At 40.8% G+C, this 131390-nt stretch overlaps 1 protein-coding gene and 1 non-coding gene across 5 annotated transcripts; one reads left to right on the top strand and one right to left on the bottom strand.

Annotated features, from left to right (window-relative positions):
• Positions 1-18197: 18197 nt before the first annotated feature.
• WAPL (WAPL cohesin release factor) lies at positions 18198-105375 on the bottom strand. Of its 4 annotated transcripts, none has more exons than XM_023226044.1 (19): positions 104931-105375; positions 101133-101651; positions 81823-82848; positions 79313-79413; positions 55027-55122; positions 53762-53914; positions 53359-53495; positions 52153-52264; positions 47932-48159; positions 41977-42088; positions 41202-41299; positions 39463-39539; positions 36212-36387; positions 35773-35888; positions 34578-34742; positions 28536-28743; positions 25566-25654; positions 20858-20953; positions 18198-20552 (listed from the first exon to the last, which is right to left on the bottom strand). In XM_023226044.1, the coding sequence occupies exons 2-19, from the start codon at positions 101629-101631 to the stop codon at positions 20487-20489; spliced, it is 3555 nt and encodes a 1184-aa protein (XP_023081812.1). In that variant the 5' UTR covers positions 101632-101651; positions 104931-105375; the 3' UTR covers positions 18198-20486. The 4 variants fall into 4 exon arrangements, with proteins under 4 accessions (XP_023081812.1, XP_023081810.1, XP_023081811.1 ...); XM_023226042.1 differs by having other exon boundaries at positions 79313-79431; XM_023226043.1 differs by lacking the exon at positions 104931-105375 and adding an exon at positions 104482-104606 and having other exon boundaries at positions 79313-79431.
• Positions 69377-69483, top strand: LOC111552010. Its single transcript, XR_002734527.1, has one exon. It is a non-coding gene; the product is annotated as a U6 spliceosomal RNA (small nuclear RNA).
• Positions 105376-131390: the final 26015 nt, after the last annotated feature.

The raw sequence follows: 131390 nt of genomic DNA on the forward strand, positions 1-131390 counted from the left end.
GAAAGAAAAAGAGAAAGAAAGAGAAATGAGGAAGAGAGAGAAAGAGGGGGGAGAGATAAATAAAGAAATCCAAATCAATACAGAATAAACACAATTTGCCTTGTATCTCCCTTCATCTCATCCCCCAGAAATAATAACTATGAGCTTGATATTTAGCCTTTCAGAATTTTTCCATCTATACACTCACAAGCATGTATGGAAATTATACATATACTTCAACTGATAGAACACACTGTACATATTACTATGCCACTTAAATTTGCCTCTTAAAAATATGACTTTCTCAGGAGATTGAGACCATCCTGGCTAACACGGTGAAACCCCGTCTCTACCAAAAAATACAGAAAACTAGCTGGGCGAGGTGGTGGGCACCTGTAGTCCCAGCTACTCGGGAGGCTGAGGCAGGAGAATGGCGTAAACCCGGGAGGCGGAGCTTGCAGTGAGCTGAGATCCGGCCACTGCACTCCAGCCTGGGTGACAGAGCAAGACTCTGTCTCAAAAAAAAAAAATGACTTTCTCTTTCCTTGTCAGCACAAGAGCGAGCTCTTTCTTTTTACTGCTGTGTGATATTCCATGCAAAGAAGGATCACACTTCGTTCAGCAGCAATCTCCTTACTCAGGGGCATTCAGGGAGTTTTCATTTTTCACTATTCTGATGTCGCAGAGAACATAGTCATATTTATTCTTTGGGTACAATACAAGTATTTTCTTCAATGGATTACAAAAAAAAATTTCTGGGTCAAAAGATACCCATCTTTACAATTTCAATAGATACCCTCAAATTGACCTCTATAAAGGCTGTCACATTGAGGGAGGATAAATAGGCGAAGTACAAAACATTTTTAGGGCAGTGAAAGTACTCTGTATGGCACTAACATGGTGGATAGATGTCATTGTACATTTGTTCAAACCCACAGAGCATAGAAGGCCATGAGTGAGCCCTGATGTAAACTTGGCCTCTGAGTGACAATGATGTGTCATGTTTACTGGTTGTAGCAAATGCACGGCACTGACGCAGGATGCTGATCGTGGGGGAGGCTGTGCGTGCTGCGGGCACGGGGGTACCTGGGAAATCTCTGCACCTTCCACTCAATTTTGCTGTAAAACTAAAACTACTCTAAAAAATAAAGTCTTTTTTTTTTTTTTTTTTTTTTTTTTGAGTCTGAGTCTTGCCCTGTTGCCCAGGCTGGAGTGCAATGGCTCAATCTCAGCTCACTGAAACCTTCACCTCCCTGGTTCAAGTGATTCTCCTGCCTCAGCTTCCTGAGTAGCTGGGATTACAGGCATGAGCCAGCACGCCCGGCTAATTTTTGTATTTTAGGGTTTCACCATGTTGGCCAGGCTGGTCTTGAACTCCCAAAGTGCTGGGATTACAGGCCTGAGCCACCGCACCCGGCATAAAGTCTAGTTTTTAAAAAGCTATAACAATTTACACTCACACACACAGTTTATGAATGTGTTCCTGTGGCCCAACATCCTTACAAAGTAGATGGTATCAATCTTTTAAGATGTGTGATGTATTTAAAAACACTCGAGGTCATTATTTGTAAAAATATTGATGGGGGCTGGGCACGGTGGCTCACGCCTGTAATCCCAGTACTTTGGAAGACCAGGGTGGGTGGATCACTTGACTCCAGGAATTCATGACCAGCCTGGGCAACATAGCAAACCCTGTCTCTACAAAACACACCACAACATTAGCTGGGGTGGTGGCACGTGTCTGTAGTTCTAACTGCTTGGGAGGCTGAGATGAGAGGATTGTGTGAGCCTAGGGAAGTCAAGGCTGCAATGAGTCGTGATCACGACCCTGCACTCCAGCCTGAGAGACAATGAGACCCTGTTTCAATAAAAAAAATACATTGACTGGGTGCCTACTATGCGTCAGGCCCTGTTCTGGGCACTGGAATTGAGCAGTAATGAAAGACACAAAGATCCTGCCTTCATGAAGCTTACATGCTAGCAGGGGAGAGAGATGATGAACAGATATATAATAAAAATATGGTATCTGGCAGTGACAAGAGGCGGTGAGAGGTAGTCAGATTCTGGGCGTAATTTGAAATGGAAGCGAGAGGGTAATAAAGGAATTATATAAAGGGAGGTGGTGTCACAATTATTCCATGTTTGGTGCCTAGGAGCTCAATAAAGGGAACTGAGCTATGAAAGCCTCATGGGTTGCATACAGATTGTTTGGGAGGGTTTCAGAGTTTAGTTTTGACATATGAGGTAGGAGATGCCTGTGAGACATCCAAGGGGAAAGGGTGGACGGGCACCTGGATATGTACAGTTAGGAAAATGCTAGGATTGAAGCTACAAATTTGGGAGTCATCAACACATAGGTAGTGTTTCAAGTCATGAGTCTTGGTGGTCTTATGGGTTATTCCAAGCCGTTAAGACCACCAAGAAGTGAGGGAGGGAAAAGAAGGGGCCACAGGTTGAGATCAGGGGTGTGCAGAAGCTTTTGTGCACACAGATGACAGGTTGTTTTCCTAATATGAAGGCAACCTGGTTGTGAGGTGTTCACTTTTTGTTTTTCTCTCTTTTGAGATGGAGTGTCACTCTGTCAACCAGGCTGGAGTGCAGTCACGTGATCTCAGCTCACTGCAACCTCGGCCTCCCAGATTCAAGCAATTCTCCTGCCTCATCCTGCCAAGTAGCTGGGATTACGGGTGCCTGCCACCAAGCCTGGCTTTTAGTAGAGACAGGGTTTCACCATGTTGGTCAGGCTAGTCTCAAACTCCTGACCTCAGGTGATCTACCCGCCTTGGCATCCCAAAGTGCTGGGATTACAGGCGTGAGTGAGCCACCGCATCCAGCCACATTTTTATATATTGCTGTAATTTACTGGCTAACATTTTGTTACCATTTCACATCCAAGCCATGAAAGTTTGGACTACAGTACAATCTTTCTTTCTTACAATGTCCACATCAGGGTTTGGTGTCAGGGACAAATGGGTCTCATAAAATGTGTTGGAAAAGTATTTCCTCTTTTTCTATTTCCTTAAAGAGTTTTGTATAGCACTGTTATTACTTTTTTCTTAAAATGTTGGAAAACTCACCAGTAAAAGTAAACAGGCCAAGTGTTTTCTTTATAGGAAGGTGCATTCATCTGTTTTGCATTGCTATAAAGGAGTACCTGAGGGTGGGTAATCAAGAAAAGAGGTTTCTATGGCTCACAGTTTGGCAGGCTGCACCAGAAGCACGGTGCCAGCATCTCCTTCTGGTGAAGGCTCAGGAAGTTTCCAGTCAAAGCAAAAGGCAGAGAGGGAGCAGAGATGTCACATGGTAAGAGAGGGAGCAAGAGAATAGGGAGGGAGGCACTGGGCTCTTTTCAACAACCAGATCTCACGTGAACTAATACAATGAGAACTCACTCATTACCGCAGAGAGGGCACCAAGCCATTCATGAGGGAGGAGGGCCCAACTAAGCCCACCTCCAACACTGAAATAACCCATAAGACCACCAAGACTCATGACTTGGAACACCACCTACGTGTTGATGACTCCCAAATTTGTAGCTTCAATCCTAACATTTCCTAAACATACACATCCAGGCGCCCATCCACCCTTTCCCCTTGGATGTCTCACAGGCATCTCCTACATCATATATAGAAACTAAACCCGGAGACCCTCCCCACCAACACGTATGTAACCCATGAGCCTTTCATAGCTCAGTTCCCTTCACTGAGCTCCTAGGCACCAAACACGGAATAACTGTGACACCATCTCCCTTTATATAATTCATTTATTACCCCTCATTTCCATTTCAAATTATGCCCAGAATCTGACTACCTCTCACCGCCTCTTCTCACTGCCAGATAGCATATTTTTATTATGTATCTGCTAGCATGTGAGCTTCATGAAGGCAGGAGTTTTGTGTCTTTCATTACTGCTAAATTCCAGTGCCCTGAACAGGGCCTGACGCATAGTAGGCACCCAGTCAATGCATTTTTTATTGAGACAAGGTCTCACTCTGTCTCCCAGGCTGGAGGGCATTGGCGTGACCATGGCTTATTGCAGCCTTGACCTCCCCAGGCTCACGCAATCCTCTCATCTCAGCCTCCCTAGCAGTTAGAACTACAGACACATGCCACCACCCCAGCTAATGTTTTGGTGTATTTTGTAGAGGCAGGGCTTCACTGTGTTGCCCAGGCTGGTCATGAACTCCTGGAGTCAAGTGATCCACCCACCCTGGCTTCCCAAAGTACTGAGATTACAGGTGTGAGCCACCGTGCCCCGCACCATGACTTTTCATATATTTTATTTTCATTATCCAGTTCTATTTTTTTAATGAAATTAAATATTTTATTTTTTATTTTTTTAGACAGGATCTCACTCTTTCACCTAGGCTGGAGTTCAGTGGCTCAATCAGGGCTCACTGCAACCTCCACCTCCTAGGTTCAGGTGATCCTCCCCTGTCAGTCTCTCAAGTAGCTGGGACTACAGGCGTATGCCACCATATCCGACTAATTTTGTATATTTCATAGTGATGGGGGTTTCACCATGTTGCCCAGGATGGTCTTGAACTCCTGGGATAAAGTGATCCACCCGCCTCGACCTCCCAAAAGTGCTGAGATTACAGGTGTGAGCCACCATGCTCAGCCTAGTTCTAATTTAAAAAAAAATTATGGCCAGCTGTGGTGGCTCATGCTTGTAATCCCAGCACTTTGGGAGGCTGACGTGGGCAGATCACAAGGTCACAAGTTCAAGACCAGGCTCGCCAACATGGTAAAACTTTGTTTCTAATAAAACTACAAAAATTAGCTGGGCATGGTGGCGCGCACCTGTAATCTCAGCTACTCAGATGGCTGAGGTAGGAGAATCACTTGAACCCAGGAGGCGGAGGTTACAGTGAGCTGAGGTCAAGCCATTGCACTCCAGCCTGGGCCACAGAGTGAGACTCCATCTCAAAAAAAAAAAAAAAAAAAATAGACTTAATTTTTTAAAGTAGTTTTAGTTTTACAGGAAAATTGAGTGGAAGGTGCAGAGATTTCCTAGGTACCCCTGTGCCTGCAACATGCACAGCCTCCCCCATGATCAATATCCTGAACCAGCAAGTCTTTGTATGAAAGTGTGCTTTCGTTTGTCTTCAGTAAATACCTAGCAGTGAAATGTATGTGTGATATAGACAGTGTGTGTTTAAGAAACTGACAAACAGGCCAGGGCAGTGGCTCGCACCTGTAATCCCAACACTTTAGGAGGCCAAGGCAGGTGGATTGCTTAAGCTCAGGAGTTTGAAACCAGCCTGGGCAAAATGGTGAAACTCTGTCCCTTCAAAAAATACAAAAAATTAACCAGACATCATGATATACTCCTGTACTCCCAGCTACTTGAGAGACTGAGGTAGGAGGATCGCTTGAATCTAAGAGGTTGAGGCTGCAGTGAGCCAAGGTCATGTCACTGTACTCCAGCCTGGATTGCAGCGCAAGACCCTTTCTCCAAGAAAAAAAGAAAAGAAAAGAAAAAGAAAGAAAGAATAAAACAGAAAAGAAAGAAAGTAAAAAAAAGAAACTGGCAAAGTGTTTTCCGAAGTGGTTCTTCCACTTCACATTCCCCACCAGCAGAGTATAAAATTCCAATAAATCCATACATTTACAATCAACTCATTTTCAACAAAGGTGGCAGGAACATACACTGGGGAAAGGACAGTCTTTTCAACAAATGGTGTTATCCATATGCACAAGAACAAAACTAGACCCCTATATCTCGCCATATACCAAAATTAAATCAAAATTGATTAATGATTTAAATGTAAGACCTGAAACTATAAAACTACTAGGAAAAAACATTGAGGAAATGCTTCAGGACATTGGTCTGGACAAAGATTTCTTGAGTAAGACCTCAGAATCATGGCAATCAAAGCAAAAATGGGTAAATTGGATCACATCAAGCTAAAACAGTTCTGCACAGCAAAGGAAACAATCAACAAAGGGGAGAGACAACCTACAGAACAAGAGAAAATATTTGCAAACTCTTCAACTGACATGGGACTAAAATAACCAGAATACATAAGGAATCTAAACAACCCAATAGAAAAAGTACAAGAAATCAGGTTTTTAAATGGGAGTAGACCTGATTACACATTTTTCAAAAGAAGACACACAAATGGCCAACAGGTATATGAAAAAATGTCCCCCATCTTTATTAAAAAAAAAAAAAAAAAAAAACTAGGTCAGGTGCAGTAGCTCATGCTTGTAATCCCAACACTCTGGGAAGATTAGACAGGAGGATTGCTTGAGCCCAGGAGTTCAAGACCAGCCTGGGTGATATGGTGAAATCCCGTCTCTATTAAAAAAAAAAAAGAAGAAGAAGAAGAAAGAAAGAAAAGAAAAGAAAAAGAAAAAAATACTCAACATCATCAGAGAAACACAAATCAAAACCACAATGAGAGATCATCTCACTCCAGTTTAAATGGCTATTATCAAAAACCAGAACTGACAATGCCGGCAAGGCTATGGAGAACTGGTACACTGCTGGAGGGAAGGTAAACTAGTACAGCCACTGTGGAAAACAGGTTCCTAGAAAAACTAGACATAGAACTACCATATGATCCAGGACTCCTGTAGTTATTCTCACAGGGTTAAGAAGAATTCTGGACAGAAATGGAGTTCTAATCAGGCTGCACTTTGGCCCACGTCCTTGTAACCAGAGGTCCCTGTAGCACCAGAGTCTGACTATTTGCATTCACCTTGTTCCTGTAGAGACAGAACTGATGTTAAAATCATGAGACTATTGTTTAAGAATTGCTCAAGATGTTTTTCAGATCCCCAATTCCACCAAAACAGCTGATGCCAACCAGTTTAAAGACCCCCACGGAGGAATAGAATCAACATGAGAATTGTTTCTTCATCTTATCCTATGACTTCACCCTTCCCTCCTGGACCAATGATCCCCACACTTCAGCTCACTCCAGAGCCCTTAAATACCTTGGCCCCAAACTCCTCAGAGAAAGGCATTTGAACTTTCTTCCCATCTCCTCGTTCGGTGACCCTATAATTAAACCTCTTTCTCTGCTGCAACCCGAAGAATATTAACATTCTCAGGGTATTAACTTGCTGGGTACATCAGGTAACAGACCCATTAACGGTTCAATCCCACTGTTGGGTATCTACCCAAAAGAAAGGAAATCAGTATACTAGAGCTATATCTGCACTCTCGTGTTTATTGCAGCACTGTTCACAATAGCCAAGCTATGGAATCAACAATTCCACTGGGTCTACTAACAGATAAATGGATAAAGAAAATGTGGTGACCAGGCACAGTGGCTCACGCTTGTAATCCCAGCACTTTGAAAGGCCAAGGCGGGCAGAACACCTGAGGTCAGGAGTTCAAGACCAGCCTAGCCAACACGGAGAAACCCCGTCTCTACTAAAAATACAAAAATTAGCCTGTTGTGGTGGCATGCACCTGTAATCCCAGCTACTGGGGAGGCTGAGGCAGGAGACTCGCTTGAACTGGGCAGGCGGAGGTTGCAGTGAGCTCAGATCATGCCACTGCACTCAACCTGGGTGACAGAGTGAGACTCCATCTCAGAAAATAAAACAAAAAGAAAAGAAAAAGAAAATGTGGTATAGATACACAGTGGAATATTATTCAGTCATAGAAAAGAATAACATTGCCAGGCATGCTGGTTCACACCTGTAATCTCAATACTTTGGGAGGGTGAGACAGGAGGATAACTTGAGCCCGGGAGGTCAAGGCTGCGGTGAGCTGTGATCACATCACTGAACTCCAGCCTTGGCAACAGAGCAAGACTCTGTCTCAAAAAAATAATAATAAAAAAGTAAAATCCTGTCATTTGCAACAACATGGATGGAACTAGAGAACATTATGTTAAGTGAAATAAGCCAGGTGGAGAAAGACAAGTATCTCATGTTCTCACTGATGGGGGAGCTAAGAAAATTGATCTCATGGAGGTAGATAGTAGAATGATGGTGACTAGAGGCTGGGAAGCACAGCACTGGGAGAGGATAAAAAGGAGCTGGTTAATGGATGATGGAATTAAAGCATGTGATTAGTGCTGCAAAAATATAGTTAGATGGTAAGAATAACATTGAGTGTTTGGTAGCACAATAGGGCAACTATCATTAACAATAATTTATTGTATATTTCAACATAACTACAAGAGTAGATTTGGAATGTTCCCAGTACAAAGCAATGCTAAATGTTTGAGTCGATGGATATTCTAATTACCTTGATTTGGTCATCACACAGTGTACACTTGTATCAAAATATCACATGTACCCCATAAATATGTAAAACTATTATGTAGCCATAAAAATTATAAAAGAAAGTTCCAGTTGCTTCACCTTTTTGCCAACACTTGGTGTGTTCAGTCTTTTAATTTTAGACATTCTAATATGTATGAGTTGCACACTATCATGGTTTTAATCTTTATTTCCCTAAAGACTAATGATGTTTAGGATTTTTTTCTTGCACTTGCTTATCTTGCTTATATTTTCTTTAATGAAGTACCTGTTGAAATCTTGTGCCAATTTTTTTTTTTTTTTTTTCCCGAGCTGGAGTGTTTCTCTGTGCCCAGGCTGGAGTGCAGTGGCACAATCTCAGCTCGCAATCTCCGCCTCCCAGATCCAAGCGATTCTCCTGCTTCAGTCTCCTGAGTAGCTGGGATTACAGACGTGAGCCACCACACCGGCTAATTTTTGTATTTTTAGTAGAGACGGGCTTTCACCAGGTTGGCCAGGCTGGTCTCCAACTCCTGACCTCAGGTGATCCACCCACCTCAGCCTCCCAAAGTGCTGGGATTATAGGCGTGAGCCACCATGCTCGGCTTCAGTGCATTTTTAAGAGACTTTTAAAAAATATTTCTTCCAGTGATTTGTCTTTAGCAAGATGGTTGGTCTGAATTCTTCTGTCATCTGTTTTTTCTGAAATTATATCTGGCCATATTGCTAAACTGTCTTTTTGTATCTAACAAATTCTCTATAAATTTGGATTTTCTATATAGATAATCATATCATCTGCAAATAATTTCAGGTTTAATTTCATCCATTCACTTTTATGTCTGTATTTATCTTATCACATTAGCTGACACCTCTACTATTGTTTTAAATAGGAGTACTCTCATTGGAAATCCTTGTTTTATTCCTAATTCTAAAGCAAATGCTGCTAAGATTTTACTACTAAGGTAGAATATTTCTGTAGATTTTAAATAGATACCTTCAATTGTTTCAAAGAAGTTCGCTTCTATTCCTACTCTGCTAAAACATTTGTTCTTTGAGTATCTTTGAATTTATGTAATTAGTGTCAATCTTTAAAACTTTCTTTTATTTAGTCATTTAATTTGTGTAGTTTGTATATTTATCTTTGAATATTATTTAAAATTAATTAAATGCTTTTTGTGCTTTCACTGAGAAGACCTCATTATTTTCTTCATTCATGTGATAAGTTACATTTGTTGATTATTCTAATGTTAATTCACCATTGCATTCTTGTGATGAATTCAACTTGGACATTGTATTAGCTTTTCATACATTTCTGGACTTAATTTTCTAACATATTGTAAAGGAATTTATTATCTATGGTTATTAAGGAGATTACCCTGAAATGTATCTTTCTCTTCTTGTCCTTTTCTTATTTTTATCGTTATATAGCCTTCATTGAATATTTAGGGGAGTTTCTGAGTTCCCTCTTTTTCAATGCTCCAGAAGAATTTGTATAAGATTGAAATTATTTCTTGATAATTTAGTGGAAATTACTTTCAAAACCATGGACTTCGTGTCATGTGTGTTTTGAAATCTTTTAATAATACTGATTCAATTTCTTGAGAAATTGTAAAACTCTATCCCTTTTTGTGTCGGGTTTCTTTTTTCTTTTTTGAGACAATCTTGCTCTGTTACCCAGGCTGGAGTGCCGTGGCATGATCTTGGCTCACTGCAGTCTCTAACTCCCAGGTTCAAGGGATTCTTGTGCCTCAGCCTCCCAAATAGCTGGGATTACAGGCGCGTGCCACCACATGAGGCTAATTTTTGTATTTTTAGTAGAGACAGAGTTTCACCATGTTTCCCAGGCTAGTCTTGAACTCCTGACCTCATGTGATTCACCCACCTCAGCCTCCCAAAGTACTGCGCTTGCAGGCATGAGCCACCACATCTGGCCAGGTTTTTCCTTTTTGCTATATTATTCTAGGAATATGACTTCATTTAAGTCGTAAATCCATTAGCATGCATTTATTCAGAGTATTTAGTTAAAACTTTTTAAATGTCTAGTGTTTCTGTACTCATATATTGTCTTTTTAATATTTATTTATTTATTTATTTATTTATTTATTTATTTCATACAGGATAGCATGTATTGATTTTTTGTTTTTTTTTTCTTTTGTGATGGAGTTTCGCTCTTGTTGCCCAAGCTGGAGAGCAATGGCTCAATCTCGGCTTACTGCAACCTCTGCCTCCTGGGTTCAAGCAAATCTCCTGCTTCAGCCTCCCAAGTAGTTGGGATTACAGGCACGTGCCACCACACCTAGCTAATTTTTTGTAGTTTTAATGGAAACAGGGTTTTACCATGTTAGCCAGGCTGGTCTCAAACTCCCGACCTTGTGATCTGCCCACCTCGGCCCCCCAAAGTGCTGGGATTACAGGTGTGAGCCACCACACCCAGCCCACATGTATTGATTTTTATACTTACTTTTGTAATTTATATTGTATTCTTCCTTCTTGGTCAGCATACTCAAAATTTAGAGTTTTCAAAGAATCCTTTTTTCACCAATTTTTTAAAATTTGCCATTATCTTCTTCGTTCTACTTATTAAGAGTTTATTCTATTGTTCTTACTCTGTCTTTAAGATGAATAATATGTACTTTACAATTTTAGTCATTCCATCTTTCAAATATAAGCATGTAAAAAATTTTGCTGCATCCCATGACTGTTTTTTTTTTTTTTTTTTTTTTTTTTTGAGAAGGAGTTTTGTTCTTGTTGCCCAAACTAGAGTGCAATGGCATGATCTTGGCTCACTGCAACCTCCGCCTCCCGGGTTCAAGCAATTCTCCTGCTTCAGCCTCCCAAGTAGCTGGGATTACAGGCATGTGCCACCACACCCGGCTAATTTTGTATTTTCGGTAGAGACAGGGTTTCACCATGTTGACCAGGCTGGTCTTGAACTCCTGACCTCAAGTGATCTGCCCACCTCGGCCTCCCAAAGTCCTGGGATTATAGGCATGAGTCGCCGCACCCTGCATCATGACTTTTGATATATTTTATTTTCGTTATCATCCAGTTCTAATTTATTTTTCAAATTAAAATATTTATTTTTTTTAGACAGGGTCTCACTCTTTCACCTAGGCTGGAGTGCAGTGGATCAATCAGGGCTCACTGCAATCTGTACCTCCTGGATTCAAGTGATCCTCCCTGCTCAGCCTATCAAGTAGCTGGGAATACAGGCGCATGCCACCACACCTGGCTAATTTTGTATTTTTCATAGAGATGGGGTTTTACCATGTTCCCCAGGATGGTCTCGAACTCCTGGGCTGATGTGATCCACTTGCCTCAGCCTCCTAAAAGTTCTGAGATTATAGGTGTGACCCACTGTCACCAGCCTAGTTCTAATTAAAAAAAAAAAAATTATGGCCAGGTGTGGTGGCTCACACCTGTAAATCCCAGCACTTTGGGAGACTGAGGTGGGTGGATCACTTGAGGTCAGGAGTTCGAGACCAGCCTGGCCAACCTGTGAAACCCCATCTCTACTAACAATACAAAAACTAACTGGGTATGATGGCGTGCACCTGTAATCCCAGCTACTTGGGAGGGTGAGGCAGAAGAATCACTTGAACCCAGGAGCTGGAGGTTGCAGTGAGCCAAGATCGCACCACTGCTCTCCAGCCTGGGTGACGGAGCAAGACTCCATCTAAACAACAACAACAAAAAAATTATAATTGATTTAACTCATGAGTTATTGGGTTGTGTTTTTTACATTTCTAAGCATATAGAAGTTTTCATTTAACTGCTTATTACTGTCTTTTAAATAAATTGTTCTGAATGTTTCACCTGAGATAATATTGCCTGTTCTATAATTTTGTATAAATTGATGCATATTATAAGTCTCAAATTCATGGTCTCAAGCGATTCTCCCACCTTGTCCTCCCAAAACACTGGGATTTCAGGTGTGAGCCACTGCACATGGCTGTATTATATGTATTTTGAAAATTCAGCTTCTTCCACTCAGCGTTATGAATGTGAAATTTCTTCATGTTGATTTAAAAAGTAATTCATTCCTCTTTATTACTAAGTAGTATATTATTGCATGAATCTATCAATTTGTTTTTTGTCTGTGGATGGACATTTGAGTTGTTTCCAGTGTTTGGCTATTTGTTGATATGACTATGAACATTTTCCACAACTTTTTCTGTTGAATATTTTCATTTCTCCTGGATAAAGTGAAACTGTTAAGTTGAAGGACAGATATACATATATTTAGCTGTGGCCCAAGCTGGAGTGCAGTGTGCAGTCGCAGTTTACTATAGGCTCAACCTCCTCGGTTCAAGCAATCCTCCTGCCTCAGCTGAGACTACAGGCATGTGCCACCATGCCCAGCTTTTATCCATCTATCTATCTATCTATCTATCTATCTATCTATCTATCTATCTATCTAATCAATCAATCAATCATACAATGGCAGAAATGAGGTCTCACCACATTGCCCAGGCTGGTTTTGAACTCTTGGCCTCAAGTGATTCTCCTGCCACCGCCTCCCAAAGTGCTGGGATTGCAGGCATGCGCCAGTGCACTCAGTCCAGACGGGTATAACTTTAACCTCACAAGGAATTGACAAAACTCTTCCAAAATAGTGTTACGATTTAACAGCATTAAAAAAAAGTTCTAGTTGTTCATGTGCCACCATTTGGTGTTGTCATCTTTTGAACTGGCCATTCTACTGAATATACAATAGTATCTCATTGTAATTTAGGGGTTTTTCAATTTTTTTTGTTTTGTTTTGTTTTTGTTTTGAGATGGAGTCTCACTCTGTCCCCAGGCTGGAGTGCAGTGGCACGATCTCTGCTCACTGCAATGTCCACCTCCCGGGTTCAAGCGATTCTCCCGCCTCAGCCGCCCCAGTGACTGGGATTACAGGTGCGAGCCACCACACCCAGCTAATTTTTGTATTTTTAGTAGAGACAGAGTTTCACCATGTTGGCCAGGATGGTTTCAGTCTCCTGACCTCTTGATCCACCCGCCTCAGCCTCCCAAAGTGCTGGGATTACAGGCGTGAGCCACTGTGCCCGACCAATTTTTATTTTATTTTTGAGACGAGGTATGGCTCTATCTCCCAGGCTGGAGTACAGTGGCCTGATCTCCACTCAATGCAGCCTCCATCTCCTGGGCTCAGGTAATCCTTCCACCCTAGCCTCCCAAGTAGCTGGAACTACAGGCGCAGGCTGTCACGCCCGGCTAATTTTTTGTATTTTAGTAGAGACGGGGTTTTATTGTGTTGCCCAGGCTGATCTCCAACACCTGAGCTCAGGCAATCTGCTGGCCTTGGCCTTCCGAAGTGCTGGGATTACAGGCATGAGCCACCATGCGTGGCCTCGTGCTTTCTTTTTATAGTAGCTTTATAGTTTTAGCTTTTACATTGAGATCTATGATCCATCTGGAATTAATTTTTGTTTAGCATGAGGTAAGGGTCAAGGTTTTTTTTTTTTTTAAATATGGATATTCACTTGTTTCATAACCATTTGTTAAAAATATTTTAATTTCTACATTAAATTGCTCTGGTGCCTCTGTCAAAAATCAGTTGACCTTGTATCTGTTGACCTATTTCTAGGCTCTGCCTTCATTGTATTGATCTTGTCCTCATGCCAGTATCACATGGTCTTGACCATTGTGATTTCACCGTGAAACTGAAAGGTCAATAGTGTATGTCCTCCAGCTTTGTTATTCTTCAGGATTATTTTTACTATTTTATGTCCTTTGCATTTCCATGTGAATTTTAGAATCTGCTTGTCAATTCTGCTTTTAAACAAAGTAGAAGTGTTGATATTGGACACTTCTGCCTTGTTTTTGATTTTCAGAGGAAAGTATTCAGTGACTCATCATGTTTAATTATATTGTACACTTTTCAAACATGCTCTCTTCTGAGTGGGGGATCAATATTAGTTCCTATTTCTTTCTCTTTTTTTGAGACAGAGTCTCATTTTGTCATCCAGGCTGTAGGGCAGTGGTGTGATCACGCCTCACTGCAGCCTCAACCTCCTGTGCTCATGCAATTCTTCTGCCTTAGTAGCTGCCAAGTAGCTGAGGCCACAGGCGCACACTACCACACCTGGCTAATTTTGTATTTTTTATAGAGAAGGGGTTTCGCCATGTGGCCCAGGCTGGTCTCAAAACTCCTGGGCTCAAGCAATTCATCTGCCTTGGCCTCCCGAAGTGCTGGGATTACAGGCATGAGGCACTGCATTGTTGCTTTTTTGTTTCTTAACCATGAATAGGTGTTGCATTTTGGAAAATGGTTTTTCTGTATCTAAAGGATAATAAAACAATTTTGCACTCCTTTGATAAATACCTTGTTGTGATGTATTATACTTTTTATATAGTAATGGATTTGATTTTGTAATACTTTGTTAAATATCTTACATCTATAAAATGTTGCTATTTTTTTCCTTGCAATATCTTTGTCTGCGTTTTGTATTGGGGATATATAGGTAAGCCTTATACACTGATTTGATAAGTATTCCCATCTCTACTTTCTATGTAAGACAGATATTAATTCTTCCTTGTGTTTCATGTAATGCATCAATGAAGTCTTCTGGGACAGGACTTATTTGTAGATTTTAAAGTACAAATTCAATTGTTTTGAATATAGGGCTAATGAGGCTTTCTGTTCCTTGGGTCAGTTTTGGTATGTTTGTTTTGCAAGGAATTTGTTCATTTAATTTGTAAAATTTACTAGCTTAAGTTATTCATAAAATTCTTTATCTGACCGGGTGTGGTGGCTCCCGACTGTAATGCTTGCACTTTAGGAAACCAAGGTGGGAGGATCAGAGCTCAGTAGTTCAAGACCAGCCTGAGCAACAAAGCAAGACCTTGTCTCTATTAAGTAATAAAAATCTTTTAATTATAAAAAATTTAAAATTATTTATCCCTTTATACCTATAGCATCTGTATTCCATCTTTTATTTCTGACATTGATAATTTGGGTGTTTTTCTTTCTTAATTAGTCTTGCTAAGGATTTATCAGTTTTATTAACTTCAAAGAATCATCTTTTGGCTTTGGTAAAATTTTTCTATTACTTGTCTTCCATTAATTTCTGCTGATATTTTTTTTCCTTCAACTTACTTTAGGTTTAATTGCTCATCTAGCTTCACATAGAAATTAGGATAATTTAAGCCTTCTTAATTTTCCTCTAAGCACTGCTTTAAGTGTATTCTACAAATTTTGATATGTTGTATTTTGTCATTCAGATCATTAAACTTTCTAATTCCCCTTCAAAGACTACTAGGAAGTGTAGTATTTTTTAAAGTTTTCTAGATATTGTATTGACTTCTGATTTAATTCCCTGGGGTGAAGATATATCCCCTTTAAGATTTCAGTCATCTTAAATTCATTGAGACTTGTTTTATGATCCATCAGATGGTCTGTGAAAACTTTTTGTGCAGTTGAAAAATACGCTCAGTGTAATGTTTTATAAATGTCAATTATGTCAAGATAGTTGATACTGTCATTCAGAGCTTCTCTATCCTTACCGATATATAATATATATATATATATATGTATCCTATTAATTCCAAAGGGTGAAATATCAAACTATGATGTCACTTTGTCTACTTCTCCTTTAAATTTTTAACTGCATGTAGTATAAAAGTTCTATCAGGTATTAGATGCACAGGCAGAATTGTTATTTCTTTCTGTTAGAGACCCTTTCCCCTTAATAGATCTGGTAATATTCCCTTGTCTTAAAGTCCATCTTGTCTGATAATACAGCCACTCCAATTTTGTGACTAGTATTTGCACGGTACATCTTTTCCTATCCTTTTACTTTCATACCATTTGTATATTTGTATTTAGTGTCTCTTGGCTGTTCAGTTTGACAATCTCTGCCTTTTAGTGTATTTACATTTAATATAATTATTCATGTCATTAGGCTTAGTGGACATCTTTGGCTTATTCCTTACAAGGAAAGTATGTTTTGCTTATTTATATTTGTCCTGCTTCTTGTTTTCTACTTTTCTTGTTCATTTTTGTTAGTTACTCCTTCCCTGCCTTCCTCTGATTAATCAAATATTTTCCAGTGTTTCTTTTAATTTCCTCTGGCAGCTCCAGCTCTATGTGTCTGCATTATATTTTACTCGTTACTCTATGGGTTATGATAGGCACCTTTAATATATGACAATCTACTTAACAATTTTTGCAAGAGGATAGTTACATTTACCTACATTCACTATAATACGATTCTAGATAGCAAGACAGGTTCTTATAACTAACAACTAGGCAGTATACAGATGTGGTTTTATAAACTCAACTGGCTCCTTAAGCCAGTACACAGCATTTGGAGTATTCAAACTGCACACACAGGTTAAACAGGGAAAGAGGTTTGACCAAAACACTCAGTATTTATTCATATTCTTTGTTCAAAGACATTATCCATAAAGTTATTCATCTACACATCCAATGTCAGGAGACCATGACGGAATTGTGCAAGCCTCTTTCAACCCGTTCTACATCCAAGAAAAAACCTGAAGGGCAAGCTTAAAATACTTTTGAGATGGAGTCTCGCTCTGTCGCCCAGGCTGGAATGCAGTGGTGCGATCTTGGCTCACTGCAACCTCCGCCTTCCCGGTTCGAGCGATTCTACTGCCTCAGCCTCCCGAGTAGCTGAGACTACAGGTATGCGCCATCACACCCAGCTAATTTTTGTATTTTTAGTAGAGACACGGTTTCCACCATGTTGGCCAGGATGGTCTCGATTTCTTGACCTCATGATCCACCCACCTCGGCCTCCCTAAGTGCTGGGATTACAGACATGAGCCACTGCGCCCCACCCCCATGCTTGAAATACTTTAATACTGAAGTTTGTTCAATTCCCTCATTAGTCATGAACAAGATATTAACAAGATCAATTTGAAAACAGCAATTGTAGAGTTGCTGTTAAAGTAACCCAAGACCCACTGACCTCAGTAATATAACAATATGCTACCCCATTGTTTAGAGTATTTTACCTTCCTGATAGAAAACAGTGAGACGATAAAAGCTACCATTGCCAAGTTAAGGTTACTTTTTATTTTTTCAGACGGCATCTTGCTCTGTTTCCCAAGTTGGAGTGCAGTGGTACGATCTTAGCTTAGTGCAACCTCCGCCTCCTGAGTTCAAGCAATTCTCCTGCCTCAGCCTTCCAAGTAGCTGGGATTACAAGTGTGCATCACCATGCCTGGCCAATTTTTGTATTTTTATTAGAGACCAATTTCACCATGTTGGCCATGCTGGTCTTGAACTCCTGACCTCAAGTGATCTGCCCACCTCAGCCTCCCAAAAGTGCTGGGATTACAGGTGTGAGGCACTGTGCCCGGTCATCCTAAGTTTAGAATGTTGTGCTAATGCTTCACATGTACTGACTTAATTTTCACAACCACGAGATAGGTAATATCCCTACTTTTCCTGTTTTGAGGAAACAAGCTTAATGGTCCAAGAATTTACTCAAAGTCAGTAAACATGTATCAGAAAAAGGATTCAAATTTTATGTGTGATTTGTCTTTCTATATCCATAGCCTGCATCCTGAAACCACTCTTACACACTCATGTTTAAGTGGGGAGAGTAGATGGAAACTCCCAGGAGAGATCCTTCAATCTAGTTTTGTGGCTAAAAGCAGTAAAGGAGAGGTTGAGGAATCTACTTGTAAATGCAGGAGGCCTAAGGACTGACAATTAAGAAGAAAACTTAAACTAAAAAAACTAAAAAGCAGTGTAAAACCTCAGAAGCAAATAAGTCCTGGATCATACTCATAGGAGCAAAAAATACCTAAATCACAACAGTTAAGTATGTCAAGGGCCTAACTGAAAATCCAGTCCCTAATTGGCCTGAGTTGTTGAGTTCACATTATATTCAGATAAGTATTATTAAAAACATGTAGAAATAAAATATTTAACAAAAATTGGTTAAATGTGTGTTAAGTGATAGTGTATTTCCCATTAGAGTCAGCTATAAAGTTTGTGACACTTTTGTCCTCCAATAGACTTATGTTAAAGACAACATGTGTATTGAAAGTAGCAATTTTATTTGAGTTAAAATTATTTACAAAAACCCAAAGACATACTTCATGAAACTGGTACAAACTATTTTTTCCTGCCGTTGGCTTTTGCTCCAAAGATCACAGCTGAGAAATACTGTATAAAATAAAAATAGGATTGGATTCAGAAAAGTACTCTACTGTTCTAATTTCCAATTGGTAGTATTTACAGAAATATTTACAATGGAAAAAAAGGTTACTTTAAAACTTTTAGTTAATTTGCAAGTCAGCCTCAAGTACCCTAAAATGCAGAGTTCTCTGAGGGTTAAAAACACACAAATGCACTGCAGTTGGTGAAGTGATTATCTCCCCCACCACCTCCCCCCACCAAAATCTGCATCTCTATCAGTGCTTGACAATTAGTTATTATTTAAAAAACAAAACAAAACAAAAAACTGTTAAACACTGAGGTAAATCAATTTTCAAATGATTACCAGTGTAACAGAAAAATGTAGTTCGCCCTGATTGTTCTCATCCAAATGTTTTATAATATTCCTTACCATCTGCCACAAGTCAGGTTCACCAAAAATCTGTCCCTTTCCCTAAATCCAATGATTAATAAATATCAATGTATTTTGCATTTTAAAATAAAACTAATTTAATTTTATGGGTATCATTTACCAATATGTTTTTAAAAGTATTTTGCTAAGCTAGCTTTAATACTCAGGGCAAATACAATCTCAATGGTTCCCACGTTACACTGGCGTAGTATGTTCTTAAAAGGTGATGGGTAGGGGTCGGGGTGGGTAGAAGGAAGAAAACAATTTGCCTGGAATCAGTTACTTCCTTATAGATTTCCCAACAATCTGCATTATCAAAAATAGGAAGACAACAGAAGGCAGCCACTGCATTTAAAAACATTACAGCTGGCACTGATACAAGAGCCCCGATTTGTCACTTTATACAAGGAAATAACAAAGTCTAAATGGAAAAATTAGACTTTTAGCTATTTTCCCCAATACACACCAAACTAATATTTTTATGGCTTCAAGTTTTACAAATCCAATGAAGAAACATGATGTGTACTACCTGAAAGTATTTAAAAGTATTAATGAAAAAGATCTCTAGAAAGCCTGTATTCAGGCCCAATCAATAAAAAAGGAAAAGAAAAAAAAAGTATAACCAGTGGTCTGAAAAATACAAGAAAAATTTGCAATGTTATGATATTAAATCTATAAAATGTTTTGTGTTCCATAACTGTTTTTCAAATAACCGCTCTATGAACAAAGGATCTGAATGAAAAAAGGGTCTTCTCTAAACCAGCAATTTAAGGCTTTGCGCTTATGCAATTGATCCTGTCACTCTATAGAAGAATATACATGTTATCTGAAAACATGAATTCCACATTGGTGTTTTAGCTTCCTTATATTTATTGTACTGAACATTAGAAAATATATCTAGAGAGTCTTTCCTCAAAACCTAATAATGTTTCAAGAGCCTCTCTAGCATTAAGTGTAAACTACCCTGGGTTTGACTATTTTGCCTCTTCCTTTAACAGGGCACATCATCTTATACAATATTCCCTCAAACTGTTGTTTTTCTTGTGTCTACAGCATGACACATTACGGTATGATATTGAATATGGTTGTGGTCTCAAAAGTAAAAAGTAGTTCAATAACCCAAACCTAATCAAGAATAAAAAAATATACTATTAATCCCATGTATCTTTGGATTCCATCTAATTTTAAATATAGACAGTAGTTCAGGGAACAACAACCAAAAAATTCACAAAATTATTAAAAGCTTTATTTACGATTGGAATCATTCAACAAAAAAGCAAAAGCAAATGAGCCTGAAAAAGGAACTAAGCTGTTGTCTAGAATGTCCTCAGAACATTCGCTACCTCAGTAGCTAAGCTGCCTTTGCACCTGGCTGGCATGACAACAGTGGCTCAACATACACAGCAGTTGCACTAACAGCAGCACAAATTTTCCCCTTCAAACTTGCCCAGAATAAAGCAAGAAAACAAGGGGAGGGTATAAACTCTGCCAAAGTAAATGTATTTAAATACTGCATGGAATTGTTAACAGCCTGAACCTTTTCCCTCATTTTTGATAGTTGCAGATTGATGTAGTAACTGTCATTTAGCAAATGCTGAATGCATGACGAAGAAATCAGGTGGCCTTAAAAATCCAAACACGAATGATACTGATGAATGTTCTTGGTACATCTTCAAGGACTTCTTTCATAACTTGACTTTTCTTTGTCTAAGGATAGCTCCAGCATTACCGAGCACCTGAAGCAAAGGTAAAGCAGCTAGCAATGTTCCAAATATTCAATCACTCTAGAGATAGATTTCTGGCCAGTTGTTCCAACAGCACACTGAAAGGGGGATGAAGGCGAAAGGAAGTAACAGTTAATATTTAACAGATTTTAAGAAGTATAAATAAAAGTTTACCTCTAGATTTACTAAACTGAACACTATAAATCAAAGTACACCGAGATTAAATTGTGGATTTGATAAATAGTTATTTGCCATAACATGCAATCATTACCTTGAAGAAATAGAACACAATTATTAAAATTAGAAGAAAATCCCTTTTTGCTCCCACTTACTATGGCCATAGTATTTTTATGTCTACTGTCAATGTATTATACTTAAATTTAAAATCATAAAAGCTACTTACAGTGAGATTCATGAAGCTCAAAAATTTTTTGAGCATCTCTGTCATTATTGAAAAGTCTCCTTCTGGCAGATATTCCCGCACAGTCGTTACATTGATCTGAGGAAACAGAGCAAGACATATTGGTCAGCTGGCAGAAAACATGAGACTGTACCTCATACAATGTTGTTGGTTTTGACACACATCTCAGTGTAAATTTTTAAGATCCTTGGAACACGTGGTTATTCTCTTTCCACACTCATTCTGTGTGCTGTCGATTTCCTACCACACTCCCAGAAAGAAAGGAGAAAGGTAAAGTTGGCAAAAGCTACAAAGAAACATTTGTGTACACATTTACTTTTTTTTTAATGAAACAGTCACTCTGTCACCCAGAATGGAGTGCAATGGTACAATCTCAGCTCACTGCAACCTCCACCTCCTGGGTTCAAGCAATTCCCATGCCTCAGCCTCCCGGGTAGCTGGGATTATAGGCACGTGCCACCACACCTGGCTAATTTTTGTATTTTTAGTAGAGATGGGGTTTCATTATATTGGCCAGGCTGGTCTCAAGCTCCTGGACACAAGTAATCCATGCGCCTTGGCCTCCCAAAGTGCTGGAATTACAGGCATGAGGCAGCATGCTGACCTACTTTCATAAATGCAAAGAAAAAGGCCTGAAATAACAAACTGCACTGTTTAATGTAAATGTATGTTTCACTGGGGGCCCCGGAGGAACAGGAGAAGAGAGTGAGGACTTCAGACTTGAGAATGTACTCACAAAGCTGCTCATGAAATAAAAAAGATGAAAGAAAAATTTACATGCTTCACAGATGAATTCAACTAATTACACAGGACAGGAACTAACTAGAAGCATCTTTCCAAAGGTAATCTAACCTCACCTACGATAGATTCTCAGACAGTATCAGGAGAGAAAACCCTTCATTATTAGCAAGCAGCAGCCAAACTATATATAAACCAATCTGTTACATGGAAAACATTACACAACCTGCTTAAAAAACTATTTCATTACATTAAAGAATGCTTTAAATGTTTTAGGGAGAATAAAAAGAAAAGACCTTTTAGGAAGGTTCAGCTGTAGTAAGGAGCGAAAGAAACTATACTGTCCCAAGTTTGGGGACACAAGGTAAAGCGTTAAACAAAACCAACCAAACAACAATAAAACACACAAAAACTTCCAATTTGACTTTTGTTAGCGGGGGGCAAAAAAGGAGAGACGACATATTTCTCTTCAGAAATTTGCCACTACCCACCCCCTTTTTTCTATTCCCATGCCAGGGGACTTGCAAAATCAGAAAGTAGCAAAATAATGAGATGAACACAGCTTCAGGAAAGATCTAATCAAAAAACTGCTGAAGTACTCATGTGCTAAAGGTATCAGTTACACACATTCAAACTGATCCTCCCACCAAAAGCTATCACAGTAGTGGGCAGAGTGGTGGCTAAAGTGTCTCTGGAGAACTGCTCAGTAGAAAAGTACACCTCTATAATAGAGAATATATGATTAGCTCCTATGTTTTGGATGAAAGTCCCTCAATCCAAATCAAATCCTTCTCTATCAACACACTACAGAACATAACATACAGCATTTCTGAGGCAATGGAAGGGACAGTGACCGCATTTTTTAACAGAGTATAGCAGGTACAAAAAGAAAAGGCGTGATACAGCATGGCCTATTCGAAAAATTCTAAAAGTATCCAGTGGGTATGTAAGTTTGGAAATTGGAGAAGCAGTCTTAAGTCCAGGGTCTTGCAACACTAAACAGTCATTAGTCCCCTTATTGGCTGTGAGCCAAGGAAGACTAGGCAAGGAGCCATGTGATCAGCAAGTGCTCTGAAGTAAGTTAGCTCTGGTGGCAATGTGCAATGTCCCAGGAATGGAGGGGCAAGAAAGCAGGAAGAGCAATGAGAAGACTGACCACTGCAATGCACCAGATGCAAAGTGAGAAGTCATGAAGGGCAAGTGAAAACGGGATCAGACCACAAAGCGGCATTTGCTGCAACAACCACATGCTTTCTTGTCTATCTCTTTCACTTACACATTAGGCAAACCAAACTTCCTTTACATTTTGTGGTATCAGCTAGCTTTTTGGTGTTAATCATAATCTCCAAGGCAACAAACAAATCTGGGGCTCTATGAAATTCACAACATTGCCTATAACTTAAGAACATTCTCTCTTTAGAGACAAGATAGATACAGGCAAACACAAATAGGAATTAGCATGGGAAAGATGACCCAAGATAAATCACATGTGGTAATAACACAATTTCAAGAACGATTATGTAAGAAAAAATATGACTGAAATATGACTAAACCTGTGTGTACAAAACAGAGTCAGAGTATCTAAAAATCTCTACATTTAAATATTATTTTCATTGCTTTTGAGGCCTGCCTCTTCCTCCTCTCCTGTGTGTGATGTGTTTCTGATTTGCTCTTAAAATCTTGTCACTGCAAATAAGAAAAAGGGTTATAAAGATCTTGCGGGGCCTCTAGAGCCACGATGAGAACTTTGGTCTTGATCCTGAAATGGGTGGTACCCAAAGGGGCCACACACAGTGGGCTGGTGTATTTAGGTTGGTTAAAATATAAGTATGGAAGAGATGGACAAGATGGATTCAGAAAAAACACACAGGACTTAGACACAGAAAGTGAAAAAAAAAAAAAGGCAATACAAATAATTAGATGGCAAAAATAAGGAAACATGGCTGGGTAGATGGGCCTAAGTACAAGGAGCCAGCATGTGTTCCTGCTCAAATGAAGCCATGCATTTATCATTACTCTTGTTCTTCCAGTCCTCCAGCTTCAAAATGAGATGGCCCCTGCTTCCTACTGAAACTAACCCCCCACTCTATAGGTCTCCACTCTTTCTTGCTCCCTCAACGCCCTTGCTCCTAGAAAACAATCTGCCTTCCATTTCAAAATCTGGCTTTACAATAATCCACCTACGCCCAACCCCTCATCTTAAAGAGAACACTCACAATGATTCTGCCGTCCCCTTCTTCAACAGTTTTACTCCTCATCTTTGTTTTTCCCAAGGCAGCAGACTATCCCCATAGTCATTATCTTCCACTTTCGGGCTGACTCAGCCTGATTGTCTAGACATTCGTATTTCTCCAAAGTGAATCCTGATGATCTAATCCACTCATAGTAATCCCATGTTCCTGGCCAGCAACTGGTTCAGACAAAAGCATTGTGACCCAGTGCTGGCCAAGATAAGGAAGTCTACCTGGTGAGGGGTTAGAGTGGCATGGGGTCCCAAAGGGGAAATAAACAAACAGTTGTCTTTAAAAGATATGTATTTCTAGCCAATGTACCTATGGAAAAAAAAAAAAAAAGAACCTAGAGGAAGAGGCACCTATTACTGCTAGGCATTATTTAATTTGATGAGACACCTAGCTTAGCATGGGACCATGAGAGCTAGCAAAGGACAACATGTGGAGGACAGCAGTTTAAAGACAGAAATGGGGTGAGCGCTGTGGCTCACACCTATAATCACAGCACTTTGAGAAACCAAGGCAGGAGGATCACTTAAGCCCAGGAGTTCGAGACAAGCCAGGGCAACATGGTAAAACCCTGTCTCTACAAAAAAAATACAGAAAAACAATAAAGACAGAAATGATCCGAGTCACTGATGACCTCAGTGAGGGACTGACATCACCCAAATTAGACTCTGCCATCTTGTTTAAGCCAGATGAGTACAGGTTTCACACTATCCCTTCTTTTACTCCAACCAAAGGCATCTGAACATATTCATCCATCAAACAAGAGCCTTTTCTTTTCTTATTCATTTTTTTGAAACAGTCGCACTCTGAAGCTCAGGCTGAAGTGTAGTGGCGTGATCTTGGCTCACTGCAAACTCCGCCTCCAGGATTCAAGCAATTCAACTCTTGCGCCTCAGCCTCCCAAGCAGCTGCGATTAGAGGTGTGCGCCACCACACCCAGCAAATTTTTATATTTTTGGTAGAGACATGGTTCCACCATGTTGGCAAGACTGTTCTCGAACTCCTAACCTCAAGTGATCTGCCCATCTCGGCCTCCCCAAGTGCTGAGATTACAGGCATGAGCCACCACACCCAGCCACAAGAGCTTTTTCATTAGACCTAATGTATTCTGACCTTTGGGATGTAACTTAAAAATCTCAACAAGTATTTAAAAGTTTTTAATATTATACACTATCTTGATTTTTAATTTGATTTCATGTATGTAATTCTTCCTTTTTCATGAGATTAAAGCACTGACTAGCTTGTTTTCCAGAACTGCTTTTTTTTTATATCTTTAATAGCCTAACTCTGACAGGCAAATCCTTTCTAACAAAGCCATAAAGATCAACTTTATTTCACTTTTTAAAAAGTGAAAATCAATTTAATTTACTCCACTCCAAGCCTTACTTAATAAAACCTATATTGGAAAGGATTAGCATGTAAAAAATGTTACATATTCCCTTTCCAATAGAGACTGTACAAAAGTTTTTACTTTAAAACTCTTTAGGTAATTTAAATAAAACTACTGGAAATGTTAACACATTGTCTTGCCATTTTTCCTCCATAGAAAACAGTTTAAACAACCCTATAACCAGCCAATAGCCTTTGTGGAATAAGTTGGACATTAAAGGGGAAACACTGAAGAAATAAGTAAGTGAAACAAGTAAAGGTATGAAGCTGTTACATTGGAATCTTTCAAAGATACATAAAACATCACTGAACTATGTACTTACTGGACTTTCCTGGCAGAGACACCCAAGAAGTAGTGCTGTGTAGGAGGCCACAATGCAATCCTCCATGTGTTTGCCGGCATGCTGAAGGGCTGAGAGAGTTGAAGTAAAGAATTGTAACAGTATATTAATTAACATAAACCTTACAAAACCAACCATTCTGTTAGCTATCTTTACTTCAAAACAGCTACAAATCAACAAATGATGCTAGGACAACTGGATATCCACAACTTAACAAAAATTAAATCAAAATGAAAAAGGGATCCAAAAGAAGAGCTGAAACCATAAAACTTTTAGTTAAAATTTTTGTGTTACAAAGGACACAATTAACAAACTGAAAAGATAATCCACAGAATGAGCGAATATATTTGCAAATCATGAACTTGATAAGGGTCAAGTATCCAGAACATATAAAAAAATTCTTAACAACTCAACAACAAAAACAACCCAATTAAAACTGGGCAAAGGGCCCAGGCGTGGTGGCTCACACCTATAATCCCAGTACTTTTGAAGGCTGAGGCGGGAGGATCACTTGAGCTCAGGAGTTTGAGACCAGCCTGGGCAACATAGTGAGACCTCTCCACTAAAATTTAAAAACCTTAAATGGGTGCGGTGGTCCACGACTGTAGTCCCCAGCTACTTGCAAGGCTGAGGTGGGAGGATCGTTTGAGCCTGGGAAGTCAAGGCTACAGTAAGCCCTGATTGTGCCACTGCTCTCCAGCCTGGGCGACAGAGCAACACTCTGTCTCAAAAACCACAAAAACAAAAACCCACCACACTGGGCAGAGGACTTAGAGATTTCTTCAAACAAGATACACAAATGGCCAATGAGCACATTAAAAAGATGGTCAGCAGCATTAATCACCAGGGAACTGCAAATCAAACCACAATGAGGTATCATGTCACGCCCACTAGGATGACTAAAAATTTTATTTTACAATACAAGTAACTTGGAACTTTCATACATTGCTGATGGTAATGTAAAATAGTGCAGCCACACTGGAAAACAATTTGGCATTTTCTTAGAATGTTAAACACACAGTTATAAACAATCCAACAATTCCAAATCCTAGGTATAAATCCAAAAGAAATGAAAATGTCTACAAAAAAACTTGTAGATAACTTCAAAAAGCTAAAAAGCAGAAACCACTCATATGTCCACCAGTAAACAAATGGATAAACTATGGTATAACAGTATTACGGAATATTATTTGTCTAAGGAATACAGTATTAACAAATATAGTATTAACAAATACTGTATCATGGATAACTTTGAAAACATTCTGCTGGCTGAAAGAAGCCAGTCATAAAAGGCCACATACTGTATGATTCTTTTTTAAATGGAATGTCCAAAACAGGCAAATCCATAGACACAGAAAGTAGATTAGTGGCTGCCAGTGCCCAGGGAGGACGGGAAAATAGGGGTGATGGCTGCTAATGGGTATGGGGTTCCTTTAGTGGTGATAAAAACAATATTTGGAATTAGTGGTGATGGCAGCACAACCTTGTGAATATATGAAAAACTACTGAATTACTCACTTTTAAAGGATGAACTGTACAGTCTGTGAATTCTATCTCAATAAAGCTGTAACTTTTTAAAAGACTGCTAAAAAACCAAAACTGTTATTACGCCAAAAAAAGAAAAGCATCAAAACCTAGTAACTGAGAAAAAGGAAAAGAAAAGTATTACAATATTAGGACTAATGGTATCAGATTTGTGGAGAAGTGGGAGTAATAGAAGGAGAAAAGGCTCAGAATGAGATACTGCGGCAGCTTGCTTCCTAGTGATGTAAAACTGAACACATTATGGTCGTCCCTCTGCATCCGAGGGGGGATTGGTTCCAGGATGCCAGCACTCTCCAATACCAAAACTGGAGTATGCTCAAATCTCTGATAGGAAAGGGTGCAGTATTTGCATATAAGTCACACACATCCTCTGGCATACTGTAAATCATTTCTAGATTACTTATGATACCTAATACAATGTAAATGTTACGTAAATAGCTGTTATACTATATTATTTATTAACCTATATTATTTTTTCTTCCCCAAATATTTTTGATTTGTGGTTGGCTGACTCTGTGGATGTGGAACCCACATGTATGAAGGGCTGACTGAACTTAAATTCATAACCTTAGTGATATGAAGTTACAAATGGCTTTTCTGTAGAACTCGTATGAACGGCAAAAGTTGTATCACAAATTCTGACAACAGCAGATACTCAATAATGTATGACTGGTGAAGATATTACCTCTAAGTATCTTTTTTTTTTTTTAAATGAGAAAGGGTCTCACTCTGTCACCCAGGGTAGAGTGCAGTGGCGCAATCATAGCTCACTGTAACTTTGAATTCCTCAGCTCAAGCAATCCTCCAAACTCAGCCTCCTGAGCACCTAGGACTATAGGCTTGCGCCACCACGCCAAGCTAATTTTTTAAACTTTTCGTAGGGATGGGGTCTTGCTAAATTGTCTCAAACTCCTAGCCTCAAGTAATCCTCCTGCTTCAGCCTCCCAAAGTGCTGGGCTCAGGTGTGAGCCACCAGCCTACAGTATATTTCTTACTGTTTCCCACCTAGTACTTACATTTTGAGAACTATTACTATAATTTATGACAATAGATCTTCAAGTTTACAGTGAAGCTGAAAAATCAATCTCAAAAACTGAAAACTGAAAAAATCCTATTATGTCTCCTATGTGTCTCTTCACAGATGAGCAAAGGAAAGGAGGGCCCCGGAAGGAAGAGTGATTTAACTGGATCTTTCCTGTCACTAGCATGCCTGCCATTGGCATGCACCTTCCTCACTGTGGGAGAACTACCACAAGCACTCAAGTACCAAAGCTTGTCTGGATTGAACGAGAGAGGTCCTCAAGTAATAGCCAGATTAAGACAATCTGCGAATTAAAATGGTTTGAAGGAAAAAACAAAATCAAACCACTATCTTCAATGTAAGTACACCATTCAAAGTAAATATACCTTTATTGAGGTCAAGTTCTTCATCCTCCTCCTCCTTCTTATGTTTCTCTTCTGTACCATCAGTCTTTTCAGTTGATACCCACTGTATTTCTCCACTTGTTTCTTGCCACTCTCCACTCTTATCATGCTGAGTGGTGGGAGCATCTTTGATCAACTCATCTGTTTTACTTTCTGCTAGCTGGGCTGCCCGCTCTCGCTCAAGGAATAGCTGATAAAAATTATTTTTGAAGATCATTAAAAAGAGATCGCCAATCAATATGCATATATGCAAATATAAAGTTACAGTTGCTTTCAAATGTATCACTAACTCTAAGATGGTTATGTGGTAAAAAGAGGTGAGTATAAGTAAAAGCTTTTGCTCTACATCCTACTGAAAGCCAAAACAAAAGTATAAATGCTGCTAAGATTCAATGAAGTCATCTACTAATGACGCAGGTTGCTTGCAAGAATGAGTCTCAATAATTTCCCTTAATTTGCATAATACAAGAAATTCAAGCAAAAAAATACAAAATTGGAAAATTCTTAAGTCAAAGGGGAATATGCTAAATTCCTTGCCATCACTTACTTTATTTTCCCTGTGCTGGTATAGTACTGACACATAGAAAACACTGACATGATTTGGGAAATGCTCCAAGTTACTAAAAGAATTGCCTGAAAATCAAATGCCAAGTAGATCCCAAAGATTTGTTGAGTATACAGAAGAGTGGTATATAAACTTCAAAGAGAGATTATATAAGATAATATCTTTCAGAAAATAAAAGTTAACCTTTATAGAGAACAGCAATTCTCAAAACTGGTCTAAGAATCCCTGTGGATCCTTAAGACCCTATCAGGGAGTATACGAGGTCAAAATTACACTCATAATAATATTAAGAGGTTTGCTAACTTCTTTCTTCTTTCACTGAGTATACAGTGGAGTTTTGGAATCTACATGCCATGTGATTATGTCACTGCTCTAACAGCTAATGTAATGTCTCCCAGTTTTAATTTCTAATTCAATAAATATAAATAGATAAAGCACATATAAACAACAAAAGTTCTTTGGGTTTCCCAATAATTTTCAAGCCCTGAGATAAAAATGTTTGAGAAGAGAATAATGGACTCCTACTTATGACTTCAGAAAGAACTGAGTTGTTATGGGTTACTCTGAAGACATAACTTCAAGGATGACTGCTTTTGAAAAGGCCAAAAAAAGGAAGCTAAACACAGCAAGGGCTTTGGAAAAATAAAAAGAATGAACCATCACTGTTTCTGGACATGTACAAAATGCCATTTAAGGAAATACCAAAAATACCTAGGAACCTGTTAGACTAGCAAAAATCTTGGCAAGAGTATGAAGGAATGGGGACTCATAAAAAGTTTTAGGGGGAAGTATAAATTGAGGGCACAGGAAGTATGTGTTTGGTGATGAGGGTGGGAGGAGTTAGGCATATCAACTTTAAATACAGTACAATATATTCTGATACAACAATTCCTAAATCAGAAAATTACGCCCACAGACATATTTTGTATGGCCTGGCCAGGCGGGGTGGCTCATGCCTGTAAATCCTAGCACTTTGGGAGGCCGAGGCAGGCGGATCACTTGAAGTCAGGAGTTCGTGACCAGCCTGGCCGACACAGTGAAACTACCTCTACTAAAAATACAAAACTTAACTGGGCGTAGTGGCGCATGCTTGTAATCCCAGCTACTTTGGAGGCTGAGGCAGAAGAATCACTGGAACCTGGGAGTCTGAGGTTGCAGTAAGTTGAAATGGTGCCACTGCACTCCAGCCTGGGCGACAGAGCAAGACTCTGTCTCCAAAAAAAATTTAAAAAAGAAAAGTATGGCCTGAGATTTAGATGCTAGGGTATTTATTTCTGTAATTTTTGTAACAAAATAAAACTTAAAAAAACACAAAACAATGAAAAAGTGTATCAGTAGAGGTTTGGTTAAATAAAATATTAAGGCAAGGCATGGTGGATCAGCCTGTGATCCTAGCACTTTAGGAGGCAAGGCAGGAGGATCACTTGAGTGCAAGAGTTTGAGACCAGCCTGGGCAACATAGTGCGACTTCAGCTCTAAAATACAAAACTTAGCTAAACGTGGTGGCATGTGCCTGTAGTCCCAGCTACTTCGGAGGCTGAGGTAAAAGGATCACCTGAGCCTGGGAGGTAAAGGCCGCAGTGAGCTGTGACTGGACCATTGTACTTCAGCCTGGGCAAAAGAGTGAGACTACTATGCATGTATGTATGTATAAATAAAAAAGCTACTGGTTTGCAGTCATTACAAAGAATGTGATAAACCTATGGGTTGACATGAAAAGCTCAGGAAGACACATTAAGCAAAGAGCGGGTTAGACTAAACACTATGTACAGTTAAGAGTCCATTTATATAAAACACATTGCACATTTATTTTTTATTTACTTTTCGGACAGGGTCTCACTCCCATTGACCAGGCTGGAGTACAGTGGCAGGATCATGGCTCACTGCAGCCTTGACTTCCTGGGTTCAAGTGATTCTCCCACCTCAGCCTTCCAAATAGCTGGGACTACAGGCATATGCCACCATACTTGGCTAATTTTTAAATTTTTAGTAGAGACATAATTTTGCCGTGTTGCCTAGGCCAGGCTCAAATTCCTGGGCTCAAGCAATCTGCCTACCTCAGACTCCCCAAGTGTTGGGATTACAGATTACAGGCATGGGCCACCATGTCTTGCCTCCACATTTATTTTGATATATGCACAAACACTAATTTCTCAGGACAAACACAAAACTGTTACAAATGGTAATGTTTTAGGAAATACATTTGTGGAGTTTAAACCTTTCTGGATCTGACTTTTTTTTTCCCCCAGTATGTATGTGAATTATGTTTGGTTTTTAAAAAATAAACAGATCCATAAATAGGTAAGAACAGCTAGAAAGAGGAAAGTTCATGTCAGTAATCAGAACTACCTGTAAGATTCCATTTATACAACATTATTGAAAAGATACGTAATTTGAAAATTACTGGATTCAGGCTGGGCGCGGTGGCTCAAGCCTGTAATCCCAGCACTTTGGGAGGCCGAGACGGGCGGATCATGAGGTCAGGAGATCGAGACCATCCTGGCTAACACGGTGAAACCCCGTCTCTACTAAAAATGCAAAAAAATTAGCCGGGCGAGGTGGCGGGCGCCTGTAGTCCCAGCTACTCGGGAGGCTGAGGCAGGAGAATGGCGTAAACCCAGGAGGCGGAGCTTACAGTGAGCTGAGATCGGGCCACTGCACTCCAGCCTGGGCGACAGAGAGAGACTCCGTCTCAAAAAAAAAAAAAAGAAAATTACTGGATTCAGACCAATGTTACCAGTAGCATAAAAGATACAAATATGAACATGGAATTTTCCACTCTATCTTTGAATAACAGAATTAAGAGCCATTTCTTGATAATTTAAGATAACTGATGTGAGTACAAGGCAGCACAATTTTCTAAAATGAGTAACAGAACCCATCACCCAAAAGGTATTACAGTTGAAAAACAAAAACTTTAAACTGATTTAAAAATGACAAACCATAAACCATAGCAGATAAAAGAAAGCCAGAGAAGATACAGGATGACACCCTGAAGGACAAGAAGCTTCTACAACACTAAGTGCAAAAGAGGAATACTGGAAGTGATATTCCCAGGTCAATTAAACACAGTAGGAAAATTTGAGACTATCCCTGAAACAACTCACCAACAGGGGTCTCCTAGGGTGTGGGGGTGGCTTCTGTAAATGAACCCCTATTATGTGAATAATGCAGACCTATCATCTGTGCCTTCAAACACAGCTCGTGAGGTGGCTGACGGTAAGTTTTTATTCATTTCTAGGTTCCATTTGAAGAAAAGTCAATTTTTAAAAGAAAGGGACTAGAATGATAGAAAAAAATAAAATGAGATGAAAAATGATGGAAAATAGGTTGGTGGTAGCCAGGAGACAGGGAGGGCAGGTAGGCTGTACAGTGAGTAGCACAAGGGAATTCTTTTATGGTGATGGTTCTATACCTCAATGTAGTAGTGAGTACATTATACATGTAATAAAACTGAACAGAGGTACATATGTTACACACAAACATAAATGAATGCAGATGAAAAATGGTGAAACTAAGTAAGGTCTAAAGTGCAGTTAACAGTGATGTACCAATGTCAATTTCTTGGTTTTGCTATGGTACTACAGTTATATAAGATGTCACCATTTGAGGAAGTTAGGTAAAGGGTAAATGGGATTCTTTGTACTATTTTTGTAACTTCCTGTGAGTCTGTAACTATTTGGAAATAAAAAGTTTAAAAACAAGTCACTGTACAGAAAAAAAATACTTTTTTAAAATGTTTTTGAGACATGGTCTCACTCTGTTGCCCAGGCTGGAACACAGTGCTGTAATCACAGCTCACTGCAACTTCAAACTCCTGGGCCCAAGCAATCCTCTCACTTCAGCCTCCCGAGTAGCTGGTACTATGAGCATGCACCACCACACTCGATCAACTATTTTACTTTTTGTACAGACAGGATCTCCCTATGTTGCCCATGCTGGTCTCAAATTCCTGAGCTCAAACAATCCACCCACCTTGGCCTCCCAAAGTGCTGGGATTACAGGTGTGAGCTACCTAGCCTGGTCAAGAAATGCTTCATTTAGCAGAAAAATAAATGTGTCGATGGGATCAAAGCGAGAGGTGCCAAATATTTTAAAATGGTTTTTGCATTAAATGAAATCTCTAAATGGTATCTGGAGACTAAAAGTAGTCTATTACCAATTATTGTTAGTAAATTACTACTACCATTTACTATTACGGTTATTGATAAGTAATGAAAATTTATCACTAGTTTCACATTTAATTTTGTATTTTAAACAAACTAAAATTTCAAGGCTAGTCAAGACTGAGTATCCTGAATCTAAGAAGAAAATCCTAGGGATTAACTACCTCTTATCTACAGTCAACATTCAATCACACATAATAGAGAACAAAAGAGGATAATGAAAAATGACTTTAAATGGTTCAAAGAAACATTGTCATTCACGATTTCCCATGCTCAGCTACTCTGCCCTTTCCAGACTGGGTAAGGGAACAGGTGACAAAGGACTTCTAACTTTCTATGGTCCATAAGGTAAACAAAGTTCTGGACACAGATCAGACAAGTAAATAAATACTAGAGAACATGAAGTGGATGAGATGGGCCTGGATTCTTGACTTTTTTTTTTTTTTTTAAAACAGAGATGGGAGCTCACTATGTTGCCCAGGCTGGTATTGAACTCCTGGACTCAAGTGATCCTCCCTGCCTCAGTCTCCCAAAGTGCTGGGATTACAGGTGTGAGCCACCGCACGGCACCGCACCCAATTTGATTAATAAAACAAATGTGCCTTTGTCTCTGCTTTTTGGTAACAATGCTTAAGGAGTGATTATAACAGTTGAGAAAAATCAGCAGAATAAAGTAAGAATGCATTCTAAGCAGTATACTGATCTACAGAGAAATCACAACACCATTTTTTTTTTTTTTTTTTTTGAAACAGAGTCTTCCTCTGTTGTCCAGGCTAGAGTGTAGTGACGTGCCACCTTGGCTCACTGCAACCTCCACCTCCTCAGTTCAAGTGATTCTCCTGCCTCAGCCTCCTGAGTAGCTGGGATTACAGGTGCATGCCACCATGCCTGGCTAATTTTTGTATTTTTAGTAGAGATGAGGTTTCACCATATTGGTCAGGCTGCTCTTGAACTCCTGACCTCAAGTGATCCACCTGCCTTGGTCTCTCAAAATGCTAGGATTATAGGCGTGCACCACCATGTACCACATTTTTAATTGGTTACAAATTCTGGTTTAAAATCAGCTTTCACCCTAGACGCTGTGAATATTTAAAAATTGGTCAGGTGTAAAACAGTCCCTTTCGACCCTAGCAGAGACGTGCTTCAGGAGTTCTAACTAAAAAGGCTAGGGGACGGGCAGAGGGGGCCAGCGACAGGTGGGGAAGAAAAGGAGGTAAAAGGTGGAATTGATAAAAGAAATTGGACAAATCCAACAAACTGCAGTTATGAGTTTGTTTTTAAGTGGTTGCTTACCTGCACTAAAGCCTGAACAGCATGAACTTGTCCAGCTATCCTTAAACTACCATCCCCTTCTCCACTACAGATGGAAGAATCAAAAGAACACGATGTTTCCATGTTGACAAGACAGTGCCGATTCCGAGCACTATACTCCACTAGATTTATCAGCAGACCTAAGCCCTTCAAAAATTTTAAAAGACACATTATCAGAGATGAGTACTTAAAACAAATAAACACAATATACACAATTTTTACTGGTAGCTAAAAAGCTGAATATCAATGTTCTGCCATTTACAAAATGACTAAAAACCAGTAGTATGAAAGGACAAAAAGAAAAAAAGAAAGAAAAAAGACTGGGCACAGTGGCTCACGCCTGTAATTCCAGCACTTTGGGTGGCCAAGGTGGGTGGATCACTTGAGGCCAGGAGTTCAAGACCAACCTGACAAACACGGGGAAACCCCATCTCTACTAAAAATACAAAAACAAGCCAGCTGTGGTGTTGGATGCCTGTAATCCCACCTACTTGGGAGGCTGAGGCAGGAGAATCGCTTGAACCCAGGAGATGGAGGTTGCAGTAAGCCAAGATTGTGTCACTGCACTCCAGCCTGGGAAAGAGAGTGAGTAAGACTCTGTCTCAAAAAAAAAAAAGAAAAAACAACCAAACAAAACAACAAAAAAAAAAACCTCAATTTTCCCAAAGAATCATTCCTTTAATTTTTAACCGCCACTTTTAGCTTTTGTACTTTTTATGTTTACACAGGGTCTTTCATGGCTTTCTTTTGCACAATAAGAAGTACATTCAGCCAGCCCGCAGTGGCTCATACCTGTAATCCCACCACTTTGGGAGGCTGAGGCGGGCAGATCGCTTGAGGCCAGGAGTTTGAGACCAGCCTGGGCAACATGGCAAAACCCTGTCACTACTAAAAATACAAAAATGAGTCAGGCATGGTGGCACACGCCTATAGTCCCAGCACCTGGAAGGCTGAGGCAGGAAGACTGCTTGAAACAGGGAGGCGGAGGTTGCTGTGAGCCAAGATGATGCCACTGTAGATTCCATCTCCAAAAAAAAAAAAAGTATGTTCTTAAGGAAATTCATGAAAAAAACCCAAAATATATTAAAGGGTTGGTTCTTAAACCCAAACTACGGTTAACATTTTGCACACCTTACTAGATATGATACTCATTTCTGAAAAAGTCATTTCAACTTACCAGCACTCGAATATCAAATCTCTGCTCCTGAGGTAGGTACTTTGGAACCTGAAGCACACAGTTCAGTGCTGTGCCTATGAGACCGTCCTGCTCTCCTGTTTTGGTGCTGCCCCACTCTGAAATAAGAAATGGATATAGGAAAGCGGTTATTGATTCTTCCTCAGAACATTAATAATGGAGATTTATTAACATGGACATTAACTTGGAATTGTACAGTCATTTCTCTATTGAAACATACTGTTGATACTTCCGGGTTAAGTTACTAGGCTTCTAAAAATACCAACTCTTAAAAGCAATTTAAACCTACACATGAATAAGTCAAGTACATTATGACAAATTAAAAAATCACTATCCTAAGAAAAGGAGAAACAAAGAAAAATAACTTGTTTTCACATGCAATATACATCTTTCAATGAGAAAGAAATGGAAAAAATCTTACCATTATCATTAGTTAAATTGAGCAACACCCCAATGATGGCCCTCATGCAGTCCTCCACTGCTTTGCCTACATGGTTAGTTACATTCTGGTGAGGCAGAGGCTTACTGTCAGCTAAGCATATGCTGTCCTCAGCACGGTTGTACTGTTGAATCAGTTCTTCACAATGCTGTAATGCTCTTAAAAGGAAATAAAATATAGACTATTATAGTAAATAATAATAGGTACACAGCAAATTTCTATTTACTTGAACCTAAAGGCTATCAGATGAAATTTCACTTTATTTTGGAAAAACCTGATACCTTAAAAAAAATTATCCAAGGAATGTTAAAATTAAAAACTCATGGCAGAAGTTTATATCTGTACTATCTACATTTACCACTAATAATCTCTTTATTTCCAAATTGTCTTGCATGTTATTGATCTCTCCAATATAACAGACAGACAACAACCCTTTCTCAAACAGTGCAAATGATTAAAGAGCTTATGTTGGACACTTCTGAGGTAGTAAATGTTATGACTACATAACAAATGTTAAAGTAAACACAAGTATTAAATATTTCATACGCATTAGAGCAAATCATTATTTTTATTATCTTAACGACCAACGTGACAATATAAATCATTATTTTTTAATTTAAGTTCATTCAAACTGACATGTCTCCTTGACAGTTATCCAAGGGGATGAGTTACATCCAAGGATTCTTAAGATTCTACCCCAAATAACAAGGAAATATAATCCCTAAATGGATCTAGTACTTCTAAAGACACTGTTTAAATCACCAAGTCCACTATTTTTATGTTTAATACAAATCAAGTAAGCTGGCTCTATCAGTTGATTCTTCACGCATTATATAACACACAAAATTAGAAACCGTATCTAATCTATGCCTAGTTGCCCTTTAAAACATACTGAGGAAATTCTGTGAAAGTTCTTAATATTTTACAACCATTTGGTCAGGAAGGTGTTCTTCACGTCTAACCTAAAATAATTTGTTCTTCTGGTATTGAATGCTGGTCAGGATTACCATACTGTCATTGGTAACTCAACTGTTTTTAGACTGGGCTAAACTCGGGCTTTGAAGATAAAAGAGGTTCAGCATATGTTATTTAATCTTTCTGTAAGCTATCTCTGAATTGATTATGGTTTCTGCTGAAAAGCTTAAAAACCTAGACATAAGTGCTCTTTTACAAACACTCAATTCTGACCTCTACTGCCACTTCCAAGACATGTGACCTGATTTTCCTAATCACAACGAAAGAGCATCTGTCATATGAAATACTTCCTTTTACAAGGTACTTGTCAGAGGTTATGAAGTATACACAAGAGATATTTTTAAATCAGAAACAACATATACAATTTTTCTTGTCAATTTAAAAAAGAAAATGAAACCTGAAACATTTAACTGCAATAATCTTTGGTAAGGAAGGGTAAAAACATGGTAGCAAACAACCAGAATGCATGCGGTAAGAGCACTAAATATAGGCAAGGCACAGTGGCTCATGCCTATAATCCCAACACTTTGGGAGGTCAAGGCAGAAGAATCACTTGAGCCCACAAGTTTGAGACCTGCCGGGACAACACAGCAAGACCCTGTATCTATTAAAAAAAAAAAAAAGTGCTAAATGTATATAAAATAGGCCAGGCACGGTGGCTCACGTCTGTAATCCCAACACTTTGGGAGGCTGAGGCGGGCAGATCACCTGAGACCAGCCTGGTCAACATGGTGAAACCCAGTCTCTGCTAAAAATACAAAAATTAGCCAGGTATGGTGGCGCACACCTGTTGTCCCAGCTACTCGGAAGGCTGAGGCAGGAGAATTGCATGAACCTGGGAGGCAGGGGTTGGAGTGAACCAAGATCATGCCACTGTACTCCAGCCGGGGCTCAGAAAAAAAAATAAATAAAATAAAGATAAATAAAATATACAAATGAAAGATACAAAATGTACAAATCCAAGACAAAAAGGGAGATTTTAAAAACCTACAGATTAAGAAAATCTATTGAGAATAAAAATTTGAGACTATTGAAAATTAGAATATTGCCTAAACATAAAATAGTAGGCAACTAATAATGTGTGGTATGCAAATGGCATTGAGGTTATATTTTTTAAAAGAGTCCTTTTCTTTCAGACCTTATGTACTGAAGTATTTATGGATGAAATAATATCTGGATTTGTTTCAAATAATACAGGAGAGGGAATGGATGGGGTTATAGATGGAAACCAGACTGGCCATGATTGATAATGTATACATCACAGTTTATTACACTATTTATATTTGAATTCCTCCAAAATAAGAGATTAAAAAACAGATAAACTAGAGTAAGACTGCAATGGGCCTTTGATAAGGTTGACTTCAATAAGAAAGTTGTACATATATCTGAAGACAATAAGGAATCAGACATTTGAGAAATTAAAACTTTTTTCAAAGTAGCAATTTGGAGAAAGTTAACTCCAAGTGGTATTGTTCTGGATAGGTTAAAAGCCAGAGAACTAGGGCAGATATCAAGAACTAGGACAGAGATATCAGGAAGAGGCTGTTGTAATAAGATAAAACCAGGACTGGAGACATACTTGGGAATTTTACCTGCGCAGAGGTGACAGCATTAGCCTAATTGTGATGAAACGTGGGAAGAAAGAAATGTGGAATGGAAGAAGCTACATACAGATATGAAAAAACAGGTTTAAATAAAGTGCAGAAGAAGAGGGCTAGAAAACGCCATTTAAAACCAGAATGAGGAAAAATGCTTAGTATTTACTATATGCCAAGTACTGTTCCAGGCTTTGCATATTAACTAATTTAACTCATTAACATGTATCACAAATAAGATACAAAAGATACTTTTAAAGTCATTTAAATTTTAAAAATGTTTTTATACGTATTTTTAATATACACATATTTTAAAATGTCTACTAAGTATATATGTCTTACAAACATACAAATTAACTCATTTAATTGTAATAAAAATCCTAGGTGGGTTAGACACAATTATTATCCCCCCCCCTTGTAAAGAGCTTGGTTTGTATATTACAAAAGTGATACAGCTGAAATTATCAAATTGGAATCCACATCTTCATTTTGCGTCCAAAATCTGTACTCTTCAAACTTTTGTTACACAATGTGAACTGATTCACAGAACTCAACAGAGTACTTCATGGAGGAAGCTAATCCAAATTTCTTTCATTTACGATCAAGCCAAATGTTTAAAATAAGTAATAATGTTAACTGTTAACTAATAAACAAAAAACTTACTTAGCTGATGAAACAATAAGTTGGGAATCTTTATATGCTATCAAGTAGCTTTGATTTTCGGGATTATGCACAGTTACCTAAAAGGGAAGAATATGAGATAACTGTGGCAATCCAAAACTTTCATTCATTCACACAACACCACATTCTGCCTGAGGCGTAAAAGATATAAAAATGAGGAAGAAACAGTTCTTGTTACCTAAGGAAATAATTTCAAAACCCACAGGTTCCAGATGTAAAATAAGAAAGCTAGTATTTTAAGAAAAAATTAAGACATCACTGTTATAATTATTCATTCATAATTAACATATTCTACACTATATATTCACTGTAACAAATTGCCAAACACACTGAATGTCAGAATAGAGCAGTCCTCAACTTACAAATAATGTAAAGTTCATAAGTAGATTCATTTAGAATACATTTTTACAAAGAAATATCTGTTATCTACTGTACCCAAAGCACTTTAGAAGATATATGGAGCGATTACAATTTAATCTAGCCAGGAGCTTTTAATCTATACTACACTATTTTCCCCACAGATTTTTTTTTTTTTTTTGAGATGAAGTCTCAGTCTGTCACCCAGGCTGGAGTGCAGTGGCCAGATCTCAGCTCACTGCAAGCTCCACCTCCTGGGTTCATGCCATTCTCCTGCCTCAGCCTCCCGAACAGATTGGACTACAGGCGCCTGCCACCACACCCAGCTAATTTTTTGTATTTTTAGTGGAGACAGGGTTTCACCGTGTTAGCCAGGATGGTCTCGATCTCCTGACCTCGTGATCAGCCCACCTCGGCCTCCCAAAGTGCTGGGATTACAGGCGTGAGCCACCGTGCCTGGCCTATTTTCCCCACAGATGTTTTTAAAATGACCTGGTGAACAAACCTATGCATGCTGAAATTAGCTGGCAGTATAAATTCTAATCTACACGGAACTGGGTTAAGTCCTTCATAAGAGTCAAAGAACAAAATATACTTACTGCAGTTCAACAGTATCATTCTCCAAAGCCAAATATTATGACAAGTCATGCCTATAAACAATTTGACTCAAATAAAAGTCAAATAAACAAAATGCTAATAATAATTTAAAAATAAAACTTGACTGCATTTCACTATTGTTATCTACAAACAATGTAGTCAAGTAGAAATTCACATTAAGGAAAAAAAAGCTGGGCTTGGAGGGGCCCAGCAAGGTGTAATGCCTGTAATCCCAACACTTCGGGAGGCCAAAGCCAGCAGACCACTTGAGGCTAGGAGTTTGAGACCAGCCTGGCCAACATGGGGAAACCCTGACTCTACTAAAAATACAAAAATTGGAAGGGCATGATGGCACATGCCTATAATCCCAGTACTCAAGAGGTTGAGGCATGAAAATTGCTTGAACCCTAGAGGCAGAGGTTGCAGTGAGCTGAGACAAGGCCACTGCATTCTAGCCCGAGTGACAGAGCGAGACCCTGGCTCAAAAAATAAAAATAAAAATAATAAAATCTTAAAAAAAGATTGGCATATATAAACAAACAAGCATAACATTTCATCTGCAGGAATAATATAGGTACTCCTAAAATATAAAACTACTCATTTAGCTTGTTTATTAACAACTGGTTGCTCAAAAAACGTACTGCTATTTCTATCTGGATTAACAGAAGTGAACCCCCAGGGGTATATAAAATATTTGGCAGTCTCTCTCACACACACAATCACAATTAAGATTGAATAATTTTTGCCAAATAGTCATCCATACTTACACTTTCTAAAACTCGTAAACATCTTTCTGCTCCCCATAGTGAGGCTACCAGTTTCTCTTCATCCTCATCTCTACTTAAATGATCCACACATTCTTTTACTAGGTAAAAAAAAAACAAACGTTAGTATTTATCATCAATATTTACCAACAGAACACTTTTAGCTAACATTAGAAGCCATCTGTACACACGCTATGAACATGCTGGAACCTCTCTGAACATTCTTTATTCTAGGTTTCATACTGTGAGATTTTGAAATATATCATACTCTGTAATTATTTTGTTTCCATAATCCCCCAATACCAAAATGTTAATGGCCTTTTTTTTTTTTCTTTTTTGAGACAGAGTTTCACTCTTGTTGCCCAGGCTGGAGTGCAATGGCACAATCTCAGCTCACTGCAACCTCCACCTCCCATGTTCAAGCAATTCTCCTGCCTCAGCCTCCCAAGTAGCTGGGATTACAAGCATGCACCACCATGCCTGGCTAGTTTTGTATTTTTAGTAGAGAAGGGGTTTCTCCATGTGGGTCAGGCTGGTTTCAAAATCCTGACCTCAGGTGATCCATCCGCCTCGGCCTCCCAGAGTGCTGGGATGACAGGCGTGAGCCACCGCGCCCGGCCAGTCGCTTCTTTAAATGTTAGAAATTTGCAGGATGCTACTAAAAAAAAAATTAGACATTTCCAAACGGATACAATTATTTTTTGAAGTATGTCAACGGAGTATTTTCTTCAGGCTTTAAATAATATATATAAAAACATTATAAATGCGAATATCATACCTTTATCTACAATATGATCCAGACCACCCAAAAGCCGGAGTTCTTCTTTAAACCAGTCTCCTGCTCGTTTAGAAGTAAGGGACAATAATGTCTCCATGGCTAAATGCCCAGTCTAAAAACCAGAAGCATCATTAATGAATATTAACTTTCAGCAATAAGTCTAGAAATTGTTTCTTTACAAAACTTTACTGCATGCTACATGTAGTTTTTTAATACTACTTTTATACATAAAATTGAACTAATTTTCAATTTTATGAGAATAGTCTACATTGAACAAATTTAACCAGCTTTTCATAGAGAAAATGTGCTATTAGTCTATCATTTGTCAGTTTAGTATTATACATATATATAGGTACTCTTATTTCTATAGTATAGAGGTCAAGTGTGGAACTGCTAAGTCAAAGGGTACATGTATTTTTTAACTGTAAATCAATATTGGATTAATTTACCACAATGGATTTAACAAGTAACACTCTCAGGAGCAAAGTCAGTTGCCCTGAATCTTCAAAAGTACAAGTTATCACTTAACATTTTTGTTTGATGACACAAAATGGTAACATATTGCTTTTGTTTGTATTTTTACAACTACAATAACCTTGAACAGTTTTTCACATGTTTCTAATATGAGACTCCTGTTCATTATTCTTTCCATATTTTCCTGCAAGACTGATTGTCTTTTCTTATTATTCGGTGTATTTTGTCTATTCTGCATACAAATCTTTTGTTCATTTTAGTGTTGCAGACTGACTAGTTTTAAAGGGCATACTGCAGGCTTAGCAGCTCAGATATTCATCACGTGACCATGATGACAAAACTGTATACAAATAATGCTTTAGGACCACCACCTTCTGGTACAAAAGCCAAGAGCCACATTCACAATCTGAGTAAAGTTTTTATTGCTCTTTATTTCACTTTGGCTGTTGTTTTTCTTTTTAAAGCAGACAGCCACTTCCCAACAAAGAGTAATTTGGTTCCTGCTGTAATAAAGGAACTTCAGCATAACAAAAGAAACGCTCTTTAACTAGCAAAGACTGACAAGATCTGATTTTTCTCCCTAAATTTCTCCCTTTCGAAAGATGATAGTTTACATTATCAGGTCTATTTGAAAACTGCACAAAAATTAGATATTTAGAAACACAAACAACAGATATTACCAGTGAAAACCTTAGGATTGCACATTTAGAAGAGATCTAGAATATTTTAATCTACTTCTTTTAAAAAAGTTGCTCTCTGCCAGGTGTGGTGGCTCATGCCTGTAATCCCAACACTTTGGGAGACCGAGGCGGGCTGATCACCTGAGGTCAGGAGTTCAAGACCAGCCTGGCCAACATGGTAAAACCCCATCTCTACTAAAAATACAAAAATTGGCTGGGCGTGGTGGTGGGCGCCTGTAATCCCAGCTACTCGAGAGGCTGAAGCAGGAAGAATTGCTTGAATCCAGGAGGCCAAGGTTGCAGCGAGCCAAAATTTGTGCCACTACACTCCAGCCTGGCCGACAAAGTAAGACTCCGTCTCAAAAAAAAAGAAAAGTTCTCCAAGGTGACAAATACAGAACTAGAATCCAATACCACAAAAAACAGATTCAATTGTGCCCATTTTTCATTCTTTCCCTCAAAGAGTAATTTAGATTGGTTCGGGTGTGTTAATTCATGAGTCATACCGGCAAAGCTGAAGTCTAATGAGGCATTCTTTGTTTGGAAGAAAGGTGATGGTAATGTGGTATTAATAATTAAAACTCAAGTCTTTTTAGTAAGTTTTGGTTTTGTTTCTATTGGCAGAAAAAGGATTCTTTGATATTTTAGGCTATATTCAGTATACTATAAGCTAGCATTTAAAAACAGCCTACTATTCAAGCATTTTATTTGAAAACTGGAATAGTCCTCAGAGTTAAAGCACAGTCAAATCACTAATCAGAAAATAAGAGCAACAGGCCGCGAGGTGGCTCACACCTGTAATCCTAGCACTTTGGGAGGCTGAGGCACAAGGGTCACTTGAACCCAGGAGGCGGAGGTTGCAGTGAGCTGAGATCGCCATACTGCACTCCAGCCAGGTTGACAGAGCCAGAGAGTTTCAAGGCAGTGCGGGGGAGCCCCCAGGCAGGTCCTTCAGAAGGTATTCCAGGTCAAAGCATTGTTATCACAGGAGATGACACCTCCATGCAAGTTTTACTGCCCCTAAAACCTTCCAATGGGACAAGATATGGAGGTGGAAGACAGTCATATTGATAATCTTGACCCTGTGTGGACCTAGGTTAACGTGTGTGTCATCTTCAATTTTAACAAAAAAAGTTTTAAAAGTTAAAAAATAATAATTTTAAAAGCAGAAAAAAGCTCACAGAATATTTTTGTAGATCTATACAATTTGTGTTTTAAGCTAAGTGTTATTATAAAAGAGTCAAGAGTTAAACTTAGGGGAGCCAGAGTGTATGGTGTTTATCAAGTCTGTAGTAGTGTGCAATAATGTCCTAGGCCTTCACATTCACTCATCACTCACTCACTGACTTACACAGAGCAACTTCCAGTCCTGCAAGCTCTACTCATGGTAAGTGTCCATATAGGTGTATCTTATTAATCTTTTATATCATATTTTTACTGTACCTTTTTTATGTTTAGATGCACAAATTTTACCACCATTGTGTTCCAACTGCCTTCAGTGTTCAATATAGTAACATGCTATACAGGTTTGCACCCTAAAAGCAACAGGCTTTTACCACATAGTCGAGATGTGTGGTAGGTTATAACTTCTAGGTCTGTGTAAGTACACTCTGATGTTCACACAACAACAAAATCACCTAACAATGCATTTTTAGAACATATCTGTCATGAAGCAAAGCATGACTATATTACTATTTTAAATTATCTTTTCATGGCACATCAGCAATACCAATATATTCAAGAAATTAAGCAACTAGTAACAAAACTAATGTGTAGAGGATATTCATTGTACAAAACAACATAGTAAATCTACTGTACAATTTAAAACAAAAATATTCAAGAATAGCTAACATTAGTGGGGAAAAAGAGGAATCCTAAAATTGACAACTGTGCTCTGGCTTAATCATATGAGTAAACGATTTAATACAGTGTAGGAAAGTTTCTATTCTGGTATTTATCATCCTAATAAATTCAACAAAATATAAGACAAATCCAATTATCAAGTTTATCATGTTATTTAACAGCATACCTGAAATGAATCTAAATGTTGAATACAGACAAAAAAATAAAGGCACATTCATCCAACTATGCAGGCAAATAAAAATGGTAGGCTCAAATTTATTCTTTTATGGCATGAAAAAATTAGTAGACATTGTAAAAATATAGAAGTAAATAAAAACTACAAATATTTCAGACAGGTGCAGTGGCTCATGTCTGTAATCCCAGGAAGGCTGAGGAGGGCAGGTCAGCCAAGGTCAGGAGTTTGAGACCAGCTTGGCCAACATAGCAAAACCCCGTCTCTACTAAAAATACAAGAAAATTAGCTGGGTGTGATGGCACACGCCTGTAATCCCAGCTATTCAAGAGGCTGACGCACAAGAATCGCTTGAACCGAGGAGGCAGAGACTGCAGTGAGATGAGATCACACCACTGCACTCTGGCCTGGGCGACAGGGGCAAGACTTCGTGATTTGCCATCTGAGCACACCACCTCCCTCCACAATCTTATATAGTGAAAAGTACTGAATACATGTCAGTTTTGTATCTTGCTGTTTAGAGTTAAATTGCTCTCCCATCTTCCACCGTAACCAGAATGTATTACCACCTCTACCTTAATTAAAATAGAGAATGGAATAAGAGCCTTAAGTCACATCTGGCTAGCACAAAGCATACTACAAATTTTTGTGGCAAATGCTGCAGTCTTCAGTTAAGTAGGTGTGGAGACACTGGCCTTTTTTCTTTTCTTTTTGGAGACACAGTCTTGCTCTGTTGCCCAGGATGGAGTGCAGTGGCGCCAATCTCAGCTCACTGAAACCTCCACCTTGCCTCTTAGGTTCCAGGTTCAAGAAATTCTTGTGCCTCAGACTCCCAAGTAGCTGGGAATACAGGCACCCACCACCATGCATAGCTAATTTTTGTATTTTTAGTAAAGACCGAGTTTCACCATACTGGCCAGACTGGTCTCGAACTCCTGGTCTCTGGTGAGCCGCCTGCCTCGGACTCCGAAAGTGCTGGGATTATAGGCATGAGCCACACCGCCCAGCCTGGCTTCTGATTAATTAACATTTGTTTGGGAAAGCCTCTAAAATTTCCAGTTTACCCACTGTTCCTTGTGTAAAATCAGGTACTTACTGTATATCCTTCCCTTACATCAAACAACCCTGGTGTACTTCAACAGCCCTACACATCCATTCTGAATTACGCTTTCCATATAGCATATAAACCCTGGATGTGGGGTGTAATGGCATGGGAATCCCGAGATACAGATATGGCTTTTGTTCGTAAGTCCCTATTAAATGTTTCTTTCTAAAACACTGGATTTGTCAGACTCTTCGGCCTCTCAGCTTCCTTGGACTTTGGGGGTACGTTTGCACAGACTTGTCCATTGTGAACCAGTAGACAACAACCAATGTTTATATAGTTTTGATGTTGGAAATGTCTGAAAACCAGGTTACTTTATAATAAACATTCTTTCTGTTTGTTTTCAAAATCACAGGCCAATTATCTTCTACTGGCCTAGAAACCATTGGAACATTATTGATTCTACAAGTAAAAAGTCAGAAGAAAGCAGAACTGAACTAAAGCAAAAATGGAATAGCCATCTCACACATGGGGCATCGTGATGAGCATTAAGAGCAGCTACTGGCCATGACTAAATTATAAGGCACACCACCTCAGGGGAGGCGAGGTGCCTAGGAATCTTCCTTGTCGTGTCTTCAGAGTTCTTCAAGTCCCATGAAGCAGTTAGACACCCTGAGGTACTCTGGAATAAACAGATGCTTGCCCATTGAAAATGGCAGTTATGGCAGGGGTGGTGGCTCACGCCTGTAATCCTAACACTTTGAGAGGCTGAGGGGAGATCGCTTGAGCCCAGGAGTTCAAAACCAGCCTGGGCAACATGGAGAAAACCCCGCCTCTACTAAAAATACAAAAGTTAGCCAGATATGGTGGTATACACCTGTAGTCCCAGCTACTTGGTGCGCTGAGGTGGGAGGATCACTTTAGCCTAGGGGTTTGAGGCTGCAATGAGCTATGACTGTACCACTGCACTCCAGCCTGGGAAACAGAGCAAGACCCTGTCTCAAAAAATAATAATTATTACTATTATTATAAAATAAAAATTAAAAAAGAAAATGGCAGACGTAAATCCTCTGAAACTTTTATTCCTGAAATCCATGGAGAACAAGAATTCAAATTCCTAATAGCCTAAATGTAGTTTCTACCCTTTTTTTTTTTTTGAGATGATCTCACTCTGCCACCCAGGATGGAGTGCAGGGGCGGGCACAACCTCGGCTCGCTGTACCCTAAAACTCCCTTGGCTCAGGATATTCCCCCAACCTAAGCCTCCTGAGTAGCTGGGACTACAGGTGCACACCACCATATCTGGCTAACTTTTTTGTATTTTCTGTAGAGCTGGGGTTTCCCCATGTCACCCAAGCTGGACCCAAACACCCAGGTTCAAGCAATCCACCTGCTTAGGCCTCTCAAAATGCTGGTTATTACAGGCATGAGCCACTGTGCCCGGCCCATTTTTTTCCTTAAAAAATAAAGAGAAAGGATTAGAAAAAATGCAACAGAAAATGCAACTATTTACTGGGCAAAAAGCCTAAATACAGATAAACTAGTTTAGGAAGTTCAGGCAAGGAAGGAAATTATGCTCAGATCTAAACCTAAGAAATTTGCCAAACTGTAAACCAAGGTTAGAGTTAAAATAATTTGCCCACAGTCACAGAGCTACTGCAACTAACCAAAGACTTTATGAAAGTAATTCTTATCTTAGAAGGAAGGAAGAAGGAACCCACCGTTATATTTTCTAGATCAAGATGCTTGTTGTGTACAGTTTCACAGAGCCTTCGGATTTTTTCTTTAATTTTGTTCATATCTTTTTCATTCAGTAGCTTGGCTGACGAAGCATCTTGTTCCAGTTCCAAAAGTCGAATCATTAGATCTAAGCTAGCTCTATCAAGATCCATGTTCAAACGATCTCTACTCAATATATACATGAGGGCAGCTGTACAGAGGGACAGATTCTTCAACAGGCCAAAAAAAGGAAAAGAAAAAAAAAGTTCATGTAAGCAACTCCTGACATCTCAGGAAATAAGATGGTTAATGACTTTTGTTTACAAGTTAGAACGCTTAAAACTTATATTACTAACCATGTTGGAAACTTCAAAAATGTTTTATTCAATGGTCCCTCTAAAAATACTCTTTTTTTTTTTTGAGATGGAGTCTCGCTCTGTTGCCCAGGTTGGAGTGCAGTGGTACAATCTCGGCTCACTGCAGCCTCCACCTTCTGAGTTCACGTCATTCTCTTGCCTCAGTCTCCTGAGTAGCTGGGACTACAGGCGTGCACCACCATGCCCAGCTTATTTTTTGAATTTTTTTTTTAGTAGAGACAGGGTTTCACCGTGTTAGCCAGGATGGTCTTGATCTCCTGACCTCGTGATCCGCCCAGCTCGGCCTCCCAAAGTGTTGGGATTACAGGTGTGAGCCACCGCACCCGGCCCCACTCTAAAAATATTCTGAAGAAACATGTTTAAAAAATTAAACGCTGTTGCTTAAAATTTTCCTTTCAATGGATCCTCCATATATGAATGCCTGATAGCTATAAGAATATAAGCTGAGTTACATATTTATTTGGCTATTCTGTGCTAAATGAAGAGTTTATAGAACATTTTTACAGATACGTATGTGTGAGTATATATATATATACACATAAATTCTATTATGACATATCTCATTTTTTTTCTTTTTGAGACAAGGTTTCACTTTGTCATCCAGACTAGACTGCAGTGGCACCATATTAGCTCACTGAAGCCTTCTCTGTCTGGACTCAAGCAATCCTCCCCACTTCAGCCTCCCAAATACCTGGGACAATCGGCAGATGCCACCATGCCCAGCTGATTTTTTTCTATTTTTTTTGTAGATGGGGTTTCACCATGTTGCTGAGGCTGGTCCTGAACACCTGAGATCAAGTGATACACCCACTTTGGCCTCTCAAAGTGCTAAGATCACAGGCGTGACCCACCACGCCCAGCCTATTCTTTATGACATAGTAGTCATATTTCAGTTTAAAATCAATAATTTAAATAACAATTTTAAATCTGTATCAAACCCTTAACACATTTTTTCCCCTGGAAAACACAGCTGTGTTTACATCTGTATATAAACCCAGGATGCTGAAATACACGTATTTGGATTTCTTTAAAATAAACCAATCGCTAGGCGTGGTGGCTCACACCTGTAATCCCAGCACTCTGGGAGGCTGAGGCGGGCAGATCACCTGAGGTAAGGTGATCGAGATCAACCTGGTAACATGGTGAAATCTCGTCTCTATTAAAAATACAAAAATTAGGCTGGGCACAGTGGCTCACGTCTGTTAATCCCAGCACTTTGGGAGGCTGGGGCAGGCAGATCACCTAAGGTCGGGAGTTCAAGACCAGCCTGGTCAACATGATGAAACCCCGTCTCTACTAAAAATACAAAAAAATTAGCTGGGCATGGTGACACTCGTCTGTAATCCCAGCTACTCGGGAGGCTGAGGCAGGACAATCACTTGAACCTGGGAGGCGGAGGCTGCAGTGAGCTGAGATCGTGCCACTGCACTCCAGCCTGGGTGACAGAGTGAGACTCTGTCTCAAAATAAATAAAATAAAAAAAACAAAATAAAACAAAACAAAACAAAATAAAATACAAAAACTAGCCTGGCATAGTGGCAGGAGCCTGTAGTGCCAGTTACTTGAGAGGGTGAGTTGGGAGGATCGCTTAAAAAAATAAAATAAACCAATCAAGTCTGGTTGAACCAAATAACTTTTTAAATCATTAACAAAATGTCTCAAAATCACTCAGATCAGGTAGTTAAGTCAGCAAACTCTACTTTTTTTTTTTTGAGAGGGAGTCTCGCTCTGTCGCCCAGGCTGGAGTGCAGTGGCACGATCTCGGCTCACTGCAACCTCCACCTCCTGGGTTCCAGCAGTTCTTGTGCCTCGGCCTCCTGAGTAGCTGGGATTACAGGCACGCACCATCACGTCCGGGTAATTTTTTGTATTTTTAATAGAGATGGGGTTTCACCATGTTGCCCAGGCTGGTCTCAAACTCCTGAGCTCAGGCAGTCTGCCCATCTCAGCCTCCCAAAGTGCTAGGATTATAGGCGTGAGCCACCGCACCTGGCCAGGACACTCTACTAACACAATCTAAAAATACTGAAGGTGAAATATTCTAGATAAATGTGAATACAAAAAAAAGGTCTTACATTTGGGATATCCCAACACTTGAGATATTCTGTACTTACACTTATTTCAGTATATAGAAAATGCAACTATCTAAAGATTTCAACTTTGAGCCCCCGGAAGTAGAGAAGCATCAGACCAGGTGTCTGATTAAATGTTTATATAGCAAATTATTTTTGGAAAATAGGATGCCATAGTAAAGGGCCATTGGGGATCCACTGCCCTTAAAATCACACACTATAATGTCTAAGTTCACTGTTAACTGCATAATAAAGCAAATTCTATTTTTTGTTTGTTTTTAAGAGATGAGGTTTCACTAGGTTTCCCAAAATGGATCTGAACCCCTGGGCTCAAGAGATCCTCCCACCTTAGTCTCCAGAGTAGCTGGGACTTATAAATGCACACCACTTTGCCTAGCGACAAACTAACTTCTTTTAAGACAGAATTTTGCTCTGTCTCCCAGGCTGGAGTGCAGTGGTACGACCTTGGATCTCTGCAACCTCCATGTCCCAGGTTCAAGCGATTCTCCTGCCTCAGCCTACCGAGCAGCTGGGACTAGAGGTGCATGCCACCACGCCTGGCTAATTTTTATATTTTTAGTAGAGTCGGGGTTTCATCATGTTGGCCAGGCTGGTCTCAAGCTCCTGACCTCAAGTGATCCACCTGCCTCAGCCTCCCAAAGTGCTGAGATTACAGGTGTGAGTTACCATGCCCGGCTAATGAACTAATTTCTTAGTTCTCACTTTTTCTCCATTATTATTTTGTATCTGCTACAACTGAGTAAAGGAGTTATGCTCACTCAGGGTTAAGTGCATTACTTTAGGTTTCCTAAGATGCAGGTTTTGGGGGGTTTTTTTTGAGAGGGAGTCTCGCTCTGTTGCCCAGACTGGAGTGCAGTGGTGCAATCTCGGCTCACTGCAACCTCCACCTCCCAGGTTCAAGCAATTATCCTGCCTCAACCTCCCAAGTAGCTGGGATTACAGGTGCCCACCACCATGTCCAGCTAATTTTTTGTATTTTTAGTAGAGTTGGGGTTTTGCCATGTTGGCCAGGCTGATCTCAAACTCCTAACCTGAGGTGATCCGCCCACTCTGGCCTCCCAAAGTGCTAGGATTACAGGCATTAGCCACTGCACCCAGCCCAAAAGATGCAGTATTAAATTATTTATCACCTAACCTGTATTTAGAACATAATTTCTTTAACAAAAATACAGTAAGGCCATTTCAAAATACTACTAATGATAATAATTAGCAATGATGGTTACTGTCTTCTAATTTTGGAAAATGTTAAACCTAATAACTTTTGTTATTATGTTTATTATTAAGCAAAAGCATCAAAGGCAAGGAAAATGAAGAATTTATTCCTTATCACAATGAGGCCATGTTCCAGATTCAACACTGGACAAAAATGTTTCTAAAAAATTAGGGCTGCATTTCGGAACCAGTTTTTTTCCATTCATTAGTATCAAATAATATTAAAAGATTCTTCTCAGTGCTTTCTGATTATAGAGAATATCATGCTTACAGAATTCAGTATCAATATACTACGTTAGCTAAGATAACAAAATACAATTTTAATAGTATAAAATGACAAGTTAAGAAAAAATGTTTTCATGAGAAATTAAGTATTAAGCAAAAACTTCTGGCCATAAGCACTACAAATTTAGCAAATAAAATGAACTCAATCTGTAATTAGGATATATTTATAGAATATTCAGTGAAGATATTTTTTGATAGCCAAATAGACTAGTAGTTTTCAATATAAGGCTTCTCAATCTCGGAAACTTAAAAATACCTGATGGTGCTGGGAATCATCCAAGGTTTTAAAGACCATTGCTACCATCCCATGTGCTCTCAGGTGCATTCGAAAACTGGGCATGGCACATTTAGTAGCCAAGCTAATAACACTACAAGAAAATAGAGTAGGTTAGGGGGACTGGAAACAGCTAGTACATTAGTTTTTAGTTTGTGTAATACCAAAACCAGCAAATAGGAAGGGGGTAAAAGGGTCAAAGCACTGCCCATACATGATCACAATATAAAAACCATAGGCAAAACACACTATTAAAAACATACTGATGCCTACTGCATGATTAGGTACACTGTATTTTTAAAAAATAATGTAACTGTCTTTAGTGCATTCCTTACATTACTACTACCATTAAAAGCTTAAAATCTGAACTGCCTTTCATAATACTTCTGATAAAAATTATATTTGATTGGATATACTACAAATGACTGAAAAATTCAATCAAAATTATAGTATTCAATCAATCCATTAGGAAATACAAAAGATCATCTTTTTATTTTGAGCATTTGGGTGCAAATGTAAGCACTCAGATCACAATATGCTTAAATAAATCTAATTTATTACTTGAACATCAGAGGTAAAAAGAACTTAAAATATCTTTTTAAAAAGTTATTTACTTTATTTCTTTCTGCTATTTTTTTCTTTCTTTCTTTGGAGACAGGGCCTCACCTCACTCTATCATCCAGGCTGGAGTGCAGTGGCATGATCACAGGCTCAAGCCACCCTGCCACCTCAGCCTCCCAAGTAGCTGGAACTACAGGCATATGCCACCAAGACTCGTTAATTTTTTTATTTTTTGTTGACATGGGGTCTCACTATGTTGTCCAAGATGGTCTTGAACTCTTGGACACACACGATCCTCCCAACTTGGCTTCCCAAAATGCTGGGATTATAGGTATGAGCCACCATACAGGGCAAAAAGATGCTTCAGCATAATGCTTTTTTTTTTTTTTTAAGCACTTGAAAACTGAAGCCTATGCTATGCTAAAAAGGCTCTCATCACCCAGCTTTCCCTCTATCATGTAGAATCAAATTCTTTCTAAAGAAATGGATAGCATTTTAACATATCACTGGCTATATATTCTCTCCATCATAACAAAATAAAAAATGTTTGGCTTTTTGGACAACATCTAGTTGAAAAAATTTAATACAGCATGCACATAATTATAAAATATAAAAATAAGATCTTACCTAAGGCAACGTGTGTTTAGAGGCTGAGTGCTCTTTAAGCCACTTAACAAGTACTCAATGTCATCAGTGAACTCTTGATTTTCACCAAATTCTACGACATCATTGAAGTGCTTCACGTGCTGAACAACAGTATATAACTGCCAAGAAAAAAAAAAGTTCACCCCTTTTTAACTAGGAACTAGCATATCTAAAACAATGGGCTCACTGTACTTTACATAAGTGCATAAAATAGTTCCTTAGATGGCAACAAAAATATTTTTAGAACAATGATGATGGTAGGACAAAAGAAGTTTGTGGTTCAAAACTGAGTATCAGTATACTGATACTTGCTGAAGATATTAAAAGGCTAAATGTTACATACAAAAATCTATCAACATGCAGTAAACACTATATGGCTGCTTACTTCTTTGTCTTCTCGTCTGCATTTCAGTGCAGTAACTATATCTTGGTAGGGCTGAGTAGGTATTGTCACAGTTTTTATCACTTTGGATGGTGGCGCAGGAGCCTTAAAAACTCCATCATCTTTTTGATTTGGTTCCTTTGAAGACAGCCTCACCTATTAATAAAGGTATTAAATTAGTTGTTCTAAATAAATATATAAAAATAGGAACATCTCATCTATCTGGCAAATTCAGCTTCCAAAAAAAGTAAATAAAGCTTTTCAAAAAGCGGGGAGCAGGGAGGCCTCTCAAAGGTCTTTAGAAATACTTTGAATTCCATGCACTAACAGGTAAGACATATGTATGTCTGCACACAGAAGAACCACTCAAGGATTCCTTCTGGTCTTTTTTAAACTTTTTATTTCACACAATTTGTCGTTTGTCTCTAGTACCATTAGAAAGACTAAAGAACCACAATTGCATGCAAATATAGCTTTCATAAGCAGAAAAGGACAGGACAGAAAAACTAGACAGAGTCAAAAGAATTTTAATAACACAAGAGTGTGAAGTAGTTTAGGGTAGAAACAAATAGCTATAACAGAAGCATGCTATATTACTACTAATAAGCAAAATGATTTCTTTATACTATCAAAAGGAGTCTAATCAGTTTAAGAAAACAGGGAACTGTACATTATACTTTAGAAAGACTTTACCCCCAAATTTCTTGTTGTTATAAAGAATTAATTTACTTGATAACTCCAGATGAGTGAAGCTTTACTGTTAACCTAGAAATCATGTATGATATTACTAGTCATTCTGGAGAAAGTAAGTTGCTAAGAATCTTTTTCCTAATGTTTTGGATTGAAAAGTATTACTGGAATACAGGAAGAGATTTGCCTCTGAAAAGCAAATTAAGCACTGAAAGCCACTTAGAAATACATACAGGATGTAATATACAATATAGCTCTTATACAAACATCAAATATGGACAATCTTGCTCTTAAACACTAAATACTATAAATTCCATGAAATGTGGGTCATGAGTAACAAGAGCCTTATTTTTTATGGCTTTCATTGTTTAACCTAGCAGCACTAGAATTTCTGCTATCTTACTGACAATCCTCAGTTTTCCAATGAATTAAACTGAAACGACTAAGTTTCAGTAAAGAAAGCCAAAATAAACCGTTAAATAGAAAAGTCAAAGATTTACAAATTATGAATTAAAAGAGTAATTGTTTAAATTACAGCTTATTAAAAAACACAAAATAAATAAGTACAGTTCACTTACTGTGACACTCTGAGGTTTTACTACTGGTGGCCCAGGCAGTTCTTCTGAATCTGGATGATTCCAATGTCTGGCATTATATACAGCTTTTGTGGGTGACTAGAGAAATGAGAGAAAGATCAACTGCTTCCATCCTTATAAAAGACTCTCAATAAACTAAAAATCATAAAGAATAATTTATATGCATAAACATGTCCTAGAAACAGCAGGATGGATACTATCTGGGAATAGTCCCACCATAGTTCCTATTCTCATGTCTATGGCAAATATAATCTCTGTAGTACTAGGTCACAAAATCAGTAACTACGCTCTGTGCAACTATGACTAACCAAGAAAAGATGGCACTTGAAAGAAAACTTAGGCCGGACACAGTGGCTCATGCCTGTAATCCTAGCACTTTGGGAGGCCAAGGCGGCTCACTTGAGGTCAGGAGTTTGAGACGAGCCTGGCCAACATAGTGAAACCCTGTCTCTACTAAAAATTTTAAAAACTAGCTGGGCGTGGTGGCAGGCGTCTGTAATCCCAGCTACTTGGGAGGCTGAGGCAGGAGAATCACCTGAACCCAGAGGCAGAGGATGCAGTGAGCTGAGACTGAGTCACTGCACTCCAGCCTGGGTGACAGAGTGAGATTCCGTCTCAAAAAAAAAAAAAAAAAAAAAAGTAAACCTCTTGCTAGGCTTACTGACTAAGTAATCAACACATTTAACTCAACATGGGCTGGGCATGCTGGCTCATGCCTGTAATTCCAACACTTTGGGAGAGTGAGGCAAGAGGATCACTTGAGCCCAGGAGTTCAACACTAACCTGGGTGACAAAGCAAGACCCCATCTCAAAAAAATTTTAAAAATAGTAATGATGATAATAATAATAGTTCAACGTGTTCTGTACTAAAAGGTTCTTCTTCCTACTACCAATTCATGCCTCACAACATTCCAACAATGAGAATCCAGCAGTTTATGACAGATAATGCACTCATTTAAAGCAAACCACTGCAGTCAGATGTGTGCCACCACTCAAGAGTTCTCAAATTTTATCAAGGTAAATATAATACATATATCACATATTCCAAGAAACAGTGGGATCCAAGAAAGTACCATGTAAAAACATACATGATTTCTGCAGCAAAATGTCACACTAAGCAGGACAAGGATGTAAAGTCCCTCACATCAATTCAGGTTATTGTGCTGCCCCATCAATTTACTTAAACTTATAGGGGAGGATTTTCAGTTTTAACACTGAATTTCAGAATTGAGAATAAATGACAGTAAACCTACAAAATCAAATCAAGTAAAAGAACAAAACCCTCACTTTCAAGAGAAAACTGCATAATTACAACGACTGACAAGATAGAAAGGTAACACCTCATTCTATCCTCTACAAATGTGATGTTAAATTATGTTTTGAACTTCAAAGAAATGGTTTGGTCAAATTAGAGATTTTCTCTTATGAAACTAATCTTATTTTCAGTACAACACAAAAATAAGAAGACAAGTAGAAAACCATACTTCAAGACCGTCAAAAAATCTACATTAAAAAACTTATCTCCCCTTCCTAGCTGCAATGAAGCAGCATAATTAGCATTAAGCATTAGTGTGAACTAATGGTAATATATAAAATATTATCTTTAATAAAGTAGAAAAACTCTCATTTGTATTCTGTATACAAACCCATCATTCTTATATGCCAGGTTTGCATAACATGATGATGCATTAGCAATCTGAAACAATTTATGCACTTATGCAATGACTTGATCTGGCTTCCTGAGACACAACACATAAAGTGGACTGAACATAGATTTTAAAACCTACCTCTCTATTCCTTCCATTCTTTTCAAAGACCAGCTATATAACTTGTGTGCTAGTTATGGATCCCTGATTTGAACTACCTTTAGTACCTCAAGCATAGTCAGAGTCCAGGCTTTGGTAACAACAGCCTTTTGGCAAGAACGAGTGCCTCAAAGCTCAAGCATTTTACTTCTTTTTAAAAAGCACTGACTGGGCTAGGCACAGTGGCTCATGCTGGTAATTGCAGCATGCCTCTAGGCCGAGGCAGGAAAATCACTTGAAGCCAGGAGTTCAAGACCAGCCTGGGCAAGAAAGCAAGACCCTGTTCTTCACAAGAAATTAAAGAAACAAAAAGAGAAATTATTTTTTAAAAAGCATCGACTACAGGTAATAACCTAGTTACCTAGTTCCACAGCCAACAAAATACTAGGGCGGCTCAAAGTTCTAAATTAAAACACTGTAAGAGTGCCTGAAAGAATATGTGCTTCTGGCTGTGGTGGCTCACACCTATAATCCCAGCACTTTGGGAGGCCGAGGCAGGTGGATTACCTGAGGTCAGGAGTTTGAGACCAGTCTGGCCAACAGGATGAAACCCCGTCTCTACTAAAAATACAAAAATCAGCCGGGTATGGTGGTAAGCGCCTGTAGTCCCAGCTACTCAGGAGGCTGAGGCAGGAAAATCGGTTGACCCCGGAAGGCAGAGGTTGCAGTGAGCCAAGATTGCACCACTGCACTCCAGCCTGGGCGACAAAGTGAGACTCTGTCTTTAAAAAGAAAAGAAAAGAAAAGAAAAAAGTGCTTTGTAAGTATTAAATATTATCAATAATTGTTATGTGATGATGTGCTGCTCAGTTTAAGTCTAACACATTCGTAAGAAAATAGAAATATATAGCCTAACTACCTAATAAAGAATATGATAAACAAATGGAATAACTGATGTGTCCATTCATCTCAAAAGTCCTTGAAACATAACAGCATACAGAATAACTGAATATTTATATTAAAAGGTCATATTAAAGGAACTATTGGTTATGCTGTTGAACAAGGCAATTCAGTAACACTATGTTTTAAAGCTTTTGATGTTTTACCATTTTAATACTAATAAGCAATCTAAAGGAAGTAGTCCCATCAGAACTTTTTCTTGACTTTTATTTCAAAGTCTTACAAGATTAATACAGAGTTTATTACGGGAGGAGGGATATTGCAGACACATCTTACTAACTAAAAATTAAAATAAGTAGTATCTGTGTATGGCTAACATACACACACAGCAGAGAGGGGAAGAAACAGGGAAAGACAGAAAAAGGAACACTGACTGAGCTCTTTACATCATTCCAAAACAGTACAATAATTCCACATGCTCCCAAGTGAATTGTGTATGTAAAGCACACAATAGCGGTATGTCACATGCTAATTTCACTTAATGAAAGTGATTGTGTGTGTACAAAATATGTAAATATATCATATAGCAATAAACTTTCCATGGAAAATCAAGTCACCCTTACCATTTAGCAACCTAGCTAAATGTTAACAGAGTCATTCTGATTGCACCACCAGGATTGTCTTTCATTTTCTTAATTTTATGCTTGTTTGAAAAGCAGATAAAGGGCCAGGCGCAGAGGCTCATGTCTGTAATCCCAGCATTTTGGGAGGCCAAGGCAGGTGGATCACCTGAGGTCAGTAGTTCGAGACCAGCCTGACCAACGTGGTGAAGCCCCATCTCTACTAAATACAAAAAATTAGCTGGGTGTGGTGGCAGGCACTGTAGTCCCAGCTACTTGGGAGGCTGAGGCAGGAGAATCGCTTGAACCCAGAAGGTGGAGGCTGCAGTGAGTCAGGATTGCTCCATTGCACTCCAGCCTGGGCAACAAAAAAGCAGATACAGGTCGGGCATAGTGGCTCACGCCTGTAATCCTAGCACTTTGGGAGGCCGAGGCAGACAGATCAGGAGTTTGAGGTCAGGAGTTTGAAACCAGCCAGGCCAACATGGTAAAACCCCGTCTCTACTAAAAATATTTTTTAAATTAGCCAGGTGTGGTGGTAGGTGCCTGTAATCCCCACTATTCAAGAGGCTAAGGAAGGAGAACTGCTTGAACCTGGGAGGCAGAGGTTGCTGTGAACTGACATTGTGCCATTGAACTCCACGCTGAGCAACAAGAGCAAAACTGTCTCAAAAAAAAAGAAAAGAAAGCAAAGCAAAGCAGATACAGCATATAAACCCGATTCCTAAACTTTTTTCTGTGTTAAAAAATATACATATTGTGGCTAGGCATGGTGGCTCTCGTCTATAATCCCAGCAAGTTGGGAGGCCAAGGGAGACAGATGTCTTAAGCCCAGGAGTTTGAGACAGCCTGTGCAACACGATGAAACTCAGTCTCTACAAAAAAGACAAAAATTAGCTGGGCATGACGGCACATGCCTGTGGTCCCAGCTACTCAAGAGGTTGAGGTGGGAGGATCACCTCCTGAGTCCAGGAAGTGGAGGCCGCAGTGAGCCAAGATCACACACTGCATCCAGCCTGGGTGACAGAGTGAGATCTCGTCTTCAAAAAAAAAAAAAAGGGGGGGGGGGGGGGGGATTCTGTTTGCTAGGTAAATTAATGAGAAAAATACTTAGAACAAAATAAGCAAAAATTTCATAATAATAACCTAACATTCTAAATATTCAGATTCATTTTATCATATTTCCATACTAGTAGTAATCTTAAATATTATTCTTTTATATTCAGTGCTCCAAGGGCATAAGAAAGAAAAACCTCAAATGTGACATTCCATTAAAGCGAAGGAAAAAATATTCCAGTGACAAACTGATGGGGCATTTCTCCATGAGAGATAATATAGCTTCTATAAAAACAATGGACAAAAATGGGTTTTTACAGTAACACCACAAAGGCTGCTGTTAACCGACTGGATCACTGAATCACAACTATAAATCAGAGGAAAAGGCCAGGTATGGTGGCTCATGTCTGTAATCCCAGCACTTTGGGAGGCTGAGGTGGGCAGATCACTTGAGGTCTGGAGACCAGCCTGCCCAACGTGGTTAAACTCCATCTCTACTAAAAATACAAAAAAATTAGCTAGGTGTGGTGGCACTCATCTGTAATCCCAGCTACTCCAGGAGGCTAAGGAAGGAGAATCACTTGAGTCTTGGGAGATGGAGGTTGCAGTGAGCCAAGACTGTACCACTGCACTCCAGTCTGGATGACAGAGTTACACTCCATTTCAAAAAAAAAAGTCACAACATTATGTTATCCCCTACTCACTGGGCTGTCTCATAAAAAGGAGGAAAAAAAGGAATGGGTTTTGTTTTGTTTTTGAGACAAAGTTTCGCTCTTGTTGCCCAGGCTGGAGTGCAATGGTGCAACCTCGGCTCACTGCGACCTCCGCCTCGAGGGTTCAAATGATTCTCCCGCCTCAGCCTCCCAAGTAGCTGGGATTACAAGTGCCCGCCACCACACCTGGCTAATTTTTGTATTTTTAGTAGAGATGGGGTTTCGCCATGTTGGCCAGGCTGGTCTGGAACTCCTGACCTCAGGTGATCCACCCGCCTCAGTCTCCCAAGTGCTGGGATTACCGGCGTGAGCCACCACGCCTGGCCAAAAAAAGGAATGTTTTTAAGCCATAAATACTTTATAAACAACAAGAGCAAATTTATTTATACGTTTCAAAAACTATGTGCTATATGAAGACAAAAATAGTAAACTGATCAGAATTCACCCAGACTTACCCACCCAAGGATATCACCAGTAATTCAATCAATCAGCATGAAGTACAACTAAATGAACTCTGAAGAAGTACTGCAATGCATAACTGTGTGTGTATGTATGCACAGTACTTTACTGGTAATTCAAAAGGGGGAAGTAGAAAAAACAATTTGGATCTGGATTGTCAAAAATGTCTTTAAAGGATTTGTATAAAAGACAATTGGAATCAGAAGCAGGAAGAAGAAAAGTCTTAAAAAGAATCTTTCAGCTCTTTACAACTTCCTTTTAAGCATAATCATACACAAAAAACGTAACACATGTTAAATATTCAGAGTATTGAATTATTTGAAGGAAGACTACAGAAACTCCTAAATTAAAACCAACAGTGTCTATACTATCAAGAACTAGAAATTGTAATATTCAATATGAAACACTGTGTAGAAATCTAATCCACAGCTAATAGGGAGAAATAAAACTGCAAAGTCTTTCTTCTTTGCCTGAATCAATTGCGTACTACAGGTAGTAATGACTTTTAAAAAGACAGCTGCCATTTTTATGAAGAAATTGTCAATTCCTGTCTTCATGAAGAACGATGCACACCACTACTGTGAGTATAACTTCAAAGCGTAATTGGTAGCCACGGTTTTATTAAAAGTAGGTAACTGTCACTTCAGAATATCACCAGGAAATAGCATAACTTGGTCGTAAGTTCTAAAAAGTTCTTGCAAAAAAACATAAAATGCAGTAGTTGGCATTTTGTGAGTACATAACTTAGCCTATAATTCAACAATTAAAAACTAAGACACTAGTATGAGAGCCATGACCACAATCAGCTAAAATAACAGTTCTCACAACTAAAAATACCATTAAATATTGTTGACAAGTTGTATTAGAAAGATGATTATCAAATTTAGAAATAAAAAAACAGAAGCTATAAATATCTTGAGACAACAACACCTGTGATTCGAGAATATCCATTCTCCCCTTCATTTTCCTTTAAGAACATTTAGCTGCACACATGCTCACATAGATTTCTCAACATCTTGATGCTTGCATGGGCATGTGACTAAGCTCATGTCAATGAAGTGTGAAGAGAAGTGAGGTACACCTTCTGGGGTCCTGGCTTCTAGGGATGGCTCACTGCCCCTCCCCTTCTAGTTCCTCCTTCTATCTTAATCAACAGTCTAGAAAAGGTAGAACATCACCACACAAGGGAAGCCTGAGTCCCCTACACTGCAACAATTTGAAAATTGTCCAGAGATAAACAACCAGAGACTGGTAAGCCAGAGAAAAATAAGCTATCTATTAAAAACTAATTTCTGATTTCTTTTACAACATCTGAACCAAATCCTAAGAGCCACCTTTGAACAACAGTAAATTGAGATTAGAAACAAATAATAACAGGACATGCTGAAAATAAAAAATTTTGCCAATACTGGATGTGGGTAAACTACGCACATACAACATCAAAAAGAAACATTGTAAAAGATACAGTCAACATGTAAGGAGGAAGACAGAAACTAAAGAAAAAAATAAAATCTAAAACCAACTTTTTAGAATTATAAAAATATATACTGAGGAAGATCTATATGAACTGATACAGAGTGATTTCCAAGAAATATTACTAAATTTTAAAGGAGAGACAGTGCAAAACAGCACATATAGATGCTACTTTTTATGTAAGAAAAAAAAAATTTTTTTTTTGAGATGGAGTTTTGCTCTTGTTGCCCAGGCTGGAGTACAATGGTGCGATCTTGGCTCGCTGCAAACTTCACCTCCCGGATTCATGCGATTCTCCCGCCTCAGCCTCCCGAGTAGCTGGGATTACAGGCAAGTACTACCACGCCCAGCTAATTTTGTATTTTCAGTAGAGACGGGGTTTCTCCTTGTTGGTCAGGCTGGTCTCGAACTCCTGATCTCAGGTATCTGCCCGCTTCGGCCTCCCAAAGTGCTGGGATTACAGGCATGAGGCACTGTGCCCAGCTGAAAAATTTTAGTCTGTTTATTTTTATATAAAAAAGAAACACAGAAAAGAAAAAGCAGAAAACAATAAAATTGGTTCCCTACAAGGGTGGGTGACAGACTGGAACAGATCTCAGATGAAGTGACCTCATTAAACTTACCTTTTTATATAGTTTTGACTTTTATAATGATGTACATATTTTAAAAAAAGAAAAAAAACAGTAAGAATGGAAACAGAAAACCCCAACACTTAAAGCAAACCAGAACAAAGAAACCTACTCATATTTCACATGGACAGCAAATACTGTGAAGAGAAGCCAGACAAACAACCCAAAGCACTGACCAACCAAGAGGCAGGCAGGCAGAAATAATCCCAAGTAATTTGTGAACATATTATTTGACTTTATACCCTCAATCTTTGGCAGGATGGAGTAGGGTAAGTGCAGAATTGCCAAACAATTCCTGAAAATTTTTGTAAATTTACTTATTGTAGTGGAATGGGCAAAGCAATTCCGTACCTATTTAGATATATTACAGGTTGAGTAAATGTGTTGCTGTTGTTCACTGTAAAAAAGACATAAGGCCAGAAAGAACCCTGGGCTCTCACTGTGAAAAAGACAGAAGACAAGAAATAATCCTGTGAGGATACGCTGATACTGAAGGTATCAGTGTGAATTCATAATTTCTAGATAGATAACTTATGTGCATAGGCATGAATCCACATATATATGTGAAGGTATTATTTGTATGTGAATGTATGTGAATATATATAGATGTATGTAACATATGTATATGTGCATGTTTCCTATGCCTGTTTGCTAAAAGGGTCAAGTAGCAAAGGACACACCTAGGGCCCATTATCATAATCTCTAATACCATTCTCCACTAAAGAGAATCATTACACCTCAGAGAATGGACTTGATCCCAAGGCTACAGCTGACCAGGTATAAGATGAACCTGGAACACTGCATTACACCTGGAAGAAAGAAGTTTTCATAGAATGATGGGGACATGGCAGAGGAACCAAACAGCCAGCTTGATGAGGCTCTACTAGCCAAATTAGGACATATTTAGGCCCCGAATAATTAAGTACAGTAACAGATTATAAACCATTGGGGAAAAAGTAGGGATTCACTAAAGAAGTCAAATTCATAGGAATGAAGAGTAGAAAGGTGGCTGCCAGGGGCTGGCAGGTAGGGGAAATGGGATTTTGGTCAAAGGGTAGAAACTTCCCATTATAAAATGATTAGGTTCTGGAGATCTGACTTATAGCATGGTGACTACAGTTAATAATAATGTACTTTATAGAGTCGTGTACCACATAACAAGGTTTCGGTCAATTACAAACTGCATATATAACGGTCCCATAAGATTTTAATGGAGCTGAAAAATTCCTAATGCTTAGTGACATCTTAGCACAATGTATTAGGTGAGTATTTGTGGTGATGCTTTCATCAACAAACCTACTGCGCTGCCAGTCCTATAAGAGTATGGAACATACAGGCCAGGTGTGGTGGCTCACACCTGTAATCCTAGCACTTCAGGCGGCCAAGGTGGGTGAATCACCTGAGGATGGGAGTTCGAGACCAGCCTGACCAACATGGAAAAACCCCGCCTCTACTAAAAATACAAAATTGGCCAGGCGTGGAGGTGTATGCCTGTAATCCCAGCTACTCAGAAGGCTGAGGCAGGAGAATCGCTTGAACCTGGGAGACAAAGGTTGTGGTGAGCCGAGACCACACCATTGCACTCCAGCCCGGGCAACAAGAGCAAAAACTCCCATCTCATTAAAAAAAAAAAAAAAAAAGTATAGCACAATTAGATACAGTAAGTAACACCTGACAATGAATGACTATTAACAATAACATAGGTACTGGTTTATGTATTTACGATACTTTTAACCATTTTAGAGTATTATCTGTCTACTTGTAAAACAAAAAAAAGTTCACTGTAAAACCGCTTCAGACAGCTCCTTCAAGAGTTATTCCAGAAGGGTGGCATCATAGGAGATGACAGCTCCACGTATGTTAGTACCCCTTGAAGAACTTCCAGTGGGACAAGATGTGGAGGTGGAAGACTGTTAGAATGATGACCTTCACTCTGGATAGGCCTAGGCTAGTGTATCTTACTTTTAAACAAAAAATGTTTTTTTGGTTTTTTTTTTTTTTTGAGGCAGTCTCGCTTTGTTGTCCAGGTTGGAGTACAATGGTGTGATCTCGGCTCCCGCCACCATGCTTGGCTAATTGTATTTTTAGTAGGGATGGGGATTCACTATGTTGGCCAGACTGGTCTCAAACTCCTGACCTCAGGTGACCCAAGTGCCTCAACCTCCCCCAAGTGCTGGGATTACAGGCGTGAGCCACCGCACCCAGGCAACAAAAAAACTTTTAGAGTAAAATTAAAAATAATTTTAAAAATAGAAAAAAGTTTACGGAATAAAGATATAAAGAATGAAAATATTTTTGTACAGTAGTACAGTGTGTTTGTTTTAAGCTAAGTGTTACTAACAATAGCCAGAAAGTTTTAAACAAATTAAAACATTTATAATGTTAAAAAGTTACAGTAAGCTGGCTGGCCACAGTGGCTCACATCTGTAATCCCAGCACTTTGGAAGGCCAAGTGGGTAGTAGGATCGCTTGAGCCCAGGAGTTCAAGACCAGCCTGGACATGGCGAAACCCCACCTCTACAAAAAATACAAACTCAGCAGGGTGTGGTAGTGTCCACCTGTAGTCCCAGCTACTAGGGAGGCTGAGGTGGGAGGGTCAATTGAGCCTAGGAGGTCAAGGCTGCAATGAACAGTGTTCACACCACTGCACTCCAACCTAGGTGATAGGAGATTGTCTCAAAACAAAAAGCAAAAAGAACAAAACAAGCCATTACAGTAAGCTAAGGTTAATTTATCACTGAAGAAACTATTATAACTTTAGTGCAGCATATATGTACAGTGTTTAAAAGGCTACAGTAGTGTCCTTAGCTTTCACATTTACTCACTGACTCCCCAAAGAAACTTGCAATCCTGCAAGCTCCATTCATGGTTAAGTGTCCTATATAGGTGTGCCATTTTTATATCTATTTTTACTATACCTTTTCTATGTTTAGATACACAAATACCATTGTATTACAATTGCCTACAATAGTCAGTACAGCAACATGTCAGGAGCAACAGGCTACACCATAAAGCCTAGGTGTGTGGTAAGCTCTCCCATCTAGCTTTGTCTAAGTACATTCTGTTTGCACAATGAAATCGCCTAATGATGCATATCTCAGAACGTATCCCTGTCATTAAGTAATGCGTGACTGCAGTACAAAATGGAAAAACAAATGAAATTCCAAACCATAAACACCCTCACACACACACAGGCATACGCGCGCACGCGCCGCGCGCGCTCTCTCTCTCCCCGCCCCCCGTCCCTCCCATCTCCCCCCTACCCATCCTCCTAACCCCTACCTCAATCCTTCCCATCTTTAACTATCAAATGGATGTCAGTGCTTTCCAGCTCTTGATAACCCCTGGCCACATTTTCTCACTTCAAGCCTCATTTCCTGGGAAATAATAGTAAAATACTTTGAACTTTCAAACTTTAAAGGCATCTATACTAAAGAAAATACGATTAGGCAGGGCGCAGTACCTCACACCTATAATCCCATTACTTTGGGAGGCCGAAGGAGGCAGGTCACTTGAGATCAGGAGTTCAAGACCAACATGGTAAAACCCCATCTCTACTAAAAATACAAAAATTAGCCCTAGGACGTGGTGGCATCCGCCTGTAGTCCCAGCAACTCAGGAGGCTGAGGCAGTTGCATCACCTGAACCCAAGAAGCAGTGAGCCAAGATTGCACCACTGCACTCCAGCCTAGGCAACAGAGCAAGACTCTGCATCCAAAGAAGAAAAAAAAAAGATTAACTGCACTTTCATACCTTATTAAAATCCTTCCAGAATAAAGTATTAAAGGAAAAAAAGCACAAGAATTGGATCAGAGAGAGAAAATAATTTACATTTTCCTAAGCCTTTTTAACTTTTGTCTTTTTTTTTTTTTTTTTTTTTGAGACGGAGTATCGCTCTGCCACCCAGGCTAGAGTGCAGTGGTGCGATCTCGGCTCACTGCCAGCTCCACCTCCCGGGTTCACGCCATTCTTCTGCCTCAGCCTCCCAAGTAGCTGGGACTACAGGCGCCCACCACCACGTCCGGCTAGTATTTTGTATTTTTTTTTAGTAGAGACGGAGTTTCACCGTGTTAGCCAGGATGGTCTCATCTCCTGACCTCATGATCCGCCAACCTCGGCCTCCCAAAGTGCTGGGATTAAAGGCGTGAGCCACTGCACCCAGCCTACTTACATAGATCAATGATTTTAATTATCTGGTTTATTATTTAAGTTAAATACTACCTATATAAAAGGAAGAAATAATGCTTCTGGTTTGGAACAAACACACTAAGGAAATACTAAGACTGCTCAAAATTCCAGCAGGAAAAAACAATTCTGCCTTTTTAAGATACTCTTCTTATTCCTTTTTGTATCCCTAGCACAGTGAAAGTCATGTAGTAAATACTAAATAAAAACAATGATGAAAAAAAGCCAACTAAAACCGATTCCCTCTCTTCCATACTCAGGCCCAGCCAGAACCTGCTTAGCTTCAACAACTCTTTGGATCACCCACCCTGGAGCTGTAAATGAATAGCAGCTGCTATTAACTTCCACACTTCTGCCAGTTTCCCTCATCACCAATCCAATTGCTACAGTCACTCTTTTTTTCAGGCTTCATATCAATTAATACAGGTTTCTAGTACTTGAGAATATAGTGGATCTCACAATACCACATGATGACTGGATCTCAAGATGGTCAGTGAGTTCCTATACATAGAACAAAGGTAACACTGGGTAAAACTGTTCTGACAGAAAAATATGCTATTTCATGAGAGTGGGTTCTAACTGCTAAAGGAAGATACTGTGTGGAAGGAACATTTGTTCTTGGGTGAGATGTGGGAGTACTTGTCCTTTAGAGTCTCTTCAATTGTAAGATTTTGCTACTTAAGTTGACAACCTGTATAAACTCATTTTATAAAACAAAAAAATGAAGTTTATCAAAGTATACAGCTATATCCAACTTTAAAACTGCAGGTTTATGTAATTGTAAAATTCTAAAACAACTAAATATGTAACCATGATTTATACTATAAATTTTAATTGCCCAGAAGCCCACTATCCAGTGTCATAATGAAGGACAGATGGGAAGAAAAAATTAAGTCCAGAATGTTCCTTAAAGAGTTAGACAAAAGATAGTGCCAGAAGGGCCTAGCTTTAAACCACAGGGGAATGATGAAAGTAAAGGTACAGGCTGGGCGTGACGGCTTATGCCTATAATCCCAACACTTTGGGAGGCCGAGACCAGCAGATGGCTACACTCAGAAGCCCGAGACTAGCCTGGGAAAAACGGTGAAATCCCATCTCTACAAAAAATACAAAAAAGTTAGCTGGACACAGTGGCGTGCGCCTGTAGTCCCAGTTACCCAAGAGGCTGAAGCAGGAGGATCACTTGAGCCCAGGAAGTCGAGGCTGCAGTGATACAGCATGATCATTGCATTGATGACAACATTGCACTTCAGCCTGAGCAACAGGAGTGAAACCCTGTCTCAACAACAACAAAAAAGAACGTAAAGGTATAAATATTTGAGAATTGAAACTGAGATTGATGTTATGGTTAGTTTCATCAATGACCCAGCAGCAAGCAGTCTTAACTGCAAAACAAGATGGCCAACATCCCAGGTAAAACACAACCAACCCCACAAGCACTGAAAACCTGTATAGTCAGACTGACTATACAGACAATGAATGCTTACAAGCAGGGATAACATGCAGCAGCTAAATGAAAAGGTAGAAATCAAACCACAAGCAGGGCAAGCAGAAGAAATAATCTAAGTATATCAGCACACATATGACAGCTACAAATAATGGCATGTAGGGAAGCTACAGCCAGAAATCAGAAACTGGATGACATTTCATGAACGAAAGCACCATGAACTGCTCAATGATCAAACCCTTACCTAGAAACAATAGGTACTTAAATCCAGGTATGTTTCAACCCAATCTATCAAATCCTATCTTTCCTTTTCTAACCAGCAAGTGACAACTTTTCTGAATCATTGTCTCAACTATGTTCTTACTACAAGTTTTCTTCTTCACTCTCCTCATCTTCTTTCTGAGGCATGTATTCCTACAGTCAGCCCTCAATCTTGATATTAACAACTCCTCTATATTCCTGGAGAGATTCCTGGGAGATGAAAATTCTCCCAGGAATATAGAGGAATTTTCGTCTGGGAGACAAAAATTCCCAGAATTTTCTTCCTGGGAAGAAAATTCTCATAGACGAGTATGCTTAAGAGTTAATGCTTTCTAACACAGGGTAGAGGGGTAGGTAGAGGGAAGGGGGACCTCTTGGCCAGACTATGTCAGCAGAACTAAGGTGAGGAAGATGGCCGGCATAGTCAAGAAACTGGTTACATACATGAGGATTGTAAAAATAAGAACACGTGGAGGATAATGGAAACCAGATTTCTCTTGGTGAAGGGAATTAAAATACGGAAAATGAGAAGTCTAGAATAAAACGTGGTATCGGAAATATTAGTATGAACTCATGGTTCTAAACATACATAGAATGACCATGCAATAGGCATGTGTCTGTATATGAAAGAGTATATGCATATTTTTACATGTTTCCTAGCTGTCTACTCAAAGAGAGCCTAGAAGCAATGACACTTCAGAAGAAATAACCATACCTAGTGAACAAATATTTACTTCTAAATACCATTCTCCATGAACTGCAAACAGGAATCCTTGAAGAAATGGCTGACTCCAGGACTGGGAAAGTATAGGATGAGCCTGGAACATCTTAGAATGTCAGTAAGGTGCTTGCTTCAGCAACACATATACAAAAACTGGAACGATACCAAGAAGATTAGCATGACCCCTGCACAAGGATGACACACAAATTCATGAAGCGTTAAAATTAAAGAAAACAGAATGTCAGTAAGTAAGGAAATGCAAAATAGTGGGACACATCAAAGTCAGCTTGAAGGAACATCCACCAACCAAATCTAAGAAGATCAAACTAATGACAGAAGTATGATTTAAATAAATACAGTAACAAATGACTGAATAAAGTAGAAATCCATGTTCATACTGTAATAATTGAATACATACAAAAATACATGCATACATTCTAACCTACATGGAGGGGAAGAAAATATCTACCTTACACTAGAAGGCCAAATACTAATAACTGCAGAACAAATACTATAATTAGGAAATCACATTTGGCAAGCAATGTTGTAAAAACTGACTCAGGCAAGAATCAATGCTAAAACTAGTGGGTGAAAGTCTAATGAGGAAAGGTGACAAACCTGATAAATACCATCTTAACCAAGTGATCAGTTAACATCAATAGTAATGGTACAAACTGACATTAAGTACTACCTGATGTGATGCAGCAAGAAAATGGCATCTCCTACTGCCATCAAAACTGTCTAACCTGAGTCTAATCATGAGAAGGCATCAAACATTCGACAAAATAACTGGCCTTAACTCCCCCAAAGATGTAAAAACCATGAAAAGACCAGGAAACACAGATCCCATGGCCGACTGAAGGAGAGTAGAGACTTGTGACAATTAAATTTAACATCTGATTCTGGATTAGATCATGGGTTCTTTGTTGAGGAGATGTGGGGATGTGGTTTAGTTGTTTTGCTATGAAGAACATTACTGGGACAATTGCTGAAATTTGAATGGGATCTGTGGATTAGACAATGGATTACCTCAATGTTAACTCTGGTTTGATGGGTATTCTGTGGCAGTACAGTAAAGTGCTTTTGTTTTTAGAAAGTACAAACTAGGTATTTAGGACTAAGGGGCATCACATCTGAAATTACTATCAAGTCACAAACACATATACATCATACATATACATCACAAATACATATACATCAATGGGAGGAGGACGCACTTCACTCCCCAGGAAACATTTGGCAATGTCTAAAGACATCTTGGGTTGTAACAACTAGGCAAGAGGGGGATGCTACTGACAACGAGTGGATAGAGGCCAGGGATGTTGCTGAATATCCTCCAATGTACAGGGCCAGCCTCGAAACCAGGAATTATTCAGTACAAAATATCAATAGTGCTTAGGCTGAAAAAGTGTGATAGAGCAGGAGGAAAACTCTTGCCACTACAAGTCATAGACTACCTCTTTACCACCTGGAAATGGGGCCACTGGTATTCTTAAATCTAATCAGATTAGAGAGCCAGAAAATCCAGATATTCCCACTGGCCTACCAACTACACAAGGGTGTTTCTATCATAATAGAGAATGGGCCAGGCACACTGGCTCATGCCTGTAATTCCAGCACTTTAGGAGGCCAAAGAGAGCGGATCACTTGAGCCCAGAAGTTCAAGACCAGCCTGGGCAACATGAGACCCCATCTGTACAAAAAATACATAAATTAGCAAATGTGGTGTCACATGCCTGTAGTCACAGCTACAGGCACTAGCTACCCTCCAAAGGCTGAGGTTTGCAACCATGAGCCATGATCATGCCACTGCACTCCAGCCTAGGCAACAAAGCAAGACCATGTCTCAAAAAACAACAACAACAAAAAGAAAACAGACTGGAATGACTGCTGAGAACATTTCCTATACCCACCTATCTCGTCCTTTTTTTTCTCCCGGTACATGTGAGGTAACTTATGTAAAACTTCCCTGGAGAACTGAGCTTTCCATAAATCCTAATTTCTCATACATAAACAAATCTGTGGTATTTACTTAAGTAAGGCTCTTCTGGGAATAAAACGTCAGGGCTACATCTAAGATCTTGCTCCTGTTAAGTCATGAAATCAACTGCAGTTGGCTCCTAAAAGCTGTGTTTATTCTAGTTTTGTTTGTAAGTAGGTTATGTGAGTTAATTCATTTATATTATGTCTTTTAAATTAGAAAATATTGTTTATGATGTCCTTTCAGATTTTACCTGTAGTTCACACTTCAAAATAATCACCCAGTAGTATCTTATTCTAGCACTGTCTAAATCTGAGCATCATCTGGTGGAATCTTAAACTTCAGTAGGAAACCATGAGTTAATACATTTTCCACTCAAATATTAATTTCAGAAGGAAACAAACCAATATTCTTAATAGGGCTAATTTGAATTAATTGGCCTCTATGTTTGGGGGGAAAAAAAGCTGAGACATTGCATGAAAGATGTCGTGGGATATACGTTGATCTTTTGGCCCCATTTGTTAACTGTATGACCTATATGAACGTTGTCGTGTTCTATTGTTAGTTTTCTTCACCATTTACTGTAGTCAGTTTTTAAATTTCTATAATATGAGACCTTTCTCTATCTTTTAAATTACTGTTACCTAAAGTTACTAAATCCAGATTATATGTTCCTTACACTTGTGCAACATTAAAATGAATAAAGGCTTTGCCTTGAAAAATAAAAGCGGGGGGGGGGGGCTACTACGTTAAGACATAGCTTTGGCTGGGTGTGGTGGGAGGCCCACTTTGGGACTTTGGGAGGCCAAGGTGGGCCGATTGCTTGAGGTCAGCAATTCAAGATCAGCCTGGCAAACAGGTGAAACCCCATCTCTACTAAAAAGACAAAAATTAGCTGGGCATGGTGGTGCATGTCTGTAATCCCAGCTACTTGGGAGGCAGAGGCAGGAGAATTGCTTGTACCTAGGAGTCAGAGGTTGCAGTGAGCGAGATCGTGCCACCACACTCCGGCCTGGGGGACAGAGTGAGACTCCATCTCAAAAAACAAAAACAAACAAACAAAAAATGAACACACACACCACTTTACTTATATTACATTTTTCAAATAAGCTCAGTCCCATAGCTCTTTTTGTTTTATAAATCAGCAATAATTTTCTTAATTTTCTGACACTATCACGTTGCATCCATTAACAGTAAATAGGTCTGCTGCTGACTCAGTTGCCATGACCTGATTTACTTTAGGCCAGATAGATTCCTTCGTAATCAGGTCAAGTACATGTACACTGCTGCCTTCTAAGCTATGTTCGTAGTAAAGAAATTACTCCAACATTAAGTTCAAAACTAAGTTAAAAAAACAGAACACAAATAGGTACAAATGACCTCAACTGAATATAGAATTAACCATAAGCAGACAATATAAAAATCATTTCAACAAATTTTAACACACTACCGTAACTGTTCATCCTAAGTAAACTATAATCTAAGGACAAAACGAATTGCAAAGAAATTAAAATTCACTCAGTATATTTACTGCTCATGTCACTGGAATTATAATTTTGATATATATGTATGATGTAGGATAAAACAAATAAGCATACAATTCTGTGATGTTAAATTTGAAGGCCGGGCGCAGTGGCTCACACCTGTAATCCCCAGCACTTTGGGAGGCTGAGGCAGGTGGATCACCTGAGGTCGGGAGTTCGAGACCAACCTGACCAACATGGAATAACCCCGTCTCTACTAAAAATACAAATAAAATTAGCCAGGCATGGTGGTGCATGCCTGTAATCCCAGCTACTCGGGAGGCTGAGGCAGGAGAAGCACTTGAACCCAGGAGGCGGAGGTTGCAGTGAGCCAAAATTGTGCCACCGCACTCCAGCCTGGGTGACAGAGCAAGACTCTGTCTCAAAAAAATAAAACAATAAATAAATAAATTTGAAAAAAAAAAAAACTATCAATAACATAAACTCATGGTTCATTTTTCAACGTATCTCCTAACTCTGTCCAAACAAAGGCCCTTGATGTGATGAACACATTCAGCACTCAGATCTTGGTTTCTGAGTACTAATGTCCACAAACAGAACCAAGTTCCTAGAAAAACACATGATTCCATGACTTCACAGGGAATCTACAAGATGTGCCTGAGCCATCTGATCGTACAGAAGGCAAGGGAAGTGCTCAAAGATGACAGGTTATTTCAAAAGGATACAAGAGACAGCTTGAAATGGTTCACATTGGCCAAATCTAAAATGACTTCAACTTAAAAAAAAAAAAGCAAAATCAACTATAAAACATTTAGTAAATAGTATTTATTTTTATTGCATATATTTCACATGCAAGATAATGCTTTAATATACACAGTGATTACTACAAGCATCCATCACTTTCCAGTTACCCTGTGTCTGTGTTAAGAGCACCTACAATCTACTCTCTTAGCAAATTTCCTATGTTATTAACTACAGGTCTGCTACTATACATCAGATAGCTACATTTGTTCATCCTATGTAACTGCAAGTATGTACTGTCTGACCAACACTGCCCTATTTCCTCCCCCTCCTCATCCCTGGTAACCACCGTTCTATTCTGTTTCTACATATTCAACTATTTTTAGTTTGACACACAAGTAAAATCATGCCATTTTTAATATTCTTTGTGTCTGAGTTACTTAACTTAGCATAATGTAAGTAAAAATGTTATCCAATAAGCAGAAATTACTGAATCTATACTGATGGAGACAGTGGGAAGGAGACGGGAAGAAGGAAGAGAGATGAAGGTTCCTCTTTACAAAATTCCAGCTATTAAATGTGTAAGAAATAACGATTAGAAAACTCATCATTCTGTAACTCCAGCAATAAATGATGTAGGCAAAACTCAACAATGGATATGAAAATGATGAGGTAAGACAACAATGGGGAACAGGGCATGCATGTGGAACCAGACTAGCATTCTGAAGTTTCCTAACTAAATTATAAAAGCAGAAATGTACTTATATTTTGGAGAGAGGTGGTGATCAAACAATGCTAAGAGTGGAGTAACCAGATGTCATGAGACTTCTGATGTAAAGCATCATACACAATGCAACCGGTGAAATAGTCTCTCCCCCCTCCCACACACACACACAAAGTCTAACCTGAATTTAATCAAACTTCTAGACTTAAATTCTGGTACTTTAACACAGTGATGTAACAAGTTAAATGACATCAGTAGGAAACAAACAGATAAATTCTGAATGTAGAACTTTCTGTAAGACAAATAGCCTAGGCTCTTAAAAAACCATCAGGGCCGGCTGAGCACAGTGGCTCATGCCTGTAATCCCAGCACTTTGGGAGGCCGAGGCAGGCGGATCACGAGGTCAGGAGATCGAGACCATCCTGGCTAACACGGTGAAACCAGGTCTCTACTAAAAATACAAAAACGAAATTAGCCAGGCGTGGTGGCAGACACCTGTAGTCCCAGCTACTCACAAGGCTGAGGCGGGAGAATCGCGTGAATCCAAGAGGCAGAGCTTGCAGTGAGCAGAGATAGCACCACTGCACCCCAGCCTGGGCGACAGAGTGGGACTCTGTCTCAAAAAAAAAAAAAACAAAAGGAAAAAAAACATCAGGGCCAACGGGAAATTTTTTCAAAGGAGGGTACTGTTCAAAACTAAAAGAGACATAACTAAATGATTATAATGGTTTGGAAAAAAAAATATATGAAAAGACATTTTGAAGATGGGGAAAAATGAATACACAGTGATTATCAGATTATATCAAAGAATTACTAGGAATTGACTTAAGTGTTATATAACCACAGGTATAAGACCTTTCTCTTAAGAAATGCAGGCAACTTACTTTCAAATAAGACCTTATATATTTAATATAATAAACTTGCAAATAAGACTATCTATATTTAATATAAGTATTATATATTATACAGTAAATACGTATTATAGAGAGCAAGAAAGGGAAGGGACCATGTACATTTATGGTTAAATGCTAATTGGAAATCAATCTAGGCAGAGGGATATAGGTATTCATCTTACTGCTCTTTCACATTTTCTGTATATTTCAAATTTTAGTTTATTTATTTACCTTATTTATTTTTATTTTTATTTAATTTTTTTTTTTTTTTGAGACGGAGTCTCGCTCTGTCACCCAGGCTGGAGTGCTGTGGCTGGATCTCAGCTCACTGCAAGCTCCGCCTCCCGGGTTCACGCCATTCTCCTGCCTCAGCCTCCCCAGTAGCTGGGACTACAGAGGCCGCCACCTCGCCCGGCTAGTTTTTTGTAGTTTTTAGTAGAGACGGGGTTTCACCGTGTTAGCCAGGATGGTCTCGATCTCCTGATCTCGTGATCCACCTGTCTCGGCCTCCCAAAGTGCTGGGATTACAGGCTTGAGCCACCGCGCCCGGCTACCTCATTTATTTTTAAGAGACAGGGTCTCACTCTGTTGTCCAGGCTGGAGTGAAGTGATGTGATCATAGCTCACTGCAGCCTTGAACTCCTGGGTTCAAGCGATCTTCCTGCCTCAGCCTCCCAAGTAGCTGGGACTACAACCAAGCCACCATGCCCAACTACATTTTTTTCTTTTTTTTTTTTTAAGATGGGGCCATGTGCATTGGCTCACGCCTGTAATTGCAGCACTTTGGGAAGCCGAAGCAGGTGGGTCACCTGAGGCCAGGAGTTCAAGACCAGCCTGGCCAACATGATGAGATCCCGTCTCTACTAAAAATACAAAAAATTAGCCAGGCATGGTGGCACTTGCCTGTAGTCCCAGCTACTCAGGAGGCTGAGGCAGGAGAATTTCTTGTGCCTGGGAGGCAGAGGCTGTATAGTAAGCTGAAATCGTGCCACTGCACTCCAGCCTAGGCAACAGAGCCAAGACTCTACCTCAAAAAAAATTTTATAAAGACGTTATCTGGCTTTTTTTACTGGATTGACATTTGTATGAATGGTGCAAAAGCAAGGGTGGGTAAAACTGCTGGTGCCTTAGCACCAATAAAGGTAGGACTTCTGAACTGCTACATACTGTGTAGCAGTCAAAAAGCAAAATGCCAGTTTCACTTAAAGCCCTTAATGAAGGAATAAAAATGGTTAATTTTATTAAATCTCTATCCCTGAATACACTAATAATCTCTGTGACAAAACAAGTATGCATAAAATACTTCTGCTGCATGTAAAGTACAATGGCTGTATGGAGAAAAAACCACCACTGTTTAAGTTGCAAGCCAAACTAGCTACTTTTTTCTCAAACATCATTCTTTACTGGAAAGATCAACAAACTATGCTGATTCAAACATGGGAATGTGGCAGGCATTTTCTCGAAAACAAAGAGTAAATCTGTTACCATCAGTTGTTTTCCTTGAAGTATCTGCTTCCAACAACAACAACAAAAAAATTGAACTTTCAAGCAAAAACAAAGTTTAGAGAACTTATATCTACCACTGCGAACTTGATAGGTTCCCAGTACTTACAAACTTTTCTGAGTTTGACAGTGGTATTTTGATACTGTATAATGAAATGTGTCATCATTTGAAAGATATGCATAATTCATCGTAACCAGTATTTTGCAAGTAACCAATACATGATGTTACAAAGCATATATGGGTAAATGCCCATTTAAAATGCAAGACAAAGCAGATTTTAATGCAATGGTATGAAAGGTTACTGGCATGGTTTCAGATTCCAAGTTGCAACTAATCATCAAGAAACTCCCATTTATTGAGTTTTGGGGTAGTACTGTAGAAGAATATCCAAAATTACCCAAAAAGGTTGTTAAAATACAATTACATATATCACTGTGAAGTCATACAGTGTTCTAGAAATTCAAAGTCTCACCTAAGCACCTGGGAGTGCAAAACTATAGCACAATTACATTGAAAAGATCCCCAAAAGGGCTCTTTAGGTAAAATAGGAAAAATAAGGCCATAAAAATTGAACACACTCATTTGTTACTTAAAAGCAATTCAATCTACAAGAATAAAAGGTACTGACGATCTCTAATTTTTAACTTTAAATAACAAAATACTATTAACAAGCTATTTAAGGACTTTTTTACAAAAAAGGTGAAATCAAATTATTCTCAATACCTATGCCGGACCATATTACATTTTGGGAGGCCAAAGCAGGCAGATAGCCTGAGCCTAGGAGTTCAAGACCAGCATGGGCAACAAAGTGAAACCACATCTCTACAAAAAATACAAAAATTAGCCAGGTATCAAAACACACGCCTGTAGTCCCAGCTATTCAGGAGTCTGAGGTGGGAGGATCATCTAAGCCCGAGGATGTCAAGGCTGCACTGAACAATGATCACCCAACTGCACTCCAGGCTGGGTGAGTGTGAGACCATCTCAAAAAAAAAAGAGGAGGAATAAAGTTGGCCCTAACCTTATACCATATACAAAAATTAACTTAAACAGAACAAAGATCTAAACGTAAAGACCTGAAACTATAAACTATAGGAAAAAAACATAAATGAAAAGGTACGTAACACTGGATCTGGCAACAATTTCTTGGATATGACACCAGATGCACAGACAACAAAAGGACAAATTGAACATCAAAATTAAAAACTTTTTTGCATCAAAGGACAGTATCAATACGGTGAAAAACTAATGAAATAGAAGAAAATATTTGTAAATCCTATTACTGATAAGGATTAACATACTACTACAACTCAATAAAAACAAAAAAACTCAATTATAAAATGGGCAAGGGGCCAGGCACGGTGGCTCACGCCTGGAATCCCAGCACTTTGGGACACCGAGGCAGGTGGATCACCTCAGGTCAGAAGTTAGGGACCAGCCTGACAAACATGATGAAACCCCACTACTAAAAATACAAAATTAGCCATGCATGGTGTCACATGCCTGTAATCCCAGCTACTTGGGAGGCTGAGGCAGGAGGATCGCTTGAACCCAGGAGGCGGAGGTTGCAGTGAGCCAAGATTGTGCTATTGCACTCCAGCCTGGGCAACAAGAGCGAAACTCCATCTAAAACAAACAAACAAGCAAAAACTGGGCAAAGGACTTAGACATTTCTTCAAAGATACAAAAGTAGCCAGTAAGCATATAAAAAATGCTCAACATCACTAGTCATTAGTGAAGTGCAAATCAAACCACAATGAGATACCACTTCATACCCATTAGGCTATTATCAAAAAACAGAAAATAGAAGTGCTGATAAGGATATGAAGAAACTAGGGCCCTCATACATTGCTGGTAGTATACATTGCTGGTAGCAATGTAAAATGGTGCAGACATCACAGAGAACAGTTTGGCAGTTCCTCAGAAAGTTATAGGCCTACCATATTGACCCAGGAAATCCACTCCTAGGTATATATCCAAAAGTACTGAAAGCAGAGACTCAAAACAAATATAGCTGTGAGCCAACCTTCACAGCAGCATTATTCACAGTAACCAAAAGGTAAAAACAATCCAAGTGTCCATCAACAGATGAATGGATAAACAAAACGTGGAAGGTGTGGGGGTGTGGTGGTGGTATGTTTGTCTCACAATGGAATATTATTCTTATATATATACACACACACATATATATCTCACATACAATGGAATTGTATTCAGCCATAAAAAGGAATGAAATTTTGACATACAGTAAAAGACAGATGAACCTTAGACAAATCAGGCTTAGTGAAATAAACCAGATTCATACAATGTTTATCCTTTTGTATCTGGTTTATGATGAATATTGTATGATTCTATTTATATGATACTTAGATAAAGCACATTCCTAGAGCAGACTGGAATAGTATTGACTAGGTATGGGGTGGGGGAGGAAGTTATTGGTTAATGGGTACAGAGTTTTTGTTGGATATGATAAAAAGGTTTTGGGTATAGATAATTGTGATGGTTACATAACACCGTGAAAGTAATGCCACTGATTTATACACTTGAGAATGGTTCAAAAAATATGTATACTTTACAATTTTTAAAAAAATGGTTACATCTGAAAAAAGGACTTATATATATCCTTTGAAAGACAGTTGCTATGTTTATTGGTAACTTTCAAATAAAAAATAAAGAGTTGAGCTCTCCAATAACAAATAAATAATAAAAATCACTGATAGTGCTTTACTTACCCGTTTGGGGCCACTAAAAATCTTTCTGGTATTTTCCTTTGATTTATCTCCTTGTTTATTTATGGGTTTCTTCACACTTTCAGGCACACCAGGCAAGTCCTCTGTAAAATCCAAGTTTTCTGAAATAGTAATCAAAACTATCTAGCTTACTAATATTTCAAATTACCTACCAGAAAACCTATCAAGATTATATATATATGAATCAATGAAAATGGGAAGAAAAGAATAAAGGAATCAGAGCACCACAGAGCTGACAAAATACTCCCTAGAATAAAAAGTTTCATTCTGCCATTCTCCCTTCCTGCTTGCCCCTCCTGAGAGAGAAATCATAAACCTGGTTGCTGTATATATGTTCTAGTCTTATTTTATGTTAAATGGAAAAATCAAATCTTTTCCCAAATAATTTTCTTACTTCCGAGAGGTCACATAACTGCTGGATATCTATGGATACTGCCACTGGAATGGTATAGTTTATACATATATAAAACACCATGCGGTATCTACCTGTAACATTTTTCAGAACTTTAAATCCACTAAATCACGCTGGCCTTCAAAGAATGCCTGCCGGCAACTACAAAAGCCACATTTAAAACACCAGAAAAGGAGGACAGTTATCCTTGGCAAGAGATTTAAAATGACCTAATACAACAAAGTTTAATGATTTGTCGGTCTTCAAACACAACTAACCAAAAAATCAGTTTATTTCCCAACTGGTTAAAAATAGGTATCTTTATCTAAGCTAAACAAAATAGGAAAAATAGGAAGACTTTTCTGTATCCCAATGCTTAAAATTTTTTGCTGTTTCACATATGGTATGAAGAGTCAAATTTCAACTTTGGGTAGATCAACCAAATGGCCTTTAATTGTCAAATGTTATTTAGCATCTACTTCAAGTTTCTCAAAGGGAGTCTAATTTCACATTTTAAATCTTTAAAAGTTTTATTACTCAAGATGTCAATTTCAGTCACAGATTTTCAATTGCAGGGGATAACTTGCTATCCAGATTAGAATAAAAGCTTATAAGTAAACTGCAGCAGGACAAGGGCACTGGTACTGTATAGCAGTATTTATCATTCTACTGAGGAAGCAAATGCCTAGCTGTTCTGCCCAGCCAGATCTTAAGTGACTATAGTAAGCCTGCGGCAAACTTCCATTCTCCAGAAAAGATTCAAAGACAACACTGGATGTATTTCTTTTTTCTTTTTTTTTCAGGGGAGGTAGGGGTGAGCCCCTAGGGGTACTCCTGTATATGTCTAGTTTTGAAGAATAAATTAAGCAAAACTATTTTTAGGCCAAATAAAGCAAAACGGTAGGTAATCTCAAGAATGACTTATATTCTACAAGAGAATCTGTATTTTAAAATACTATTGTAATTCTAATTTACCATAATGACACTTCCGTGGCCCTACCAGGAAAAAAGCTTTATTTAATATGTAAAGCAATCCAGAAAAACTATATTTGGTTAAGAAACCATGTATCCCCAGAAGCTTTCACAAATTCTTCCTCACTAGACAGTCAATCCACTTCACAAAGCCCTTGTCAGGTAATGACTTAATTATAGCAGAGCTAACCTACTTCATCTGTTTGTCTCTCACAGTGGAGACTGAACTCCTTGAGGACCTTTAGTCATTACCGGGTCTACAATCTCCACACAAATTAAATTTCCACAGTTAAGAGTGAATGCATAGTTACCTGGTACTTTTCAATTTTATTGAACCAACTTAAGATGGTTTGAGAGTGTTTTGAATGTTTATTAGTTTTCAGCCAACCACAAAGAGTTTTTAAATTCTAATCTTCTGGTATTTCCCTCATTATAACCATTTGTTATCAGCATAGTTCCAAAGGTCCAAAATCTAATCTATGTCTTCACTGCATTTGCATTTGTCAAGTGGAAACATCATGATGTTTGGTGTCCCTGCCCCATATACATACATGCTTTAAAATTCTCAAGTGCTAAAGGTTAAATTACAACTCAAAGTATGAAGACTCTCCAATCTACAAACTGGTTCCTTAAAACTTGGGACCTGATCATTAACACTTAAAATGCTGTACCTTTAGATAGTTCTAAATAGGTACTTTTAATAAATATAACAAGCTAAAATTGAGTATCTAAGAAGAAACGATGTAGGTGTTGATTTAAGCCTGAAAAACACATTTAAAGTAGTCCCCCTGCCATCAATAGGGGATACATGCCAGTTCCTAGTGGATTCCTGAAACCATGGATAGTATACCAAAACCTGTATATACTATGTTTTTTCATATACATACCTATGATAAAGTTTAATTTATAAATCAAGCACAGTAAGAGATTAGCAATGACTAAGAACAAAACAGAATGATTATAACAATATGCTATAATAAAAGTTATGTGAATGGGGTCTTTATCTTATCATACTGTACTCACCTCTTTTCAGAATGTGGTTGACCTTGGGTAATTGAAACCACAGAAAGTGAAACTGCAGGTAAGGGGGGACTACTGTACTTACTATGTATTTTTTAAAAATTCTTACCTGCATTGTTAGTACCAGACTGACTGTCCTGGGAATTATCATTGCTTTCTGGGGGAGGCTGCAAGGAGGGTGATGGAGCTGTTTTAGTTCTTTTTTTGCTTGTCTTTCTTTCCACTTGACAGTCATCATCTTCATCATCATCGCTTTCACTGAGATCATCAAAGCCAAAATACTTAATTTTGTAATTAGAACTTCCAGAACCCCCTTCATCACCTCCTGTCTCATGATCTTCAAAACCAAAAAATTCAAGTTTAACATCCTTTTTGGATTTAGTATTACTAGGTCGAAATCTAGTAGTGGTCTTAGAAGTTGCAATGTCTGCCTTTTTTCTGAGACGACCAGCTTCTCCCAAATCTGCAGGAGTGGATGCAGTGAACTCATCCATGCTGCGTTCCATAGTATCCTGTATGGTAACATTACAAACTGACAAGCAAGATGGATGTAAAACAGTGTAATCTCTAGTCCGTCCAACTGTCCCTCTAAAACTGGTCCCACAACTTACACCGCCTTTCTTTGCCTGATTCAGGCCATCTTTACTCGATTCACTGTTTGCTTTGGCTAAGGCCTGACTGGTGCCATCCATCAGCTTATCAAAATTTGACGCTCCTTGGGAGGATTTCGCTTTATTGGCCCTACAGTACGTCCTACAGTTGGTTGGCCTAAGAACACTTTGTACAATATCTTCCTCAATGGCTTCATTCAGATTTTCCAATCGATTTTTAAAATCGTCATCCTTCATCTCCAAAAGGGGATCACTATCCAAACTTAAAATACAGTCTTCTGATCTGATATCTTCAAAATCATTATCCCATTCATACAAACCAGTTCTTACAGATCCCTTGATTGGAGATATTTCTGATGGTGATTCTGGCCTTTTCCCAAACTGGGAGTTCCAAGTATCGTTTGCTTCCTTGATTTCAGAAGCCACTGTAGTTTCTGCATTGGGTTTCTTAGTACTGTTGTCAGCATTTTTGTGAATATGGTGACTATTCTTCTCATGTTCTTCATGAAAATTCTCCACTTTATCTGTAAAAATAAGTCAAAGGATAAAAACATGAGTGGTATCAATATAAAAGTTAATAAACAACAGACATGTGGTTAATCAATAGTATATGATCAATCTTGAAAGAACTGCAAATAATTTTAAGTTGTGAAGAAATTAATGTTTACACATCAGACATTTTCTCTCCTATCTTTTCAGTATATAGCTCTCATGTCTTCTACTGACCTTTCCTCAGGCAATCAAGTCCCTTAAAATTATCAACTCACATGAAATTTCAGCAGGGTTAAGCAACGGAATCCATTCAGAATGACATGCAAATGACTCAGCCAAACCTTCTTAGGGGTATTAAGGGCTTTTCAAATAAAGATGCTTAAATTAAAAATTATTCAGTAAAATCTAAACCAACTGAAAAACCTTCTACCAATGTTTTTATTTATCTGGGATAGGGCTGCCCATAGGTATGCTAGTTCTATCTAGAAGCCTGCCCATAGGATCAGGTTTCTCTAGCTATTTCTGTTCTTTCTTCTAATCCTAAAAGTCATATAACCTCAAGGAATTTTTAGCAGTAGTTCTGGTGTGTTAGTTAAATGGCTAATAGTGGATATTTATGCATATCAGCCAGTAACAAATCCTTGGCCTGCCTATTCATCTTGTATGTGGAGAATTCATTTTTGTTGCCTTCAATTTTTACTATCAAAACATTTTTATAACCTTTCCAAATGAGATACAAATATGATTCCAACTGGTATTATTATTAATTCCCTCAACACTTACTTGTAGAAAAACACTGGCAAAATGTATACTCTATGACAAACAATAAAATTACTTCTACAAAATATATCTACATTTAAGAAAATTTATTTACAAATCTCAATTAGTATCATCAAATACAGGTGAGAGGGATGCTTTACATGGACAGATTCACTATAAAATGTTTAATGCTACCCAATAGGTTTTCCTCCCCTCAAGACAGGATCTCACTCTGTTACCCACACTGGAATACAGTGGTGTGATCACAGCTCACTGCAGCTTTAGAGCCGAGCACAGTGGCTCATGCCAGTAATCTCAGCACTGTTGGAGGCTGAGGCAGGAAGATCACTTGAGCGCAGGAGTCCCAGACCAGCCTGGGCAATTTAGCGAAACCCTGTCTCTTCAAAAAAAATCAAAAATTAGCCTGGCGTGGTGAGGCATGCCTCTACTCCCAGCTACTCAGGAGGCTGAGGTGGGAGAATTACTGAGCAGGAAGTCAAGGCCGCAGTGTGCCATAATCAGGCCACTATAGATTGCATTCCAACCTGGGTGACAAGCAAGACGGTTTCAAAAAAAAAAAATTTTGAGCAGCTGTCACCAACGAAATTATAATGACATCAAGAATACACACATGAAAAATGTTTATCATGAGTTGCTAGGGAAACACAAAAGGTAAACTCCTTAATATACTAAGAATCCTTACACATCAGTAAATCCAACGTCCCAGTACAAAATGGAGCTAGGGGCCGGGCACAATGGCTCAGGCCTGTAATCCCGGCTCTTTGGCAGGCCGAGGTGGGCAGATCACTTGAGACCAGAAGTTCGAGATCAGCGTGGCCAACATGGCGAAAACCTGTCTTCACTAAAAAGACAAAAAAAAATAGCTAGGCGTGGTGGCACATGCCTGTAGTCCTAGCTACTTGGGAGGCTGAGGCACAAGAACTGTTTGAACCCAGGAGGCAGAGGCGGTTCCAGCGAGCTGAGATAGAACCACTGCACTCCAGCCTGGGCAACAGGGCAAGACTCTGCCTCAAAAATAAATAAATAAGAAGCTAGGAACACAAAGGAGCAATTCATTAAAATATATTTAATGAATTAAATGACTTATGAAGGATACTCAATTTCACTCACAAAACTCAAAGTAAAACAAAGCTGAACTATATTTATATAAGCCCTCTCAGTATATGCCTGGTAATATTCTAAATACTTCCCATTAATTTATTTTATCTCAAAGCAACCATCAGGTAGGTACTACTGCCATATTCATAATCCCTTTCCCACAATTCCAACATCCAAAAAGCTCTAAAAAGTAAAAAGTTTTCTCACAACACACTTGGAAGCAAAACCCGACCCCAGCCAAAGGGAGGTTTATAGTATTTACCCTACTTAGGGAAGGTATTTTCTCCTCTGAAGAAACACTATATTTGAATAGAGAACACCACCTCAGATCCTGATAGGGACGTTAATATAAACTTTCCAAAATCCAAAATAATTCTAAATTCTAAGACACATCTGGCCCCAACGATTTCAGATAAGGAAATGTGAACCTCTATCTCATTCCACAGATAAAGGACAATGGGCTTACATTACTAGTTGTTGATTACATGGCTATTAAGTGGTATTTACTCTCTGAAAAATAAGGCAACTTATTAAAAAAAAATTGGAAGTAACTTGAAAGTCTGACATTAATAAGGAATTGGTTAAGTAATGTATAGCACATACAGAAATTGACAACATGCAACAGTATTTTCTCAAAGGGTAGGGGGAGGGCCAAAAAGAAAACTGATATGGTATTATCCCCAAAATATTACATAAGAAAGAGTAAGGTACAAAACAGCAACAAATCATCATTTTGTGGATTTTAATTTTGTAGATTAAAATACATAGGCACACATGTACATACAGATATGCGGAACTGCCTGTATTGCTCGTATGTACACAAAACATATCAGAAAGGTTAAAACAAATAACAACGAATGGTCATTCCAGAGAAAACTGAGGTGGCTAAGGAAATGTGCTAGAAGGGAAGTTGTTAACCAACACCATATTGAACCATGTGCAAATAAAAGGTATTTTTGTGTGTTTTTGGGGTTTTTTGTTTGTTTGTTTTGCAGCGGAGTCTCACTCTGTCTCCCAGGCTGGAGTGCAGTGGCACGATCTCTGCTTGCTGCAACCTCTGCCTCCCAGGTTCAAGCTGCCTCAGTCTCCCAAGTAGCTGGGATTACAGGCACCCTCCACCATGCCCAGCTAATTTTTGTATTTTCAGTAGAGATGGAGTTTCACCACATGGGCCAGGCTGGTCTCAAACTCCTGACCTCAGACAATCCACCCACCTCAGCCTCCCAAACTGCTAGGATTACAGGCATGAGAAACCGAGCCCAGCCATAAACTGTTTTAAAAATAAAAGTAGGGCAGGGGCTGGGCGTGGTGGCTCACACAGTAATTCCGAAGGCATGAGAATTGCTTGAACCTGGGAGGCAGAGGTTGCAGTGAGCCGAGATCACGCCAGTGCACTCCAGCCTGGACAACAGAGCGAGACTCCATCTCAAAAATAAATAAATAAATATAAGCCCTTTCAATGCCACTTAAGAAACATCTCCTGCCCTTATATTCAGACATGGGACATAATGGTCAAAGACATATTCGTGTGTAATTTATAGCACATACAGAAATTGACAACATGCAACAGTATATTTTCAAAGGGTAGGGAGATGGCCAAAAAGAAAACTGATATGGTATTATCACCCAGATATTACATGAGAATGTGTAAGGTACAAAATAGCAGCAAATTATCATTTTGTGGATTTTAATTTTGTGGATTAAAATACACAGGCACACATGTACAGAAAGATACGTGGAACTGCCTGTATTGCTTGTATGTGCACAAAACATATCAGAAAGGTTAAAACAAATAACAATGAATGGTCTTTCCAGAGAAAACTGAAGTGGCATTTATGTGTAATACTGTGTAGCATTTATGTGTATATAATACACATGTATTAATACATTATATATGTATTAATATAATTATACATGTGTATTATACTAATACATTATATTAATATATTAACATATTATACTACATTAATATAATACATATGTGTAATACTGTGTAGCATTTATGTGTATATAATAATATTGTGTAGCATTATGTGTAATAGCAAAACACTAGAAACAGCCAAACTATCTGTAAGACACCAGTTATAGTACTATGGAAACTATAGTTATAGTACTATGGAAACTACAATGGAAACTAAAACCAGTTATAGTACTATGGAAACTACAATGGAAAACTATGAAACTGCTTTAAAAAAAACCAAGGCAGAGCTATAAATATCAGTAAGATTATAACAATGTATAAATAAATATATAATAATCTATATCAGATAATTAAAATAATTTTAATTATAATCTTAATATTTATAGATCTGCCTTATGTTACAATAAACATCTTAAAAGATTAAGTGTTTTTAAAGGCATAATACACTAAATATATATATGCATATATGCTCCCATTTGTGTGTGTTTTTAAGAACACAAATATAGACATACATGCTGTGCCTACTAGACTGTGTAACAGACTGTTAACAGCACTGGTTCAGTGGAAGGGAATTCACTTTTCACTGTTAATATGGTCATGTGGCTGATCACCAGAGGCACCTGAAAGGCCACAGGAAAAACACGGCACATCTTCCTAAGTGAGCAAATCTTTACTCAAAGATTTGAAAGATAAAAATTATTTTTTAAAACAGTTAAGGCCAGGCGCTGTGGCTCACACCTGTAATCCCAGCACTCTGGGAGGCCAAGGCGGGCGGATCACTTGAGGTCAGTAGTTTGAGACCAGCCTGGCCAACATGGTGAAACCCCGTGTCTACTAAAAATACAAAAAATTGCCATGAGTGGTGCTGCACAATCCCAGCTACTCAGGAGGTTGAGGCTGGTTGAATCACTTCAACCCAGGAGGCAGAGGTTGCAGTGAGCCAAGATTCGCCACTGCATTCCAGCCTGAGCAACGAAGTGAGACTCCGTCTTGGGGAAAAACAAAAAACAAAAAAATGGTAAAGCGTTACAATTGGTAATCCAAAACATTTTATATTTTATAAGGCATACCTATAAAATACAAAATTTACATGCAATTTTAAAGATAAAACACTAAACTAAAAACAATTTCAAAAGTACTACTCAGCTTGGCCCACCACACAGAACAGTCCAGGTTATCGCAACCTTCCCTTAGCTCCCACTAACACAGCCTGTGGAAAGCCTAGGTACAATGGCGTTTTAAGGAAATTCACTTCTAAATCCCCAATCACCAGGTGTATACTGTTCCAAAAACTGATTTGCCAACCCACCTGGCATTAACCAATCACTCTTCTCCCACATTACAAATATTAATAACAGCGTTATCGCTCACCTATCCCTAATCTTATATGGTACATTTCTCCAACTCTTGACATGACCTATAAAGAAATAATGTGATAGATTGTTGATAACGTGATAGATTGTTGGTTTCTGTACTTCATAATTAAGTAAAACTTTCATGTGTGGGTAACAAATCCTTTTCATGTCAGGTGGTTTCCTAAATTAATAGCATTTCACAGAATTGAAAAGACCTAACAAACTGATTCATTATTACAATGAATTTCTATGACTACCACACACTTTGTGGCATGCAAAAATTCAAGTAACAGAATCTGCTATAACAAAATTCTTACCATTCTTATCTTTATTTTATGAATTGATGGCTTCTCAACATTTACACATATTAAAAAATTGAAATAGGATGCCACGTGCGGGGTCTCACGCCTGTAATCCCAGCACTTTGGGAAGCAGAGGCAGGCGATCACAAAGTCAGGAGATCGAGACCATCTCGGCTAACAAGGTGAAGCCCCATCTCTACTAAAAAATACAAAAAAATTAGCCGGGTGTGGTAGCACATATCTGTAGTCCAAGCTACTTGGGAGGCTGAGGCAGGAGAATTGCTTGAACCTGGGAGGCAGAGGTTGCAGTGAGCCTGGGCAACACAGCGAGACTCAGTCTCAAAAACAAAAAAAAATTTGAAATAGGAATAATAGGGACATAGTAGTATGTGCTTGTAGTCCCACCTAGAGCTACCCAGGGTACTGCAGCCAGCAGTTCATTTGAGGCTGCTATGTTATGATCACACCTGTGAGTAGCCACACACTCCAGCCTGAGCAACACACAGGCTCCATCTCAACAACAAACAACAAAAAATAGGAAGAAAATTGATGCCAAAAAACTTTTTTGTCCAAAACCTTTATATACTTTAGCAATAATATTCATTCATATATATAAACTGAAAAAAACCCACTCATCTCTTAAAAGATACATTTCCAGTAAATTTTATCTTTAATATAAACAGCATTCAGGTTTGATAAATTACAGCATTTAAGTTTGATCAAATATTCTGCTGAGAGAGAGAGAGCATTTGATTAAAAAAAAAGTAAGCACTGGTAACTGTGATCATGATGTAGTACAGAATCATTTTTAAAACAGTTTACAGCATTACAGTCACATAAAATTCCTAAAAGCTGTGGAGTTTTTTTTTTTTGGTAGAGACAGGGTCTCCCTATGTTGCCAAGGCTGGTCTCAAACTCCTAGACTTGGGTGATCCTCCCAACTCAGCCTCCCAAAGTACTGTGATTACAAGCTTCAGCCACAGCGCCCAACTTTTTTTTTTTTTTTGGAGACAGAGTCTTGCTCTGTCAATGAGGCAGTGGCGCAGTCTCCACCTCCCACGTTCAAGTGATTCTCCTGTCTCAACCTCCTGAGTAGCTGGGACTACAGGCGCCAGTCACCGTTCCCAGCTAATTTTTTTTATTTTTAGCAGAGACGGGGTTTCACCACATTGACGAGGTTGGTCTCAAACTCCTTACCTCAGTGATCTGCCTACCTCAGCCTCCCAAAGTGCTAGGATTACATGCATGAGCCACCAGGCCCGACTGCAGCTCTTAAAAATTTGAATTTAGGCCAGGTGTGGTGGCTCACGCCTGTAATTCCTCCCACTTTGGGAGGCTGAGGCGGGTGGATCACGAGGTCAGGAGATCAAGACCGTCCTAACACGGTGAAACCCTGTCTCTACTAAAAATACAAAAAAAATTAGCCATGTGTGGTGGCGGGCGCCTGTAGTCCCAGCTACCCAGGAGGCTGAGGCAGAAGAATGGCATGAACCTGGGAGGCGGAGCTTGCAGTGAGCCGAGATCGTGCCACTGCACTCGAGCCTGGGCGACAGAGTGAGACTCTGTCTCAAAAAAAGAAAAATAAATAAATAATTTGAATTTAAATGCATATACATATTTTTGTACCAAGAATTATGAAAAGGATGACCACTAAAAGACTAAACATAAATACCATAATCAGGATAAAATTCTGAAGGGGAAGTAGGATAGAAACACAATTTCAAAAAGAACAAGGAACACTATATTCTAGCTATTAAAGAGCATGTTCTTGTATTTTTTAAAACATACAAAAGTGAACAGTTTCTGGGGCATAATGGGGACTCGTAAGAAAGAAAAATTATTAAAGAAAAATTTTTGGCTGGGCGCGGTGGCTCAAGCCTGTAATCCTAGCACTTTGGGAGGCTAAGACAGGCGGATCACGAGCTCAGGAGATCGAGACCATCCTGGCTAACACGGTGAAACCCCGTCTCTACTAAAAATACAAAAACTAGCCGGGCGAGGTGGCGGGCGCCTGTAGTCCCAGCTACTCCGGAGGCTGAGGCAGGAGAATGGCGTAAACCCGGGAGGCGGAGCTTGCAGTGAGCTGAGATCCAGCCACTGCACTCCAGTCCGGGCGACAGAGCGAGACTCCGTCTCAAAAAAAAAAGAAAAATTTTTAAAAAGAGAATGAACAGCAGGTAATTATGACATTTGCAAGCAAGAAAATAATTATGGGCCAGAAGCAGTGGTTCATGACAGTAATCTCAACACTTTGGGAGGCTAAGGTGTGGGGACTGCTTGAGCTCAGGAGTTCGAGACCTCCTCTCTACTAAAATCAAAAAAATTAGCTGACTGTGGTGGTGCACACCTGTGGTCCCAGCTTCTCAAGAGGCTGAGGTAGGATAACCTGTGCCCAGAAGATCGAGGCTGCAGTGAAATATGATTGCATTACTGCACTCCAGCCTGGGCGACAGAGTGAGACCCTGTCTCCAAAAAAAAAAAAAAAAAATACTTTGAGGGTGAGGAAGTGATGCATGGAAGAGCTTCTAGAGTGGCTTGGCACAATTCTATCTCTTAACCTAGGTAATGGTTACAGGAGTGTTCCTCTTCTAATAATTAATTAAGCTAGACCTCTTCTGTGCGGTTTTCTGTATGTTTTATTTTACAACTTAAAAAAGTTAAAGAAAATCACTATGACACCTAAACTGCACGTTATATTTTAAAATGTCAATATTGGCCACGTGTGGTGTGGCTCACGCCTATAATCCCAGCACTTGGGGGGAGCAAAGCAGGGGGATCACTTGCATCCAGAAGTCAGAGACCAGCCTAGATAACAGAGTAAGACTGTCTCTACAAAAAAAAATTTTGAAAATCAGCCGGGCGTGGTGGCACATTCCTATAGTCCTAGCTACTCAGGAAGTGGGGGCAGTAAGATCACTTAAGCCCAGGAGTTTAAGGTTGCAGTGAGCAATGATCACACCACTGCGCCCCAGACTGGGCTTCTAAAAAAAAAAATTTAAAGGATACCTGGGGTTCATCCTTTCTACCACTTCCTTGCCCTAGACTTGACTAAGGGTGCCTCTTCTCCTGCAGCCTTCCCTGCTATTTCAGAGCAGGATAGTTTGGGGACACTGATATGTTGACTCTCCAGAGCCTCTTTATAAAATGATTACTCCTCCACCCTGTTATGTAAGAGCCCCTTCTTGGCTTCTTTGATTTTCTTGTGTAAGACTAAACAAATAATAATAATAATAAAAAGACAACAAAAATAAACAAGGAAAGATTTAAGAAAAAAAAAAAAAAGTAGTGGCCAGGTACGGTGGCTCACACCTGTAATCCCAGCACTTTGGGAGGCTGAGGCGGATGGATCACCTGAGGTCAGGAGTTCAAGACCACCCTGGCCAAAATAGTGAAACCCAGTCTCTACTAAAAATACACAAATTAGGCAGGTGTGGTGACAGGCACCTGTAATCCCAGCTACTCAGAAGGATGAGGCAGGAGAATCATTTGAACCTGAGAGGCAGAGGTTGCAGTGAGCCAAGATTGCACCACTGCACTCCAGCCTAGGCAACAACGAGACTCTGTCTCAAAAAATAAATAAATAAATAAATAAAGTAAAGCCCCCTCTTTTGAGGCTTGTGCTAGTTCCCCTCCAATCTTCCTAATACCTGTCATCCAACAACCTCTTATTCAACCTCTTATTCACCGTTCATGTATTTAAGGATTTTACATCATATTTATAATCTACTCCATCCCAATTTTGCTATCACACTGAATTCCACCAAATTCCAACCCTCTAACTTCCCAGTTCCTTAACCTATCTCATCATCAACAATCTCCCGCATTCCATCTCAGCCACCAGTTTCATCCAGAAGCTCGCTGTACATCCTAAAATGCTTTACTTCTTAAACATTAAAATCAGATAGCCCACCTTTTTTTTTTTTTTATCATAACCTACCAACCATCCAACTTGCTTGTGCCAGTACTCCCATTCTTCATTTTTACTTCAGAAGATTCTCAGTATACTACCCCTTTTCTCCCCTTTCTCCTATTCATTAGCCCTGTCCAGGCACTCAGCATTTTAAATTCCAGTCTAATCTTCTCAATCACTCTCTGGGCAATGATACTCTAAATTCCCTTGCTTCTCTCTCTTCATTCCACATGCTGACTGACAGAATGTCTATTGAGGACAATTCTAATAACTCCATCCAATATTCTGTATTCTGTCCAGGTTCCAGGTAATGGGGCCTACTAAAGGAGGGGGAAAAAACATACTCACACACTAGGTAGATTAGTGACCATGTGTTTTCAGTAACACCAACTTCAACTAAGGCCTCAATAATGTCCAGAAATTCTACTTTGTCTCTAGACAGCTCACTCTCCCACTTTAAGTAACATCTATCTGAACTCTTTCCTGCTCCCCTAAACCCCCCAAGTTACCCTGCACACCCAGGCTGGAGTGCAATGGCGCGGTCTCAGCTCACTGCAACCCCTGCCTCTCGGATTCAACTGATTCTCCTACCTCAGCCTCCAGAGTAGCTGGGAATACAGGCGCCTGGACCATGCCTGGCTAATTTTTGTATTTTTAGTAGAGACGGGGATTCACCATGTTGGCCAGGCTGGTCTCGAACTGCTGACCTCGTGATCTGCTCACCTCGGCCTCCCAAAGTGATGGGATTACAGGCGTGAGTCACTCCGCCGGCCTTTTTTTTTTTTTTTTAATGGAGACAGAGTCTTGCTCTGTCACCTAGGCTGGATAGGCTGGAGTGCAGGGGCGTGATCTTGGCTCACTGCAACCTCTGCCTACTGGGTTCAAGCGATTCTCCTGCCTCAGCCTCCTGAGCAGCTGGGATTATAGGCACACACCACCACGCCTGGCTAATTTTTGTATTTTTAGTAGAGACAGAGTTTCACCGTGTTGGTCAGGCTGGTTTCGAACTCCTGACCTCCTGACCCACCTGCCTTGACCACCCAAAGTGCTGGGATTACAGGCGTAGCCACCGTGCCTGGCTGTCTGGCTTCAAGTTCTAAAAGCATAGAATACTTAGGGAAAATGCTCTGAAAAGCACAATGTATTATATAAAAGTGTTGTCATGTTAGTTCTTTATCATGACCAGCAAAAATCAAAAACTCTAAAGTACAGAGGCTATGTTTATAAATTTCATATTTTACCCCATAGCTGGTATTCAAACTGGATCTGAGAAGAAATTTGTTGAGTGGTCTCCCATGCTTTTCTTAATACACAAACCTTGAGAATAATACTCTTTTTACTTAGAATATCTGAGTAAGAAACAAAAGTTCTGCTTTAGAACAAAATGAATTTACTTAAAATTATAATACCTCTTTCATAATTTACATAATGTCGAATTTCCATTTGTATATACACACATGAAAATAAGAAGTAGAAAATATCTATAAAAATCAAGTCAAAAACTTTATTCGGTAAGTATTAAAAATAGTTTGGTCATCATTCTCGTTTTGTTTTTGAGATGGTATCTTGCTGTGTCGCCCAGGTTGTGACCCAATCATGGCTCACTGCAGCCTCGAACTCCTGGGTTCGAGTGATCCTCAACTCAGTCTTCCAAGTAGCTGGAACTACGGGTGCATCCCAACACATCGGGCTAATTTTTCTTCTTTTGAAGAAATGGGATGTCACTATGTTGACCAAGCTGGTTTTGAACTCCTGTGCTCAAACCATCCTCCCACTTTGGCATCCCCAAGTGCTGGTATTACAGATGTGAGCCACCATGCCTGGCTCATCATTCTTATAAAAAAGAAAATTACTTAAGCCAGGTGGCATGCCTGTAATCCCAGCCTCTCAGAAGGCTGAGGCAGGAGGCTGAGGTGGGAGTATTGCTTCAGCCCAGGAATTTGAGGCCAGCCAGGGCAAGATAGCAAGATCCCACCTCTTTAAAAAAAATCGTATCTTTAAAATTAAAAAAAGCAGAAAATTACTTGAACAGAGACAAGAGGGAATCCATAATTTGCCCCTCGCAAAATAACTTTATTTCCAACATCAAGATAAAACTGTTCTTACAGTGACAGTCTCTTCTAAATATACAGCTTTGAAGACGACAAAATTAATCTCATTCACATCAGAATACAACAGCACTCTATGAAAAGAACACTTTGGATATTTCCCAGATCTTCCACTTAACAGTTCAAGTTATTCAACCTCTGAACTGTGCCTGACCCTCAATACGATGGAAATAAAGCCTCCCTTATACAGTTGTGATTAAGGATCAATTAATATGTAAAAATAGGAATTTAAGAAATAACAGGGCTGGGCACAGTGGCTCACGCCTGTAATCCCAACATTTTGGGAGGTGGAGGTGGGAGGATCACTCAAGTCCAGGAGTTCAGGACAAGGTGGGGCAACATACTGAGACACTGTCTCCACAAAAAAATTTAGAAGTTGGCCTAGTGTGGTGGTGCACCCCATACTCCCAACTGCTGGGGAGGCCAAGGAGGGAAGATGGCTTCAGCCCAGGAGGTAGAAGCTGTGATGAGCCATGCACTCCAGCCTGGATGACAGAGTAAGACCCTGTCTCCAAAAAAGAAAAAGAAAAAAAGAAATAATAAGTCTTATCTACTTCTCTTAAAAAGAAGCTGATTTTAGATATGATTTAAATATATTCTACACAACAAATACATTCAATAAATAAAGGCAGGTAACTCTTGCTGATACTATCCCTTCAGGACTTAAAAAATAATAATAATCCTCATTAATCATCTATAGTTTATCCAATGACAATCTCATCTCAGGTCACAAGTTCATGGACTACTCTAAACTTTCAGTAATAATTCATTTCCCTTTCTAAAAAATCACCTTCAGTTCTAAATCTAAGTTAAAAATCTCCTGACAATACCATCGCTCTAACTTACACAAATACTCATTACAGCTTTAAACAAATTAAAAAGTTTTATTGGCTACAAAACCAGTCAGGCAAATTAAGAGCCTATGCTGTAGTTTTCTCAGTGTTTGGCAGGATATGTAGACTGAATCCCAGCTGACTGGCAAGGAAAGTGTGCCAAGCCGAAATATAAGCCTTTGCACACTTTAGAGTCCAGATTAAAAACCTGTAGCAGACAGAACAAAGACGAGAAATGGAAGTAGCCTTGCATAAAAGGCAAGAGAAGACTTCTTTTTGCCTCTACTACAGACAGCACTAATTCAAACCATTAAGGACTACCTGGAGATCTCTTAGAAGGGTAAACCTTTAGCTCCTGCTAACAGTCATTTTTAATGGGCACACCTGGCTGAGAACTGACTGGCTTTAATAGCAACCGTAATCAGAAATTTCTGTTTTCAAAATTAAAGATGAGATACAGAAGTATTTGCAGATAGAAACAGAAATCTGAAATTAGCTTTAAAATCCAGGGATGGGAAGTGGAGAGAGTAGTGTGCAAAACAGATGAAACAAGATCTACCAGATACTAAATATTGGAGGTGGACAATCAAGTACATGAGGTTTTTTTTACCATTCTATTTTTGCGTGCCTGAAAAGTTTCACAATAAACGTTTTCTTCTTGTTTAAGGAATAGGACATTTTAGCAACATGACTCTTCCCTGAAGTACCTATTCAGTTTGTAATCTTGTTTCTGGTTCCCTTACCCATCAAGCATCTGTCTGGAAAATGGGAACCATTGTAGATTTTGTGGGTTGTTTTTTGTTTTTGTTTTTTGAGATAGAGTCTCCCTCTGTTGCCCAAGCTGGGGTGCAGTGGCACGATCTCAGCTCACTGCAACCTCCACCTCCCCAGTTCAAGCAATTTCCAGCTAACTTTTTTTGTATTTTTAGTAGAGATGGGGTTTCACCATGTTGGCCAGGCTGGTCTCGAACTCCTGACCTCAAGTGACCCACTCCTCTCAGTCTCCCAAAGTGCTGAATTACAGGCGTGAGCCACTGCGCCCGGCTATTGTATGTTTCATAGTGACCTCATCCTATGTTTCCTCTTCAAGTGAAACACAATTTTTTTTTTTTTTTGAGTCAGAGTCTGACTCTGACACCCAGGCTGGAGAGCAGTGGCACAATCTCGGCTCACTGCAACCTCCGCTTCCTGGGTTCGAGCGGTTCTCCTGCCTCAGCTTCCTAAGAAGCTGGGATTACAGGCGTGCACCAACACACCTGGTTAATTTTTGTATTTTTTTAAGTAAAGACAGGGTTTCACAATGTTGGTCAGGCTGGTCTCGAACTCCTGACCTTCTGATCTGCCTGCCTTGGCCTCCCAAACTGCTGGAATTACAGGCGTGGGCCGCCGCACTCGCAACACAATTTTTAAAAGTACTATCCATTTTTATAAAAGTACTTAAAACAAAGAATTTTAACAGTGTCAAAAAAAATCAACCACATACTCCCCTACAGAGAAAGAGATGCACTTAAAAACATAATGCCAGGTCAAATGACATAATAATTCTGAGCCTGGATTAGCCCTTTTCACTAATGTGATATAATTCTACAGCAAAAAAATAAGATGAACGAGCAGAGACACTCAACACTCCACTGGAAAGATATGACGGAACTTCACCTGTGCACTTTGAACGAGTTGTTAAAATTTGCAACAGGTAGCCGGGCGCAGTGTTTCACGCCTGTAATCCCAGCACTTTGGGAGGCTGAGGCGGGCACATCACCTGAGGTCAGGAGTTCAAGACCAGCCTGGCCAACATGATGAAACTCCTTCTCTACTAAAAAAAATACAAAAATTAGCTGGGCGTTGTGGTGCATGCCTGTGGTTCCAGCTACTTGCCAGGCTGAGGCAGAAGAACTGCTTGAACCCGGGAGGCGGAGCTTGCAGTGAGCCGAGATCGCGCCACTGCACTGCAGCCTGGGCTACAGAGTGACACTCCATCTCAAAAAAAACAAAAAACAAAAAAAAATAAAAATTTGCAACAGGTTCTTAAATAAAATGCCTAACCATGACCTGCAAAAGACTGCTAAGATTTCTGAGACCCAAGTAGGTACATGAGTACTTGCATCTGGAGAAAAGAGTTTGAAACTATCATTCTTAGAAAGGTACCTAATGCAAAAAAAGTTAGGAACCCCTTGAGATTTACAGAGGTCTCTTTTATCAAAAATTTAGGTTTCGGTTTCTAAATTTCAATTAAAATTACAAGGTTTTCTGAGTGAGAGTAAAGGCAACGAAAACTGACAGACATAATGCAAGAAAACAGTCTAGGCACAAGAGAAATGACCAGTTTAGAGGGAAGAGACAAAGGAAAGGTCACGAAGTGCAAAAGCATCCCCACAACTATAACAAACTTACAAACATACAAACTTATAAATGGTTTATAACAACAACTAACTTGCACACATTAGAGACAGGATAAGACTACCATAAAAATTAAATGCACTCTCTCAAATTCACTTCTTATCCTACAGGGAGCTGCCAAAGTTGTTGCAACTCTGGATGACGAAGGGAGAGGAGAAAAAAAGAAATATTCATAGTGCTATACCATTCCCTGACCACTAAAAGACCCTTTGTGAAGGAGGAAGAAAGACGGACAAGATGTTCCTGAACATCTATTTGCCTGTATTTTAGTATGTATTTTCCCCTCACAAACCAATTAAAATGGAGTTTGAACTCAGAGTCAGTCACAGTATCAGCATTAGAACTACAATTAAGCTACATAGATTGGGAAGCAATTATCCCACTTAGCTGGTTGGTCTCTCCAACCTACTTCCAACAACAGATTTAACACAAAGATATATTGTCCGCAAAGCTACAGAAACAATTACTTCTGAATACTTCCACATTCCTTTCCCCCTTACCTAAACGTTCATCTTTATTAATACGCTCTGCCATCAGGGTCCCTGCCTGCCAGTGATGCACCATCCCTCAAAAGACCACACACTTAAGGAAGCTGGAGTTAGCCTTGAGCACTTTCACCGCTTGCACAGCTTCATCTTCCTTCCTCCAGCCCACCCACCCCACGCTGTAGATTATCTGAAAACATCAAGAAATGTCAGGCCGGGCACAGTGGCTCACGTCTATAATCCTAGCACTTTGGGAGGCCGAGGTGAGTAGATCACATGTGGTCAGGAGTTCTAGACCAGCCTGGCCAACATGGTGAAACCTCGTCTCTACTAAAAATACAAAAATTAGCCGGGCATGGTGGCAGGTGCCTATAATCCCAGCTACTCAGGGGGACCAAGGCAGGAGAATTGCTTGAACCCAGGAGGCAGGGGTTGCAGTGAGCCAAGACAGTGCCATCGCACTCCAGCCTGAGGGAAGAGAGCAAGACTTCATCTCAACAAAAAAAAAAAAAAGTCCGGGCGCAGTGGCTCAAGCCTGTAATCCCAGCACTTTGGGAGGCCGAGACAGGTGAATCACGAGGTCAGGAGATCGAGACCATCCTGGCTATCATAGTGAAACCCCTTCTCTGCTAAAAAATACAAAAAAACTAGCCGGGCGAGGTGGCGGGCGCCTATAGTCCCAGCTACTCGGGAGGCTGAGGCAGGAGAATGGCATAAACCCAGGAGGCGGAGCTTGCAGTGAGCTGAGATCCGGCCACTGCACTCCAGCCTGGGTGACAGAGCGAGACTCTGTCTCAAAAAAAAAAAAACAAAAACAAAAAAGAAATGTCAGTTGGAACAACAAACGCAAGCAGAATAGCATTCGCAGAGCCTAGTACAGTGGTTTGACAAACAGTAGGTGCTTAATATGTTGATAATAAACGAATCTCATTCCAGTTCTGCCACTAGCTGACCTTGGACAGTGACTTAACCTCTTTGAGCTTCATATATAAAATGAGAGCTCAGTTAAAATTCATTTTAGTTCAAAAAGAGTTTGATGGGCCAGGCGTGATGTCTCACGCTTGCAATCCCAGCACTTTGGGAGGCCTAGGTGGGCGGATCACTTGAGGTCAGTTTGAGACCAGCCTGGCCAACATGGTGAAAATCTGTCTCTACAAAAATATAAAAATTACCGAGACATGATGGCAGGTGCCTATAATCCCGGTTACTGCGGAGGCTGAGGTGGGAGAATCACTTTAACCCAGGAGGCGGAGGCTGCAGTGAGGCAAGATGGCGCCGTTGTACTCCAGTCTGGGCAACACAGTGAGACTCCCATCTCAAAGTTTGATGATTTTAACATACATTTATGTATTTTTAGAAGCTGACCTGAAAACAGTTTTTATGCTGTTTATGCTATTTATTTATTTATTTATTTAAGATGGCATCTTGCTTTGTCTCCCAGGCTGGAGTGCAGGGGCACGATCTTGGCTCACTGCAACCTCCGTCTCCTGGGTTCAAGTGATTCTCCCGCCTCAACCTCCCTATTAGGTGGAATTAGAGGCGCCCACCACCACGCCCAACTAATTTTTTGTATTTTTAATATAGATGGGGTTTCACCACGTTGGCCAGGCTGGTCTTGAACTCCTGAGCTCAGGTGATACACCCGCCTTGGCCTCCCAAAGTGCTGGGATTACAGGCATGAGCCACTGCACAGGCCCTTTATGCCATTTTTTAATGGAAATTTAACCTAAACTTGCCAACAACGCCTGAGGAGAAATGTGGACAAAGCAGTAAGGACAGCCAAATTAGAATTAACCCGGAGGATCAAAGGAATGACAATAACAGCTGGCTCATCGTCTCATCCAAGAGTGAGAGAAAGAGTGAAAAAATGCTCAACATTTTTAGTAAAACTATGCAAAGCCCAGTACATTGTACTGTTTCACGTGCCTTAACCTTCAAAGGACAAATTCCCTTTAAGAATTCAGTACAGCAAAGTTTTGTGTTTACTTCCTTTCAAAGGAAGATTTTTATAACCTTTCATTATTGCTAAACTTTGCCAAGATGTCAAGAACTAAGGTTTCTTTTCAATTACAGTATAGTGCCACCCTTATACTAATGCTGATAGAGTGTTCCCACTTCTCTACCCCACCTCTTTCCTGCCACCCTCAATATTAGCTCTTCAGTCTTTTAGTTAATTGTACCTTTTTCACTTATTATAAATCTCAAATCCCTTACAGGAGACAGAACAAAATGTATCGTTTTAGGAGTACTAGATGCTATATTTACAAATTAACATTTTTAAAATACAACCAGTTTTGTGGTTTAAAATCTATCAATACGGCCGGGCAAAGCAGCTCACGCCTGTAATCCCAGCACTTTGGGAGGCCAAGGCAGGCGGATCACAAGGTCAGGAGATCGGGACCAACCTGGCTAACACAGTGAAACTCTGCCTCCACTAAAAATACAAAAATCAGCCGGGCATGGTGGCGGGCCCCTGTAGTCCCAGCTACTTGGGAGGCTGAGGCAGGAGAAAGGCATGAACCTGGCAGGCGGAGCTCACAGTGAGCCAAGATCGTGCCACCGCACTCCAGCGTGGGCGACAGAGCGAGACTCCATCTCAAAATAAATAAATAAATAAATTTATCAATACAAGCTACTACTGGCCCCAAACTAATCTCAATTTGGAATCAAGTTCAATTCTTTAATGTCTCCACTCAATACCTCCTTAATCTTTCTGAGCTAGTTTTGGCAGAGAGTCTACCATTGTTAACTAATCCTCATTTTAAGTACTCATCTCATTTTCATTAACAATAACCATCCAAATCCTCCACAGTAATAGAAATGAGATACTCTGTGATCCTAACACAACAAAAAGAGATATTTCTTATTGGAATCTGGGTTAGAAACTTATGACTGTTCCCAAAATGTACCCTGAGCAACAGTCTATAAACATTAATATCCAAGTTGTTTTATTATTTCAACCTCTAACTGGTTTCTTTAAAGTTCTAAAATGTCTTTTACAAAACTATCAATAGTCCCCATTTATCCTAAGTGCAGAAACACAATACGTATTTTAGAAGTTAAATCATTTTAAAAAATTGCTTGCACAAAACCCTCTTGGTTGAGAATAAAGAAAATCAAAACTTACCTGAAGTTATTAATTTATTACAGCTACTTATGCTTGCATCATCTTCTACAATTAGGTTTGTGCTCTTTTCTTTCCCAAGCAAAGTGTCCTCCAAAGGGAAGCATTTATCAGATATAACAGTGTCTTCAACCACCACATGACTAATTTTGCTATTAGCTTCAAGTACTGAAGTGACCTCTTCCAGCTGAGCAGCTTCACTAGATTCTGAGTAAGAGGAACCCTTACCCTGGGCTAAATTCTTTGAAGAAACTGGTAGAGACTCATCATCACTATCAAATCCAAAAGGATCTCCAGTACTTTCTTCTTCCACTTTAGGTTTCTTCGGAATTTCTTGGATATCTGGTTTGAAATTGGGCCTCTTCTGCCCTAATTTAGCCATAAATGTGGTCTCTCCCCATTTTGTGCTAAGGGTGGTCCGTTTGTTGGAAAAGACTTCGTCAAATTTTGAACTGCCATTTCCACCTTTCCTACTGTATGTTTTCCCAAATCTGGATGTCATTTTGACACCAGTTTCATATTCTGTGAAAAAAAATTTAAGAAAACATTTAATCATCAAATACTCAACAAGTGTTAAACAGTGCTATAAAAATAAAAACCTAGGGATTCTTCCCTCATGACTTTTGACACTCACCACAGACTTTTAAACAAACAAATATGAGGAAGGGGTAAAAAGAAAGGCTGATTTATTACTCTACATGCTTCCATGTCAATTTTCCTCTACAATGAGTACATATTCCTATGCTACTTACAAAGTAAAAAAACTTAATGATTAACCAACTTATAATACGATATCCACAAAGCTAACTTAAAATGAAACATATTAAGCTCCAAATGAATCAACTTACTATTCTTATAAACATCCTTTTTACCTTAAAAAATAATCTGTATAGAGGCTGGGAGGCCGAGGCAGGCAGATCACTTGAGGCCAGGAGTTTGAGACCAGCCTGGCCACCACGGTGAAACCCTGTCTCTACTAAAAATAAAAAAACTAGCTGCGAGTGGTGGCACACGCTTGTAATCCCAGCTACTTGAGAAGCTGGGGCTGGAGAACCGCTTGAACTCAGGAGATGGAGGTTGCAGTGATGTAATAATAATCTGTGTAGGGTAATTACCTATATAAAATCTTAAGCACAGAATGTTAATTTTTTTTCAGGGCCTCAGAAATATCCAATACTTGATTAAATTTAGTTCTTTGAAATTTCATGGCACTAATTCATAGGAGAAAAAAGGTCCCCAAAATGGTGCTTTTTCTCACGTTTTACAACCTGCAGCTTTTAACCCAATCTTGAAGATTCTGCTTCTTGGTGTAATGTAATTCGGGCTGTGACTTAAAAAATGTTCCTTAGATGGTCATCTCCCTAAGGGAAAGAAACTATCCTTATCCTTTCTGCCTTGTCCCGATAGTGCTGTGCTCATTTGCTGAGTTACATTTTCTGGAGCTAGTGGGCTTCAGCATATTACACTGTTTCATGGATTAATACAGGAATAGAAACATATAACCTTTATTTTCTTCTTCAATTTATAAATGGCGAATCGATTTACCTGATTTATCTACGTCACAGGACAAAAAAAAAATCTTTAGGGCAGAAAATCAAGAGTCAAACATTTTTTAAAACAAGTTACTTGCACTGGTTCTGTGCCTATTAAAAAAAGGTACAGTACTTTTTAAACATGATCAATCCTTATCCGTTTGTCTACACTTTGACCTTTCTACAGTTCAAACATGAATACATCGAATATAACTTTAAAAAGTGAACAAGGGCCTAAGGGATGAAAAATCTTCATTACTTTGAAAGCTACTTTACTTTGAAAGAATTGAAATTATATTTGACCTATACTTTTGAATATGTTTTGAGCTACACTTGTGTTTTCCCTTAAATTATTACAACTTACAATGAGTCACTGTCTGAGTTTTATATATATATTCTGTAGTAGATGCCCCGATGTTTGGTGAGAAGACAATTTTAATTTGACAAAATAATAATTTAGTCATCATACATATCTGTGTTAAGAGAAAACTGTTCCTGAAGGAGATCTATTTCATCTTCTACTGCAGCTCTAACACTAAGAAGTCTTACTCTCTTTCTTGTTAAGTACAGCCTAAACACAACAGGATACTGGGCAACTACCACGGACAACAAACTAAAAGTCGATTCTCTTGATTCCTTCAAGAATGTAAAGCTGAGATCCTGCAGGTCTGTAAGCGTGCTTACATATATACACCAACAAGGTTGAAATGTTTTGGATACACTTATGTGCTAATCATCTAAAAATACTGACCAAAGGCCAAACCAAAAATCTAGACTTGAGTTCCTTTATGTCAACAACAGAAAAACTCACTGTTAAAATGGTTCTAGAACCCCAAAGCATTCACTGTTGAAAGTTTAAAGCCTGCAGATGAATATCTGACACTAAGGACCTAATTATTTTATGTGATAAAAAATAATTTTGTGCTGGCTGGGCGCGGTAGCTCACGCCTGTAAACCCAGCACTCTGGGAAGACGAGACAGGCAGATCACTTGAGACCAGGAGTTCGAGACCAGCCTGACCAACATGGAGAAACTGCGTGCCTACTAAAAATAGAAAATTAGCTGGTCATGGTGGCGCATGCCTGTAATCCCAGCTACTCGGGAGGCTGCGGCAGGAGAATCAATTTAACCCGGGAGCCGGAGGCTGCGGTGAGCTGAGATCAGGTCACTGCACTCCAGTGTGAGAAACGAGCGAAAAACTCCGTCTCAAAAATAAAAATAATAATAATAATAATAATTTTGTGCCAAAAGACCACGTTTTTTACAAATACATAGTGAAATACTGATGAAATAACGTCAGCGATTTTCCAACATTAAAGAATGAGAAGTGTACAGATGAAATAACTTTAATATTAACTGCTGAATCCAAGCGATGGGTACACAGTTCATTATATAGTATCTCCTCCTGATTGCCTTTATCGTTTCCCACAATAAAATGTCTTTAAGTCTGCAGACTGTTGCAATAGCATGTAAGCATAAAGCATTATAGATTCCAAAATTAAGTGTGCAGACGTCTTTGAAATTAAATTTTAAGTGTTTCAAGTACACGATCCTGCTCAACCTTTAAACTCCAAAGACTGTCCTAACTAAAAAGGAAAGAATGATTCACGACTAAGTCTTTTCGGTTGTTGGGCTTTTGCCCTAGCCCAAAATCAGGTCGAATTTTGAGGGAAGTGCGCTGATTAAAGAAAACCAAAAAAAAGCCTTTATTCTTCACTCCCACCCTAATCTAGCGTCTTCCCGGATCCCCAAAGGCTTTAGGGGCTTCCACTGAGGATGGAAAGCGGACGGGACAAACCTGACTACCCAGAAATCCTCACCTGGGGACAGCCGGGGCGCCACGGGCAGTGGGCGCGGTGGACCCCTCGAACTGGACACTCACGCAACTTTTCTCCTCCCAACCCGCGCCGCCCAGGAAAGGGAGGTCGCTTTCGACGCCCCGGAAGCCTCTGCCACCGAATCCCTAGGGCAGTGCAAGGCCCCAGTGGCAGCCAGGGGCGGATGAAACCACGGGAAAGGACTCCAGGCTGAAATCAACACACTTGACTAGGTTTGGGGACCTAAGTCAATCAGCAGTCGCCCGAAAAAGAACTCCCAAAAAGGAAAATAAAAGGGGAAAAAGAGAGTTCTTCAGGTCATTCCCCTGCCCAACTTCCTCAGCGGCCCGGTGGGCGAGGCAGTTAGACTTCCACCGCCCGCTCCCAGCCTCTGCCTCCCCCACCCTCCCGGCTCCCTCCCGGCCTAGGCGGCCGCCCGACACCTCACTTACCCTCGGCGCCTGGCGGGTGCTTTGGCCACGGGCCGCCTCCGCCTCTCCCGCTCCCTACGGCCCGCGGGCGGGCGCGGAACCCCCGCGCGGGAAAGCAGGGCCGGCTGGTGAGAGCCGAGAGAGGCGAGGGGCTCCGCTTTCGGTAAATAGGAAGCCCAGTGGGGGGGGGGAGCAACGGCGGCCCCGCAACTTCCCTACCCGCCTCGAGCGCCGCCGGCCGGGCCCGGGCCTAGCTCTCGCTGGCCGCCGCCGCCGGAGCTGGTGCCAGAGCCCACTACGTGCCCCTGCTGGGCCGCCGCCGCCTCCTGCGCCGCCGCTTCCGCCGGTGAATGGTCAGCGCTGGAGTTTGAACAGGGCCCTGAACCATCTCAACGCCATTTGCGCTCCCGGCCCCCACCTCCTTCCTCCAACAGCCGCTCGCTCCGTCACTCCGCTTCCCACAGTCCCCGCGCGGCCGCCCGACCCCGCAGCCAATCGCGCAGCCGCTTACTCAAACCGCCGCGCAGGCGCTGCGCTCCGCATGCTCCGGCGCCCGCCATTGGCCTGGCCGCGGGGCCCGACGGGAGTTGTAGTCCAGGTCCGCGAGGTCGCGTTGCCCAAGACCAGGCGCGGGAGCGGGAGCGGGAGCGGGTGGCTGGCCTGGCCCTCCCGGTCTCTGCAGCCACTTCTAGTCCCGGCCCCGCCGAGAGACGCAGGTGCTACGGGGATGGGCGGCCGAGCGGGTGGCGCAGTGCAGGCAGCTGTATCAATCGCTTCCCCTCCAGGGACTCGCCGGTGTCTGGGGACCGCGGGCTGTGCAGCTGCGCTGGGCCTGCGGGGGCCGCCGCCCGGGAGCGCGGAGACAGGGAGCGCGTGGTCCAGAGCCGCCCTCGACCTGGCCTGGCAGGTCTTGGCCCGGCGTAGGTGACGACGGCGGGACCGCGAGGCGCCAGACACCCGAGGCCGCGAGCAGCGTTGCCCCTCGCTTTTTCGCACCCCTCCAGTCCTGCAGCCCTCCCTCTAACTCCGTCTGCCCGTCACCGATTGAAAGTGGCCCCGAGAATATTGGATGGTATTGAGCAAATATCATTAACCTTGTTGGGTGTGGTAACGGTAATGTGGTTATGGTTTTGTTTTTTTTAAGACCTACCGATATGTTGACAGGTAGAGTGATCTGGTGTCAGGAGTGTAAAATACGCCTATGAAAACCGGGGGAGAGGAATAAAACAAGCTGGCAGGGCGTTTTTCATCGTTGATGCTGCGTGATGCAAGCACATGCGCTCATCATACAATCTCTCTACTTGTGTATCTGAAATTTTCCATAATAAAAAGTTCAGAGAAGTAAACCAGTGATTGCCTCAAGGGAGAACAGTGAGGTGGCGGATGACGGGAGGAAGGAGTCTTAATTTTTCGCTGTGCGCCTTTTTGTGCTGTCTTAGGTTTTTCCCATTTAATGTGTTACCTAATTCAGAAAATTGGTAAGTTTTTTTTTTTAAGGCTACCATGAGAAAACAGCATTCTAAAGAATAGCACAACCGGTTCCCCCTAAGAGAACTGCATGATTCGTCGGACTCGGACAGCCTTGGTGTTTGTTAGGCGGTTAATGGAGACCCACCTGGGAAATTAGAAAACTACTAATTGCTTTCAGTGAGAAGCCCGCCCTTCTTCCACAAATGGATAATTTGCTTTTAATGCACCCAGAAGTTATCCATCTCCCTTCGGTATAATCGGGGAAACTCCAGATAAAGGAAAAATAGTTCAGAGACCCTGCAGCCTTTCCCAAGAGGAATTTGAGGTGGGTTTTAGTGTGGTTGGATTGTTTTGCCTACCTGACTGCAGAATTTATATTCTGACATTTACAATTTCCCAAATACTGAGTCAATATTTTTTCTTGTTGCAAAATAAATCAACTTCTTCTGTAGTTTATATGAATATATGAATAACAAGTCCATATCTTCCACTGTGGGTGGGATGCACATGACTGTTTTATTTGGGTCAGTTTTGTCTCTTTTTTTAATTGGCAATTTAGGAACTTGTTTTTATCATTTTGTTTAAAGATCTCTGGCAGAGGTGCAGGCTGCACTTACTATAATTACTTAGATGACAAGGTAGTGGATGGTAATTAAAGGGTAGTTATCATCAGAGGGAAAAGGTAAGATCAAAAAACCAGAAGAGGTGAGGAGACAATTGCAAGATCTTCCCGTAGGAAGGTGTTGTGAACCTCCCAAGACCAAAGGATATATGTATTATGCCTGGCCTCTCTAGTGCTGGACACTTGGCAGGGTCAGTGCCTGCATGAAGCTGAAGTGGAAGGGCTCATTGTTTAGACTGTGTGGTGCCTTTTGAGGGCTTTTGTGTGATGGTTGTGTTAAGTAATGGAACTTAGTAGTGTCAAATTCTTGCCATTCAAAGAAGGATGCCCAATCAGCAGTGTAGCATAACCTGGAAGCCTGTGAGGAACGCATAATTCGTATCCTCACCCCAGATCCACTGAATCAGAACCTGCATTTTAACAGGATTCCCCCAGCTGATTGGGCTGCACGTTAAAGTTTGACAAGCACCGATTTAAAGTATACCCATAGCATTTGACAGCAATCTAGTATTTTTTGTTAGGATGAGGGAGAGGAAGGGAGATGATTAAGAACCTCCTATGCATCAGGTAAGATGCTAGGCTGTTCAGGGGCTTTGTCTGCTTCCCAGCCTGTTCCCTTATCTTACAGGTAAGGAAATGGGAAGACTTGTATATTACAACTAGTCAGGGAGTCAAACTTTTTATTAATGGTTGGATACCCGTTAGTACTTATGGATGTTCTTGAATCTGGTAGAAAGTGGTACATGATTTGAGAAGTAAACAAGTGTGTGTGTGTGTATTTAGTCTGTGGAAACTTACTATATGAATATTAAGCAGAGCTTAATATTCTGTACCCTTCCTTGTGTGGCTCAGGCTAAAGACACCTCTTGGGTCCCTCCTGGAGGGAGTTCAGACTCCTGGCCCTGCAGGCTGTACTACCACCTTAACCCCTTACCTCCCTGCTTCCACTGAGGCAGGCAAATGCCCTGGAGTCACCTCATTCCCTTACCAGGGCCCTGGGTTCCACACCAGAATGAGCAAACAGGATTCCAGTATGGGTAACACATGGCTGAGCAGCTTTTTGTTGTATTGTTTTTGTTTTCTTAGTTCTCTCAGCTCAGGCTTCACCTTCTGCTCATCCCCCTGGCCACCCTCAACCCCTAGAATGGTTGTCTCCATTTCATGAGAATCTTCACACTAACATGAAGTAGCCAGTAGATGCTTTTGGTTTTGCTAGAATGCCTCTGTGCAAGCTCTCAGATACCTGATTTTCTTTCCCCCACTGAATGTTGTATTTGTCAGAAACTGAAATCATGGATCGGAGCCAAGTTTGTAGTACCCTTAGGAGGGGCTTCTGCCCTCCTGTTTGCTGCCTGGGTGAGGACAGAACCCCCTACTACCTGGAGCTCCACTTGAGTGGGCCCATACCTGTACTTTCCTCTGAAAAAAGAAAATCCTGCAAAGAAAATAGAAGATATCTGTTCTGCCATTGCCATGCCCTTGTTCTAGCCCAGACATGAGAACTGTCAGAATTGGAGTTACTAAATAGAACTTTTAGTCTTTTTCTGATAACGTGTAGTAAAGTGTATTACAACTTACAGAATTCTATTTAGGGAACTAGAGGTCAGAAACTACCATATTGGTAGCAGTCAATTTTTCTTTGCCATAAGATGTGGAATAAAATGTTAAATTGTACACTTGCGTGTTGTGGTTATGTTACAAAGCTCTACGAGATGTGGGCCAGGCCCTGCCCTTTGCTCATGCAGCCCCTACTTTCTGCTCTGCCCACACCTGAGTCCTTGCTGTTTCCCCACCTTAGGGCCTTTGTAGTTCCTATTTCCTCTGCCCACAACTCCCCCAGATGCCAGCCTGCTTCAATTCCTCTCCTCTAGGTTTTGACTCAGATGGGACTTTTCAATGAATCTCCCCTGACCAACCTATTTTAAATTGTTGCAATGTCCTCACTCCTAAATGTCACCGTCCCTGCTTTACTTTCCTTAAGGGCATTTATCATCGCATCTAACATACCAGGTGTTCTGCATGTTTATCTTACATGTTGTGCTCCCTCTGAGAGCAGGGATCTCTGCCTGTCTTGTTTTCTGCTACAACCCTAGCACCTAGAAGACTGCCTGCCACAGAGTAGGTGCTCAGTAAATACTTGTTGAATGAAAGCACCCATTTATTTCCTTCTTTCGTGTAAGATTATATACATATATATACACACACATTTTTTTTTTTTTTTTAAGACTGAGTCTCACTCTGTCACCAGGCTGGAGTACAGTGGCACAATCTCGGCTCACTGCAATCTCTGCCTCCCAGGTTCAAGCGATTCCCCTGCCTCAGCCTCCCCAGTAGCTGGGACTACAGACGTGCACCACCACACCCAGCTCATTTTTTTCTCCTGACCTTGTGATCTGCCCGGCTCAGCCTCCCAAAGTGCTGGGGTTACAGGTGTGAGCTACCACACCTGGCTACATTTTTTTTTTTTTTTTTGTGACAGAGTCTCGCTCAGTCGCCCAGGGTGGAGTGTAGTGGCACGATCTCCAATCACTGCAACCTCCACTTCCAGGGCTCAAGCCATCCTCCCACCTCAGCCTCCCAAGTAGCTGGGACTACGTGTCCATGCTACCATACCCCACTAATTTTTGTATTTTTGGTAGAGATAGGGTTTCACCTTGTTGCCCAGGCTGGTCTTGAACTTACGGGCTCAAGCCATCCACCTACTTTGGCCTCCCAAAGTGCTGGGATTACAGGCTTGAGCCACTGCCGCTGCCTATATCTTGAAAGGAAAGTGGCAAAACTATCAACAGTTTCACATAACCTGGTAGCTCTAATAAAGTGTTAACTGGGATATCATAATGGGGAGGGGAGTACTTCCTGGAGACCTTTTGTTCTCGCCTTGGATAGGTTTTCATTCTGAAAATTGAGAAAATGAGTACTCTTATAATCCCAGTTATCTTATTTCCCAGGATAATTGGAATATGTTCTCTGGAGATAGTGACATCCTTTGGGGAATACACTGCTGTCTAGGTAGATGAAACACAAAGCAAAGGAAATTCTCTAGGAGCACATTGCCTGACAAGGACTTGTATGAGCAACCTTGAAGAAGTCTGGCTTCCTGACCCTTGTCCTGGAAACAGCCCTTTTTTATCCAGGATCCTCACCCCTAATACTGTATGATACCCCCCTAGTCAAAGACCCTGAAGGGTCTTCCTATCACTAAGACTAAAATCCAAAATTCTACGGCAAAAAGGCCCTGCATGATCTGGCCCCTGAGTACTCCTATCCCTTCACACCTTGCCAGGCCTACCTCTGTCTACTACTAGAACATGCCAAACCAGCTCCTGCCTGCGGGCCCTCTTCATACTTGTTCCCTCTGTTAGTCCTCAAGAGACATACATGACTCATTCCCTCCATGCTTTCAGGTCTTTGCTCAAGTGTCTCTTTCTCAGTAGTGTCTTCCCTGGCCATGCTATTTAAGGTCATCCAGCACCCTGTATCTCCTTTTCCCTGCTACTTTTCTCCATAACATTGTCATTACGTTTGCTTTGTGTATGAACTTGGTTATCATCTGTTTCCTTTCACAAGAATATAAACTCCATGAGGACGCGGATGACTGACTTGTTCACTTTATATGCCAAGCACACCTCGAATAGTGCCTCACACACAGAAAGTGTGCTATAAATATTTGTTGACGGAATACCTGAATTAATTCAAGCTTTAAATTGTGTTCAGCAGCCGGGCACAGTGGCTCATGCCTGTAATCCCAGCACCTTGGGAGGCTGAGGCGGGCGGATCACGAGGTCAGGTGATTGAGACCATCCTGGCTAACACGGTGAAACCCCATCTCTACTAAAAATACAAAAAAAATTAGCTGGGCGTGGTGGAGGGTGCCTGTAGTCCCAGCTACTTGGGAGGCTGAGGCAGGAGAATGGCGTGAACCCGGGAGGCAGAGCTTGCAGTGAGCTGAGATCGTGCCACTGGAATCCAGCCTGGGCGACAGCAAGACTCCGTCTCAAATAATAATAAAAAAAAAAATTGTGTACAGCTTACATATGTAATCTCAGCGCTTTGGGAGGCGAAAGCAGGCGGCGAATCATCTGAGGTCAAGAGTTCAAGACCAGCCTGGCCAACATGATGAAACCCCATCTCTACTAAAATACAAAAATTAGCCAGGCAGGTGGCAGGCACCTGTAATCCCAGCTACTTGGGAGGCTGAGGCAGGAGGATCACTTGAACCCAGGAGGTGGAGGTTGCAGTGAGCCAAGATCACACCATTGCACTCCAGCCTGAGCAACAAGAGCAAAACTTTTTCTCAAAAATAATAATAGTGTTCAGCTCCTCTATATCTTTAATAATTTTTTTGTCTGCTTGACCTATAAATAATAGCAAAACATGCATGAAAACCTCCCACTATAAGAGTAATCTTTTTCATTTCTCCCTGTAGTTCTATTTTTCTTTCTGCATTTTGAGGCTATTTTATTGGGCACATACTACACAAGTTAGAATTGGTATCGCTTCCTGGTAGAATTGAAAGCTTTTAAAGTAATATGGGAGATTAATTGCAAAAATTGCCTGAATTTTCCACACACTCCTCCCCATAGCCACACCTTTTGCAATGTGACTTGGCAGCTCCTCCCAGAATCTCAGCTGGATTTTAACTCACCTTGGCCTAAAGAAAATGACAGAAGTGATAAAGTCCTGAGCCTGAGCCTAAAGAAACCTTGAATGCTTCCACGTTCTCTTTGGGATCCCTGCTTCTACCATGAGAACAGGCCTGGGCTAGTTTGATGGAAGATGAGAAGCCACATGGAAAAGAGCTGAAGTCTTCCCTGACCTGTGAACAGCCAGCAGACCCCAAACATGTAAGCCCAGCCAGTAGCAGCATGGCAACCCACCTGACCTGAAGCCACCCAAAGATGTAGATGTGAGCTCACCTGGGACTAGAACTGTCCTGATGACCTGTAGGCTCATGAGTAATAATAGCTACTTATTATGTTAAGCTTCTCAATTTTAGAGTGGTTTGTTATTCAGCATTGTGACAATAAATAATGGATAACAACTAGTGATTTTCTCATTGATAATGCCTCCTTTTTTGGAGTCTCAGCCTCCAAAAGACTTTCCTGGCTATCTAGGCAATCTGAAGCAGCTTCCCAGTGGCTATCATAACACTGGTGTATTATTAACACGTACCACTCTCCCAAATTATCTCTTTTTTTCCCCCCCCAAATAAGGTCTCCCAAATAAGGCTGGAGTGCAGTGGTGCAGACACACATGGCTCACTGCAGCCTTGCCCTCCCAGGCTCAGCCTCCTGAGTAACTGGAACTACAGGCAAGAGTGATACCCAGGGAAAAATTCAAAAAATGAATGTTTGATTTTTTTTAGAGATGGAGGCCTCACTACATTGCCCAAGCTGGTCTTGAACTTCTGACCTCAAGCAATCCTCCAGGGCCTCCTAAAGTGCTGGGATTGCAGTTGTGAGCCACCACACACACCCAGCCTGCGTACTTTGTTTGTTTGTTAGTTTGTGTGTGTGTTTGTTTTTGAGACAGGGTTTCACTCTGTCACCCAGACTGGAGTGCAGTGGCACAATCTCGGCTTACCGCAACCTCTGCTTCCCAGGCTCAAGTGATTCTCCTGCCTCAGTCTCCTGAGTAGCTGGGATTACAGGCTTGTGCCACTACTGCCCAGCTAATTTTTCTGTTTTTAGTAGAGACAGTTTCACCACGTTGGCCAGGCTGGTCTTGAACTCCTGACTTCAAATGGTCCACCGCCTCGGCCCCCCAACATGCTGGGATTACAGGCGTGAGCCACTGCACCCAGTCTAGTTCTATATTATCTATCTTCCACGTTAGAATGTCAACTGTGTAAAGGCAGAGATCTTGTCCGTTCTGCTCTCTGCTGTATGCTCAGCACCAAGAACAGGCTGCACAGTCCAGTGTGGTAGCCATGAGCTGTGCGTTCACTGAGCACTTGAAATATAGCTAGTCCAAGTTGAGAAACCCTGACAATGTAGAACACACACTGGATTTCAAAGACTTCCTACAAAAAAAGAAAATAAAGTATCTCAATACTTTTTACACTGATTAAATGTTGAAATGATTTTTTATATCAAGTTAAATAGAATATGTTATTAAAGTTAATATCACCTGTTTCTTTTTACCTTTATTTAATGTGGGTACTAAAAAAAATTAAGTTACCTTTGTGACTTGCATTATATTTATATTGGCAGCCCTGATAACAAAGCTCAGTAGCTGGGCACAGTGGCTTATGCCTATAATCCCAGCACTTTGGGAGCCCGAGGCGGGGTGGATGGCTTGAGCCCATCAGTTCAAGACCAGCCTGGGCAAGATGGTGAGACCCTGTCTCTACAAAAATTAACCAGGTGTGTTGGCACATGCCTGTAGTCTTAGCTACTCAGGAGGCTGAGGTGGGAAGGTCGCTTGAGCCTGGGAGATTAAGGCTGCAGAGAGCCATGATAGTGCCACTGCACTGTAACCTGGGAGACAGAGAAAGCCCCTGTCTCAAAAAAAAAAAAAAAAAAAAAAAAGGCTGAGTAAATATTTGTTGAAGAAAAATATTAAAAATGAATTTACCAAAAGAAATGAGCTGTCAGCCGGGCGCGGTGGCTCAAGCCTGTAATCCCAGCACTTTGGGATGCCGAGGCAGGCGGATCACGAGGTCAGGAGATCGAGACCATCCTGGCTAACATGGTGAAACCACGTCTCTACTAAAAAAATACAAAAAACTAGCCGGGCGAGGTGGCAGGCGCCTGTAGTCCCAGCTACTCGGGAGGCTGAGTCAGGAGAATGGCGTAAACCCGGGAGGCAGAGCTTGCAGTGAGCTGAGATCCGGCCACTGCACTCCAGCCTGGGCGACAGAGCGAGACTCCGTCTCAAAAAAAAAAAAGAAATGAGCTGTCAGCCTATGAAAAGATATGGAACCTTAAATGTATATTGCTGAGTGAAAAAAGCCAGTCTGAAAAGACTACATGCTATATGATTCCAACTACTGTATATGATGTCTGGAAAAGGCAAAACAATGGAGAGAGTAAAAAGATCAGTGGTTGCTAGAGGTTCAGGAGGAGGGGAGAAGAGAGATGGATACCTGAAGCACAGGGGACTTAGGGAGTGGTGAAATAATTCTGTTATACTCCAGGCACGCTGGCTCACACCAGCACTTTGGGAGGCTAAGGCGGGCGGATCGCCTGAGGTCAGGAGTTCGAGACCAGCCTGGTCAACATGGCGAAATCCCATCTCTACTAAAAATGCAAAAAATCAGCTGGGCATGGTAGCACATGGCTGTAGTCCCAGCTACTTGGGAGGCTGAGTCAGGAGAATCGCTTGAACCTGGAAGGTGGAGGTTGCAGTGAACCAAGATAGTGCCACTGCACTCCAGCCTGGGCGACAGAGCAAGACTTCGTCTCAAAATAAATAAATAAATAATAGAGGAAACTGGGGAAGGGAATTGGGGAGGGAGGTATATGGGAACTCTGTACTATGTGCACAGTTTTTCTACGAGCCTAAAATTGTTCTAAAAACGTCTATTTTTTAAAAATGAATGTACTCTTCTTGCACAGTCCCCAGAATGATATTTCTAAAACATACATTTGAGAAATCACTTCCCTCTCCTAAAAGAAGAAAATATTTTGCTCCCCACTATCTATGGGAAATAAGTTCATATCCTATAGGCATAAGTAACTTGCATTGGCATTTACGGTTATGTTCTACCCTGCCATACCTCTCTTTCCCTCCTCTCCTGACTGGCTGGGCCAGACTACTTGACTCCATGCTCAGCTCATGCAGTCCTCTCTGTCTGGAACTTCCTTCTCCCTCTGCACTTGTGGAGCCTCACACTTATTGAGTCATACACTCTCCCATAAATGAATCAGTCATCCTCTAGTCCTTGGTTCCACCAGTTCTATGTTAAAAGAAGATATGGGCCAGGTGCCATAGCTCATGCCTGTAACCCAGCACATTGGGAGGCCAAGTAGGGAGGATCGCTTAAGGCCAGGAGTTCCAGACCAGCCTGGTCAACATAGTGAGACCCTGTCTCTACTAAAAATTTAAAAATTAGAGCCAGATGCGGTGGCTCACACCTGTAATCCCAGCACTTTGGGAAGCCTAGGCAGGCGGATCACGAGGTCAGGAGATTGAGACCATCCTGGCTAACACGGTGAAACCCCATCTCTACTAAAAATACAAAAACAAAATTAGCTAGGTGTGGTAGTGGGTGCCTATAGTCCCAGCTACTCAGGAGGCTGAGACAGGAGAATGGCATGAACCAGGGAGGCAGAGCTTGGAGTGAGCCAAGATGCCTCCACCGCACTCCAGCCTGGGCGACAGAGTGAGACTGTCTCAAAAATATATATATATATATATATTAGGCCGGGTGCGGTGGCTCGTGCCTGTAATCCCACACTTTGGGAGGCAGAAGTAGGTGGATCATTTGAGGTCAGGAGTTCAAGACCAGACTGACCAACATGATAAAACCCCGTCTCTACAAAAATGCAAAAAAATGAGCCGGGTATGGTAATGCGTACCTGTAGTCCTAGCTACTTAGAGGGCTGAGGCAGGAGAATCGCTTGAACCTAGGAGACAGAGGTTGCAGTGAGCCGAGATCGTGACACTGCACTCCAGCCTGGGCAACAGAGTGAGACTCTGTCTCAACAAAAAACAAAACAAAAAAAGTAACCAGGTGTGGTGGCATGTTCCTGTAGTCCCGGTGACGCAGGAAAATAGGGTCTGGAGGCAGGGAACATAAGGCCAATTCACACTTTAGCTATAACAGGAAATATCCTCTCCATAGGGCATACGCCGTAAATGACTTTGTAACTTTACTCCATCCTCTCCATTTACATAGGGTGTACCCGAAGTAACCAATGGAATCCTCTAGGGAGTATATAAACTCCCAGAAATTCTGTAATGGGGTCTTTGAGCCTCATGCTCTGGCTGACTCCCACACTGTGGAGTGTACTTTGATTATCAATAAATCCTTTCATTCCTTCCTTGCTGTGTTAGTGCTTTTTGTCCAATTCTTTGTTCAAGACACCAAGAACATGGACACTGTACCGTTAACATGTTTCTGTTAACACCAGCTACTTGGGATGCTGAAGTGGGAGATCACTTGAGCCCAGGAGTTCAAGGTTACAGTGAGCTATGATTGTGCCACTGCACTCCAGCCTGGGCAACAGAGCTAGACCCTATCTATCTCAAAAAAGGTTTAAAAAAAAAAAGAAGATACAGCAAAGCAGACATATGTTTTTGTCATTTTTGTGCTTCTTTCTAGTAAGAATTTAGAAGATGGATATGGGCTAGGTGCAGTGACTCACACCTGTAATCCCAACACTTTGGGAGGCCAAGGCGAGCGGATCACCTCAGGTCAGGAGTTTGAAACCAGCCTGGCCAAGGTGGCAAAACCTCATCTCTATTAAAAATACAAAAATTAGCTGGGTGTGGTGGCTGGCACCTATAATTCCAGATACTCGGGAGGCTGAGGCAGGAGAATCGCTTGAACTTGGGAGGCAGAGGTTGCAGTGAGCAGAGATGGCTCCACTGTACTCCAGCCTGGGCAACAAGAGTGAAACTCCATCTCAAAAAGAAAAAAAAAGGTGGGGGGGCTCTATATTTTAATCTTGGAAATGTTGAAAAAGAATTCTGATAGCCATGAGTGGGCGAGGAATTAATAACCTTGAGATGGAAACAGTGGAAGCAGAACAAGGCTATTGAATGTCAGGGAAAATCTACTTGGGCTCACTTCCTAGGTGACAGGCAGCAGGACACCCAATTAGGAGCAAGATCCCAGAAGTGATGCCCTGCTCCCTGACTGCTTGCCCACAGTGACGTCAGGAGAGAGGCCTCTGGGATATCACTTGCTCTGAAAGCCAATCTGCCTCTGAATGCTGCTTGCTCAAGCGAGGATGCCATGGCCATACAGTTTCAGGTATTTAACTTCCAGGGCATGACTGAATGGAGGTGGAGGTGGCAGCAACATTACCAATGTCATGGTGTCTACCTCCATATTGTGGAGCCTCAGGAGAGAGTGTGAGAACAAAGGCAAGCTCCAGCTACTCAGGAGGCTGAGACAGGAGGATCTCGTAAGCCGAGTTCAAGGTTGCAGTGAGCTATGATCATGCCACTGCACTCCCACCTGAGTTACAGAGCAAGGCCCTGTCTCTAAAATAACTTTTTTAAATAAAAGAACAACGGCAAGCAGCCTCCTAGGTGCCGAGTTGCTCTATTCTTACCTAGGGAGAAGGCTACCATTTACTGAGTCCTATTCTTTGCCAGCCACAGTGCAGATTTCCCTGCATTGTAATTTACATTGTTATTTACATTGTCATTGATGTCTCATCTCCTTATCAGAGCTGCATTATCCTACCACTTCTCTGATAGGAATCTTAAGGAATACTGTACAATGGTAAATGACTTACCTAAGGTCACCCAGCTGATTAATGTGACAGAGCCAGGGTTTTAAACCAAAACTATCTTTCTCCAGAGGTTCCAGGCATGAAGCATGTGCTGTCCTGGGCCCTGAATATCAAGCCAGGTAGAGGAACCCCATCCTTCTGTTGTCATTTCAAGCCAGAGGCTCAAGCCAGGAGGAGTGAGGATCAAGATCAAGAACTCAAAGCTGTTTAGAGGAAGAAGCCAAGTTCAAGGAGGAGTGAGGAAAGGTAGGTGGAGAAGCTTTGGCCTAGGGAGAGATCAGGTATTTGTGAGCGGCAAAGGTAGGGTGGCAGACAGAGATCTAACAGGCCAGGTTGTTGAAGTCAAGGTCACAGTGTCTTGTCTTAACCAGGCCATGCCACTTCTTGCCCTGCCCACTTGATTCTTGACAGCATCCAGATGTATTGCTGGGGCCCGGAGGGAGCTCCTCCACCATAAGCGGCTCTTCCTCCCTTCACAGCGTCCCGTCCCACGGCTGGGTCATGGGTTCTGCAACTGGCCTTTGGGGCAAAGAAAAGGGAGGAACTGTGCTTTCTGAGAAGTGCTCAGGAATAACCTGGGTGGGGGTTTCTTCGTGTGAGGAACTCCAGCCTCTGAGTGGGCAGAGGAGCTCTTTGGCTTGCCCCCATTCATCTGATGCGCCCCTAACCTGGCCCATAGTTTGGGTCGTTTGGGCAGCCCTGCAATCGATTCCCTGAGCTGAGGGGCCTCTCCCGGGAGAGTGGGAAAGAATTCTGTCCTTTGTGTAACTCGCTTCATTATGTATGAGTGTTGGCTCCCTTGGTTGAAAAATGATCACTATTGGGTTCTCCCAGCTTGAGGCGAAAGCTTTTGGAAGCTCAGGCAACTTGGAGGAGTTCGTGGATCAGAGAATGTTGAAGTTGGAGAACTATAGGGGGACCTAAAAAATCTTCCAGAATCAAGCCGGTGCCTGACGCCCTACCTAGCCCCTCTCTAGCACGGGAGCCCCAGGCCCTTGGCAATCATGTCTGCGCAGCTTGGGCCCCATATCCAACAGGGGAGCACGCCCCAATTTACTCTCACCCCCACCAGTCGAGTGGAGGGCAGGTGACCTGCCAGTTCTCGAAAGAAGCCAGATGACTGACTTTGGTCGCCTCATCACAGGTTAATTCATAAGAAGAGCTTGGAACAGCGCCCGGCAGAGTCTCAGCGCGCCCAAAGTGTGTGCGGGTATGATTACCATCGCCAGCAGCTGAGCTGGGAAAAGGATCTGACTAGATAATTTTGTCAATAACTCGACAAACTATCGAATGTGGACAGTGAGACGCATTCCAACGTTTCTAAAAAGCTCCCGTTGTGACACCCTCTGTGTCCTCCCCAGGCCGGGCGGCCTCCGGGCCAGAGACACCGGACCTCGCGTGGTCCGGGCTACCCAAGGACGTCCCGAGGCGTGGCGGAGACTTGGCGTCTGAGTGCAGGCCGGGCTGCCGCCCAGCAGAACCTGGGCGAGGCCTGCGGCCCGGGCGGGGCCAGAGTAGGGCTCTGTCAGAGCTGCGCAGCAGCCGCCCCGCCCCGGCCTCCCTGCCCCCACCTGTGACCTGGATTCCGCGGTTCCTGTGCGGGGGCGGAGGGTGTAAAGGACAAGAGCAAATAAAGGTCTGTGGCCCAGAGAAACTTCAACTCCTGGAATTGGTGCACCAAGGATACTTTACGGCGAGGGGTCGGGGTGTGTAATAATTTACCCGGTTCGTCTGTGTACACTGGCCTCTCTAGCTTACACCAACACATGTTTACCGGGTTCGCACCCGAGCCAGAGGCGGTTAGTTTAGTAATCCCACAGAGGCTTCTGCCCGCTTTCTAGGAGACGGATCTGGGCCCAGGGGAGGCTTCAAAACATTAACATTTCAAATAAATGCCCCCGGAGTTGGGGGCGGGGTGCCTCGGACTGCTTCTCCCCCAGAACTCCCCTTTGCACTGGGGTCACCCTGGGCATTACCCTTGGGGCCGCCTGGGCTGCCTTTGTTGCGCAGGGGACCTTCCCGGCCAGGTCAGTGGCCCGGCTGCTCTGGGTAACAGTCCTGGCTCCGAAAGCGGACGCGGGGGCGCTGAGCTAGGGCCAGTTCTAGATCGCCTCGGCTCCGCTGTCAGTTATCATCCGCGCCTTGCTGGGGCCTCCCGGGACCCGGGAGCCGCGGCAGATTAGGCCACCCGCCCCAACCTGGGTTTTGATCTACTTATCTGAGGCTTGTGAGTCCAAAAAGGCTTAGCAACCGCAGCCGTGGCAGCCCCAAGGACATGAACACCCGCACCTCCCAGCCTCCCCCTGTCTGTGGAGTACCTTGGAGGTGAGGCCTGCAGAGCCCCAGGAAGAGGGTGTGGGCGCAAATCCGCGGTGGAGAGCTAGGCCTGCCAGGTACACAATTCCTGCCATCCTCGCTGTGCCCTTTCTCCCATGCTCGCAGTGTTCATCCAGCTGAAACCGATTGGCACAGCAAACGCAACACCCACAGACCTGTGGCCCCTTCTTTCCCTTCTCACCTCCTGGGCAACCCTTGAAAGCACTCAAGTACGAAGTTGTAATTGCAATCATAATTAACTGCGTCTGACTTGGGCTTCCCTAGGTCTTGGCTTCCTTTAGGACAGTGTCCCAGGTCTCCCTGTCCCAGGCAGCCCCTGTTCCCAAGAAATAGTTGAATGAATGGATGTTTGCATCCCCCACCCAACCTCAGACTGTGTACTCCTTTCTCTCCAAGCACAGAGATTCTACTGGAAGGCCCCAGGGATGGTGGAAAGGGCACTAGGCGTGAGGTTTGGTAAAATGAGAACAATACCGGTACCCCTCCATCTCCCCTTCCCAGAAAGGGATTTAGCAGGCACAAGTGAGATAGCTACACGACTCCTGGCCAGTTGACAAGCAGAAGGTCCCGGCAACCTGGGTTTTATCTCCTGTTGTCCAGAAGCCACAGTGGGTCTCCTGATGCAGAGCCTGCCTGGCAGTGTTGTTACAGTGGGTAACAGCAGACATGGGCAGGGCATGAGAGCCCCCACCTCCAAACCCAGGAATATCAGAAGACCATCAGGTGATGGTCAGGAGGCTGTGAAGCTGTCTAAAATAGTAATTGATCACACCCAGAGCCAGAGAATGGCAGTCTCCCCAACAGATGGAAAAACCCAAAACTGGTGATCAGCTTCCCAATTAGATCTCAGGAGTTGGGCGAATGGGCTCAAGCATGTGACATAAGAGACAAAATGGTGGAGTTTAACTGGCATATGAGTTCTCTGTGGGAATGTAGCAGGACCAGCCACAGACAAAACTCCTCAGACAATGAGTTAAAGAAGGAAGGGGTTTTTTCGGCCAGGAGCATAGGCAAGCCTCCTGTCTCAAGAGCCGAGCTCCCTGAGTGAGCAATTCTTGTCCCTTTTAAGGGCTCACAACTCTAAGGGGGTGTGCGTGAGAGGGTTGCAATTGACTGAGCAAGCAGGGGGTAGGTGACTAGGGGCTGCATGCACTGGTAATTAGATCGGAACAAAACAGGATAGGGATTTTCACAGTACTTTTCCATACAATGTCTGTAATCTATAGATAACATAACCAATTAGGTCAGGGGTCAATCTTTAACTATCAGGCCCAGGGTGTGGTGCCAGACTGTCTGCTTGTGGATTTCATTTCTGCCTTTTAGTTTGTACTTTTTCTCTCTTTGGAGGCAGAAATTGGGCATAAGACAATGTAAGGGGTGGTCTCCTCCCTTATTCCCCCCCTTTGAGACTCTGACTCAATAGTGGGAGTTCTCACTTTCATTTTTACTACCTATGTCTTCTTGCAAGACAGATCAATAGTGATTTATATACCACACTTGTGCTGAAGCATTTTGGTGTACTAAGGTAGCAATGAAGCTCTTTATCATTTGAAGAAGTACAGGTAGAAAACAAGGAACAGTAAGTAGGTTCCTATTACTATTGTAACTCTTATAAGAGTTTTAAATCCTCCTAGCGCTGGGAACCATTTTCTAAACATGGTCCCAGGATCAAATCCATGCCACACTTGCACGGGCACATGTGCCAGTTTTGTCATATCTTTATGTCTTTAACTACTTGCCCTTGATTATCTATGTGTAGGCAGCAATTAGTAAAGTTAAATTTCCTACAGACCTCTCCTTCAGCTGCTGGCAAGTAGTCGAGAGCTAATCTATTTTGATAGACAGCATTTCTCATCTGAGTTTCTTGCCAGGCCAGAATAGTCAAGGCTCTGCCAGTTTTATTAGTGATTATTTTTAAGACAGCTTATAACCGTGTGATTCGGTTGATCATGTAAATGGAGGTCTGGTATCACTACGAGCCATCTTGTGCCTGAGTAGCAGGCCTATAATATTGTATGATTCTCTCAGGGTGCCATTTATCATTTTTTCAATTTCCTATAGCTATGCTTCTCTTTTCGCAGGAAGCGTAGACAGGGAAGCCCAGGAGTTTGCCTGTTTTTATGGGCAGTAGGAAGAAAGATGGTTTAATAGTGCCAATAACACAACTACTTGTCCACTGGTCAGGCAGCTTAGCATAGGCTCTATGTCCACATATCCAATATAGCCCAGTGGGGGCTGTCCAGTCCTGGTGGGATTCTGGGTGGGCCTAAATGGTCTGCAACTTTGGAAATTTACTGAATGGATTTTTCTCGGTGTGGTTTGAACTCCACCATGTTGTCTTCCTGCAGAAAGGGTGAAGTCCTTCTCCACTGTTGCTATACAGTATTGTCTAATGATTGAGGCTTTTAGGACCTAGAAGTGATCAGGGTGATTCTTTTGGGCCAGGAATTCATCAGGAACTGGGTCTGTAGGTACTAATTATCGGGCTTCCTATGGCCATTGATCTCTTATTACAGTTCCTTCACATATATAACATGTGACATTGAGAGACTTGGCTACATGCTCGGCTAATTGCAAAAACAAATTTCTTGTTTTTCCTGGAATTTCTGGTACTGACACTTTTAGTTTATCATAGAAGGTTTGAAATACTGGCTCAGGAGAGCATTTATAAACTTTTTCTGAAACCACAATATTTACTTGAAGATCTAGTCTGGTTCCATTAATTTTTAGGGTTACACGTTCCCCTTTTCTTCCAGTGAGGATCAGGGGATTGGTTATTACTAGCTCTAAGGGGTTACATTGTCCTTTAGTACAGGAAGGGCCATTTTTTTCTTTCTGAAGGTGGACTGGATCCTTTTCTTTTTTTTTGATCTAAGTGGCCTAAATGACACAAGACCAGTATTTGCATTTATTTCCATACAGTCCTAATTTATGACAGATGTACTTATTTTCTGCCATATAGCCTCTTTTCTAATTAAGAGAACTACACCTTATTCCTAACTTATTACTATTAATGACAGCACAGGCATCAAATTTTAAGGTGACTTGTTTGAGCACCCTTTCTTTTTTCTGTTTTGGCTAACACTTTACTCATATTGTTTATGAGCCCCTACCAGTCCTCAGTCATTAATCTTATTTTAAAAACTCTGGTCATGGGAGGCTCAGATGGATCATAACACACATCAGGTTGGGCATTTCCTGGGCTACATACCTTGTATAGACTGACATTATACAAACAAGTTCTTTTTAGAGTTCCAGTACACTTATAATAACTGTAAAATAATAGGACTGTAGCAACCTTTTGTCCTACCTCAGTGACCTGATGTACACACTAGGAACAGCCCTCAGTCTGAGGAAGGTCAGTTGAAGTCCTTACTGTGCAAGTCCAAATTTTAAGGAAAATGAGTCCCATGATGAGTTTCCTCATGCTTCGGCTGTGTGTGGACCAGTCAGTTTCCAGGTGTGACTGGAGCAGGGCTTGTTGTCTTCTTCAGAGTCACTTTGCAGGGGTTAGCAAAGCTGCTCCCATCCATGTACTGCTCACAGTCTACTGATGTTTAAGGGTGGTCTTGGAGGTTGGACCTGCTAGAATAAACTGAGTCCAACACCTCTACACAGTTATGTTCAACTGGGTTCTCTGATACTGGGAGGAAGGTGGTGGGGTTTAGGGTGTTGCAAACTTCAGTGGTTATGTGGGGATTTTCACATAGCAAACTTTGGTACTTGGTTAATCCAGCATTTGTTAACTAATAAAGTCCTTTGGTATTTATTAAAGTTACCACAGCATAGGGAGCCTTTAGGTTAGTTTATAGGGCCTAAGGGTTAGTTTATCTGCTTCTTGTGCTAACAGGGCCATTGCTACTAGGGCCCTTAGACCTGGGGGTCAGCCTTTGGAAACCCTGTCTAGTTGTTTTAAGAGATAGGCCACTGGCCTTGGCCAGGGCACCACAGTCTGGGTTAAAACTCCAACTGCCATTTTTTCTCTTTCTGACACATAGAGTGTGAAGAGTTTTGTCAGGGCAGGTAGCCTCAGAGCTGGGTCCAACATGAGTTTTTCTTTTAACTCATGAAAACCTCGTTGCTGTTGGTTGTAATAGATGTAGTTTATCTAATATACATTTTTATTAACTGTCACCTACTAAAATATTGGCTTAAATCCTCCAGCTATTTGATTTCAAGCTTTAAATTGATCTGGTATTCCTCGTGGGACTCCAATTGCGTCTAAATAGACATGAGAGTCGAAAGACCTATAAGGGGCTTCTCTTGCTTTACGATGTCTCATTTTTTTTTCCTTCTGGTTGATGAAATGCCAGGGTGAAAGGGATAGCCAATTGGACTAAAATACAAGTGCCACTCCAGTTATTCGGCAGAGTGCCCAGTAAAGGTCCACCACAATACCACCACACATCCACTCAGGGATGAACAAGGGCTGACTGATTGATAAGCTCTTGAAAATTCTTAAGCTCATCACATCCCTTCAGGTCTCTAAGGAATGCTAAGTTTCCTCCCTGTCATGAGAGACACGAAGTGAACTTAGTGTTGGGAGAACGGAAGCTAGATGGCCCTCAGAGGCTGATCCACAAGGTGCCGGACTTCGGGAAATAGCAGAGAGAGTTTGGCATGACTTATTACTCTAGGCTGTAGAATCCTGGAAAAGAGCAACTACGCAGCCTATGCCTGGTCAACTGGAGGACCACCTTAGTGGAAAGGGGACAGTCTGGGCCTCTGGCCTGCCATGTGCACAAGCATAATAATTGCTTTTGTTTAATGTGCAGATGGAATATTTGATCCATTTTAACCAGGCATTTGCATCTTGATATCCTGTCTTAATTGCTTAAGTTTGTTTTAAGTCTTTAACTTCTATGATCCTCTAGTAAAATGAATGTATGGTTTTAGAAAATTACAAAAATCGGTTGGGGCAGTCCATCCTTGTCTTTAGTGGTCCACAGAACGTTAGACCAACTATGGCATGAAAGCTCTACGTCAGGGGGCAAGACTCCTGGTTGGCACTGGGGTCTTTATTGAAATCTCCCTGGATTAAATGGTCCTAGTTTACTAATGCCCAGTCTGAGGAGAGTCAGGAGGGACAGAAGTACTTTTCTGAAGTAGAGAGCTGTCTTTGACTTGGCAAGTCCCCACAGGGTATAACAAGGCAAGCATTAAATGCATTAGTTTGAGGCAAAATTGACTTGGTTATGTTAATAACTAGATGGTCAGCAGTAGAGTACGGAAAGAAGAAAGAGTAACAGAATAGATGAAAAAAGTTAGATTTTTCTTAGCTTTAGTTTGGTAGGGTTTTCCCCTGGGACTGTGGCCTGCAACTCTGGAGCGGGTGGCACTTTCTTGACTCGGGTGTGATGAGTCCATCCTTTTTTGCTGTACTAACAGCAGTCTTGGTGGTTAACAGCACAAGTAGGGTCCTTCCCAGGCTGGCTTTAGTTTTTCTTCTTTCCACCTTTCAATGAGAACGTGATCTTCAGGCTGGTGCTGGTTTACCGGAAATTCTAGGTGTGGTACATGTGCTAAAAGACTTTTAATTTTTGAGAGAAAGCTTGAAAGTGGGAGATAAACCAAGTATATAATTTCTAAGAAATTGACCTTTTGTTTTAAATGTGGGGACCTCGGCAGTGGACTTTATAGTCCTTAGTGCTTTTTTAGTGAGAAATTTCCTTTAGCACCTATTTTTATTCGTTTTTAGACCAAAGAAAGCTAAACACTATTTTATATTTAATAATGCTTTTTGTATGATTTTTATACCAGATAAGCAAAATTTTATCTTTATATTAGTGTGTTATTAATGTTAAACCTAATTTTAATAAAACCTTGTAGACACATTTATCTAATTTTTAGTGTTTGACTGTAAGGTAAGATTTTATAGACTCTTTTTAACCTTTTATAATTTTTGCTAAAGAGCAGGTTGGTACTTTAAGAAAAAGCTGTTATGCTTTTACTTTAATGTCTAGTTCACAGAAAAACTGGATAATACTTCTTTAACTTTAGCTAATATGTTTACACACAGAATTTTCTTTACAATTAATGTTTTAAAGCTTGCTTAAACCTTCAAAACAATAATTTTTTTAACTTTTTAATGTAGGTAAAAATGTACATTCTTATGCTTCCTTATAATCCTTTCACTAAAGGTATATTTTACTTTTTTTATACACCTTGCACATAAACTGTTTTTTTTTTTTTTTCAATAGTTTTACATTCAGGAGGCCTGGTTACTTTTAAATTATACAACATTTTTTTGCATAAATTCTTTTCTTAACACACATTTTTTTATAACCTTTTTTTTCCACAACTTTTACAGGCAATTTTTCAACATGCCTTAACTTTCTGACTTATTACAAACATTTCTTTCTTTAAACAACCAGTTAATTTATTTCAGGACAAGAATTTACCATATAACACTCTTTTTATATAAATTCCGCACACCCCTCTTTTTTTCCTTTTTATTCCTTTTTTTTCCCCCCAACGATGATAATCATTCTTTTCTAAAGCAAACCTGTTTTTATGTCTGTGGACTGGATTGTCTGAGGCCAAAAGAATAGAAGCTACTATAATACATGTTACACTGTTAACTTTTAGCAAACTTTACTTTTCTTGAAAACCTTGTAAGTTTGGGATTTTAATTATCCTTTGCTATTAATAAGACCTTGTTTTGTCCAAATTAACTTAGAATTGGTATAGATGGCTTTTTTTTCTTAACTACTTGTATATCTCTTTCTTTCTTTCTCTTCGACTTTCCCTCTCTCTCTTTGATTTTCCTTTTGCCTCTGTCTCTTCCTCTCTCTGTCTGCCTCTCTCTTTCTTTTTTTCTCTCTCTCTCTCCTTGACTCCCTCTTTGTCTGTCTCTTTCTCGCTGTCTCTTCCTCTCTCTGCCTCTTTTCCTCTCTGTCTCTTTCTTTTCTCTCTCTCTGCTGGTCTTTTCTTGCCTTTTTCGCTTATGCTGCTGTTCTCTCAACCACTGTGTGTTGGGGGTGAGAGGTCTAAAACCAGCTGTAACCAAGTGTCTATGTACAGGAACTGGTCTGGGTTCCCTGGCTTACAGGTTACCTTGTGCCATACCTTTGAAACAAGGGACCTGTCCAGGCTTCCTTCTAATGGCCAACTTACCTCTAATGCTGGCCAGTCTATATCACACAAAGTTTTAAGTTTTCCCAGTGTCATAGTATTCCATAGTCTCCCTTAAATCCTTGTTTTTGAAAATTTTCAACATAGTTCCTAGTGGTGTGTGCTTACTTTGTGCCTCACCTATGTTTCCTCAAGACAAAACACCACACTCACACCACATGCACACCACAAAGCAAAGAATGGGTAAAAAGGGCACACACGTGCTTTTGTAGTTTACACCAAAGCAAAATTAAAACCAAAACCAGAGTATCCAGAAATCCAAGCCGGGTCAAAACCAAAACCAAAGTATCAAGAAATCCAAGTCAAGTCAAAAACAAAAACCAAAGTGCTGGTACAGTCGAACCATGGGTGATCAGGCCACGCTTCCACTCAAATGGATTAGGCAAGTTCCCAAGACCAGACCTGTCAAGCAATTCAAACCAAGTCAAAACCAAAACCAAAGTGCCAATAAAGGCACTTTATTGTGGGTGATCAGGCCACGCTTCCACTCAAACGGAGTGGGCAAGTTCCAAAGACTAGTCTTGCCAAGTTTCAGATGTCCAGACTCCAAGCACCAGTTCCTTTCCAGTGTTCAGCCACTGTGTTGATCCTCCACGGGGGCCTGCCACACACTGCTCTGGCGAGGAGTACCACTGAGGCAAATGCCTACCTGGGAGAGCTCTCAGGATCCACATTGCTAGGGCTGGTCGGAGTCCCCCACAGGAATGTTCCAGAGGGCAGGCTTAAGCCTAAGGAGCTGCCTCGACCATTCACCAATCACCTTGCTTCCCGGTCAGGGAACCAAGAAATGTAGCAGGAGGAGCCACAGACAAAACTCCTCAGACAATGAGTTAAAGCAGGAAGGGGTTTATTTGGCCGGGAGCATCGGCAAGCCTCCTGTCTCCAGAGCCAAGCTCCCCAAGTGAGCAATTCTTGTCCCTTTTAAGGGCTCACAACTCTAAGAGGGTGTGTGTGAGAGGGTCGTGATTGATTGAGCAAGCAGGGGATACGTGACTAGGGGCTGCATGCACTGGTAATTAGATCGGAACAAAACAGGATAGGGATTTTCACAGTGCTTTTCTATACAATGTCTGTAATCTATAGATAACATAATCGATTAGGTCAGGGGACAATCTTTAACTACCAGGCCCAGGGTGTGGCACTGGGCTGTCTGCTTGTGGATTTCATTTCTGCCTTTTAGTTTTTACTTTTTCTTTCTTTGGAGGCAGAAATTGGGCATAAGACAATATGAGGAGTGGTCTCCTCCCTTAGGAACACTCAACTGGTAAGAGAAAAATACCTTGTGAGCATGCACACCACTTCAGTAAACACACTGTGCCAGGGGCCCCTCCCAAGTGCTGGCAGGCCACCCCAAGGGAAGAATCAGGGGAGAAGGGATGCAACCACCCCACACACCCTCCAAGCTTGCCAGCTTATAAGATTCCAAGTCAAAGGCCAAACCGTGCACTTGAATCTCTCAGATCACCCAGTTGGCCCTCTTCCAAGTGTACTTTTAATTTTGTTCCTGCTCTAAAACTTTTTATTTTATTTTATTTATTTTTTATTTTGTTTTTGTGAGAGTCTTTGTCACCCAAGCTGCAATGCAGTGGTGCGACCTCTGCTCACTGCAACTTCCACCTCCCAGGTTCAAGTGATTCCCCTGCCTCAACCTCCCAAGTAGCTGGAATTATAGTCATGCACCACCATGCCCACCTAATTTTTGTATTTTTAGTAGCCATGGGGTTTCACCACATTGGCCAGGCTGGTCTTGAACTCCTGACCTCGGATGATCCACCTGCCTTGGCCTCTCAAAGTGCTGGTGTATCCAGAGTTGGTTTGTGGTCTCGCTGACTTCAAGAATGCAGCTGGGGACCTTCACAGGTGAGTGTTACAGCTCCTGAAGATGGCAGGGACCCAAAGAGTGAGCAGTAGCAAGGTTTCTTGTGAAGAGCAAAAGGACAAAGCTGCCACAGTGTGGAAGGAGACCCGAATGGGTTGCCGCTGCTGGCTGGGGGGTGGCCAGGTTTTATTCCCTTATTGTCACCCTCCGCCCCGCCCCACTCTATGTTCCATTTCTGTCCTATCAGAGTGTCCTTTTTTCAATCTTCCCCACAGATTGCCTACCTTTAGAATCCTGCTGATTGGTGTGTTTTACAGAGCACTGATTGATGCGTTTTACAATCCTCCTGTAAGACAGGAAAGTTCCCCAAGTCCCCACTGGACCCAGGAAGTCCAGCTGGCTTCATTTCTCACTGGGATTACAGGTGTGAGCCACCACACCCAGCCATGTGCTTTTACTTTTGTTCCTGCTCTAAAACTTTAATAAAACTTTCACTTCTGCTCTAAAACTTGCTTCTCTCCTCCTGTCTTATGTCACTTGGTGGAATTCTTTCTCCTGAGGAGGCAAGGATTTGCCACCTCTTACAGACTTTGGTGCCTACATTCCCTGGTGCTAACAGTCTCAACCTTTGAGAAACAGATATATTTATTTTATTTATTTTTTTTTTTCCAAGACGAAATCTTGCTCTGTCGCCTCGGCTGGAGTGCAGTGATGTGATCTCGGCTCACTACAACCTCCGCTCCTGCCTGGGTTTAAGCAATTCTCCCGCCTCAGTCTCCGGAGTAGCTGGGATTACAGGTATGTGCCGCCACACCTGGCTACTTTTTGTATTTTTAGTAGAGATGAGGTTTCACCATGTTGGCCAAGCTGGTCTTGAACTCCTGACCTATTGATCCACCCACCTCGGCCTTCCAGACTGCTGGGATTACAGGTGTGAGCCACCACACCCAGCCAAGACATGTTTCGTTAAGTTTCTGTCATCTGAAAAATGTGCATGTCCTTCTGGTTTTGTGTGCACCCTGTTTCAGGCTCCCCCATGAAGTTTGCCCAAGTCCAGGTTTAGGAATCTTGTTCAGCACCTTCCCGATACCCACTTCCCTTCTTATGCCCCTTGCTGACCCACTTGCTGTTCCCCAGCATGCAACTTGGGCTGTCCAGCTTGTTTCTTACTAGCAGTGAGCTTGGCTATGGGAGTACCCCGTTTCTCTACACCCATCCCCACCCAAATTATTTCCTTTCACCCTTCCTCCATGGCAGGCGGGTGTCCTTACCTCCCAGCCTCACCAGCAACTTGGTGAGACTTCTGTGTGGCACCCACTGCCTAGGGGTTGTCTCAGTCCCCATGGCTCACACACTCCTGGGGCAGGGCCTTGACTTCACTTTATATCCTTCTCTCTACCCTGTTAGGCCAGTGGATTCTCAGAATTCATAGCATTACCTTGCTGACTGGGCAGTTCTCCAGGACACCTGTGATGATTTCACTTCCAAGGTAATCCACCAAATGTTCCTTTGACTGGAGATGCCACCAAGAAATCTCCAGACATTGGAAGGCATGCATAATAAATCCTAGGACTCAGAAACCTGTCAGGATTCTTCCACATAAAATGAGTGGTAAGGCTGGAGAACTACTTTGGGGCTTCCCACATTGAGGGCTCTGCTTATATCCTGTGGGCTGCTCCACAGCAATGTAGTGAGACGCTCAGCAGATGCTGATGGAGGCCTTTCGTGTACCAGGCAGCAAGCTGGGACTGAGGAGTCTAAAACAGCCGGCAGCCATAGTGTCTGCTTTTCAAGAGCACTTCCTGCTCTTCCTCAGCAGCTCTGAAGGTTTAAAATTTCTTTCGGCCCCTCCCACAACATTAGCTTCTCCTTTCTTTGTGTTTCATCAGTGCCCACCTGAGCCAGGCTAGTACCCACCTGAAGGAAGGCCACCAAACAGCATCTAAGCCTGACTGCCAAAGGAAATGCAGGACAGGTATTCTGAGGTTGGACACAGGTCAGTCTGAGGTGGTTGGCCCTGGGGATGCAACAGTTGTTGTTGTTGTTGTTTGTTGTTTTTTGAGACGGAGTTGTACTCTGTTGCTCAGGTTGGGCTGCAATGGCACTATCTCAGCTCACTGCAACCTCTGCCTCCCGAGTTCAAGCGTTTTTCCTGCCTCAGCCTCCCAAATAACTGGGATTACAGGTGCCTACCACCACACCCAGCTTATTTTTGTATTTTTAGTAGAGACAGGGTTTCACCATATTGGTCAGGCTGGTCTCGAACTCCTGACCTCGTGATCCTCCCACCTCAGCCTCCCAGAGTGCTGGGATTACAGGCATGAGCCACCATGCCTGGCCCTCAACTGTTTGTTTGTTTGTTTGTTTGTTATGCAGTCTTACTAGGTCACCCAGACTGGAGTGCAGCAGCACCATCTCGGCTCACTGCAACCCCCACCTCTGGGTTCAAGTGTTTCTCCTGCCTCAGTCTCCCAAGTAGCTGGGACTACAGGCATGTGCCACCACGCCCAGCTAATTTTTTTGTATTTTTGGTAGAGACAGGGTTTCACCATGTTGGCCAGGCTGGTCTCAAACTCCTGGCCTCAAGTGATCCACCTGCCTCAACCTCCCAAAGTGCTGGGATTACAGGCATGAGCCACTGTGCCCAGCCTTCAACAGTTTTTAAATTAAAAAAAAAAAAAAAAAAAAAA

The sequence above is a fragment of the Piliocolobus tephrosceles genome, chromosome 9 (assembly GCF_002776525.5).
Source record: "Piliocolobus tephrosceles isolate RC106 chromosome 9, ASM277652v3, whole genome shotgun sequence".
Lineage (NCBI taxonomy): Eukaryota > Metazoa > Chordata > Mammalia > Primates > Cercopithecidae > Piliocolobus > Piliocolobus tephrosceles.

Excerpts from the sequence above, each read along its gene's own strand:
- WAPL (XM_023226042.1), bottom strand. The coding sequence starts at position 101,631 with ATGACATCCAGATTTGGGAAAACATACAGTAGGAAAGGTGGAAATGGC. Across the intron at positions 42,089-47,931 it reads TTGATCTAGAAAATATAACG|ACTGGGCATTTAGCCATGGA; the intron begins GTGGGTTCCTTC and ends TCTGGTTTTTAG. Across the intron at positions 39,540-41,201 it reads GTTTACGAGTTTTAGAAAGT|GTAACTGTGCATAATCCCGA; the intron begins GTAAGTATGGAT and ends CTTCCCTTTTAG.